The sequence below is a fragment of the Conger conger genome, chromosome 5 (assembly GCF_963514075.1).
Source record: "Conger conger chromosome 5, fConCon1.1, whole genome shotgun sequence".
In the NCBI taxonomy this organism is placed as follows: domain Eukaryota; kingdom Metazoa; phylum Chordata; class Actinopteri; order Anguilliformes; family Congridae; genus Conger; species Conger conger.
Genome location: NC_083764.1, coordinates 36,522,100 through 36,643,995, shown reverse-complemented (window position 1 = coordinate 36,643,995; position 121,896 = coordinate 36,522,100). Strand labels below are relative to the sequence as shown.

General features: G+C 40.6%; 2 protein-coding genes across 3 annotated transcripts; both read left to right on the top strand.

Moving 5' to 3' along the window:
- The first annotated feature begins 2,377 nt into the window (after positions 1 to 2,377).
- Positions 2,378 to 39,996, top strand: LOC133128615 (WD repeat-containing protein 26). The gene is made up of 14 exons (XM_061242280.1): positions 2,378 to 3,109; positions 4,853 to 4,952; positions 12,730 to 12,786; positions 19,615 to 19,751; positions 20,604 to 20,701; positions 24,362 to 24,518; positions 25,469 to 25,607; positions 30,352 to 30,492; positions 32,485 to 32,604; positions 33,816 to 33,961; positions 34,135 to 34,213; positions 34,598 to 34,727; positions 38,166 to 38,360; positions 38,736 to 39,996. Exons 1-14 carry the CDS (start codon positions 2,802 to 2,804, stop codon positions 38,759 to 38,761), a joined length of 1,833 nt encoding a protein of 610 aa, XP_061098264.1. The 5' UTR covers positions 2,378 to 2,801; the 3' UTR covers positions 38,762 to 39,996.
- A 5,481-nt stretch (positions 39,997 to 45,477) lies between these two features.
- LOC133128803 (fasciculation and elongation protein zeta-2-like) lies at positions 45,478 to 66,764 on the top strand. Of its 2 annotated transcripts, XM_061242606.1 has the most exons (9): positions 45,478 to 45,915; positions 48,843 to 48,951; positions 49,223 to 49,339; positions 50,274 to 50,418; positions 52,692 to 52,963; positions 54,602 to 54,682; positions 59,755 to 59,830; positions 62,094 to 62,159; positions 64,457 to 66,764. In XM_061242606.1, the coding sequence occupies exons 1-9, from the start codon at positions 45,608 to 45,610 to the stop codon at positions 64,471 to 64,473; spliced, it is 1,191 nt and encodes a 396-aa protein (XP_061098590.1). In that variant the 5' UTR covers positions 45,478 to 45,607; the 3' UTR covers positions 64,474 to 66,764. The 2 variants fall into 2 exon arrangements, with proteins under 2 accessions (XP_061098590.1, XP_061098591.1); XM_061242607.1 differs by lacking the exon at positions 54,602 to 54,682 and having other exon boundaries at positions 45,481 to 45,915.
- The last annotated feature ends 55,132 nt before the right edge of the window (positions 66,765 to 121,896 follow it).

Below are 121,896 nucleotides of genomic sequence, written 5' to 3'. Positions count from 1 at the left end.
TCCCTAAGGAATCCAAGCATTGTGCCCTTATCTCCATGTCCCCTTGATTACTTCCTATTGTTTTCGAGTCAGTTCGAGTCATTTTTTCCCTTTAAATATTTATTAAAACACAAAGAAGCACATATTGACAATATAAATAGGTGTGCATCAAGAAGCATTAACATATAATAATGAAAATATTTGCCAAAAATGAAACAACAAATCCTGGGGGAATCCAAGAGATGTGCCCGTATCTCTGTGTCCATTACTCTGTATGGATTATTTGCCATTAGTTTTGATTCAGTGGGCCATATGAGCTCCAAGCTGAGATGCACCCCCATAGCATGATGCTGCGACCACCATGCTTCACCGTAGGGATGGTATTAGCCAAGTGAAGAGCAGTGGCTGGTGTTTGCCAGACATAGTGCAGAGAGTTCAATTTGCATCTCATCAGACCAGAGAATCTATTTCCAAGAGGGCTGTCATATGCCTTTTACTTCCATCTAACCATAAATGCCTGATTGATGGAGTGCTGCTGAGATGATCGTTTTTCCAGCAGGTTCGCCCATCTCTGCAGAGGACTTCCAAAGCTCTGTAAGAGCTCTGTAAGAGCGACCATTGGGTTCTTGCCCGGTTACTTAGTTTGGCCAGAGGGCCAACACTAGGAAGAGTCCTGGTGGTTCCAAACTAATTTCACAATTATTGAGGCCACTGTGCTCTTGAGAACACTGAAAGGATTAGAAATGGTTTTATATGTGATCGGTTTGGTTTGAGGAAAGAGCTTTGCTCTCTGGCTTGAGTTTTGGGTTGTCGTTATGAGGACGTAAACCCCCACTTTAACTAGCGGGTTGTCATAGTGGTCGGTAATTGCTGAGAATGTCCCCAGTCACACAAGCACTTTTACTGCCCAGCTGAACCCAAACAAATTATCGCTCATTATTTCCATTTTCCACTTTCCTCATTTGTAGTCACTTAACATAATAATAATTGTATAATTGTCCTATTTTCTAACTTGTTGAATCAGAAATTATATATTATATATAATATAAATGAGTAGGGAATAATTACAACAGCAAACATAGGCTAATGATAATGCTATCATAAACTATCATGAAGCGATACCATGAGAATCCTTATTGGTTACACCAGTCGTACACTTTCCTTTGCTCCAGGGGAGGATTGTCTCCTGCTTAGTCTAATCAACTGTACGTTGCTCTGGATAAGAGCATCTGCCAAATGCCATTAATGTAATGTAATGGTTCGCGCATTTGTGCTAACCAGTCAGGGATTTTTTTTTTTTTCAAAGAGAGTAGTCTTGTATACCGAAAAGGCAGCCCTCACACCCAGCTGATTTGGTGTTGTGGTTAGTTCCATTGTTGCTTACACAGGAGACCTGGGTTCAAAGTTCACCTGTTCAATTTTTTTCCTCTTTGCTTTGCTTGCTGAAAAAAATACAAATTATATTTTCAACGCAGTCAACGTGTTTTTGTTTTCTGAAACAGGTCCATAGGAACAACTCTCAGTTTATACCAGGGATGGATAACTCCATTCCTGGAAGGCAGGTGTGTATGCAGGATTTTGTTGCCCAAAAAAGGATACTTTTGGAAATTAGATCTACAACACAATAAAATGTGCAAAAAGTTAAGTGGTCTGAATACTTTCTGAAGCCACTGTATACATTTTGTGCCCTCTGGACCTGGCAGTCTTTTGTTACCCATTGGAGACATCTTAATCTCAAGGAACATATTCTACTATGCAGAAACCTACAGTACAAGGGACATTAAGAAAATATATAACAAGGATATTTTTGAAAATATTTTCACTGCAATACTTTAATACTTAAACTATTTTATGCAGGGTATAGGATATGCATATTCTGTGCTGGGCATTCAGTCAAATTCCTCTGCTTATTGAATACATATTTGTCATGTCTTAAACAGTATATTAACATTAACATCTTGACATTAACATCTTGACAAGTCAGCTCTTGCATTATGTCAGATTGGACACAAATGTATAAAGTGACAGTGACTTTTAACTTCTTCTTCTTCTTCTTCTTCTAATTATTATTATTATTATTGTGTTTTTTTGTATGTCATCTTGTACCGTGTCAAAATGAGATTCACTGGATGTACAGTATGTGGTAACCTTGTTCCAGTATACTTACATGTTTCATCATATGCTCAGTCAGTATTATATGTCAGTTTTTTAATTGTTAAAAAAATGTTATCAATAAATACACGTTTTTTGGTTTTTTTACTGACGCTTAAGACATACCATAATAACGTCAGTTATACAGTCAGTTTATTAATAATTATTCAAAATAGGCTTATATGCGCCACCTATTGATTATATTATTTTATCCCGGAAGCAGGGTAGTGTAGGAATTTCCGGTTACGTCAGTGCGTCTGGACTCCATTAGGGGGTTGCAGCTGTGTTGAGAGAAACAACAACAAAAACGGAGAGAACCGAGACAGGCAGAGACAGTGCGTTTTCAGCCGGGTTACGAGCTCTGAACCCCGGGAACTGACACCTCCTTTCCAACCCCCGGGCATCACAGGCTTCTAATCACGGCCGCTCTCGGTGAGGAAACTCTGGCCTCCGCTTCCTCCTCCTCCGACTCGGACACCGGCGGAGCGTCGCCGCCCCCGCGGAAGAAACACCGAGCCTCGGCGGCGGAGGGAGCAGGAGAGCCCGGGGCTTCAGCAGGGACAGTGGGCCTCTCTGCAGTTGTTTTAGGACTTCCAACTTCTCCACACCCTCCCGGACCCCCAGCCATCCACATTAACCGAACTATCGTAAATAACATCAACAGTAATATCATGCAGGCCAACGGTGCAGGACAGGCACAGGACTCGGAGCTTTCCTGCCTGAATAGCGCACAGAATGGGGAGTCATCATCGACCAGCGGAGCGCATTCTAATGGGCTGCTTTCTAGCACAAACAATGGAAATACTGTCAGTACAAATAACGGGGCTTCGGCCGGCGTAGCCTCTGGGACCTCAGCCGCCTCTGCCTCTGCCTCAGGCTCGGAGGTCGGTTCCACCATGAAAAAGAAGAAACGTCTCTCTCAGTCGGAGGAAGATGTCATCCGACTGATAGGGCAACATTTACATGGATTAGGGCTCAAGTAAGTAATGCAGTATATATTTTCGTCGAATGACGAGATAAAGGTAATTAAAATATGATAAGCAATGTGTATTAATCATAACAAGAACAATATGATTGGCAAGGTAACTAGTTTTAAAAGTGATAGTCTGTGTTAGACAAACATGGGGGAGGGGGTAGGTAACGTTAGCTAGCTAACTGGCTGGCTAGAAGAAGGGGTCCATCTTGCACAATACAGTGCAGTGTCAGTAATGCTGTGATCGTTTAGTTATGGCAGATATGTAAAAACAACGCACACAGCACTGACTACCTATATTTGAATAATAAAACTAGTTGTTCAAACAAAAACAGCTAAATCAGGTGGTTTGAATATTTTGCTTGGATTGAAAACGCATTAACATTATAGCATAAATCAACCGAAATGCGGTTCGAATTCAATAATTACTTTGTACAAAGAACATTCATAAACGTTTGACATGAATATGCCGAAACCAAATTAACCTAGCTATAATTAATCGAAACCCAAATGTGTAGGCATCTAGCAAGCTGTCTTGCTGTGGTAAATTAGCTTGCGTTTGTTGTTTTTGCACAAAATCTTATAACGTTAGAATGACAAAAGCTGTCATTTTTGTAACGCAATTTGTTCCTAACACAATGTTCTTGTTTTCACTCATCTCTAGTTCATAGCTAGTGCTTTGACTTTTTTTGTTTCCAGACACATGGATATAAGCATTAAAGCAGTGTTTTATGTGTAGCAGGTGATTTAGCTAATCGCGAATAAAAAAGCTTGTAGCTATTATGTTGTGCTCAGCTAGCTAGCTAGCTAGCTAGCTGCCCATCGAGCCAGGCTTTGAGATATCTGAACACAAACACCATTTCCATAACACATTTTGATCGCCTGACGGGATTGGTGGCGAAGTAGGTAACGTTATCTAGCAAGGCTAGCGTTCGTTAGTGTCACTGCACAGGATAAACGACAATAGCCTCACAATCTGGTGTTTGACTTGTTTATAGTCGTTTTTCCAAACTCTGAAGTATCTTTGCTGGCAAGATAATCACTTGGTGACATCGCTTGTATCTGCAATCGGCGAGTTAGCAAGCTAGCTAAAAATCCTGATGCACAACCAAGCGACGTGTATTGTTGAAATGAAAATGTCTATTTGTAAAAGGAAATAATTTCTGGTGATGGCCGTCACGCCGGGGTTGTCAGAACGGATTCCCAATAGTGTCGTGTTTCATAGTAGCGATGGAATGCGCATCGAACAGGCTGTTTTACATCAGAAACATTGGTAAATCTAATTATAAATAGCGCCTGTTATACCAATTGCAGATCTACACCAACCGCACTAATTTTGTGATAGCAGAAGGGACACACATAGATGGACTGTAACGGCTTTGAACAGAATAGTGTGTTAAGAATTATGTTGACAAATCGCGTGGTGCTCCGCTTAACGATACATTTGGCTTTCTGGTGTGTTATTTTGCAAATTACATTTTGGCACTCAATGGTGTGGATTGTCAGTGCCTATGAAAACGTTACTGCGCCACTCAGATCCCTGGCGATGATGTCATTGTACCGGGTCCCCCCAACCCTCTCTCTTTCTCTCTCTCTCTCACTCTCTCAATACGCAAAATTAGGCTGGCCGAAGACTGTTAAGTGTGGTGTGTTGTGACATAAAGGCTGTATATAAGTTGCATCTTGAGATAAGCTTTTGAGTGATGTGTGTTTCTCCCCCCCCCCCCCCCCCCCCCCATTTTCCTGAAGTCAAACCGTGGACCTGTTGATGCAGGAATCTGGCTGCAGGTTGGAACATCCAGCCGCCACCAAGTTCCGAAACCACGTGATGGAAGGAGAGTGGGACAAGGTGGGATCTTCAACTGCTGTGGTGGGGGTGGGGGCAGGAGTCTGTGGTTACAACACTTTCTGCTCCATTGAACAATACAATCATGTTTTATGGTCACTCTCATAATGTTCCAATTATGCTCAACTTGACCACACAAGTGTCTCCCCTTATTTTATTTGACACTGCTTGCTAGTCATACTACGACATTCCTTTTAAATAAATAATTATGTTTCCGTGTGTCTGGCTAATTTACCTGGTGCTGCAAAGCTTATGTAGCATAGCTAAACTGCTATCTGTCTTGTTGGTAGCTAACTCTCCATTAAACATGAGGTATTTCTTTATTTGTTCAAAATCTGTTTGAAAAATTGTATTGAGTAAACACCAGACAGGATTGCTTTAATCCAGTAATACAGCAGGATATTAGTGTCTCGCAATGACATAATGGTCTTCAATAGAATCATTCCACATTCAAATTCACTTGGATCACATTTCCTCCCCATTTGGTCCTGAAAAACAGCTGAACCTGTTGACCGTTTCGGCCTGCCTTTTTTATGCATTCAGTTGCTGCCAGATGATTGGCTGATTAAATATTTGCATTGACAATCTGATGTACAGGTGTATCTAATAAAGTGTGTACTGAGTTTATATTTGACAGACTCAAAATTAAGCTCTGACATTAATAGTTGGTGGAAGCACTTTCCCCTGAAATGACAGCGTTGTCTTTCTGGAAATTATAAACTTGAGTAGGTCTACCAGCTTTGCACTTTGATTGCGGGGTGATTTCAACCTGTTCCTCTTGGTAGATTTGCCTCACTATTTAACGCTTTGCGATTGAGGTCAGGACTTTGACTTGGGCCCATTCAAGGACATTCACTTATTTTTATTCTTAAGCCTCTCCAGTGTGATTTTGTTGGCCATGTGGTTTGGATTGTTGTCCTGTTGAAAGTGGATTTCTTTTGATGGACGCTTTCAAGTCATGTTTCCTTTCTTTTCACATTGCCAAATTAGCCACATTTATGTCGTGTTCTTGAGTTTGCATTTACTCCATTTTCAGTCACTAAACTAGAATATTCAATATTATTCTTTATTATTTATTATTGTTTGGTTGCAGAGTTCAGATGGGCAGCCTTTGCGAGACAGGGTCTGGAACAGTGCTGGTTCAACTTCTAATGATTGAGCCAACCGCGCTCACTGGGAGATTTGGACATTTATATTTTTTTACATCCTTCTACAAATCTTTGCCTTTTGAGTTAGCGTCTGATAACTTCATCCTTGACATGCTGAGAAAGCTCCTTGGTCTTCTTTTTTGTCTAACGAAAACCTTATGTGTGGCAGAGTTGTCAACTGGACCAAACGAATGAATTAGATTATATTTGAATATTTATTGAAAAGCCTGCACAATTATTCCATTGCCATAAAATGTATAGGGTATATTTAGGCCCCTACTTATGTGTGCTGTATTCATAAATGGGTGCAAGAATGGTGCAGAGGAAAGGAACATTTCAATGAAAGTTTCGTGAGAACATAAGTCGATTGTGACCAAACTGGGAGCAGGACTGGTTAATCATTTACTGTGGGTACTGACTGGTAATATTATTGTTTGTTATAATGACCAGAAGTAAACAAAAAGCTGGGCTGTCATGATGTAGCCCAAAACGTTGAGGTCATGTATCAACATTACGGACCATAACGCCATAATTAATTGGACAGTGACATATTTTTGTTATTTTGGTTCCGTACTCTAGCACTCAATGTATCAAAGGATACAATACAAGGAGGTTGAAGTCCGCTTTAATTTGAGGGTATTTTCATCCATATCGGATGAACCATTTAGAAATTATAGAACCTTTTGTAAATAATCCCCCTCCATCAAAAAATATTGGACAGTTTAACCAATGTAAAGTAATAATTTGTAATATTTGGTCGCATATATTTTGCATGCAATGGAATGCATAGACATCACCAGATGCTGGGTCCTGTGCTGCAGCCATCTTCATTTCCTGCTTGTTTTGGGGACTTTTTGCCTTCAGTCTCCTCTTCAGCATGTAAAATACGTGTTCAGTTGGATTCAGATCCGGTGATTGATTTGGCTTGTCAAGGATCTTCCACTTTTTGGCTGACAAAAACCCTTGTTGCTCTAGCAGTATGTTTTGGGTCTTGTTTCATGATGAAGTGCCATCCAATAAGTGTGGAGACATTTGGTTTTATCTGAGCAGATAAAATATTTCTGTAGACTTCAGAATTCATTGTTCTACTTCTGTCTGCAGTCACATCATTGATAAAGACAAGCAAGCCCATTCCACTAGCAGCTATACAGGCCAAGCCATAACAACCACCATGTTTCACTGATGAGGTGGTATGCTTTGGTTCATGTGCATTTCCTTTTTTCTCCACACTTTCAATCACTCTGGTACTTGTTAGTAATCTTTGTCTCATATGTCTACAAGACTTTGTTCCAGGTTCTTTTGGGTGCTTTTTAGCAAACCGTAATCTCACCTTTCTGTTCTTCAGGCTTATCATTGGTTTGCATCTTGTAGCGAATCTGTAGTCCTGCTGTTGTGTCAAAGTCTACCAAATGTAGAAGACTACATCCAGTATTTTTGATCTGTTAGGCTCTTGCCAGGAGGGTTTTCTTCACCATAGAGAGTATTCTTCAGTCATCCACTATAGTGGTAATGGGGCAGCCTGTAGCGTAGTGGTTAAGGTAAATTACTGGGACAGGCAAGACTGGTGGTTAAAATCCCAGTGTAGCCACAATAAGGTCCGCACAGCTGTTGGGCCCTTGAGCAAGGCCCTTAACCCTGCATTTCTCCAGGGGAGGATTGTCTCCTGCTTAGTCTAATCAACTGTACGTCGCTCTGGATAAGAGCGTCTGCCAAATGCCAATAATGTAATTCCTCAGCCTACTGGATCTTTTGACTAATTAAGTTCACCATTTATTTTTTGTTAATAATGAACCAAGCTTTTCACTTGGGCATGCCCAGGGTTTTGCAATGTTTCTGAATAATTGATTTTCATTTCTGAGTCTTATGATGGCCATCTTAATTTGCATTGATACTGCTGTCATGTTGTCACACCCCAACAACAATTTTCAAAGGCAATTGCAAAGACTAGAATCAAGACTAGACATCAACACCTCTCTTCTGCTTTCACAAATGACACAAATTAATACAACTGCCTAATGAAATCTGTAATGGCAATTCAACAAATACTTGATGTACGTGGTGATGGTACAAAAGGTGCTGTCATTTCTAAACGGTTCATCAGATATGGATGAAAATACCCTCAAATTAAAGCTGACTCTGCATTTCACAGCCTACCAGCATTGTAGTTGGTTATTGATGTATCATTTAAATGTTAGAGGGTCTCTGTAACTTTCTCACCGTGTCATCAGAAAATATAAGCTTGAAACTGGTGAGCTGTAATAACCTGCTGTATGTCCATGATAAATGTGCTTAATGAGGTTAATCTGTGACACTTGGTGTTACTTGGTAGTGACACAGTGGACCAAGTAAGGGAACAGAATGGTGCAACGCTATGGTAACATTCTTTGTGGAGAACCCTGGAGTGTTAGAATGGGGTTTGTTTAACCAGAATGACCAGCCATTCAGGAGGCAGGGGCCCCTCAGCATTGAAAAAGAAATTACTAATTTGCATATTTATTTATTTTGTGCGAAAGGTATTGAAATTATGGATAATCTTGTTTGTAAGCTTTCCAGTTATAAGTGAACCATATTGTTTATTTTTGAAGACAATCATCTAAGGTGTAATAAAGTGTCGCAGAGATGTCAAAATATAGCTATTTATTCAGACGTCAAACCAGTGTTGCATATAAGTTTACCTGAATGACTACAATAATCAATAATAGAAAAGATCTTTACTGCCTTCTTTAACATAAACCTGGCGTGGTAGGTGCTTGGGGCGGAAATACATTTCCAGGAAGAATTATCCTCTGTTGGCGGAGATATTCACTAAATTGCGCGCATTATTTGTGACTGACTGACCGATGTATAATCAATAATAATAACTATTTTGGTTAAAAATTGAGAAATTTGTGCAGAAAACGTCCCGCTGGGTTCTTGCTTCTTCATGATCAGATTCTGATTTTCTGCAAGAGAACTTGTAGGGGCTGGACTACAGTAATGTGATTGGACATACTAATGTGCACAAGGGCTATTTTCATTATTATTAGGACTAAGGTGCAGTTTGAAAAGGTGTGTTTTTAGTCTGTGTTGAAATAGGGGGAGGGATTCTGCAAGTCATTCCACCGCTGAGGAACCAGGACAGAAAACGGGCATGAACATGTAGCTCGACCACCAGGTGCATGTAGTGAGGGAACCATAAGGCGACCAGAGCTGGCAGACCGGAGTGGTCTAGCTGGGGAGTAGGGAGTGATTAAGGATTGGTGTAGGGAGTGATTAAGGATTCTTGTGACTGGTATCTAAATCATGATTCAAGACCACATTCAGATCCCCTCCGCATATACATATTCCCCCTGCTTGTTGTGCTAGAATATTCTTTCACTTTCCGGGGTGGCATAGGTATTAACTAGATATTAAAGTTAATATCTTGTTTTCTCACTTTTACAGTAATAGCTATACCATCTTTCATTATCATTTATTTCTTTGTAGTCTTAAATTTTAATTTAGTTAATGATATCAGAATTGCGACTCCCCTTTTGCAACTGTTAGAATGTGAGCTATAAAATATATTTTTATAACAAAATGTAAAATAAATTGAATGTTCTTCAATCAATCAATCAATCAATTTTTATTTGTCTAGAGCTTTTAACAGAGGGGCTTTGTCACGAAGCAGCTTTACAGAGAAACCGGTCCCCAAGAGTACGCTTGGGGCAACAGTGGCAAGGAAAAACTCCCTGGCTAACAGGGAGAAACCTTGAGCCGAACCTGACTCAGTAGGGGAACCCATCTGTCGCTGGTTGACACCGGTTTGTTGAAAGATTGGTTTTAAATACAAATAGATGAATAAAAGTACATAAATGTCCAATCCAAATAAAAAGTCCTAGCAGAGATGAGGTGGAAGGATGGCAGGAACACCAATGGGTGACACTGTCAGGCAAGGGGACAGGCTTGGTGCTACAGCTGAATCAGCAGTGGCAGGAGGGACATGAACAGCTGGTCGTGGGCTGGAGCTCTGGGCCAGGAGAAGGTGCTCAGGAAAAGTTGGGCTCAAGCTCCGGGCAGATGCCCAGAGCGGGGAGAAGAGAAAAGTTACATTGTTAGTGGGTTGAGATTGTAATAGGTCAATCAGTGTGGGAGAGGGAGAGGTACCTACGTGCGATAAGGAATATGCCGGCAGAATAAGGCTATAGCAGCATAGCTAAGGGAAACCCAGGCAGTGGCCAACACAGCCATGGGGGCAGGCTTGATAGTCACCACCAGACCATAACACAGCATAACCAACAATGATCCAGTGACGGCACTGTCCACCAGAGACTTTATAGCTTATGCCTCCCAATTTGTTCCACAGGAAAGGAGCATGATAAGAAAAGGCTACTTTTAGTTATTCTAGGAATAACAAGGAGGCCTGCACCCTGTGAACGGAGTATTCGTGAGGGAGTATAAGGATGAAGTAATTCATTTAAGTACAGAGGGGCAAGCCCGTGTAAGGCTTTGAAAGTCAGAAGTAGTATCTTCTAATCTATCCAGAATTTAATAGGCAACCTGTGAAGTGAAGCTAACACTGGGCTGATGTGCTCAAATCTCCTTGTTCTAGTAAGAATACGAGCTGCTGCATTTTGAATTAGCTGGAGCCCTTTTAGAGAGGAATTTGCACATCCAGAAAAAAGAGCATTGCAGTAATCTAATCTTGAGGTAATAAAAGCATGGAATAGCTTTTCTGCATCATGTTTGGACTGTATCTTCCGAATTTTAGAAATATTCCAAATATACCAAAAGCAACCGAATGCATTCAAATGATCAAAAGCAAATACAAACACACAGATTCACAAGGTTTTCAAGACTAGGCTAAGCATTAGGTACACCTGGAATGTTTGTCAGACTTTCTGTCCTTTCACACGTGTTTTCTCTGGTGGTAGCTGTTGGCTGTCCTTTGAGAAGTAACGTGGAGCCATGAATTGTGGTTGTGGGCGCAAGCTTGGGTCTTTCCGTGTGATGAACGATGTTGTAATTTTGCTGGTTCCAAAAGTCTATCTTAATGTTCTGAACTTGTTTTCTGCAGGTTCTAGTGGTCAGCTGATGCAGCAATGTGCGTGCGGCAGGTTCAACTTATTTAAAAAAAGGTGTAGACTTTAGTTACTGCGAGGTAAGCTATGTCTGGAGAAATCAGCCACTATGGAGGCCTCTGTTCGAGGATCGGGAGCAGGACGCCGAGGCGTTAGTTGAAGGATGAAGAGTGAGTCCAAAGAGAGATTCAAAAATGGTGTCCTAAAAATATTTTTTTATACAGTAAAAGTTTATTGCTTCCAGCATTACAGTATTGGTTTAACTGTAACTAGACGTCACTGGTGACATCACTTGTCACGAGAGGTCCTGAAATGTTATAGCTGAATACTGAAAATGCTGATGTTCAGCCAAAATGAGCCTAGCCTACTGGTTAAAATTAGATTGCAATAGCCACCGCATCTAAGCAGCTTGCTAATCCTTCATTGGCTCCAATATGGCTTTCGAAGTTTATTCATTCCATTTTACGCCTTCATTCCTGTGTGGGCCCACCCCAAGCATCCGTGTAAAACCCCAAAAATCAGTGTAAACATTTCCATTTATTCCTGTGTGGCAATTAAATGTGTGGAGTCTGGTACCTTGATGACATCAAGAATGAATGGCCAAGACATATTTTAGTCTCACTGCATCTCCTCCCTTAGTTTCATGAGATTTGTATGTAGAGATTTTTCATAGAGCGATTTGTAGCATGAGCTATGTGGTGGCATGGTGGTGCAGTGGCTAACACCATTGCCTCGCAACAACAACATCAAGGGTTTGAATCCCTACTGGGGGTCTTTATGTGTGGGGCTTGCCCCTTGCAGTTTTTTCGCCCTTAATCCCTCTAACCGACCTGATCCCACTCTCAGTCTCCAATACAATTTACTTGTAGGCGGTACGTTTTGGGAGGATTTGAGGGGGGTGGTGGGTTGGTGAGCCAGTCCAGACCTCAGCCATACAGTCCTGACGTGCAGAATTTATTTCTGACTTGCAGTGTGTGTTGTTATAGTCATTTACATGACTTTGAATAGATATTTGATGGATGTGTAGTGGATGCATCCCTCTGATAATTTATGGTATTTTATCCTGCCGCATTACAGTCACTTGCAGAGATTCACGTTAAGCCTGCATATTTCAAGCCAGGATCAGGCCCATGCTAAATTAATATACATTCGTAATGACACACCTGTCCATAACATCCTCACCCCTCAACAGAGGCCTTGCCAATTAGGTCCTCTCCAGACTCTGTACGCAATGAGTGTTTTTAGAGTTTATTGAGAGACACTGCTTGAATTTTTTCGGTGTTCTCATAGTCAAGAGAATGAATGCAGTCTTCTTATGCTTGTCAGTTCAAAGAGCATTCAAGTCTGCACAATCTTCATCCTAGGGCTGTAGTTGGCAGCTTTATTTGTGTTGCTGGACTGTTCAGGTATAATTATGCATCCTTACACAGCTACAGCTTTGTATTTTTGATCCCATGGTGTGAACTGTGCATGGGACTCTTGTGTCCTGGATTCATGAAACTTGCTGGCCAAAATGTCCTCTGAATTTTTGAATACATGCTGCATGTAATGAAAATGCTGAACTGACTATTTTCTTTTGCTTTGTTGTGACAGGCCGAAAGTGACCTCAACGAACTGAAAGCACTGATGCACTCTCCCAGCGCTATTGTGGTAAGTCAAAACTGGTTTGACCAACAAGCTGAGCAAAATGCCGACAGGTTCTGGACATCTTTTGTGCAATTGAATGGGCCAACGGGTTCTGGAATGGGACAGTAAATCTATCTCTTGCTAGGTAATAATTCTGAAGTACACATTTGATTGTGTGGTGACTGATGTTAACATCCAAAATGCTTCTTAGAATTAGCTGCAGTGTGAGGTAAAGACATATTTGTTGATTTTGAGGTTCTTTTCCGATATTAATACGTAGCTAAAATTCCCTTTGTTTTAATGCCATTTTCACATGTAGGAAAGTTGCTTTTCAAACTTGAAAATAATCTCCAAGCTTCTATTATATGAATTACAACGGGGTTGTAGTGCTTCATAAATGTATTACTATGCTAAGGGGTTGGAAGTGCCTAGTTTTTTCTGTGAAATACTGAGAATATGAGACATGCTACATTTGAATGTGCTTTCTCATCTTCTTTGATTACGTTATCACACTATTTGTAGGAATTAGTTATTTGAGTGAATGGCCTTGGATTACTTGTGAAGGGTAGACATTAAACCTTAGCTTGGTGAGTCCGAGCATGATTTGAGTGTCAAGAAAGGGCAAAATAAATGATAAGAGTTTATGGGTTATCATTATTAGGGCCTGGGGAAAATATTTGGTTGTTATATTAAAGGTTTTCTGTCTTCTGTCAGGAACCTTTCTAGCCATGTATCAAACACTCATTCAATTAATTGTGGCTGTCCTCTCCGTTTTTTGTTCAAATATTCTTTAATCAGGACAGTCATGAATAGAAATGAAAACAAGTGTTCACAGCAAATAAATGTTTTCCCCCCACACACACATTGGTTTACAAATGTTCCCTTTACAAACTATAACAAATAGAGGAAGTAGCAGAAAAAAGCATTTGTCATTTAAAGGACACTGCACTGAGCAGAAATGTATGTTTCAGTAGCTGCATGTTTTTCTCAGCAAAATTTTTGTAATATTTCTTTCACTGTGTTAACTAATCATGCAGTAGTGTGCCAACATTTGGATACCCCTGGTCAAAAAGCTTTTTACAATTAATATCGAAGCTAATATCGAACCTGATCTAAATGTTAAACATGACATCTCTAAAGATTAATGTTTAATTGAATTAATTTCTTATATTTTCTAAATAATAAAAGGAAAAAGTTTTGGAACACTGTCAGTTAGTATTTTGTAACTCCTCCTCAGGCAACTATAACAGCTTGTAAACGCTTCTTGTAGCCAGCTAAGAGTCTTTCAATTCTTGGTTTTGGAATTGCCATTCTTCTTGCCGTTCTTCTCTAGCGCACAAAAATTATTCGGCCTCCTTGCATGTACCACATGTTTGAGATCTCTCCACAGATTTTCAATATTATTCAAAAGTCTGGGGACTGTGGTGGCCATTTCAAAACCATCCATCTTTCCTGGAGGTACTTCATGATTGATTTTGAGGTGTGCTTTGGATTATTGTCTTGCTGGAATACCCAACCTCTCTTCAACTTAAATGTCTGGACTTTGAACATTGGCCTCTAAAATGTATCAATATTTGGTGGAATCTGTTCCCCCGGCTACCACACAACCCCCAAGCATAATGGATCCACCTCCATGCTTCACAGTTCGTAAGGTGCTATTCTCTACAAAGGCTCCACCCTTTTTTCTTCACCCAAGAGGCTTCAGGCTTCTCAATTTCTTTTTTCTTTTTTTCATCTTTTCATCTTCAGATGCTTAATTTTGTGTTGGTTGTTCTTTCTGGAAACTCTGCCATGTAGGCCTTTGTTGTTTAAGGTAGTATTGTTGTCCTGTGAACAGCTAGATCTGTGTTTGCTACTCTTTTTTGCAACAATTTTTTGCAGTGATGTGTTCTTCTGTGCATTTTTCACCAGGTCTTGGGCCATTCTATCTGAAATCTTTCTTGGTCTTCCAGACCTTGCCTTGACTTCAACTGTTCCATTTATCTTCCATTTTCTAATAGCGTTTCTGACAGTGGAAATAGGTAGTTTGAAACATTGAGAGGTTTTGTAGCTTTCTTCTTCTTGGTGGAAATGAACCATCTTCATTTTGAAATCCTTGGACAACTGTTTAGAGGAACCCATGGTTCCTCAACAAAAAATAATGCAAAAGGACTCCCAAACTTTCACACGGGGCCCTTTTCCTTTTTTTTGAATTTATACCATTTAGAGATAAGGTTTGCTTTCGATCACATACAGATGAATTGTAATTTATATCAGGAGTGCCCAAATTTTTGCATAATTTTTGGTGCATATGTAAAATAAAAGATCACATGAATGACTGATAATTGAGTTGAGGTAAGAGGATGGCATGCAGCTTTACAGGAACAGGGGTTCTCCAAAACTTATTTGAGGATTTCCTGCCACTAATACTGTGTATGAAGTGCTGTGGAGAAAAATCAATACCAGTATGATCTAATGTTGTCGTAATGCAGAACCATAATATTTGCTGTGGTACAACAATCAGCACATGAAATATTTACAGGGCAGGACGTGTGGCACAGTTTATATGGCAAATCCCCTGCATGACCCCTGTCATGGCACCCACTGTCATCCTTTCTCTATCTGTTAACCTTTTTCCCAAACGTATAAATGGGAAAAATCCCATTTCTCTCCCCTCTCCCTAAAAATATATACTGTCAAATTCACATCAGAGGTCTTAAGTGTAGTGCTCATTAAAATGGGGAAAAACCTCATTGTCTTGCTTGTCTCAAATGAAGAGGGCTGTTCTGGAGACCCACTATAGAAATAAATGCATGTGAAGTCCATTCATAGTTCAACGCATGCATGCAATGACTGCTTGAGGTCTGCAACAACTGGGTATCTTCCCTGGTGATGCTCTGCCAGGCCTGTACTGCAGCCATCTTTAGTTCCTGCTTGTTTTGGGGACTTTGCCTTCTGTCTCCTCTGTTGTGTTCAATTGGATTCAAATCCGGTGATTCACTTGGCCAGTCAAGGATTATCCACTTTTTGGCCGCCAAAAATCCCTTTGTTGCTCTAGCAGTGTGTTTCGGGGTATTGACTTGTGCCGCCAAATAAGTTTGGGGGCATTTGGTTTTATTTGAGCAGATAAAATATGTCTGTCTTCAAAATTCATTGCTCTACTTGCTGTCACATCATTGATGAAGACAAGTTAACCTGTTTCATAGGCCCAAGCCATAACACCCCCACCACCATGTTTCACGGATGAGGTGGTATGCTTTGGATCATTGGATCGTTTGTGGTAAAAAAAAAAAAGTTTGAACCTAATTATTGGATAATTGGATAATTATTTTGTCCTGGGCTTCCACCTGTTAAATTCTTACCATTACTACACCATGATGAAGGCATACTTTTATTTTTTTTTCCCCCAAAAAATAAATGATATAAATTTATATATAAATATAAATTATATTTTAATTGCATATAGAGAGGTGTGCGATTTAAAAAAATGTTTAAAAAAATATTCAAAAATGTCTTCACATTTCATTATTGGGCCATTAATTGGCACCTTTTTTCGGTGTGTGAGGTGGTATGCTTTGGATCGTGGGCATTTTCTTTTTTTCTCCTTTCCTTTTTCCATCACTCTGGTACAAGTTAATCTTTGTATCATCTGTCCACAAGACTTTGTTCCAGAACACTTTAGGCTCTTTTAGGTGCTTTTTAGCAAACCATAATCTTGCCTTTCTTTTCTAAAGGGTAATCAGTGGTTTGCATCTTGTAGTGTACTCTCTGAAGCCCTGCTGGTGTAGTCTTCTGTGTATGGTAAACTTTGACACGTCTACACCTTCATCCAGGAGTGTTTTTGATCTGTTGCCAGGGGGGTTTCTTCACCATAGAGAGTATTCTTGAGTCACCACTACAGTGGTCTTCCTTGCTCTACCGGTTTCTACAAAGATACCCAAGATGAGCCAGTCTAAGGGTAACCACGGCTGTGAGGACAGGGTAAACTCCAAGGCCTTGGATTTCATTTTCCAAGTTTAATTTCACTTCAGAAGGACCCCTGTGGTGTCAGCAGGTGTAATCACGCAGTCACTCACTAACAGTAAAACATATTTTCTGCACACAGCATAATGTTTCCCTAACACCATGGCATTTTGTAAACTGTAATCTAGTAGAGGTTTCATTTATGAATATGATATTTCAGTAGAGTTCTAGTCAACTAGCTACAATGCCAAGTGGTATTTGGTAACCGCAAGAATATAATGTTTTCATTGTTGATTATCCACTCGTCTTAGTAATGAGACAATATAACCTGTTAGCATATATGAGTAATCAACACTTATTAGCTGATTTTGTTATAAGGTTTCTCATAGCTCACGAGTTTGGACTTTACAGTTGGTAAAACTGATCCTTGGGATTTTTCAGCTCACTGGCTCATGCTAGCTTGTGAGGAAGTTATATGATAGAACTCATTAAAAGTAAACTTACCAGTGCCAAAGTGATCCTAATAAACTCGTATGCATTGCACTTTTTCTGGTGTAAGAGCTTGCCTACTGTAAATACACTTTGCTTTTCTTCTCCCTGGTGGGAAATAATCTTAGGAAAAATGAAAACTTTTCAAAATGAACCTCTCCTGATCAGCTCGATTTGAGGAACCATAAATTGCAAAGAAATTGAATGAGTCATAATGAATTTGTGTTATCACTGTATTTATATGCCTTGACGTTGGCCTGAGATTTTTTGTTTTTTGTTTTTTTGTTTTTTACTATATTTTTGGCGGATCGGTTTGGGCCGGTTATCCTCCATGCATAGCAGATGAGTCAGTCACATGGTTTGTGACGTATTAAGAACGGTCCATAGGCAAAAACAGTGGAGGTTAATGAGAATACGGTTGAATCCATTTAATTGCATAACGGATTATTGCATAATTTTTGTATTTGTACAGAATTGTAAATTAATATTTTCCTGTAACTATGTTCAGTTACATCACATGATCAGTAAACGTACTATATGTTAATGTTGACACACCTCATAAATGAAGTGATAATTACCCTAGAAAGACAAAACAACCTAAATTTACTACGGCATGTGGTTTCTTTTGAAAATCACATCGGTAGCAGATGCCTGAGTGGCACACGTGGTTGTCGTCACTCTCTACTGTCTCATTCTTTTGCACGGTTTGTTACCAAAGTTAATTTAGCTTGTCTAAGGTTGCACGTAAACATGAAATGACCAAATTGGACCAATAAATGTACGGACCTGCTGTATACCCCAGAAAGTGAACTGTCCTTTAAAGTATTTTTAGCCAAGTCTCCATCGGCTTCCACATGTTTGGGGGGCTTTTTGACCGTTCCTTCGCCAGATTTCCCCCCGCTCTCTGTACTTGCTTGCATTCTGCAATGTTAAAGTGGTGCCGCAGATTTTGTAATTAGAATGAGGTCAGTACTGGGCTACTCAATGGCATTAACCTTTTTATTGCTTGTTAGGCCCTGTGGTTTGGATTGCTGTTTAGTTTTTGCCTGAGTTTTGGGTCTTTAGTAGTCTGTAACAGGCTTTCTTCTAGTATTTGCCTGTATTTAGCACTGTCCATTTTTCTGAACAAATTTCTCAGTCCGTCCAAGAGGAGCATCCCCATGGCATCCTTCTTCACTGTAGGGATTTTTTTCAGTGGAATATCTGCTATGTGAGGTTTCTGCCAAACATAACATTTAGCATTTCGACCCCCCCAAAACAACTTTTCCCACATTTTCACTTTTCTTGCAGTGCAGGCTTTGAGATGGGTTGTGTGACGTAGTGGCTTCTTTCTTGTGAGCCTGCCAAACAGTTTTATGAAGTTATGTTATTGTTGACCCCAGAACATCTTCTTCATTATTCATTCTCAGCCATTGAAATCTGCAGGTCTTTTAAAATAAAAACAGTCCTCACAGTGACCTCCCTCACCAGTATCCTCCTTGTTTGGTTGCAGAGTTTAGATGGGAGGATGGGATCCTTTTCGAGACAGGGTCTGGGTGGAACACTGCAGCTTCAACTTCATGATTGTTCTCATTGGGTTATCCAAACAATTTCGTCTTTCTTCTGCTGGCGTTTAGATGCACTTTTAAACCAAATTACTTGTAGGCCTAATGCAAGTGCAAAGATCAGGGTTTGAAGAGGGGGAAGGTATCATCTCAGTTCAAGACAGGAAGTAAAGGATTCAATTGAGAACTCCTAATCTGTATCGATTTCCATTGTGTTTACAGTAAGCACACAGAATTCCGAAAACAGTGAGGAAATGTACACAGAATAATTTAAGTGTAAAGAATAAAAATAAGACCTCAGCAGTGGTGCCATTGTTCTTTTTCAATACTTTAAATTTCTTCTGTCCACTCCCCTATGATTCCCCTTATATGCCCTTCACCAGGAGTATTCTCTCTCTCTCTCTCTCTCACACACAAAAACACATACACGCACTCACCCAGCTTCCCGTATGCAAGTCTTATGCATGCACGCATATAATTGTGTTTGTATGTGTATCTGTGTGCATATGCAGTCATATTCACACACTCCCTTGCCATCCTTTTCAATAATTTGAGAGACTAGCCCAATTGTGACATGCAGCCACATGTGTACAAAGGTAACATTACAAAACGAAATAGTGTAAAGACAGAGCAAACGATGGACATAAAATTAAACAAAATGCAACAAGAATTTTTTTATTTAAACATTAAATATCCTTATGTATCATTTGTTATGCTGGTTTAAAATCTATATGGGGATGCCAATGATTAAATGCATTCTGTTGTCTGCATTTTATGTAAAAATTAAATGGTAATAGTTAAACATTTCAGTCAAATGTAGGTGGGCCCATGTGATTTATCTCTCGCCTAAAGGGAAACCTTTCTCTCTGTCCTTTAGCGGATGAAGTTCCTGCTGCTGCAGCAGAAGTATTTGGAGTATCTGGAGGATGGGAAGGTGTTGGAAGCCCTGCAGGTCCTGAGAGGGGAGCTCACGCCACTCAAATACAATACAGAGCGAATCCATGTCCTCAGCGGGTATGGTCCTGCTCCTCATTCAATTTCATATGTCACTACCATTCCTCCGGTTTTATATGCTATGGCCACTCCTTCCCTAGTTTCATATATGCCACGCTCACTCTGCCTCCAGTTTCATATGCCAGGCCTTCCCTCCACCTCCACCCCCACCGTGCTTTATTAGCACTCTAAAGATGTCCAAATAAACAATGCCATTTTTCCAAGGCCTCATCACTCAAAATATGAAAATATGAGATTGCCGTATATATCCCATGATGCCGGTAAAATAGTTCTAGAAAAACAAATCTCCTAACCCATTCTGGCGATCCTTGCCAATTTTTCCAGTGTTCTAGTTTAAGGTTTTATAACTCCAGGGGTAAGCAATCACAGAGACTTGAAAATGGCTTTAATGAAGCAGGACACTTGTATCGTTTGCAGAACTAACTTAATTGTGTGTCTTGTGAAAATGAAGTTCTTTATTTTGCAATGAAATGCCGCACTGTGGAGTACATGAGTAAATATCTAATAATTCACTTGTTTAAGTTTTGCTGTACTCTAGAGCTGTGGTGTCCTCTAATACCCCCAGCTGGTCTACCTCAAGGACACCTGATACAACTAATCAAGCCCTTGATTTTGAATATCATACATTAATTGTGTTATTATTGTGGACATATTAAGGGAAAATAATTATTCAAATTTTATTTGTGAAATGCAGATTTTTAAATATTCCAAAAATATTCCATTGGCTAGCGTGACCACTGTTTCTCATGCCCTTTGCCCCCTACTGTTGATATCATCTCTATCCTGCTGGTTTCTGATTGACCGCTATTGTCACCTGTGTTTTGCTTGTCTGTGTTTGGCCGCTTTCCTCAGGTACCTGATGTGCAGCCATGCAGAGGACCTGCGAGCCAAAGCTGAGTGGGAGGGCAAGGGAATAGGCTCCCGCTGTAGATTGCTTGACAAACTGCAAAGTGAGTGAACAACACACTCACACACACTCGGGTTTATTTTTTTATTAAAAAATACGTGAATTTTTCTGTTTTTAATTATTATTTTTAAAAACCAGTGAAAATTTGGAAAAACTGTGACAGATTATAATAACAATGTACATTTCCAGGATAAATATTTTGTTTTCATTTTAACCATTGTCATTTATTTTAACGGCACACTTAATGGCATTCGTACAGTGACAACATAAAAGAAATAGGCCTAACATCAACATAATTATGACAAATTATTCATAATTAATAAAGTAAATAAGTATATCTAATGAAAAAGACTCAGGAATGCAGTTTTACCCCTTAACTTGCATGACTGGAATGGGTTTATTTGCATTCAGTCCTTCAAGCCTAAACACAGGATAGAGAAAAAGCAATACAACTAACGGTTCTATGTGTATAAACTATTTTACAATACCATTTCACCACATTTTGTAACTGGATCTTGCTGACCCTGGGCTTGCCTGTTTTTGCAAACTATGAATTGAAACAATGCCTAATATTAATTTTTAATTAAATTTTTTGTTTATTTTTTATTTTGATAACATTTTATAAAACTGCTTGCTCATATAGAGCAAGCCTAAAGAGCTCATACTGCACAGTTCTGGAGCTACCTTTCAAATTGGTGGCACTTATAGCCCTGTGACATAACCAGGAGGTATTAAACAAGCACATTCACTTTCCTACACATTAATTATCTAGCTAGAATACTTAATGCATACTAGGAGAACCTACTTACTAACTTGTTTTTATATAATGGCTATATAATTGACACATCATTCCAGCAATTAATTGATGCACAATGAAACTTTCATGACGAGCTGCCTGGCATGAATTGAGTGATGGTTCATGCAACACAAAAAAGAAAGTAAACCGCATTCATTCAAAAGTTTGTGCATATACAGTGGGCTCCATAATTACTGGCAACCTTGATACATATGCACAAAAAACACTAAACTAAAAATGAATACCGTTTTCTTTTCCAACATGTTTAAAGTAGTGTGCTTTATTAATGATTCAATGGATTCAAGAGAAATCAAGAAAATGTAGCCTATTTCCCCCAAAGAAACACCCCGGTTTAATGCTTCATGCAAGGACCCCTGGCAAAGGCTTTTCCTATCATTTCTGATTAGGTTAGGCAACATTTCATTTGGAGGGTTTTTTGACTTCCTCCATGCAGAACTTTCCAAGATCATTGATATCGCTTATGGACTACCCTCCTCAGTTCAGACCACAAGTTTCTGATGGGATTTGAGTCCAGAAATGGAGATGGTTACAGCAGAACGGGGTTTTTTTATTTAACCATTTCTGTGTGGACTTATATGTATGTTTGGGGTCATTGTCCTGAAAATCCACCTACGACCAAGTCTCAGACTCTTAGCAAAGGCAACTAGGTTTTCCACCAAGCTTTTCTGGTACTTTGTGGAATTCATTATCCCATTGATCTTAACTAGTACCGCTGGCAGCAAAACATCCCTAAAACATTAATAATCCACCTCCATATTTGTCACTAGGTACTTTTATGTACAGTGGGGCAAAAAGGTATTTAGTCAGCCACCAATTGTGCAAGTTCTCCCACTTAAAAAGATGAGAGAGGCCTGTAATTTTCATCATAGGTACACTTCAACTATTTTAAAGAATCCAGGAAATCACATTGTAGGATTTTTAATGAATTAATTGGTAAATTCCTCGGTAAAATAAGTATTTGGTCACCTACAAACAAGCAAGATTTCTGGCTCTCACAGACCTGTAACTTCTTCTTGAAGCGGCTCCTCTGTCCTCCACTCGTTACCTGTATTAATGGCACCTGTTTGAACTCGTTATCAGTATAAAAGACACCCGTCCACAGCCTCAAACAGTCACACTCCAAACTCCACTATGGCCAAGACCAAAGAGCTGTCAAAGGACACCAGAAACAAAATTGTAGACCTGCACCAGGCTGGGAAGCCTGAATCTGCAATAGGTAAGCAGCTTGGTGTGAAGAAATCAACTGTGGGAGCAATTATTAGAAAATGGAAGACATACAAGACCACTGATAATCTCCCTCGATCTGGGGCTCCACGCAAGATCTCACCCCGTGGGGTCAAAATGATCACAAGAACGGTGAGCAAAAATCCCAGAACCACACGGGGGGACCTAGTGAATGACCTGCAGAGAGCTGGGACCAAAGTAACAAAGGCTACCATCAGTAACACACTACGCCGCCAGGGACTCAAATCCTGCAGTGCCAGACGTGTCCCTTTGCTTAAGCCAGTACATGTCCAGGCCCGTCTGAAGTTTGCTAGAGAGCATTTGGATGATCCAGAAGAGGATTGGGAGAATGTCATATGGTCAGATGAAACCAAAATAGAACTTTTTGGTAAAAACTCAACTTGTCGTGTTTGGAGGAGAAAGAATGCTGAGTTGCATCCAAAGAACACCATACCTACTGTGAAGCATGGGGGTGGAAACATCATGCTTTGGGGCTGTTTTTCTGCAAAGGGACCAGGACGACTGATCCGTGTAAAGGAAAGAATGAATGGGGCCATGTATCGTGAGATTTTGAGTGAAAACCTCCTTCCATCAGCAAGGGCATTGAAGATGAAACGTGGCTGGGTCTTTCAGCATGACAATGATCCCAAACACACCGCCCGGGCAAAGAAGGAGTGGCTTCGTAAGAAGCATTTCAAGGTCCTGGAGTGGCCTAGCTAGTCTCCAGATCTCAACCCCATAGAAAATCTTTGGAGGGAGTTGAAAGTCCGTGTTGCCCAGCGACAGCCCCAAAACATCACTGCTCTAGAGGAGATCTGCATGGAGGAATGGGCCAAAATACCAGCAACAGTGTGTGAAAACCTTGTGAAGACTTACAGAAAACGTTTGACCTCTGTCATTGCCAACAAAGGGTATATAACAAAGTATTGAGATGAACTTTTTTTATTGACCAAATACTTATTTTCCACCATAATTAGCAAATAAATTCTTTAAAAATGTGATTTTCTGGAATTTTTTTTTTCTCATTTTGTCTCTCATAGTCGAGGTATACCTATGATGAAAATTACAGGCCTCTCATCTTTTTAAGTGGGAGAACTTGCACAATTGGTGGCTGACTAAATACTTTTTTGCCCCACTGTATTCCTCTTTTGCTGCCAAACATATAATGGTGTGTTTGGCCAAAATCTTTGGTTTCGTTCTCAACTGACCATAGCACTCTCTTTTGGTCATCATTCTAATGAGGTTTGGCAAACTCCTGACACATGGTTTTGTTTCTTGTGCTCAGTAAGGGCTTTCTTTGTGCAACCCATCCAAAGAATTTGTTGATATAGCGGTGGTGTCTTATGGTTCTTTTTCCATAAGGGAAAACCCCTAGGGGACCCCAAGATGCACCCAATGTCTGCAATTATCGAACTGTGATTGCACCGTGAAGCTTGCCAGACATAAACTGAAGTGGAGAGAGAGTGAATAATTAAGCCAGTTAAACCAGGGATTATTACGAGTCCAGACTGTGAGAGCCAGGTTGGGAGGTTTGCCAGGACACCAGGGATGACCCTCGCTCGACTGTTTGTGCTACGTTGACTGCCGCAGAATCTGCGGCGACCGCAGTGAATCAGGACCTGGGGTTTAACGTCTCTGAAAGACTGGTTTCTGTGTCCGCAGCGTACCTGCCCCCCTCCGTCATGTTACCCCCCCGCCGGTTACAGACCCTGCTGCGGCAGGCTGTGGAGCTGCAGAGAGACCGCTGCCTCTACCACAACACCAAGCTGGACAGCAGCCTGGACTCTGTGTCCCTTCTCCTTGACCACGTCTGCAGCCGGTACACCCTTGTCTCCATTTTCCACTGCCCCCTCGTTTTTAAACACTTTAAATGTCTCAACCAAACACAGTGGGCTTGCCTTTGTCATAAGGGCACACATCAAGAGCTTTTGCATTCTAAAGGCTCATTTATGCTCAACGTTAGATATGTATGCCGATATCGACGGAGCCTTCTGTCTGTACTCTGACCAAACGGTGCAGTACCACCGGAAATCGTGGTGCAAGTATAACCAATAGTTCAAGATGATTACACGACCATAGGAATAACGAATGGCAGAAGTTCACTAATATTACTGAAAAGAATTATCTGTCAGCAAAGCTGCCTCCGCTTTTGCATCTTTCCTAAGAGGTACATTAATATGACCTCCTCCACCATCGGCATGTTTGTTGTTGTCAGTTGGAAGCTTTTGATGCTGCCCTCTAGTGGATGTATTGCTTAACATCCAACTTGAAGGACGCATGGAAGTATATGGCCAGTGACGGTTACAACGTTAGAAATGGGCGTATCTATTTCCATACATATAGGGAGTATAAATGAGCCTTAATAGCAGACAACAGGAGAGAATAAAGCCAAGTACTAGGGTGCCCTTTTCAGAAAAAAATATTGCCACCTTCCTCTTCCTCCTCTTATTCATCTTCCTCCTGTCTGTGCTTTCTCATACTCCCTCTCAGTCACATGCATCTTGCATCTCTACTGTCAGGGGTGGTAAAGATGATAGTGATGGCCTGACCTGATAATGTATTCTCAGCTTGTCATGTATAAATAGTTGGATATGACCTGTTCACTGGATCAGATAGATAACAGATGGGTGTACTGTCTAATAAAACCAATTCAGAAATTTTGACTTAAATCTGTGTGGATGAAATGTTGCAATCAACTTTTTTGGATTTTCAAGCTTTGGGTGTTATCCTCTCGTCCTTAGTCTCATACGTTTTCTTCTACCCTTACAGGAAACAGTTCCCTTGTTATACCCAACAGATCTTAACAGAGCACTGCAATGAAGTTTGGTTCTGCAAATTCTCTAACGACGGCACAAAACTGGCAACAGGATCTAAAGATACCACGGTTATTATATGGCAGGTAGACCCGGTAAGTTTGCATACCATATTTCAGCTTTCTAAAGGTCTGTTCCACTATACTGGACTGATGCTCAGAGAGCATTCAATCAGAAATTACTCACTTGCTGACCTCACACTTTTAGAAATTTGTTTTTATACGTTGACCTTTTCTGTAGGTACTGTAGGCGGAATACATAACCTAGACATTAAGATAGACTTACTGTATGGACCGATAAGAATGCTGTAGTTCGTCTTTTGCTTGGTGGTTGGGCATGATATGTATTGATTGAAATGTAACTTGCATGTTATGCATCTTGTGACTTGTATGTCTGGCACAAGCCATTTTGAAGCTGCAATGTGTTTGTTGTTTGTTTAAGGCTTTGTAGATTTCATTGAAGATTTTCTGCAAAAGTATCTTTTAAATCTTTATATTATTATTATTATTATTATTTTATTATTATTATAGTGCATATTCCAGTCTTTTTATATTATTTGTAATGATAGTATTTTGGTATAAATTGTGATGGTTGTAGCTTCTGTGTATAATGGTGTATAATAAAATGTTTCAGTAGGCTTAGACTAAAACTGTTAGTTTATTTTCAGTAAAACTACTTTGGTTTTTGTTGACTAAAAACAAAATATTCTAATGACTAAAACTAAAGACAATTTTTGTCAAAATTAAGGTTCCAATGATTCATGCTGTGTTCGTGATCTGCTAATATCTGCTAAGTGCTGAAAACATCAAGGTTTTGTGTGTGATGAAGGATATTTAAGATATTTAGATTGTTTCTAATGAGCTTCCATCTTTATAGGGGTAGGATATACTTGGGTTTGGTTTTTGGTCTAAAGAAGATGATTATTACAGAGTGTATATATATATATATATATATGAAGAGTTTATATGAGTTTATACATCATTATTTGTAAATATGAATGCATTGCTTTTATAGCATTCACAGTTTTGAATGCAAATTGTTTATATCATGCTGGTAGTTCTTTCCTTGTAAGCAGCAGTGCTGAGCTGCACTCAGTTTACTTGTGCCAAAGGAAATGGTTCGAACCAAAAATAAAACTGACGGTAGTAACATCTTGAAGAATAATCAAGTACTTTTCCATAAGTGCAGCCTCTGGAAATGTGACTGTACTAGCTGCTTCGGAGTTACTGGACCTTTATTTTGTTTATTTAGACGAAAGACCCCTGAATGCCCTATACCTACGGGGCTCACCAGATTTATGAGTAGTCAGCCAGGTGAGATTTAACATCATTTGATACGAAATTAATTAGCAAAACTTTAATACAGTATATGTCTAAAAGTAGCCATCCAAACAGAGGTCTGTAGTCGGTCATTTAGCCGGGGGATGGAAAATATCCTGTACACCTGCCATTGTAAATCAAGTTGGTTACCCGTAACTCTCTAAAACCCCAGAATGTTAACTCCCTTTCAGCTGTGGGAATCATGTTTGTATTCACCTCCCTCTGTGATTTATGTGTATTTAAAGTGGATTTAAATTCTCGCCAGTACTGTTGTGTAGTGGCTCCTCCCCCCCCCCCATGTTATATGACGTCATGATAGTTTTGCTTAGCACATCGTTGGGGATTTTAAACATCCCTGCACTAACATTGACTCAGAGAGTGTAGTAACACCATTGTTTGGGGGACCGTAGAATACTATACGCTGTGTAACCTATGGAAAAGCAGTGCAGTGAATTCATTTTATGTGTAAAGAACATTAGTGGTAAATGTTTTGATGGCTTTGTTCTCTTGCCTTTAATAGACTGCGTGGGGCACTGCGATGCGCTCTTGTACCTCATCCATCGCACCCTGAAGAAACACGCTTTGCCATATCGATTAAAAGACAAGATATCAGGCAATTGATGATCAAAAATAATATATGCTCTTGTATAAGCTATCTCAAAGAGCAAATCAATGATTTGAATAAATGAACGACTTCATTCAAAACTTTCATGAAAATCACCGCAACAATCAAATTCCTAAAAACAGCATTAACAGGCACTTCATCAAAACATACAATCTGAACAGGTACATGCATTCCTCAACCCTTTTCCATACATTACACCAACACGGAAACTAAAACACGTAGGAAGAAAAAGCTAATATGCCACTGTCCTGAGTTCAGATTCCACATGTTTAACAATCAACCTATATCAATCAATCAACCATATCAGTCTATATGTTGCATTTTGCTATATTTCAGCAATTGAATGAATGAATAAACAATGTATCAAACCAAGGCAGTGTTGCTGCTCACAATCAGGTAGGCTACTAAGATGATAGCGTTGTGAAAATCCGAATGCGTACGGCAACCAAATAAGGTGGATTCAACTAAGCCTACATGATCATGATGGGCATACTCATTATTCACATTATTTTCATGGCTTTAGCAGCAAAATGACTTTATAAATGACATTTAAGATTGATATTATAATGTATTTATTGCATGTTATTATGAAAATATCTTACTTTAAACCGGCATAATTTCTTTTGCCAGTACTGCATCCCAGACAGTATCAGCGTACTTTCTCCACTGATTTTCATAAATATGTGGTTATAACCATAGTAGGCTGAAATGTATCACATTGTAATGTAACATGGAAAACTTGTAGGAATGATTATTATTATTATTATTATTATTTTTATTTTATTTTTTTTAAATATTTTTTTTATTTTTATAAAGGACCTCTTTATTACGTAATCTGGAACGTGATGGTATCAAAGTATAATAAACCCCCCAAAAAAACACAATGTATATACACTCAGTGACCAGTGTGTTGGGGTCATTCCCCTGCTTTTTTGTGCTCCAAAATCGGCACAAACCCCGATTTCCATGGATTTTCATATAGTTTGCTGATTCAGACAGCCTCAGTGTGTTTGTGGTACTTGGCCTACAAGCTTTCAGCTTGTATTAAAACTTGTAGGCCAAGACGGAGACCTATCATTTACCAGAATAACACAATATATAGTTAATTAATCATTCATTAAAGGTACAATAGGTAATATTTTTGTGTTAACACATTGTTACAAGACCATTCCTATCACTGAAAAAGGCTCACTGACATGTTGACTCACCCTCTGCCTGTGTTTATAGTCCTTAAATTCTGGTTTCAAAATATACAGCCCAACATTCTGTACCAAAACATTGTATGACTCTACAATAATTCAAGCTCATTGGTTGTAACTTGGTTTTAATTGCCACAGCCAATGGCATTTCAACATCAGCAAGTTTAAGGAGAATAAGGGGAGGGATAACGGCATTGTGGTTTGAAGGTATTTGTTGCTGCTATTCCTCCTTTGACCGTTAGAAGTCCGAATTCACGTATTGAGCCTTTAAAACAAAGTGAACTTCTTTATTCAGAAGCAATTTTCATTCACAGCGATTAATTGCATTTAAATCGAAGTAAAATAAATGCCCTTGCTCTAACTTGAGTAAAAGAATAAAAAATAACAAGATACTGTATATAGTTCATTAAAACAAGTTAACTTGTTTATTCCTAAAATACAACTTTCATTCACTGTTGACAGTTGGGAGCGATCAATTGCTTTTAAATCAGTTTAGAATAGGCTGATTAAAAAGCGGCTTTAATTTTATATGCTTGCTCTAATGATAGTAAAGTAATTAATACAAATATGAGAAACGCAGCTCTGTTCACCAAAAGAATATAGGCTACGCTAGAAGTGAGATTTGTGTGATCAAGCTGTCTAACTAGCCATTATCAACCCAAATTCTCAGGAAATATACCTATTGTATGAAATAGTTATGACTTTTAAATTGTTGTGTTGTTTAGGCTAGTGTTTAGGCTTGTCTTTGACAGGCTATGTGACCAGAGAGCCGCTACGAAACTATGTACATGTACTTTTGTACATGTTTATGCAAGGGTAAAATGGACAAAAATGATAAATGATAATTCCTCCGGAGACATTTTAAGGAATTTTTAAACAATTATGTATTTGGTTCACTGGATCCTCATAAAAAGGATACTGACATTACCCTGATTTGTGTAGCTTGTGGATTCCCAAAATGCGGAGAGGTCCTCCTCGCTTGTTTTCCACCTCATGTGTTACAAAATAAGGAACAGGTTGTCACTAAAGCAATGGCGTTATAAAATTAGTTTATACAATTTTTAACGCTTTTCAACTGTACATGCTGTGACTATATTGATTAAAAATTCCGCTGAATGCACAAAAAAACTTCCTGAATATGGACCGGTGTGACTTCAGGGAGTATACAGCCAAAACAACATTGTGTCACTGTCCCAATTTTCTTTTATTTTTGTTTCTGATTTGTCCCATTTTCCTCCCAATTTAGTAGCCTATTGTACCCTATCTGTTCCAGTTGCCAATGTGTTAGCTAGGGATACACCCTGTCTCTCGTCAGCCCAGATGAATCCGGTGATCCTGAGAACGGCACGCCTTCTCCAAGCAGTGTTGTCCTGCTCGTGACCATGATTCCGAGGCCCCCAGGGTGCTTTTGTATGCGGCGAACTCACTAACCCGACCTTGCTTAGTCCTCCCCCCGCCCTTGGTTACACTGCTCCATGTGAGCCAGCCAAACTCAGCTTTGGCAGGACCAGGAATCGAACCCCAGTCCTCGATGTGCAACTGCAACGAACTGATGCCTGCATCAAGTTCCATTACTTTAGCCATACGCTACTGCGGCTCCCCCACTGTCCCATTTCTTTTGCATTTAAGTGGATGCATTATATTTTTTAATCCTGTCATTTTGGCTGTTAGTCTCAAGTAATTTGTATGTCTGCAGGAGACTCACCAGCTGAAGTTGCTGAAGACTCTGGAAGGACATGCCTATGGGGTCTCATATTTGGCCTGGAGCCCTGATGACACTTACCTGATCGCCTGTGGCCCAGACGACTGCTCAGAACTGTGGCTGTGGAATGTACAGGTAGCGTTTATGCGCACACTTGCACCCAGCTGGGGTGCAGGTAACTATGAGAAGACTTGCACCCAGATCTGTGCAGGGATGCCAGCTGAAGCAACCTTTTCCCCATATACAGTGGTTTCCTGCTCCATTTGGTGCTTCTGATTTAGGAGATCTGCCAGCGGGAGGTTTTTTTCCCCCCACAGTTATCTGAGATGATTCAATGCTTGATTTGTGGTTCACGTTTATGAAATGGAGTGAGGCCAAATTTAATTCATTATATTTTAGCTGAATCGGACCAGTTTCACTATAATGACAGTTGTGCTAACCAGTTTTTCAGGGGGTATATCATGAAGTAGGATTACTGAGTTAGCTCTGCAAAATCATTTAGAGTTCTACATTTCTCACAGAAAAATGTGTTTATCCACTTTTTTTACTTCACAGTAGTAAACGCACAAGAAGTAAGTGCTAATGTGTTGTTGGCCTTTATTGGTCCCATATGAGGTTAATATAATGTATCAGGTCCACTTTGCACTTGTTCTGTTTAATTTGCACTTTGTTGTACGTCGCTCTGGATAAGAGCGTCTGCTAAATGCCACGTAATGTAATGTAGCTAGCATAAGCCAATAGCACAATAGCACTAACCCATACAATACAATAGTTTTTTAACAGTAGGCTTCTTGGTCAGGAGAACGATAAAAACAAAAGCATTCGATTACGGTCAACGGCACCGGAAATTTCTGTCGCACCATCCATAAACAGCAAAAGTGCCACTATAGGATTGATTTCAATCTTTATAAGTTATATAGAGAGAGATGCCAGTGCTAACGAGGTTAAATGATGCGGTGGAAGATGTACCCTATACCCTCACATTTGCCACCTGATGGTGGTTGTGTAAAAAGCAAACCCAAAACCACTATGGATTATGGGCAATCTTGCTACAAATGACTTCGCTGCCTGTTACAGGCAGAAATGCCGTGTAATTGCCCCTACTGTTGGAACCTTATTTTTTCCTGGCTGGCAACGTTCTTACCACAGAGGCAAACCGCCAAATGAAACACGAAACCACTATAAAGTGACTTTTCAGACCCTTCTTTTTTCCTAAAAGCAACAGTAGAAAGTGGACATGCAGTCCCCTCCAAAGGTATTGGAGCAGCAAGGTCAATTCCTTTGTTTTTGCTATACACTGAAGACAAGCTCCGTTTGAGGTCAAAAGATATACATGCATTTCGAATTTTAGCTTTTATTTCATTTTTATTTTATTTTCTAGATTTTTTTTTAAACGACTTAAAACATCACCTTTTGTGTCAGACCACCCAAACTTTAGGTACAAAGTGCAAAGGAACATGTGTCTGACAGGTGTTTCTTGTTAGCCAAATGTGGCCTGTTCGATTGATTGGTTACACGATTGATAGTTCTGAATGTCTACTCTTGGTTTTAGCAATTTTTTCATAAGATAATATTCCTTGAAGATGCTCAAAATCAAAAGAATTCTGGCTAAATCTGTTGCTGTTCTTAGGATATTAAATAATATAATTTTGTGACTGAAGATTGTAATCTACTATTTAAGAGTATGATTGGCATAGCAAATAGGCTAAATCAAATTGCAAAGAACATCGCTGTACATGCTGCTTTTGGAAGTGCATTTTCTTGCTTTAAACCACAAACTCACCAATAAACCCTATAGTAGTAGTATAAAAAAGTATATTTTAAAAGTAGTAAATAATTATACTTTTATAATTCTACATTTTACGTAGTGTATGGAATTATCTAGCCACCTACCCTAAGCATTTTCTTATAAATTCCAGTGATTTGATTCATGAATGTTGTTTTGCAAGAAGCATGTTATTCAGATTTCAGATGTTCTTGTACATCACATACCATTGCCTTTTCTTCCTCACTTTTTGTAATGCCCCTTTGGCAAACACTGTCAGCTATTGAGTTAAAGGTATAATTATGGGTATGTGATGGCAGTAAGCCCATTCAGTATTGTGTATGTGTCTCCCTGGTGGCCAGACAGGGGAGCTGCGGACAAAGATGAGTCAGTCTCACGAAGACAGCCTGACCAGCGTGGCTTGGAACCCAGATGCCAAACGTTTCGTCACAGGGGGTCAGAGGGGCCAGTTCTACCAGTGTGTAAGTACTGCAGGAGATGCTTATCTGTGCTTTTAGAGCTCACATTTTTATCCTTTGTTTAACCAGGAAGTGTCATTGAGAAAAGACTATCTGGTTCCCAAGAATTACACAACATTATGTTTTGTGTAAGGGAGGGAGCTGTTCTGTATTCGTGTGAGGCAGAGGGCTTGTGTGGTTATGTGTATGCGTGAGAGAGTGAAAGAAGGAAATGTGAATTGTGAGGAAAAAAAAACTATCTAACAAGACCTACCTACTGTACCACCGTCCGGCTGTTCTGAAAAGATGGTCCACCTGTGGCTGTGAGATGGGGGCGACAGTTTGAAGAACAAAATTGTCCGCTTTCAACAAAAGAGTTTTGTTTAGTAAAATGAAGCCCTAAACCACTGTAGACTACCATTCAAAAGTTTGGGAATACAGAGAATCCTTTGATGTTTTTGCATGAAATTGATCAGAAAATACAATTCAGACATTGAAATGCATATCAAACGATTTCTATTTCAATTGAGTGTTCTATTCTTCAGACTTCCTGTTCATCAAAGAATAATGCATGTGCAGCAAAAACAGCTTTGCAGACATTCAAGCAATCTAGTGCTTGCGATATTCAGATTTAAGTTTCATCCAAGACTTCCTGTAGGCCTTGCTATAGGTGCAATGTAGGGACCTTCTCATGGACCTCACAGTCAAGCTGTTCCCACAGAAACTGAATAGGATTTACTTCAGGCGATTTTGCTGGTCCATCAGTTGCAGTACTCCTGCCTATTTGTTTCTTCCTCAAATTGTTTTTGCTGGGGATGCACTGATCATTGACCAATGACCAACCATTCAGGAGACAGGGGCCCTCAGATTGGACCCCCCACCCTACCTAATGACACAGATAATCCGCTTCAACAGTACGGTTCTCTTATTGGGAAACTTACAAACAAGGTTATCTACAATTTCAATACTCTTGGACCAAAATAAATATGTAAATGAGGTTATTTTGTCCTGCTTTGCTGATTCATTTCAAAGTGTAATAGTAATTTGTCAGTCAATCAATGTCTTTGCTGTATTTCATTTTTTATCAATTTGGTGCTACTGAATAGCATTTGCTTTCAAAAACATCATTTCTCAGTGATTCCAAACTTTTGAATGGTATTGTATATGTACTCAGTGTGTGTTTTGTGTGTGTGTGTGTGTGTGTGTGAGAGAGAGATGACATCTGTGTTTTGCAGGATCTGGATGGCAACCTGCTGGACTCTTGGGAGGGTGTGCGGGTTCAGTGTCTATGGTGCCTGGGTGATGGCAGAACAGTGCTGGCATCGGATACACACCAGCGTATCCGTGGATACAACTTTGAGGACCTGACTGACAGAAACATGTAGGTTCCTCAGTTCCAATCCACGACTGAAACGGACTAGTTTAAAACAGTCTAAATCAACCTGAAACGGACTAGTTTAAAACAGTCTAAAACAACCTGAAACGGACTGTTGCAGCCGAAATACACCAAAATGGGTAAATGAGAAAAATATTGTATTTTTGTGTTTTCTGCAGAGTGCAAGAGGATCATCCTATCATGTCTTTCACGGTTTCAAAGAATGGAAGATTAGCTTTGTTAAATGTAGCAACTCAGGTAAGCTATGCTTCTACTTATGCAAAGCAAAGTTTTTGAGGCTTCTGCTAAAAAAGTCATTCAATTCTCTTTATTGGGCATTCTTGCAAACATTGAATCTACTTTGAATCGATGCCTACTGTTGGAGTTTCAACTTAGACAAGATAATAATTTATCAGGAGCAACTCAACATTTGTTTATTAGTATAGAACTTTCCTGGAGATTGGGCTAATCACATATTGGTGTCAACCTGGTCAGTGCTTTCAGTACCATATGGTTATGAGCCTGAAAAGTGAGTTTATGGTGAGGTGTTTATGGTGTTCTCTGTGTGTAGTCCACTGACCCCTGTTGGTAGGAATAGGGTGCTGTTTGTAAACGGTTGCACTGACCTCTCCTGGCCTGCAGGGAGTGCATCTATGGGACCTGCAGGACCGTGTGCTGGTAAGAAAGTACCAGGGCGTCACCCAGGGCTTCTACACCATCCACTCGTGCTTTGGTGGCCATAACGAAGACTTCATCGCCAGCGGGAGCGAAGGCAAGGGCATCCCCCAGCTTCACTATTTATCACTACAGCTTTCTTAACATATTCCTCCAGCCTAACAGTCTCACACCAGTTGTCCTAAATGCCCGCCTATTCCCCCAGCCTAAGACCATTTCTCACTGCAGCTGTCTTAAATCCCCACACATTCTGTCTTGAAGAATGGGCATATGTCAGGGATGTTTTTAATAGGGATGGCCCAATCTGGTCCATGGATTGGTATCTGCTCCCACCATATTTTAAGGATCGGACATCAGCTTGGGACACACTTGGGACTGCACTACAACACTTAATCTTACAAAACTTGTCTGAATGCCGTGTCACTCGTAAACAAGCACTATCCATTCACTACCACAAGGAATGAGGCTGTTGTTTATGGAACAAGTTGCCATCTGTTACGGTGTCTGCTGTATGGAACCTTTACAAAGTGGAATCTGAAAGCAGCCATACGGCCACTTGAAACATTGGCAATGCCAGTATTTCAAGTGGCAGCATAAGCACCGCTTCTTAACGCAACAAATTTGGTAAGGCGTCTGAAGAAACACCACTCTGATGCAGTTGCCCCAAAACAAGAATGCAGCTAGGCAGAAAATACTAGGATAATATTTTTAAAAGATGGGAAACATTTCAATAAAGTGACAGCAAACAATAAGAGGATAACCGAATTTGTTACGTGGATATACAGTCCCCTCCAAAAGTATTGGAACAGCGTGGCCAATTCCTTTGTTTAGATGTGTTTAACTACTTAGAACATGGCACCTTTGGTATCAGACCACCCAATTTTTAGGTGAGCAAAAAGAATGAGAACAGAGTATTTAAATAAATAAGCTTAATATTTTGTAGCATATCGCTTGCTTGCAATAACTGCATCAAGTCTGTGACCCATTGGCATCACTAAACTAGTCTTCTTTTATGATGCTTTTCCAGGCTTTTACTGCAGCCTCTTTCAGTTGTTGTTTGTTTTGGGGGGTTTTTTCCATTCAATCTTCTCTTCAGGAAGTGAAGTTAAGTGAAATGCATGCTCAAATAGGCTCGGTGATTGACTTGGCCAGACCTTCCACTTTCTCTCCCTAATGAAGTCCTTTGTTCTTTTGGCGGTGTGTTTTGGGTCATTGTCTTGCTCCAAGTTCCTCCCAATTAGTTTGGATGCATTTCTCCTTGGCAGACAGAATGTTTTTGTCGACTTCATCGACTTCATTGAATTCATCCTCTTGCTACCATCATGAGTTACATCATCACTAAAGATTAGTGAGCTCACTCCAGAAGCAGGCATGCAAGCCCAAGCCATGACACTTCTTTCTCTGTGCTTCACAGATGAGCTTGAATGTTTTGGATCATGAGCAGACCTCTCCACACTTTGGCCTTTCCATCACTTTGGTAGTGGTTGGCATTTTATATAGCGCCTTTATCCAAAGTGGTTAATATTGGTCTCATCTGTCCATAAAACTTTGTTCCAGAACTTTTGTGGCCCATCTCTGTACTTCTTTGCAAATTGTAATCTCACCTTCCGATTCTTACTACTGATGAGTGGGTCTCAAATCTTGGTTTGCATTTGGTATAGCCTCTATACTGTTGCTCTCTGAAGTCTTCTTTCGAACAGTTAATTGAGGTACCTTCACCCTTGCCCTGTGGAGATTGTTTGTGACTGACTATTGTCACTGACTGATGTTTCTTCACAGCTCTCACAATGTTTCTGTCATCAACTGCTGTTGTTTTCCTTGGTTGAGCTGTTTCATATCCGTTGCTCAGTACACCAGCAGTTTCTTTTTTTTTTCAGGACATTCCAAGTTGTTGTACAAGCTATCCCCAAGCTCTGGTTGATTTCCTCTCTTTTCTAAGCTTCAAAATGTCTTGCTTTTCTCTCAAAGACAACTCTCTGGTCTTCATGTTGGTTTATTTTTTCTAATACATATTTGCATGCAAACCCCAAGCCTAAAACCAAGAGTGGCCATTCATAACTTTATTGTTTAACCAATCAATCTAACAGGGCACATCTGGGCAACAAGAAACACCTGTCAATCACATGTTCTAATACTTTTGCTCACCGAAAGATTGGGTGGTCTGATACAAAAGGTGATGTGTTCTAGGTTGTTTAACCAATCTAGATAAGAAAAATACCAGGAAATAAAAGCTGAAATTTTGATCTGTCAACTTATCTTTTGACCTCAAAAATCAATCGCCTTCAGTGTATAGCAAAAACAAAGGAATTGACCTTGCTGTTCCAATACTTTTTGAGGGGACTGCATTTCATTTGGTATAACAGAATTGATTTTGTGGAACGTCATAGCATCACTATTCCTCCCAGTTCTCCAAATTAACTCCCATTCATTTTAGTGACCTTGCCGAAATTAAGTCTAAAATCACAAACTACTGTGAGGGTAGTACAACAATGGATTTTTTCTCTTGACCTTTTGTGAGCTCATCAGATGTTTTCAGGGATAGGTTGCCTATAAATTGATTAAAAAAATTCTGATAATACTTATACTAATACTATAACAATTCCAAGTTTTATATCTTTTTGGTATGATGTAGGCCTACACAGGGCATTTATTTTTTACAGGCCTATTAGTCACGCAAGAATTTCAAATATTTTATATTTGTGTATTAATTCCTTGTCCCATGAATCATATTTTGCTGATATTCACATGTGTTGCTAGTATTCACACTTTGCAACTACAATGGGGTACGCTCCACTCAATTGCTTATGTTCTACCAAAGTGAAATATATCCCTTAATATATAATTATTTATTTTCTTTATATTATTTATTTAAGCTTATCTTGGTTATGAGTCACATGAACCAGTACGTCAAAATAATTGGAATTTTTGCATCGAGTTAGCTAACAAGGAGCTGTAGTCAAGAACCAGAGGCCAGTCGCACCAGCTAGACTGTGCTACTGCTTGATTCATTAATTGTTTCCCCTAAAGTATTCTACATAAAATATTTGTGCTGCTATATGCTGTAGACAGTTCACCGTTCCAGTCCGAGACATCATCTGAGGTTCTGACCTTGTCAATTAATTCAAAACATAGCTCAACAATATTTTTATTTTTGCTGAGAGCATTACCTACAAGAATGGTCTGAAGGTTTTGCTTACTACGCCTACTACAGGGTGGGTGTTATTTGTACCCAGATGTCACACTACACCCAGTTGGTGCAATCGGTGTTTTTTTAATTTCATTCATTTTAAAACGCAGAACCCTCTCAAATCTTGAACATGGACTGACAACTAAAAATATCAGTATCAGATCAGTGTAGGCCGATACTCAATGTTCCTGCACTCGAATCAGGAGACTACATTGGGATATCCCGAGTTTTTAAAGAAAATGGGACGGTGGTGTTTCTCCTCGTAGAGAGACCCCCGGAAGTGTTTCAGCGGTGTTTTGTCGTATACATACATGTGTCAATGGTGTTTCCACCCCTTTCCTGCTGCAGATCATAAAGTATACATCTGGCACAAGCGCAGCGAGCTGCCTATCGCCGAACTAACCGGACACACGCGCACCGTCAACTGTGTGAGCTGGAACCCAGCACTGCCGGGCCTCATGGCCAGCGCCTCGGACGATGGTACCGTCAGGGTTTGGGGCCCCGCCCCCTTCCTGGACACACAGGATCTGGAGGGGCTCAACGGTAAATCAACCGCTTAACCTAACACAGCAAACGGGCTGCCCTATGAGTGGATGTTAGGCGAAAAACACCTGGGGCCAATAAGGAGGATTGCACCCCACACTTGAGGCCCTGAAGCAGCAGGCCACCACAACAGCACCATGCTAATGATATGGTGTTTGGAGGGAAGCTCTAAATCGCCTCAATTTTGGATTTTTTTGTTACGGTGTAGCGCCAAATCACTCCAGACCTTAATGCTGGTGTTTTTTGCAGATCTTTAGAGGGTTTCTCTTTCTCACTGTGGATGCTTAGACAGGGGGGAACATCAGCGCAAGTAGAGGGAGTAGAGAAATATTTATGTTTGCTCTTGGTCTCTGATCCTCTCTTGTCTCTCCCCAGAAAACTGCTGTAGCATGGATAGTTGATGGTGATTTTGGAGCGGAAGACTTCTCTAAATAAAACGACAAAATATAAAAGATATAAAAAAGAATGAATATAAAAAGAAAGAAGGAAAATAATTAGTTACATTTTTACCCTGGCTGTGGAGGTTGGCTGTGGAGATCGGTGTTACAGTGAAATGCAGATGAATCTCTGGACTTAACTGAAACAAAACAAAAAAAGAACAAAGAGACCCACCACTGATCCACTCTAACCTGGGCTGACCTCCTGCCTGGTTTCCACCTCCCCTGCTGTGGCTGCACCGAGAGGCCCCAAAAACACCCGGCTCCAGGCTGCGTCCTCACTCCTTCCACAAACCGCAGTCTCACATGTGCCCAAATGCAGACACATATGCATACACACAGACACATGCAGAGTCCGACACATACAAATGCAGGCAGACAGACACACGTACAGAGAGACATACATGCATACAAACACAATCGCAGACACGGACACATGCACAGACCAAGACATACGAACTCAGACTGATACACACAGTTATACCCAGACAGACACATACACATGCACAGACAAACGGACACAAATGCAGACAGAAACACACAGACACACACCCACACAAAGGGACAGACCGACAGACAGACACACACCTTCCCTTATGCTTCTGTTGTCCGCAGCCATCCCCTACCACATCCTGGAGACGTCTTCCCACAAACCCCCTCTGGACCCCCCATCATTTCCCTGCAGCCCATATTTGGACTCGGGGGTTTGTTATATCACCTGTGTTTGTTGGGGGTGATGATGAGTTTACTTCTTTTTTCTTTTTTTTCTTTTTTTTTTTTGGGAGGAGGGGATGGGGGCTTCTCGCATTTCTTTCCTTTTTCTTGCTTCGTACTATATAATTGCGTTGAATAGTGGCAAAACCCACACAAACAAAGATGCTTGTTTGGATTTTTTTTATAATAATTCTAACATTATTGTTATTATTTAACAGTTGAATTAGAGGGCTGTTGTAGTGGCCATGGAGTGCTTCAGAAATAATTATTTTTCTCAGATAGGAAAGCTAATTTCCTTCCTTTTTTGTCTGAATGAAAACTTCTGCCATCCCTTCACCCTCCTCCCTCCCTTTGCAGCATGACTCATGGTGGTCACATCGGTCACACCTCTTCTGGTGTGGAAAGTACGGGGTGGGGGGCAGGAAGTGTAGGGGTCCATTATCAGCAGGTTGTGCGTGTGTTTGTGTTTTGTTTTGTTTTTTGGGGGTGGGGGGAGGTGGGGGTGGGTGGGTGTGGAGAAGTGGCAGGGTCTACTGGAAGTGGGTCTTGAGATGAGGTAACTAGTTTTCCTAGTTTGTGGTTGCATTTTGAAGACATGCTTTTTGAATTTGAGGTATAGATTTGCCACAGTGGGGTTATATTTGTGCACAGCACTTGTCATTCCTCTGTCAGTCATTGTGTATGTGTGGCGTCTAAGCGTGTTCCGTGCACGTGCATGTGGTGTGTACATCTATGTGATGTGTATATGCACGTGTGTGGATGCGGTGTGTGAGTATTTGTGCATATTGTGTGTATGTTTCCATGTGTCTGTGCAGCATTGTTCTCACCAGTAGGTGATCATGCCATTATTCTTTATTTTTTTTGCCTCACTTTAATCGTTTCAACAATTTTAAACTGCAAGAATTTTAACAGAATCTGAGTTATTTCAAGCCCTCAAATGATTGGAAAGGAATTCAGTTGTGGGCTTAAATCCATGACTCAAGCTACAAAGTTCTCATACCTCTTCTGTCCCCCTCCATCCAGCTCACTACAGCAGTGGTGGCAGTACCTTATAAAAGCTTTTGCTCTTGTTTTTTTTCCCAGTATGTTATAACTATTTGCTATGGACTGATATTAAATGTTTAAAAAGACTGCTTTTCTGTCTGTTTTCTGGAATTTTTGTTACTTTTGTTCACATTATATCATTTTTTTCTGGTTTTGTTTGACCTTTCCCCTGTATTATCATATTAAACTATAACCTGCCAATGGGTCTCCTTATTATATATTTTTTTTGTATTAATTTTACCTTACCTACCACTTACACATGTAATATAAATGTGCACCCCACAAAATTGAAATGTTTTAATATGGTCGAAGAGCAATGTTGTCAAAATGATGGACAACATAGCACATCAGTTGTTAAAGAGAGACACAGTGTCGTGTCCCTCCGTACACTGACAGCTGTGGCTGTACACGCGAAAGCAATATTCCTCACCCTGACATGGCTCTGTCCACTGTCGTTCAAAGGCTGAGATGAGATGGCCCACGCTTCACAGCTGACTTCTCTGTTCCCATGTCTCCCCTGCACAAAGTGAGCTTTACTAGCTAGAGTGCCCCCATCCCCCGGCGTAACTGAGCAACCCTCTTTCAGTGTCCATATACAGGCTGAATCCCACACGGAGTGGACACTCGGGTGGAGAGAGGCTCTACATTTGTATGCAGCACGTGTATATATATATTTTTTTATTATCATCCTTTGAAAGTTTGTATTATTTGGTGAATATGCTGTAAAGCCAGAGCGGGTGCCCCAGGTGAGACCAACGGGGACAAGAAAATGGCCAGCAGCAGCCAGGGTTCCCAGGATATGTTTGCATTAAATGTGTTATTACAGAAGTGATTGTACTGTTTTGTAATGTTGTGTAGGAGAAGTGTTATGTATGCATATTTTCAATAAAGAATTCAGGGTTTTAAAGAAAACCGTGGCCCGATGTGGCATCTGGTGGGGAGTGGAGCGGACTCTGCCGTGGAGGGGGAGGGGGAAATTGGCAGGCAGTGCCTTCCGGTACCGTGGGCTGTTTCACAGCTGGGATATTCTCTTGACTAGTGATCCAAGTACCATGGGGATTATCAAATAAATAATTAGAAAATGTGTTGTCATGGAGAATTCATGGGTGAATAAAGTTTGAGCCAACCCTTCGATAGCTGAGGCCTGGATCAAGTTGTGGACTGAAGGGCCTGTATTCATTACAGCATCTCAGAGTTGAATGGTACATCCTTCAGCTTAACCACATCTGTGTGAAATGGAAATCTTTGTTCAATCTTTGTTCAGTCGTGTCTTCAGTCATTCTGACCTGTGATCAGCTTCTGTGATGCATATTCTGGACTAAAAATACTAAATGGATATGTACGTAGATGAGCATACCTGCCCTGAGATGCTATAGAGATTGGCCCTGGTCTCTATGGGGATTAATTCGTCAGATTTCACAATGCACAGATAAGATGCTGTCTGCAGTCATGGTAAGCGTATAGCTTCAGCATGTAATTTAGCTTCAATTGAACTCAAACCTGTTGCTGCACTTCTTCTGGTGACCACACAAGTGCAGTTACAGTTAATGTTTACATGACAAGGGTAGCAAATACAGTCCTGGTATACTAACGGGTGACATGGAATGGTAATGCCAGTCAGTTCAAATATAACCCATATAACAATCCCTATACTTGTTGACGATATTTTTAAAAAGCTCTATAAAAGCTCTATAACTCTATGTAAAAAATCCCCCCCCCCCCCTTAATATTTTTGATAATGTCTGTAAATAGAGGGATTGGCTGCTTTTTGAACCGTACATATCTGTAATAACTTCCAAATTTGTGTGGAACAAAAGCCACAATAATTCTTTTTTTTTTTTGGGGGGGGGGGGGTAATTGGAAGTACAATTTTCCCCCATATTTGGAATCTCAAATTGTGAAAAATCCCTATGCTACCCAGTCCTGCAGACCAGGAGTGTATGTACTCCTCTGAAGAAGGAACTCAAACTCAGCTAAAACTGCAGTATATGTGTTTTAGATTAAATTCACATGCTACCATCTTATGTTATTTTAGCTCGGTACTCCCATCACATTGGATTTGAAATGAAACAATGACACAGTCACCTTTGATTTGAGGGTATTTACATGCATATCAGGTGATCCATGTAGGAATTTGCTCCCTTTTTATACATACAGTGGCTTCAGAAACTATTCAGACCTTTTTTGCACACTTTATTGTGTTGTAGATTTCATTTTAAATGGATAAAATGTATATTTTACACTCAAAACATAATGACAAAGTGAAAGCTATGTATTAAAAATCTAAAACCTCTCATTTATATAAGTATTCAGACCCTTTGCTGTGGTTCCCTTTATTGCATTTGATCAGTGGTCCTGGAGAGCTGCAGGGTGTGCTGGTCTTTGTTTTCACCTTAATATCAGCAACAAATTCAAACCCAAGAAACCAGGTGAGGTGAGTTAACTGTAATTACTGCTTTAATTGATCGATTAATTGCTGAGTAGCAGCAAAAGTCAGCACGCCCTGCGGCTCCCCAGGACCAGGAGTGAGGACCACTGCATTTGATGGACTTACCAATACCAAATCATCTTGAAATTTGGTCCATTTCAACCTCAATTCATTTACCAAACAAATTTAAACGTGCATGCCTTGTGCCTTTGTCAGCATCCAATTGGATGTCCATACCTGAATAAAAATGGCCATGGTCAGCCGATCAAAATTCAGCAGTCATTAAAAACTTTGTGAGAACTGGCCAATAGACAGCGCAATGGTAATATATTAGCCTAGTGAGTGCTTCAACACGTATTTATCACTGTGTTTGCTGTCATCAGCTTTATTTAACCATACTTATGTGTCTGTACCTAGAGAACAAATGTGCTTCAATGACCCACCATGTGCCCCATACTGTATTTCAGCAAATTTGCATGAAGATTGTGGTACTGTCTCCTGAGACCAAGCTCCTTCAAAAATGTCAAACCTCCATGCTGGTGTGATGGTCCATTGGTTAGCACAGGAGTGTCAAACTGAACTCCCAGGGGGCCGCAGTGTCTGCAGGTTTTTGTGGTTGCCTTTCAATCAGCTGTCAATTAAGGCCTTGGGAACAAGGTGTGTGGATTGCTTAGCCAATTAAAGACTAAAATGAACCACAGGTGCCGGGAACAACCCGAAAACCAGCAGACACTGCGGCCCTCCAGGACTGGAGTTTGACACCTGTGGGTTAGCACATTTGCCTCTGAGAAAGGTCTTTGGTTTGAATCCTGCCAGGCCCATTCTGTGTGGACTGTGAAATTTGGTCCATGTGTACTACTGGTTAGTATGTATTAACTTGCAAAACTACATAAATACAGGTCACTACAGTAATTTATCAAACTTGCAGGAAGTTTGGTGTATTGTCTCCTGAGACCAAACCATTATTAAAACTGGATAGACTTCTTTGCCATAATAAACCCTGGTTGCCTGTATACTTTGGTTCTACTTGGCCAAAAGGTAGCGTTATTACAGGAAAAAAATAAAGAAAAAAGAACATTACTATTCAACCAAATAACAGTACCAAATAACCTGAACATTTGCATGCTATGTCAAGTCCATAAAGTTCATGATTAGCGTTCAAAAAATGGTTAAAAAACAGTCACAAGAAACCTGTTTCTGATATGATCCTGGTCCCTGTGGATTGCCTAATTCAGAAAGTGGCTGCTATTTTGAATGGTGAATTTTTTACTTTTTATTTTGCTATTGACATAACTCCATACTATGATGGTCCAGTCAGTTGCTTTCCAGGAAGGAGGGCCTGGGTTCAGATCCAACCAGGGCCTTTTCTGTGTGGAGCTTGCATTTTCTGTGGGTTCCTTTTATTGCATTAAATGGACTTAACCAAACCAAATTGGCCTCTCAACCAAATTCTATTTGATATTCTTAATCAGAGGTGGAGCCTTAAGGCAGCCTTAAAAGCATCCCATAAAAGACAGATAAAGAATGAAAAATCTGATCATTTGAAACAACATGGGTGAAATGCTTCCCAATGAGGGAAAGGGTGCCAGTGAAGGGATTAGTTAGTGGGGTCCCACTTTTAGAAGACGCTTCCTGGAGGTGACAGCTGTTTGTGAGGGGAGAGGTTGAAATGTTATATGGATGGTAAAGAAGAAGAAAGTGGATTGGTGTCATTAGAATTTGTTGGCGGAACAATATCATGTAAGTTATAGGGTGAGGGCATATGAGAGGGTACCACTAAGGTGTTATTTCTGTCAGGAATACAGACATGTAGCTGCAGTATGTAGGAAAAGGGTGCACAGATCCAGAAGGTGTGGGAAGGATGGGTGTTCAGACGAGGATTGTAGGTTGTCTAAAGATCATGGTGGGTGTTAAACATTGTGAGAGAAGGAAGATGGAGAGTGAGGTAGAATAGGCGAGAGCAATGAACAAAATATCATTCTGAAGCAGCAAAGAGAGTAAGGGGAAGAAGAGAAGGGAAAAACGAACAGGACAAAGTAGGGACAGAGGAAAAACAACAAGTGGGATCTGACAGGGAAATTATGAATATGGATCGTAGAAGTTTTTTGGCATTTATAGCAATGTTAATAAATTATGCAAGTGGAAGACAGAGGATTCGAATGGTGGTGGACGCAGCAAGGGAAATCTTGGGTATAACTAACGTGAAAGGGGATGAAATCAAGGGAATTTTGGAAAAAGGGCTTGGGGGGAGTCAGACTCAAATAGGACAATGCTAAAGGAAGAATGTGACATTGGGAAAGGGAGAGAGTTTATAATTTTATAAATTTGTTTTATTAAACGAAGAAATAAATCCCAAAGAAATGACTACGTACACTCAGTAGGTGACGGTAATGCACTTCTAAGTTTTTAACCCCATTAGACAAACCTAAAGAAGAAGAAGAAGAAAAATAAGCTTGTCCCTGACGCAGCGAAACGTAAGATGGTTGTCGATTTCTGACGTCAGAGAGGGGGCGAGCCTTTTCGTGTGTAGCCCGATCGGGGCATCAAGCTAGAATCTCCTTCAGGGTTTCACGGTAGGAAAGTACTGGTCGGTCACGGCCTCCTGTCGTGTGGTGGAGGGAGTCATGGCGGCTCCGTTGGCGCAGTTCGATGAAGACTGGCAGGATTTCTACGAATTCCAGCCAGTCTCGGGGCCGCAGATGCGACTGGACCACGACAACTTGAATGTCGAGGAGGTTCAGAGCCTTTCAGAGGATTTTACCGACTTTGACAAAGGTTCATCTGGGGAGATAGGCAACTTCAAGTCTATGGAGGACCTTGTAAGCGATTTCGACAAGAAGCTTGCAGTATGTTTCCAGAACTATAACAACAAACCCGAGAACATTGCCCCTGTGAAACCCATAACGGAAGATGATTTTCTGAAGAACGACGAGTGAGTAGTTATGTTAACTAGCTTATTCAATTAGCTAGCGAGCAAGATACCACTGTTAGCTAGCAGTCGCTAACGTACAGGCTACAGAATCGTTTAGAATTTACCAATCACAGTCAGCACCACTAGACTAGCTAGTTAGCTGACTTCATAGCTAACTGTTAATGTAGCTAGCTACCGTTATGTGCCTAGTACAGTAACTAGCTAATGTAACGTTAGTTAGGCTAAGGTTAGCTAAGTTAAATGTACAGTTAACGTTAGTCTAAGTTAGAGCATTCCAAACGTAACGTATCGAGCTAGCTAGCTATTGTTGGTGAAGTGGCTATTATTTGTTGCATAAACGTAGCTGTTTTTAACTAGCTAGCTGTGTAATGAATGTTGTCATTTTAAAACTTGGCTAATGTTTACAGCTAGTACGTGGCGAGGTAGCTCGCGAGCTAGCTACTGTCGGTTTCAACGTATTGGTAGCTAGCTAGTTAGTTTGGGAGAGAAGAGTGGGCCAAGAAAAAGCGGCTCGGCAATTGTTTGTTTGCTAGCTAACGCTAGCTAACGTTAGCTAACTTGCTGGTACACATTTTACGCGTTTGTAAACGTAAGGGGCATGTGTATTTGTGCATTTATTTATTGGATATGGACACAATGTTTTTTTGTTCCCATTCCAGAGTGCAGAGATGAAGGAATGATTGTTGCATAAACGTTTTGTCAAATAATACACGGACATTTACAACAATGTAGAAATTAGGAAAATGTTCACACTTTATCAAGCCCAAGTTATCTGTTTTCATCCTTCGGTTTGTGGAAGTGCTCCTCTGAATACATAATTATACAGGTTTTATATCATGCATAATGTATCGATATGGGGTGCCTGTCACCATTTCCTTCTCAAATGAGAATGAGCCAGTTCCACACACTGCTGCCAACTTTTTCCCACGGAAAGTAGCTAACAAATGCTTTCATGGGATAACTAGAAATCGCTAAATGACGTCATGCATTATATTTATTACGTACTTAGTCGTTCCTGCTAAATGAACCAGGGCAACCATAAAGTGTATTTTATTGAATCATATATTACAGGGTCATTTTATATGGGCATTTTTTATAAGGGCAATTCCACTGTAATGTCATCCTGAGCATGAAAAGATAAACTTAATTAAACTTGTGTCGCAAATGTAGGCTAACAACAGGAAAATGCTTAAATTTTGTGTCCAAATGTCACATCCATAATGCTGGAATTTCCCATAAATCACTGTAGTCCTATCAATGTATTGCAATGTATTACTCCTGAATTACACCAGAGGTGTTCTTGAAGGCCGCTCCAAAACTGTCTTTAGAAACATTGTTCGCAATCCCTTGTACATACTTAATATTTTAATTAAACTTTTGTTTATCTCACAATTACTCACTTTTTAAAAGTCTGCTTGCATTTTCTATAGTTTAAAGTAGGCTACTTTATTCCTATTTGCTGTAGTTTCATGTTGTTCCCAAGGAGACGTATCATAGCCTTATTGATACATTTCAATATTTTCTTTCGGTTTCCAGATTGTCTGACAACCTCTTTTCACTCAGTCATAAAGGATAAAAACATGTCAATGTCTATATTGGCAAATAGGCTTGTTTTACCGTAGTTTTCCCTGAGAAAAAAACATGGCATTGAAAATGAATGAAATGCGCTACATCATGCAATATCTTCAGCGATTTCACCCGACTTTGGGGCCATTGAGTCGATTTGACTGACAATAAATGTGGAGGGGGAAGCAGAGCCCTAACCTACGGCTCGGTGGGGAAGGATATGCACCGCTGTGTGAAAGTAGCCTACATTGAGTGTAGGCAAATGGAAAATTGACTGATATTTCATCTGAAGACACGCCCGCTGGTACATGATGACATCAAGTCTCGTAAAGTCTTGTTTTACCGAAGGTGGATGGACTAAAACTTTGGCGTGAAAATACACCAAAAAAAATTGCAATTTTATAAATTGTTTGGAATATATACTTTAAGTTGTGTATATATGGTTATGAAGCATTGAGGAAAAAGTGCTTCCACCTTGACAATGAACTTTATCCCATCTTTCTGAAGACTCTTGCCCATGTTTTTGTGTGCGTTTACTTTGAGTTCTGACTTTTTTGTGAAGCCAAGAGGATGATGCCATCCCTTTATTTAGGCTGTACATTTAAATAGATGCCAAAACATTTACTAAACATCTGTTTTCGTGTTGGTGACAGTTAACCCGTATGTGGTGTTCGGGTCTGTTGGACCTGTCCTCAATGTTTACTAAAAGAAAAATAATACAATTAAGTATTTTTTCAACCTGAGACTTCATTGGCCTTGGCTCATTTTCTGTGAAGAACATGTAAAAATACAATAGTCTGCCAAATGACTAAAATGTAAAATGTAATACGTGGTGTTCAGGTCCACTGGACTTGAGAATAGTAAAAGTATGGAAATTATTGGTAAAAGCAAGTAAACATGGTCACTGTCTTGCTCCGGCCTGTCCTTGGGCTCCGTTACTTTGCCTTTTTAATGGACTCTGGATGTATGGTGAACAGCCCCCTTTTGTGAGGAAAAGGTTATAAGAAAAATGTAATGTTTTTTGAGTTTCTGTTTTGAGTACAATTTTTTTTAAATTATTTTATTTTTTATTAGATTTTTACTACTGAACTTAATTGTTGGTAAAATATGGAATTCTGTTGAGGCCATCAGAAAAGACAAAAAGTAACAGTTTGGGACAGACACAGGTGAGGCTAGAACAGCCTTCGAAAACAGCTTCTTTGTAACAATGTAAGGGCCGATGTACAATTGTCCCATGGCAAAACATGCCAGATTTCTCGCAGGCCACCCTAATATATACTCTAGGTATCTGAGAGTATCTAAACTGGACATAATTGAAAAGTGGTTTGATAATGCTGGCTACTACGTCTGTCTTCCTCTAGAATCTGGAACGCTTTGACTGATAACTATGGCAGCGTGTTGCCGGTGGACTGGAAGACATCACACACTCGCTCCCTGCACCTCCCTGCCCTTAACCTTGTCGAAAACAGGGTGAGTCTGATTTCCGGCCCTTAACCTCTGCCCCAGTGTAAAAAGGTTGAATTTGATCTCTACAGTGAAAAGACTTGCAGTAGAAGTGCCAGAGGCCAGTGAAATCCCTCCATGCCAGTGGTGCCCTAGCCCCATTCATACTATGCACTGTCATCAGAAAAGGTTGCCATTTTGCTGAATGTGGGTGTTCTGTGTAAATTGGCCTTTTATATCAGTGGAGGGGCTTTAGGAGCCATATCACTGAGCAGTAATGCAGGTTTGTCTCCGGCAGATGCAAGATGATGTGAACCTGGATGTGTCTGATGACGAAGAGCTGAGGGAACAGCTGGATATGCACTCCATCATCGTCTCCTGCCTCAACGAGGAGCCTCTGTTTACTGCTGAGCAGGTACTGCACCAACGCTGCACCAACACTGCATGCCAGTCCTGGGTGAAATACGTAATCGTTTTGGATTCTGTGATTTACCAAGCTTGCCTGGTGATTTGGAACCTATGACATGTTCTCAAAAAGTGTAAACCTGGCCTTTTCGTCCTCTTAGACATTTGACTAGGCAAAGAAAAGTATTTGAATCCAAAACAATTACATTGGCTTCAGTTCCCATCATTCTACACTCAATAACCCATAATGACAGTGAAAATATGTTTCTAGAAATATTTGCTAATTTATTAAAAATCAATAACTGATCTCTCATTTACATAAGTATTCAGACCCTTTGCTGTGGCACTCCTAATTGGAGTCCATCTGTGGCAAATTGAATTGATTGGGCATAATTTAGTAAGGCACACACCTGTGTAGATAAGGTCCCACAATTCACACTGCATGTTAGGACAAAAACTAAGCCATGAAATCCAAGGAACTCTCTGTAGACCTCTGTGAGGGTGTGAAAGAATTTCTGAAGCTGTGAGTGTTCCCAGGAGCACAGTGGCCTCAATAATTGTGAAATGGAATAAGTGGAACCACCACGACTGCCTAGAGCAGGGGTGCACGACAGCAGCTGATTCGTTTCAGGATTTTGTGCTTCTGGTCTTAATTATTTAATTGACTCATATCTTATCATGTGTATGAGTACTGACTACAGCTGCAAATGGTTTTACTGTGCTCTAGTACAGGCTTGAACACGTGTAATGTATACAGTATGCAGACCAGCCCTCAAGGACCTGAGTTGTGCACCCCTGGCCTAGAGTTGGCTATCCGGCCAAACTGAGTAACCAGGCAAGACCCAACGTCACACTAAGAGAGCTTTGGAATCAGGTTTTCACTTGTCATTATGGGTTATTGCATGTAGATTGATTGGAAGACACATTGTCTTCTTTTTTTGTAGGTAATTGAGGAAATTGAGGAGATGATGCAAGAGTCGCCGGATCCAGAAGAGGAAGAGACGCCATCACAGTCCTGTGACCTGTCACTGCTCTCTCAGGAGATCCAAACGTTAAAGAGTTCCAGCGCCAACAACGGCTGTGAGGAAAGTGAGTACCGTCCACAGATGTGTGTGTGCGTTTCTGTGTGCCCATGTGTGTCTGCTTGTTGTGGCTTCCAAGCCCGATATAGCCACTGAGTCCCAACCTTTCACAAAGTTTCCAATGCCCCTGGTTTTCTTCTGTTAGATCTACTGGAATCTGTCAATGTTTTTGGAGGAGCTCAAAAATAATCCACTGTTAGAAGTGTTGCAAGTGGCATATACAGTGCATCCGGAAAGTATTCACAGCGCTTCACTTTTCCCACATTTTGTTATGTTACAGCCTTATTCCAAAATGGAATAAATTCATTTTTTTTCCTCAATTCTACACACAACACCCCATAATGACAACATGAAAGAAGTTTTTTTTTTTTTTTTTTTTTGTTAATTTATTAAAAATAAAAAACTAAGAAATCACATGTACATAAGTATTCACAGCCTTTGCTCAATACTTTGTTGATGCACCTTTGGCAGCAATTACAGCCTCAAGTTGTTTTTAATATGATGCCACAAGGTTGGCACACCTATCTTTGGGCAGTTTCGCCCATTCCTCTTTGCAGCACCTATCAGGCTCCATCAGGTTGGATGGGGAGCGTTGGTGCACAGCCATTTTCAGATCTCTCCAGAGATGTTCAATCGAATTCAAGTCTGGGCTCTGGCTGGGCCACTCAAGGACATTCACAGAGTTGTCCTGAAGCCACTCCTTTGATATCTTGGCTGTGTGCTTAGGGTCGTTGTCCTGCTGAAAGATGAACCGTGTCCCCAGTCTGAGGTCAAGAGCACTCTGGAACAGGTTTTCATCCAGGATGTCTCTGTACATTGCTGCATTCACCTTTCCCTCAGTCTCCCAGTTCCTGCCACTGAAAAACATCCCCACAGCATGATGCTGACACCACCATGCTTCACTGTAGGGATAGTATTGGCCAGGTGATGAGCGGTGCCTGGTTTCCTCCAAACATGACGCCTGGCATTCACGCCAAAGAGTTCAATCTTTGTCTCATCAGACCAGAGAATTTTGTTTAGACGGGCGGCCAGCTCTAGGGAGAGTCCTGGTGGTTCCGAACTTCCTCCATTTACGGATGATGGAGGCCACTGTGCTCATTGGGACCTTAAAAGCAGCAGAAATTTTTCTGTACCCTTCCCCAGATTTGTGCCTCGAGACAATCCTGTCTCTGATTTCTACAGACAATTCCTTTGACTTCATGCTTGGTTTTTGCTCCAACATGCACTGTCAACTGTGGGACCTTATATAGACAGGTGTGTGCCTTTCCAAATCATGTCCAATCAACTGAATTTACCACAGGTGGACTCCAATTAAGCTGTAGAAACATCTCAAGGTTGATCAGTGGAAACAGGATGCACCTGAGCATTTTGAGCTTCATGGCAAAGGCTGTGAATACTTATGTACATGTGATTTCTCAGTTTTTTTATTTTTAATAAATTTTCAAAAATCTCAAAAACGTTTTTCACGTTGTCATTATGGGGCATTGTGTGTAGAATTTGGAGGAAAAAAATGAATTGAATCAATTTTGGAATAAGGCTGTAACATAACAAAATGTGGAAAAAGTGAAGCGCTGTGAATACTTTCCAGATGCACTGTATTTCTGCCTGTGTTTGTCATTGTATCCTAGTGGTTAAAAAACTGGTTTGCTTCCAAACTGCCTCCAAAAACATCCCATCCCAAATCTTGACTGCTTATTCCGGGTAACTATACACCAAAAATATAGAATATAGGCCCTTTAAAACAAATTGTATAGGGCCTATATTCTATACTTCAAGAAATATGCTTTACAAAAAAAGAAAATAAATGATCACTGGACCTTTTTGGCTCCTACACTGCTCCTGCTCCTTTATATTGTGTTTGTGCCTGTCTCCGGTCCTGCTCTTTTGTACAGTGTGTGTACTCTACTCATGCCCCTTTTGTACCTTTTCTCATATTAGTAGAATTAATCAGAATTTTGGCTTTTAGAATTTGGTTGATGTTTGTTTCACAGTGGCATTTCAGACATAACCACCAAACTATTACCACTAACCAAGTACAAAATAAAGTCCTATTGCAGACCGAACAGGACTTTCTTCTCATCTTTGTCAAATGGAGGAATCATTTTGTAGATGGTGTAGCTCTGAAATATGACTAGAAACATGACTTGAAATATGAGTTCTGTAATGTTTTAGTGTTTTTAAGTTCTGAGGCTGCCAAATGTGAAAACTGCAAAGAGGAAGTTCATACGCTCAGAGCAGATTTGACTGGGTGTATGAGTGAGAGCGTGTCTTCCTGTTCAGGGGTTAGACGGCTGTCCATGGCAGAGCTGACGGATTTGCTGGAGGAGGTAGAGACCTCCATTCGGGAGTTCTCTGAGGAACTGATCCAGCAGCTGGCTGTGCGCGATGAGCTGGAGTTTGAGAAGGAGGTGAAGAACAGCTTCATCTCGGTGCTGATCCAGGTGCAGAACAAGCAGAAAGAGCACCGGGAGCTGCTGAAGAGGAAGAGGAGGCTGAGGAGCAGCGGCGGCACCCAGCAGGGCCGGCCCGAGAGAACGCACACGCCCGGGACTGTGAGTCACGCACACGCACGCACATCTGGCACTATGAGTCACGCGCACGCACTACACACATACGCACACACCCAGGACTGTGAGTCACCCACACACACACTACACACATATGCACATCTGGCACTGAGAGTCACGCACACTACACACATACACACATCTGGCACTGTGAGTCACGCACACTACACACATACACACATCTGGGACTGTGAGTCACGCACACTACACACATACACACATCTGGGACTGTGAGTTATGCGCACGCACACTGAATACATACGCACATCTGGCACTGTGAGTCATGCACACACACACTACACACATACGCACATCTGGCACTGTCTGTCACACGCATGCACACTACACACATACACACATCTGGGACTGTGAGTTATGCGCACGCACACTGAATACATACACACATCTGGCACTGTGAGTCACGCGCATGCACACTACACACATACGCACATCTGGCACTGTCTGTCACACGCATGCACACTACACACATACGCACATCTGGGACCGTGTCATTTACATGGACTCACACACCCACCACACGCGCACACACCCACGCACGTGAATGCACTCACTCTATGAAACAAACAAGCACGCACATCCATACTCACAGACACAGACATACAAAGACCCACACTCACACGCTTACCTGGGACTGTTAGTTATGCACTCCCTCACACACAAATACTGGGAAAATGTACATTTCTAACACCGGCACGTGCATACACGCACACAGACACACTCGCGCGCGCACACACACACACACACACACACTCCTCTATGTAGCAGGCAGCAGTAGTGGGACTCAGTTGGAAGCACAGCGGGTCTCCTCTTCTCTTCCCTGTGATACCTGCTGACCCACACACCAGTGTTTATCAGCACTGTGGACTCAAAGAAAAACTACAACGCTAAGCTGTAAATTAATACATTTCCACATACAGTCCCCAGCCAATTCCTTTTTCAATACAATGATTACAGAACTGTCATCTCATGTACATCTTTTGACCTCAAACTCAATTGTCCTCAGTGTATAGCAAAAACAAAGGAATTGACCATGCTGTTCCCATAGTTTGGGAGGGGACTGTATGGTGTGTCTTCATAACCTTTATAACCTGTGATTCGATGCCTTATCTATCCAGCGTGTACAGTAAAAATGAAATTTGTGAAACTCACTTATTTTATTGCATGTTAACACATCTCCGATACTGTTTGATATTATGCGTTCATACATTCTACTAGGTCACTTGGAGCTACATCCCATCTGTTGGTAACCAATTGGCTTTCCTTGTGTATTGTGATAAAAACGTGACGCCGTCTAACTTGCACACTGCTTGTTGGAAGATCAGCTGGTCTCTTTGACTGTGCCTTGCGCTCATCTGCTTATCCGCAGTTAGTGCTGTACTAACGGATGAAATGCACGTAGCGAGCGGTGCTTGTGTACAGGGCTGTGCTGAGGGTCAGTACCCGTCTGCAGCTCTCCCGGACAAGCTTGTCTCATCCTTCCCTTGCTCTGGCCTCTAAGGTTTTTGACTGACTGTTTCACATTGCCTGCTGTAGAATGTTTCACACGCTCTTCTCTCTTTCCTGCACTTCCTGTTCTCTCCTCCTCCTCCTCCCTGCTTCCAGCGCTTCAGCATGGAGGGACTATCCACTGCCATTCAAAATGGCTTCCGCCAAACGTTCGGGAGCTCGAGCGGGGACAAACAGGTGCCCCCATCTCTCTCTTTATCCCTCCCCCTTTGACTCCCACTTTTCCTTCTCTGTGCTTCTTTCTCCTTCCGTCTCTTTGATTGGGCAGTTCGTCAGTCAATCACTTTTAGATTTTAATGAATCTTTTTATACTTAAACCTATTCATAGGTTTCATGTGATGTCACAAGACAACTGTCCGCCATATTGATGACTTGAAACGCTGTTAATTTAGTCTTAGTCAGTTAGTGCCAGTGGTTTTTGGCCTACTTGTAACTTGTGATTTAGCTTAGCTAGCTAATTGGCTCGGGCTGTCTATTTATATGATTATATATGTTATTGTAAATAAAATTGACCTCAATAATGTTTGGGACAAAGACCCAAAATTAATTTGCCTCTACTCCACAATTTGAGATTTGTAATAAAAACAATCACAAGTGGTTAAAGTGCACACGGTCCGATTCTGATAAAGGGTATTGTTATACATTTTGGTTTCACCATGTAGAAATTACAGCAGTGTTTATACATGGTCCACCTATTTCAGGGCATCGTAATGTTTGGGACGCAGCAACGTTAACTAAATTAGTCATATCTTTTTGCGTATCCTTTGTGTGCCATGACTTCCTTGATGTCTGTGACCTATCGACGTCATAAGAGTCTGGATATCTTATTTTCAGGTTGTCCGACAAGTGATACTAAAAATCTTTGCATTTGAATGGACCTTGATTCAGCTGTAAATTATGCTAATACAGTATGGAACACATTTGTTGGCTAATTGGTTTGAAGTTCTCAAGGGTCCAAGTTAACATCAAATGGGCCTCAAACCATTTTTGCTGCTGCCAGATATGCAGTAGATGCAAAAATAATTATTTTCTTTTCTGCCCATATGCAGCACTTCATGCTGCCACCAATGTCCTATGAACCTATTGGAAACACTGGATTGTGAAAAGAAGAATCTGGTCATTTGTCAGTGTGGCGGGGTTCTCTTGGGAACTCCCCAAAAATCGAAAAACTCAGGCGTACTCGGAAAATCTCGGTTTAGTGAGATTTATTTATGCCGGCCTCCAAGACAACACAGTGTGAATATTTACAAAGAAAAAGTTCAAAAAGATGGAAAAACACAGAAAACAAAACACTCTATATACAAAAGGGTTTCCAAAGGAAAAAGGGCATTTACCCACTTGAGTTCTTCAGTAACTCACACGTAAAGCCAACAATTTAAACAATGTTACCTTCTCAGTAACTGAGTCAAGACTCCCATTATAGGGGAACAGCAGCCCCTTTTAAACATATAGCCCCTCCCACTAGGCTTAATTATTCCTTAGAAAACAATTACCTAATTTCCACACAGAATAAAGCTTCTACCATTTATCAAACCAAAATGCATTTTAAACAAGGATCAACTATCTCCTCCTAAACATTTCCCTTAAATCAAAATACGTTATTTACCGTGCAAATTAACGTTACACAAAAATAAACATAATTATACAGATCACGTGATCATGAGAGCGCGTGTAAAGAGACCATTTAAACGATCAGAAAAGTTACGCCTCTGTTTCGCCAACCAAGGTCATGGAGAGGGAGCCGGTTGACGCATATGCCACGCCCTTCAACAAACAGTAAGTCGCTTGTGTTTGTGTGAATGTATGCGTAACTGAACATAGCACTGCCAAGTGTGCACCCTTGGTCGCGCTACTGAAACGGTGGAGAAAAGAGGGAATGATATTGAGGTTTAATTAAATACTTTGTGAGACCGGGAGGGAACGGGGAATGTGTGGTGTGTGTGTGTGTGTGTGTGTGCGTGTGCTGCCCGCATTCAGTGACAGCGCGGCTCCGTCACAGTCAGCAATCAGGAGGGGGGTAAAAAGACAAAATAAAGGCAAATAACATGGTTCGCATTAACTGAAAATGTCCATTTGTTTTTATGTCTTTGTGCAGAAGTAATAATTAGTTTGCTACCTTCTGCCGTCGAACCGAGTAAGCAGAGATCATGTGGTCATCAGTATGGCGACCACAACAGTTCGGTCAAGTGATTGAAATCCATGGGTATGCAATATTTAGCAGCAATTTGTAAACTAACGATTTGTTTTTCTCAAGTTTTCATGTTGTGCCTGCTATTGGTTGTGCAACAGCAGGCTTGTGAGTATATGTTGGGGAGATCAGTTAAACACACAAATAATATTGTATATAATAAGGAAGCCCAATGCGACAATCAATTTGTTTTGAACCCTCTGATAGAGGGCTGATGATAGTTTGCTCATCTCATTTGGACTTGGACTGCTTGTTTCTGTCGATGGCTCCACTTATGTGCACACATCATCCAAATTCCTGGTGACCCATGAGTTGATCAGAAAGCCCCAGGAAAGAAAATTCCTGGAAAAATGAAGTTCATTTTTACCTGATGCTGCTCCAGATAAACAAACACCACCATACCAATCCTCAGTCTCTGGAATACTGAACTATGTCAAAGATCAGGACATTGTGATTGGTTCTTCTATTTGAATTTGAAGATATGCCATGCCATGCCACGACCTTCATCCTGCAAATGTTGAAAGTAGTGAAGATTCCTAGTGCCTGGTAAAGTTCTTGCCAGAAACACAGCTTCATCAATTTGTTCTCAGCAAGCAATATTGTGAAGGGGATACTGTCCTTAGCAAAGACGTATCATTGATATGGAGTTCGTATTTGGTCCTGAAATGGACTTTGTAAACTAGCTCAAGTTGTAAAAACCCGTGTATAAAAATCTAAAAGGGTGAGGTAGAAAGTGATTGATTTCTGACTGAATGCCCCTGCTGTTCTGTCTATCTCTCTTGTTCTCTCTCCCCTGTCTCTCCATCTTCCACAGTTCCTCTCTCTGTTGCTTTCAATCTCCTCCGTTGAGTAGCTTCAATTTGGGATTGTTTTGAATTAACCTGGGATTGGCTGTCACGAGCAACCTTGACCTGGGTTTGGCATCACTGCCAGCCTAGTTTCAATTAGCTTCCACAATCGGCCTTGAGGTGTAATTGGATGGTAGTATTTGATGACAAATCAGTTCATGGTTGGATTGGTTCAATTGAGCATTCTTAGCATTCTTATGGCTGGTGAGTTGGAAATTTCTCCGAACTACAAAGCTTCTCTTGGGCTGAGCTCCAACACTAAGCATGCTGCAAACTTGCCCAAAATATAGCAGGTGTGAAAGGAGCCATTAAGATGTAGAATAGTACATGCTAATAGTTTACATTTATAGCCTGCTATGCCTTTTGGCACGTAAAACTTAAAATTGCCATCCATAAAGCGCAGCATCAAACACTACATGCTTGCCTCCATTTTGCATAGTTTTATAGCTTTGGCAGAGGATGTTGGGCCTGGTTATATTATATCTTCCACCAATCAGTATGTGAGTGCACTTCTCCCCAACAAAATAAAGAAATGCTTTTATTTCCACTTCATGTTTCTTCAAAAGAAAATGCATTGTTTGCAAACAAGCGCAGACACTTCTAACTGGGTGGTTGGGATTTTAAGTTCTAAATGTTTTCACAAACCTAAGTTTTAATTTGGTTATTTGTCCTTTTAACTGGAGATTAGAGGCGTGGTATACAGCGATCAGCCACAACATTAAAAGCACCTGTTTAAACCAGTTTTTTCATGATTAAAAAGGCGCTTCTGTCCACAGAACTGCTGCTCATTGAATTTCTTTGTTTAGATTTTTGCACCAGTCTTTGCAAACTCTAGAGACTAGTGTGTGTGAAAATCCCAGGAGATCAGCAGTTTCTGAGATATTCAAACCATCCTGTCTGCCACCAACAATCATTCCACGGTCAAAGTCAAAAGTTAGATCAAATTTTTTCCCTGATTCTGATGGTTGATGGTAACATTAACTGAAGCTCCTGACCCGTATGTACATCACTGTATGCATTGCACTGCTGCCACACAATTGGCTGATTAGATAATTGCATGAATAAGTTGGTGTAATAAAGTAAAAATGTTCCAAATAAAAGTGCTCTGTGAGTGTATATACACTTTAATATTTCATTATATGATACGTGTACTTGCATAAGCAAAGTTTTAATAGTTTTAATTTTTGAATTAAAATGGAAATCTTGTAAGCTCATTGGGAGGGGGATGCATCGTTTTGTTATCCAAATATTTTTGTTCGTACTGGTGTTCATGATGATGTCTATCTTAACAGATGCTCCAGGACCTGTAGAATTTTTCATTAAAAATAAAGACTACCTGCCATATTTAAATCCTACATCAGTTTCACCCTTCTTCCCTCCATTGGAATTACATGGTACTGCATGTGGTGGTATATATATATTTTTCTAAATATGAGAAATTCTACAGGTCCTGGAGCACCTGTGAATATAGACTTGATCAGTCTAGCTCGTACCAATATATTTAAATGACAAAAGAATGCAATAGGCTTACACGATTTACATTTTCATTTAAAAATGTAACTTGAATGCAATTCACTTATGATTATCTGCTTATGTTAGTACACATAACACTTCATATTTCATTTTATGATTATAGACAAGTTACAGTTTAAAGCATTTTTAATCATGATAAAACTGGTTTAAGCAGGTGTTTTTTGATTTTGTTTTGGCTGATCGGTGTATGTAGGAGATCTATGTCAGCGTCAGTAGTGGAGAAAAGCAAGCAGAGAACCTAAAATTGAAAGATGTCATAATGACTAGAGAGTATCCAGCACAACGTCAAGCCTGGACCTGAACACCTCTAGGTGCTACGTGAACTGGAACGTCTTCACATTGACAGCTCTTTGTAAAGATGATTAAAAAGAATAAATACACCTTTATGCTGCCTCAGTAAGTCATAGCTTTTCAGAAAAATAACTCCTTTTGATTTTATTATAGATTTTTGTCTTCATAAAATAACTTACTTAGCTGAATTAACAAAGTTATGGAGTATGAATTTTAACACTTAACCATTGATTTGATTACTCTTTCAATATTCCTTCCTCTGATTTAGTTGTTTTATTTTCCCTCCTCCTATTCTCTTACCTGATTATCTTTTTCTTTCCTCTATCTCCCCGGTGAAAAATGGTGACCTGCTGGTTTAAAGCTGTTGCTCTCTCTCTCCTCTATCTCAGTACCTGACCACAGTCATCCCCTATGAGAAGAAAGCAGGCCCTCCTTCAGTGGAAGATCTTCAGATCCTCACCAAGAGTGAGTGTGACATTCCCACCCAGGCGTGTGCGTGCGTGCGTGTGTGTCTGTGTCTGAGTCTGTATGAGTGTGTGTCTGTGTGTAATAATTATGAACGCCATACATCTGTGTACGTGACCACTGCGTCCTTTCTCTACCGTAACATGCTTTTCAATTGCTTATCAAGTTGTAAAGTTACAGCTTTGCATTCATTCATGTTAGTCCGTACCCTTGCTTACAAACAGCTAACCTATGCTTGATCCTTCAGCAATGTTGCCTGTGCACTGCAATATCTGCCATACCCTGTATCTCATTACTGCCACATGACAATAAGATCCAATAATTCTATAATAAAGCAGAGATTCTATCCTATGATTACAGTGGCTACGTCATCTGACATCCTCATGCAGAATTTGAGGATGGTGGAGCAAAAAGCTGTAGACCGATCGTGGCGTTTTTGCCCGTGAAAAGCCATTCTCAACACGGTTTCTTTTCTTGCTTTTTATTTTTTTATTTGCTATGCAAAATGGTTTGAGAGCGGTAGCAAAAGGGATACAGTTTTCAAGGTGTACTTAATTAGCCTATACTACTTTGTCCACATGCAAGTATTATCTTAGTATTGAAGGTGACACTGGAAATAGTGACCGAATGAATTAATGCTAAAACAATGTTTTTATCGTGGTTGGAGTGCTACGTGTATCATTTACAGTATGTCATGTATTGTTACGATGCTCCCATCGGTTGTGCATTTAGACGTCCATTGTCTGGTTGTAGCAGCTGTCACATTGCACAATTTTGGCCCAAAATATCAGACACTGCCAGTCTTCCGTCAGAGGCTAAGATTCACTAAATCGGCTCACACTGAGAATCCAAGACTGCCGTCATTTAACAGTGGTAGCAGAAGCATTTCTATAAAGAACATCAACTTAATCAATCATTGAGGGAAATTAAGCTACAACCAGTTTTTCATGAGGCCTTTCTGCAAATTGCAGAAAAAGATTGCTTTTTATTTTCGTATTTTACTATTTATTAATTATAAAAAAAGGAAAAGGGCCCTGTGTAAAAGTTTGATTATTCTTTGTTACTTTTTAAAAAGATGATTACTAAGTCCCAGACCCAGGTGATTTACTTGTAAGGGCTTCAATGAGTCGAAGTATGATTCCAGGGCTGAACCTTTTATTCTGAAATAACCATGGGTATAATTGAAGGTAAATGGAACAGTTGAAGTCAAGGCAATGTCTGGAAGACCAAGAAAGATTTCAGATAAAATGGCCTGAGACCTGGTGAGAAATGCTCAGATGAACCCACACATCGCTGCAAAAAAGAGCTCCAAAAACAGGTCTACCTGTTCACAGGACAATACAACATACTGTATTTTAAACAACAAAGGCCTAGATGGCAGAATTGCCAGAAAAAACTACCTCAACACAAAATTAGGCATCTGAAATATGCAAAAGAAAACATTGAAAATTCTGAAGACTTTTGGAACAGTGCTTTGAGCTGACAAAACTGAACTCTTTGGCCACCATCAAAAAAGGTATGTTTAGAGAAAAAAGGGGGTGAAGCCTTTGTAGAGAACACCTTGCCAACTGTGAAGCATGGGGGTGGATCCATTATGCTTTGGGGTTGTGTGCCAACTGGGTGCACAGGAAATATTGTGCGAGTTGAAGAAAGAATGGAATCCACCAAATATCAAGAAATTCTATGTTTAAAGGTCAGTCCAGACATTAAAGTTGAAGAGAGGTTGGGTATTCCAGCAAGACAATGATCTAAAGCATACCTCAAAATCAACCATGAAGTACCTCCAGGAAAGACTAGCGAAGGTTTTGGAATGCCCACCACAGTTCACGGACTTCAATATTATTGAATATCTGTGGAGAGATCTCAGACAGCCGTACATGCAAGGAGGCCGAGGAATATTTCTGAGCTCGAGGTGTTCTGCCAGAGAGTTAATACTCTTAGCCGGCTACGGGAGGATTTTACAAGTTTACGAGCAGTTATAATTGCCTGAAGAGAAGTTAACTAACTGACAGGGATCCCTGCACAGGATCTTTTTCATTTTGTATTATTTAGAAATATTTTGTAAAGAATTACAATAAAAAGTATTCTTGCTTTAAAATTTGAAGAGATGTGACATCTTTAAAGTTAGATGTCACATTTCTTGTTATTAATTGTAAAAGGCTTTTTGACCTGGGATGCCCAAATGTTTTGCACACTGCAGTACATTTTAGGCCATATTGCCCAGCCCTGATACAGGCTTATGTGTGTGTTTGTATTTCTGCAGTACTTCATGCTGTGAGAGAGGACAGTGAGAAGGTGCCTAGCCTCCTGACAGACTACATCCTCAAAGGTAACTTGTTTGTCCATGTTACCCAAAATTCCAAGGGAATCGGTGAAAACTCAACAAAAGGCTGCTCTGTTACATTTGAGGGTTGCACTGCCCTCTGGTGTCTAAAGTATTACGGTAATATTGTATTATTCCCAAAAGTACAATTGAAAGTGCTTGATTTACAAGTCCATCATGGGGTTAGGTGTTAGCAATAATTTTCTTTTCTGATTCTGTATGTAGTTCTGCTGACCCCTGATCTGTTTTTCTTCCTTTTCTGCATTTCTGTTCTGGCTGCATTGTTCTTACTAGCTCTGGTGTAAGAGCTGTGGACATGGAGGTTTGTGATGCACACTGACTTTGCTCAGCGGGAGAAAGCCCCCACCCCACTAACTCTGTGCCCTGCTATACCCAAAATGTGTTTGTGTTGTATCACGCTGTAGAACCCGCAGCACTAGGATGTAATGATGCACTCGGCTCACAATTTGAGAGTTTTTTTGGAATGGAAACAAATTATGACTGTAGAAGACTCCTGAGTCATAAAACGTGGGGGAAAAAAACAAAATGTTTTTACTTTTTAATAACATTTTGTTTTCTGTGCACTGCAAATAATGGATCTTAAACTAGCTTTTAAAAGCTTTTGATTGGCTTTAAAAGCAATGTCTAAATAAAAGTAAATTGCGATGTAATAAGAATAAGCGAAAAAAAATAATGAAAGCGTCCTCATTGCAATAAAGTGCAAATGTCTGAACTTCGTTACTGTAACTCCTTAGTTTGCCACAATACTCAATTTGAAGAGGAAAAAAATCGTAATCATCAATGATCAGTGGTTCTTAACCTGGGTTCGATCGAATCCCAGGGGTTCGTTGAGACCGTCTCAGGGGTTCGGCAGGGGTCAAGACACACACAGTATGGCCATTGTGTACTAATAAAATATATACCTATGTTTTGAAGAAATCATATTTTATTTTTCCAATTACGAAGGGTTCGGTGAATGCACTGATGAAGCTTGCAGGGTTCAGTACCTCCAATAAGGTTAAGAACCACTGGAATAGAGCCTAGGTCATGCTTTTTTTTTTTTTTTTTTTTTTTCAAGAAAATCAGCATGTTAACATTTTCAGGTAACAGCTGAGATCTTTGAAAATTCACAATGTCTCCTGCAGTTAAAAATTAGGACTAAAGTAGCTGGAACTGCAAGGTATGTTTTTGCCAGTGGGGACGAGCATTGAATAAATTCGTATTTTCTTTCCACCACTTCAGTGGACATCTGGAAAGCAGAAAAAAATCACATCCCTGCTATCTATAGGATAGATAGGTTAACACCTCTCAGTTTAACTGACCAGCATCAGTTCTCTTCCAGCCAACACGCAAGTCTCAAGTGTTAAAAAACATAAGGCGAGAAGAAAAAATGCAGTGTCCAGGACAGCCGGTGATGGAATTAGTAGCTTCTGAACAATTAGAATAAATGTTGTGTACATTGGCCTTGTACAAAGATGCATTTGAATATTCAATTTCTTTTTGCGGTATTGAGATACAGGCTGTCTCTGAATGTTTGGCAAAACATCTCTGTGACGGGTGAAAAAGCAGGGATTCTTTTATACGGAATACTGTGTTGCAATTACTAACAAGGATGTGTAAAAATCACTGGACATCCTGGGGTAAAACTAGTCACGTGTATTGTCGTGTTTATGAATCACGGAATTTCATGCCACAATATATTGTCAAAGCCCTACGCCGCACCCCCTCCACTGTGGGACCCTCTTGGCCCACACTATTCCCTCAAGCTTTGTGCATCATTTCATACCATAGAACCCACAGCACCTCCTGTAGCTCTGTGCTGTGTATTTCGTATAGAACCAACAGTGGCTCCTCTGACTGCAGGGCTCCTCTGACTGCAGTATTACACCCTAGAACCCTCAGCACATCCCCCGTGCCCCATGCACTGCGGAACCCTAGAACCTCCAGTGCCTCATCCAGCTCTATGCACTATATAACCATAGAAACTGCGGTGCCTCATTATTTGTGCACTGATGGTTGTGTTGCCTACTTCACTTGACGCATAGTTCATTTTGCCACACCCGAGAGTTCAAGCTCCAAAGATACAGGAGTCTCTTTTAAGAACAACCCTTACAACCCCCCCCCCCCCCCCCTCTCCCCCTTCTTTCTCACCCTCTCACTGTTCTTGTTCTTTCCTGTCCTGTCATTCTTGCTGTTTTGTTAGGCTGCAGAGAAAGGCACGGTCGGACAGGACTGTTTTGTTAGATGTTAGAAAGTGCTGGTGGATTCTGATTGCTTTTTGTTGTATGTTTGGTCCATTTCAGTGCTGTGTCCCACATAGTCCAGGAGGAAGAGCGGAGCTCCAGACGGCTTTTTTGGAAGAGTTTGAGCCTTCAGACCAGAGGATAAGACTTTTCTTTGTGAAAAAACTCAGATGAGATTTGCCTTTTTAAACCTAGTGTTTTATTTTCACCTTTTCCATTTTTGTGTGTTTTAGGTGTTTTAATCTATTGCAATTTTTTTTTCTTCATTTGCATGTCAAGCGTCCTGTATCAATTATCAGTGTTCCTTTTCCAGAGAGATTTGCTAAATTTAGTTTAAAATATTTTCATTAAAGATAAAAAATATAACATAGGTGATTGATATTTAAAGAACAAATTTGCGCACATGTACAGTTTTTATGCAGTTGTTTTTAGAAAGTCTACTATTTTCTCAGCCACAATAGTTGTCAGTCATTAGCTTATTGCTACTGACCCTTATGTGACCCCTCTTCCCCTGTTATCCTGTTTGTAATGCTTACCCTGTTTAATAACCAGTTAACATAGAATTTGCTATGCAGCAGAGTAAACAGCCCGAAAGGTCAAATGGTTCAGGAAGCATGTGGAGGAAGGGATAGTGGTAGGGTTAGTGTTGGGGTAGAGTAGTATAAACTTGGCGTAGGCACAGGGGGTAATGCTTGAGATGATGTAGATGCTTTGGAAGGCAATACTTTACTGGTGTTATAGGTTAGTAGTTTGGCAGTAGTAAAGGCGTCAAGTCATAGAAGTTCTGAGTTGTGTAAGGCAAGGGTAGTGTAGAGATGAAATTGAGTTGCATAGGGCTGGGGTAAGTGTGTAGTGTAAAGTTGGTGTAGTATACTCTAGTGCTAGTGTAGAAGCAAGGCTGGTGTTAAACCCAAGGCTCTTGATTAGTTTTGTAATGGGTAAAATGCTTCTCGACTATACTTCATTTACTGTAAGACTTATTGGTTGAGGACATCACATGATTCTGTTGTTAGCTTTGAACATAAATGTACCAATCAAGCCAGAGTTATTTGGGTTCTGGAGAAGCAGAGTTGTCCAAAACTGTGCTGATGAGCTACATATTTTCATAGCTCTTCCACCATTTCATTAAAAATGTCCCTACCCTAATCACAGGGAAATGTACTCCATCTCCATTATATTTGCAGAAGTAACTGCAATACATATTTCAAATTTGGTCGCATGAATTGTAAATATTTTCAACCACTCTGTGGGGGGGGGGGGGTATTTTGCTTTCCATTCCAAGGTTGCTTTCCATTTCCTCTGGTAGAAAAATGTAATCTAAACATAGCATAGGAACAACAAATCATGAACTCTTGTAAAGAAAATGCCTTGAAGTATTATTTTTAATGATTCTGAGACATTCAACTTTGCAGCACAGTTCTCAGATGTAGGACGTAACTAATTGTCAAAAAGGGATGATTTAAGAATGAACATGAAATGTAAGGCTATGCCTAATGACAAAATCTGGCTAGTCAGTTGCGGTACTCTTGCTGTTTCCACTCTAAATTATGTGGAGACTTTAATGGGTCTATAAATAATGTCAGAGGGTGAGGGGATCCATTACTGGTCTGAGGCCATCAATCTGCCTTGAGAGCTGTAATGCCAGTGCCGTGATTTCCACCCTTAGATTTGTTTACCAGTGTAGTAACTCGTGTTATAGTGGTTCTGTATCGTTGTCAGCGGACATATTGCCCTCGCTGACTGGCTGTAGACGATTGGATTGGTTTTTCTCTAGTAAATGAAACCAGTTGACTTGTGTGTATATTTTTATATTACAACTTATGTAGCAGGCTTCAAACTTTAAGCGTGCACATTCCTGAAAATAGACAGGACAAAAGGGAGTTGGCAGTTATAGCAGTGTTCAGCAGCAAAATAAAGTTGGTTTTTGTTATTCCGAGTGAGGGAGTTGGCATCCAATAATCCTTCGTAAAACTAATAGAATCCTAATGGGCCTCACTCGGGTGTACTGGGGATAATTAACCTTCCTTACGATCTGTGAAGTGGGTAGAGGTCTTTTTATGGTCAAATCCTGTTAAGACATATCAGCTGACTGACACTGCTTAGAGTCCACACTATTATCAATAGAGTTATATTTCTGTAACATGCAAAAAAGGCTGCCTTTATCAATGCCTGGAATTTTGTACATAGGAAAGTTACTTGTTATTTTTAACAGAGCATTATTTTTTTTTCAGCTTTTTGTCAAATAATGTGGTACTATTAATTTATTCTGTTAAGGTTCTTGTTTTGTAACCTCTTTGTCTGTGTTGGTACAAATATTTTGTACCAGATATACTTTTGAGCTCATTTAAGAATAAATTCACTGAGTTTGCTTTGTTGTGGCTTATTTTGTACGTTATCCATGCATCTAGACACAGCATCTAGGATTCATTCTCTGCTCACCATGGAAACGGGGCAAAGCAAGCTTGCTGTATAAGATCATTATATTAAAGAATACCTAATGTTAATACAAGTTTAGTCGAGGCTTGCTTAGTTCTGTTTACTCTGTACTAATGCACTGTTGAAACCTCTTCTACAATATAATGAACACTTCTCAGCCTTATTAAACATAACTTATTTAAACCCCTTGTAGAGTAAGCTAATTCTAATTTCCACTCCATAAATTGCAAAGCAGAACATTCTGAACCTCCATTTTACACAAGTGACCTTATTGACTAACCACAAAATGGCATCCCTTAACCCGAGTGCACTAACATCCTTGAATTAGGCCTATGCTAATTGCATGTGACATGTATCACTATCCTCTATTTCAGGACTACTGGGAAACGAGTTAATTGGCAGGAAATGCATTTATGGTTTTTGAAGAACTATTTGGATGACCTGGGGACGATGGGTGTTCTCACACTTGGTTTGTTTCAGCCTCTCAAGTGGAGCAAGACTGATGTTTCAGCATTTTGTGTGCACTCAAAACAAACAGAATTGTTGTGATTGGGTGATCAGAAGAAACCTGTACTCTTCTTGCATCATTTTCCTCAACTGTAGCACAACCAAATGATCAACACATCTGTGATGCAGTGCAAATATTTACCTATTCTTAGGTACACGTTATTGCCTTGCATTTTAATTTTTTTTGCCTTTAATACATACTTGTATACCGTTTATTTCAACCACTGCCCATTATCCAATGTCACAGCAGTGGGAAGCTGTTGTATGAACGACAGTGGACCTCATCAGAGGACCAGAAAGAGCACTCTCAAGTAACAGAAAGACCTCTTTAAAGTAAAGAGATATGTTTTGAACCTACATTTAAAGACAGAGCCCGAAACTGCCCAGTGAGATTATGCCATGAAATAGGAGTTCTGTAAGAGAAGGCTTTTCCTCCCAATATAATTGACTTTGTAAATAGCCAGCCTCTTAAGAATCTTGGAGGAGAGTAAGGAATTAGTAGCTCACTGAGATGTTCTCAAGCCAACCTTTTAAAGCTTTATAAGTTGACGAGAATCTTATAATCAATTCTAAATTTAAGGCAGGCAGCCAATTAAGAGATTTGAACACTGAATTGATATGTTCCTATTTCTTAGTTCGAGTAAGAACCTTAGCAGCTGCGTTCTGTATAAGTAGAGGGGAGAATTGGAACAGCCAGACAGTAAAACATAACAGTAATCCAACTGTAAGGTAACAAATTCATGCACAATTTGTTCAGCATCCTGGAGGGACAACACCATCCTTCATTTAGAAATGTTCCTTAGGTGGAGGACAGTCTAATGATATTATTAATGTAGACCTAAAAAACTTCTCAATCAATGGTTACACCAAGGTTTTTAACAATGAGAACATTTTGGGTCATCCAAGCATTACCATCTTTAAGACACTAGGTTTAAAAAAAGAGGTAACCATGCAACATACTGTCATCCATCAGCATATGAAAAGCCGAACAATGTGTTATGCATGTAACCTCAGACCAACCAACAATCTATTTGGACAGCCGCTGTTTCAACAGGGCTCTGCCTTTGCTGTGACCATCATGACAGCCAAAAACGTTGTTAGAGCTATGACGGCTGGCCGTTGTCGCAACATATGCCTTAAATTCACACATTGGGCACAGTTATTATTTCATTACTAGGCACACATGGAATCTGCTGATCTTTTGGGGGTTTTCTGCGGTGTTTCCAGAGTAAAATCTGCAGGGTGCAGTTTCTTACTCCAGAAGTGTTTGACAGTTATTCATTACATCAGTGCTTCTCAACTCCACGTCCTGCAGGCCTCAGTGTCTGCAGGTATTTGCACCAACTGTGTGCTAGACCACCTGATTTCATTCATTATTTTACCTGCTTGGTTCAGATAATAAGCTAATTAGTGAAATCAGGTGGTGAAGCGCACAGTTGGAGCAAATTCCTGCAGACACTGCGGCGCCCAGGACGTGGAGTTCAGTGCCTTGTGTTCAGTGCCTTGTGCCAGTGCCTTAAATATTCTAATAGATAAAATGTAAAACTATATGTGAAAATGTATTAGATTTATTACTTATTTTTTTCGATTTCTGCTGCTGTAGCCTATCCACCTAGAGGTTTGAATTTCAGGAGATCGGCAGTTTATGAGATACTCAAACCACCCTGTCTGCCACCGACAATCATTCCATAGTCAAAGTCACTTAGATCACATTTTTTCCCAATTCTGATAGTTGTTGTGAACATTAACTGAAGCTCCTGACCCATATCTGCATGATTGTATGCACTGCACTGCTGCCACACAATTGGCTTATTAGATAATCACATGAATCCATCCATCCATCCATTATCTGAACCCGCTTATCCTGAACAGGGTCACAGGGGGCTGGAGCCTATCCCAGCATACATTGGGCGAAAGGCAGGAATACACCCTGGACAGGTCGCCAGTCCATCACAGGGCACACACACCATTCACTCACACACTCATACCTATGGGCAATTTAGACTCTCCAATCAGCCTAACCTGCATGTCTTTGGACTGTGGGAGGAAACCGGAGTACCCGGAGGAAACCCACGCAGACACGGGGAGAACATGCAAACTCCGCACAGAGAGGCCCCGGCCGACGGGGATTCGAACCCAGGACCTCCTTGCTGTGAGGCGGCAGTGCTACCCACTGCACCATCCGTGCCGCCTAATCACATGAATAATGTTCCGAATAAAGTGTACAGTTGTGTTCAAATAAATAGCAATATTTCAAATGTAGTAGAAATATTACACATTCAATTCCAAATCAAAGCATTAGCAAATTTGATCAGGTCTGCGTTATTCTTTTACAGGAAGCAATGAAAAGGAAAATTAATCTGTTAAAAAAAATGGCAGTGTCGACATTTTTCTCTTCAAACACTCTTCAAACTGTATAAACTGAATCATTTTTTCAAGCTTTAACTTCACTTTAAATTACTGAACTAATATTTAGTTGCATAACCATTGTTTTTGATAACTGCTACGCATCTGCGTTGCATTGAGTCAACCAACTTCTGTCACCGAGAAACAGGTAGTTCAGCCCAGGATGAACAAACTGCATTCCACAGTTCCTGTGAATTTGTGGGTTTTGCTTCAGAATTTAATGTCACCCCACAAGTTTTTAATGGGGTTGAGGTCAGGGGATTGAGCTGGTCACTCCATCACCTCAATCCTTTTTGTCTGGAACCAAGATGTTCCTCGCTTACTCGTGTGTTTGCAGTCGTTGTCTTGTTGAAACACCCATTTCAGGGGCATTTCCTCTTCTGCATACGGAAACATAATCTCTTCAAGTATTTGGATGTATTCAAACTGATCCATGATCCCTGGTATACAAACCCAACACCGTAGTATGAAAAACATCCCCATACCATGATTTTTGCGCCACCATGCTTCCCTGTCTTCACAGTGTACTGTGGCTTGAATTCAGTACCCAGGGGTCGTCTGATGTACTGTTGACAACCACTAGACCCGAAAAGAACAATTTTTGACTCATCAGTCCACAGAATGTTACACCATTTCTCTTTGGGCCAATCGATGTGTTCCTTGGAAAATTTTAACCGATTCTGCACATGCCCTTTTTTCAACAATGGTGCTTTATGGGGGCTTCTTGGTGATAGCTTAGCTTTGATCAAACATCTTTTGACTGTAACAGCACTTACCGGTAATTGTAGATCATCTGGAGCTGATGAATGGCTGAATCTTTGCCATTCAGACTATTCTTCAATTAGTTTCAACAGTAGTTGCTCGTTTTCTTCTGCTTGTTTCGGCTGATGTAACCCTAGATTTGTGTGGTAACGGATGATACAAGATCTCATACAAGCACTGTCACACATGAGGTAAGGCCAAGTGTAGGCCATATAACAGGTGAGGAAAGCCCTGGTGTAAGCACTGTCATAGGTGAGACATGGCTCCACATGACCACATTGAACAGAGGTTTATTGCTTGCTTGTTCCCTGGACAAAATGATGAAGCCTGCTGGCAGATAAGTCAGTCAAGAGCTCTTGCATGGGTTATTGGGACATAAATATGAATATAAATAAAAAACCTATGTAGAGTTTTGAATAGTGAACTAAATTGGAAATTTGGACAACAGCCGATATACTACAGATATGAAATGCATCAGTCCATCAATTATTAGTTCTGAGTGTCAATTTAAATTGATAATGGCAAAGCATGTGTAGATTTCAAGTAACAGATTTTCAACATACAATAAAATCCTATAAGGTACCAATGTAAACAATCATCACACCACACAAATGTAACCACCTGTACATAACTATTAGGCCTACATGATCATATGGAAGTAGCTCAATGCACACCCAACTATTATTCAACACTATGCTGAATACTGACCACATAATTTATTGAGTCTCCTGTTGTATGTTGACTTGCAAACAGTGGAAAGTGGTGTCTGACTCTTATCTGCATCTTTGTAGGACTTTCAGTTTACAAAACAGCTATTTGGTCTGAGTGGTAGCATGATAAGTATTGATGTTCCTATGAAAAACTATTGTGATTAGACTACTATGGATAGACCACCATGTCTTTGGGCATAAAGAAACTAATTGTAGCAATTGTAGAAATTCTGCCTTGCTTTGCCAGGGGAACATTCAAGAAAGCGCTATTATCAAAATATCCAGATCTATTCAATCGAAATTAAGGAAATTCCTTAATATTCAGTTCCAAATACAAGGATCAGACAAAGTCTTGTCAGTAACTACTAATTTATGCTCTGAAACTAACCTGCTACCAGGCAGGTTCATTTAAACAAACCCGTCGACCTACCTTGCAGTGTTTGGTAAGATTAATTAGGCAGACGGGTCACTTTAACTTGATCATGTGCTGTAAACTGTTATTTTATCAGATGGCCACTAAATAATGTGGCAGGATTGTGGGACAGAGGAACCAAGAGCAGACCCGGGGAGAAGGTGAAAAATGAACAGGACGCAGATCCAAAACACAATCCAGAAACAGGCAATGGTCAAAAATCCAGGCAGACAGGTACATAAAGGGCACACAGAAGAGTGGTCAAAAACAGGAAGGCAGTCCACACAGATGAAGGCAAAAAAAAAAAAAAAACACAAAGTGCAAAGCCAAGCAGAGATCAAAAACAGGAAATCCAAAATCCAGACAGAATTACAGGGGTGAAGGCAAGGGGTACAGAAGGCTAGAACCGGGGACAGGAATATACAGGGACAGACTCAGAATACAGGGTATGACGAACTAGTGTTGAGCAAATGAAACAGACCAGGATACTGTGCTTCACCTTTTGTAGATTTAATTTTAAATGGATAAAATTGCCATTTTTACCCATCAATCTACACTCATTAACCCATAATGACAAAGTGAAAACATGTTTTTAGAATGCAAATAAAAAATAAAAAACAAATAAATATTCATAAATACATAAATATTCAGACCAATATTCACTCCAAATTGTGGTCTGGTGCATCCTGTTTGATTTAATATTCATGATGTGTCTAGAACTTGACTGGCATCCACCTGTGGCAAATTGAATTGATTGGACATAATTTAGGAAGGCACACACCTGTGTACATTCCACAATTCACACTGCATGACCAAAACCTAGCCATGAAGTCCAAGGAACGGTCTTTAGACCTCTGCAGTAAAATTGTGGTGAGACAGGGCAAGGGCAAGGGCAAGGGCATACAAACATTTGTAAAGCTTTGAGTGGTTTCAGGAGCACCGTGGCTTCAATAATTGTGAAATGGAAGAAGTTTGAAACAAGCAGGACATAGAGTTGGCCGTCCGGCAAAACTGAGTAACTGGGCAAGAAAGACCTTGGTCACCTTCCTAATAATTACACAGCAGCCAGCTGGCGGGGGGGGGGGGGGCACGGGCAGAGCAAGATATGACTGTACAGCTGATTTCTCCAGGACTCTCGATGTTTTATGCCAGAAGTGTATCTATTTGACCTAGAACATTAATTATAGCTGAGCTTATGAAATCGCAAGAAACCACAGTGAAAACTGTTGAAATGAGAGCAAAGAATGCTACGTACATTTACTCCCTTAGAAGAGAATAATTAATTAAATGTTTAGTATGTCTGTATATTAGAAAAGTATATTAGAAGTGAATATTAATTAAATGTTTAGTTTGTCTGTATATTTTCAATGATTACTGCTGCTTAGTTCGTCTTATAAAAGCGAAAGATACAGAGTGACGTGTATGGATGACGTGTTAGAGGGAGGGCATCCGGAACTTTATGAGGTCTGGTAGTTTGCCAAGAGGAGGTGCGGGGTGAAGTGAGGACAGGGGGAGTCCTGAACTTTGTTCTAGTTGGCAGAATGCCCTGAACTTTGTACAGAGTTGGCAGAGCATAAGGACTGTTGGCAATTTTCCACAATGACGTTGTGGGAGGAGCATTGGGATGAGTTATGATAAGAACAGTGTGGGTGATTTGCCAGAATGAGGTTTGAGGAGGAGTTGTAGGTGGAGTAACTGTGTATAAAATGGGTGTAAAAATGACAGTCGGGGTTCAGTTCTGGAGAGCTGATCCGGCTTTATGCACGTGTGCTAATAAAGTCTGATTTTCCTGAAGATCTTGCTGCCGTGGTGTCGTTTTTTCCCTCGCGAAGATGTTTTTCAACAAATTGAAGATTTGGACTCTGGGCTGTGGCGGCACGGATGGTGCAGTGGGTAGCACTGCCGCCTCACAGCAAGGAGGTCCTGGGTTCGAATCCCCGTCGGCCGGGGCCTCTCTGTGCGGAGTTTGCATGTTCTCCCCATGTCTGCGTGGGTTTCCTCCGGGTACTCCGGGTACTCCGGGTACTCCGGTTTCCTCCCACAGTCCAAAGACATGCAGGTTAGGCCAATTGGAGAGTCTAAATTGCCCGTAGGCATGAGTGTGTGAGTGAATGGTGTGTGTGCCCTGCGATGGACTGGCGACCTGTCCAGGGTGTATTCCTGCCTTTCGCTCAATGTATGCTGGGATAGGCTCCAGCCCCCCTGCGACCCTGATCAGGATAAGCGGGTTCAGATAATGGATGGACTCTGGGCTACTATAATGATGCAATTGTTTTCCAGAGAGACCTGGACATGCCGCATCTAGCTCAAGCAAGACAGACTTCATGTTTATATTTGAGATTTATTGAGTTCGCTATCCAGTTCAGACCCCTGGGCCCTATTTCATATATGCCCCTAACTCAGTTAGCCTGATTAGATTGTTGATGTTCTGGGATAGTCAGGACGTTCAGTTTCAAAAAGGGATTTCACAAATTAGATGGGCTTGTTGCTGGGACAACAGTGTCTTAAGCATAAATGTGCAAAGCCCCAGATTTAAGGTTAAGTCAGGTGGATATTGTAATATTTGTCCTTTCATTTCATACATAAATGCAACATAGGCTACAGTGCATAATCAGTAACAAATAAATATTTCCAGTGTTCCCAAATGTCCTGTGAGGTTAACCACTTGACCATTATGGTGTACAAGTAATTGGTTATGAATTTACGAGTGTATTTATACATGGTATACAAGTATACATGGATTTGTTTTTCTTTGATAATTCCACAGCACTGAAACATTTAATTTGATTTTTTCATCTTCCCAGTGCATGGGAAGTCATGAGAAATTATAGAATTTAATGTTTCATTGTGCTGGCATTATTAGAAAGCAAGTAAATCCTGTATCTGCAGTTTCTCTTTGTTTGATTTGCGAGTAAAAGACAACGTAGGTTACATTAGGACAGTTTGAAATACATTGCTTTGTATCAAGCAATGAGGAGGAGGATGAGCAAGGATGAGAATCTTGTGCACCCACGTTAAAAATACTTTTTGAACTTTGTGGGCCTCCCTTTGCCCTTTACAGCAGAGATTCAGTGCTAGATTCACTAATCAAATCATAGTTCAGGTTTATGGACTAATTTAATTAATCAGATAATTTAACACGAGATGCATCAAATGATCCTAGATTGTTCAAGTGACGTACGAAATAGGGCCCTTGTGCATTGTGATTATTATTTACACAAATTGTTAAAACAAACACCATCTCATTACAATCATCCATATAATAACAATTATATAATCACCAGCCACATTACCTGTAAGCAAAGATCACCTTCTTTAAGTGATAAAAAATGTTACCAAATGGACCAGCAGCAGCATTTTATCATTCAGGATGCTAGGACATTCTCAGTGTGTTTGTTTTTTTTATGATCAAATACCATTATTTTTAGTTTTACCCCTAAAATATGATTACCCCTAAAATATACAACATGGGTAACAATGGACCTGTATTCTTTTCCTATGGAATTTGATCTTTTTTTTTTTATTATCAAAAGTCATATTTGTATTTCCTTTCTTAGGTGTTGAATATAAGTCCTTCCAAGTGATGCCCAGGATCTTACATGGAAGGCCTCTTCTGAGATGGACGCTGTAGCTGGTCCATGCCTCACATAGATACAGTAAGTTTGAGATGCAAACTGCTCTGTAAACAAGCATTTTGGTGTGGAGCTTGAGTTTGCTGTTCAGGAAAACTCTAATTAATTAATAAGAGGTAACAAAGATATCAGCTTTGCATCAAATTCCATAGGAAATAAATACGGGCCCATTTGGACCTATGTTGTGCGTTCTAGGGGTATTCAATATATTGTGCATTCTAGGGTTAAATTATCTTGCTCTGGACTGCCACATAGTAAATGCATGATGTGAGTACATTTACCAGATGCAAACACAGTTTCAAGTTTCAACACATCTGTTGAACCATCACTGATTTCCTGACCTGTTTTACCATCTGGTGAAAATGAACAAATTACATTAAAAGTGACATTTAAAATACGGTTGCTGGTTGATGGACTGCTTTGAGTGAAATTCATATTTATAAATTATGGTTTTAGGTAATAATGAATCAAATGCATGCATATACATTATTGAAGCCAGTAATTCCAAAAATTCTGCAACATAATTGGCCCAATTTCATCCCCATCAAATGAAATCTATCAGTAGCCAGGTTTAGACAAAAGAAGACTTTGAACAATCAAATCCATGAGTATGTATTTTAATTGAAAAATTATATTAATATTATTAATATTTATAATAAATTGTTGTATCGCAGAAGAATGGCATAACATTATTAGAAAACGGCATCTATAAAGGTAAATGTGCCTTATATTTTGCCCATGGCACACCGTCTGCGTGTACTGCATTGAAAGAAATTAAAAAGAAATGTATGGAATCATTATGAAATTGCCATCATGAATGGCATGGATGGCCTCATCAAAATGGTGTTTGTGTTGCTGGTTGGTACCAAAATCTCACATGTGCATGAGCTATACAAATCATGTTTTCATGTCAACATACCGTACATGATTATTGTCTTCCAGTGGCATCATCCATTTCAGCTAATCCAAAGCAAAAGCCAATCCCTTCGGTCTTTTCCATTTTGTACACTATGATTGGAACCATATGTACCTGCTAAATTAATTGAGTTTTCTTTGATTTGTTACAGCCAGTTCCTCCCATAACTCCTCTGACATACCTAATGAATCGCAATGGCTATTTACTGCCCTGTCACTGTAACATGATTGGGATTTGATTCATGTTCTCCGCTTTACAGAGCCAATATTCAATGGGTCTGCTCAACCATTACTTTGGGAATTAATTGGGTCTGCTGGGAAAGAGTAGGATGGACACCAATGAGCAAATTATTCCCCTGACAGACAGTTCTTGCGGGAGGAAAATTCCTCATAAATATTCCGAAGGGGGGTGGAGAGGTCATATAGAAGGTACTGTCATTAATTCCTGGAGAAGTTTGATGGGAAACTAATATTCCATTTGCTTCTGATTCATGACCGTAAAGCAGAATGGTATAGAGAGGGTCGCTATGTATAATAAGGGTGTCATGTTTTAAATATGTACTTGGAATGAACTGTTTGGTGTAAGCTGTCAATTAAAATTAGCTACAGAAATAGACCGACTGGTCAGGCTAATAAATTAATAGTTACTATGAGCTTGACTAGGCACTGTCTAGTGAGATAGGCACACCTTACATCTGTGAGTTTACTTCTCTGGATGAATCATGACTTCAACTTGAGGCTGTAACTCAAGCACTAACTTACAACCTTTGACCCATAGCTGAATAAAACATGTCTAAACAATCTTTCTGTGCAGCAAACCAAGTGTAAACACTATAACGTAATCTTGAGACCCACTGTGTCTGATAGTTTATGACGTGTTGCTGCATTTGACTGCTAAATTTAAGGGTTTGATTGGCTAAAGAATCTGAGACCCCTCTTTTGAGGATGGTGAGACCTGTCATAGTTGGACAATAAGAGGCTACAGGAAAAAATATGAGGTTGCAAAATAAGAAAGAGAAGTTGCGATTTGCAAGCTTGCAGTCTCTGGTCAACTGCATTCAAATGAATCTGAATTTACTTGGAGAAAGAATGCTCACCACTCCAAGACAAGAGCAGAACAAGAAAGCAGATAAATAAAACTCTCTCTCCATAATAAATACATGACACAGAGAATGTTTATGGCTTTATGAGTAAACCCATAATGCTTAGTTCATCCTTGGTTGGATGAACCAAATATTATAAAGCTTTTAAGGGTAATGTAAGTCTTGTAAGGGTAATATGCTTGGACAAATATTGGGAGTTTATTTCCTGTTTTCAAACAAATGTATAATTGATTTAATGGTGGGTAAAAAGTAGGTGCCCCCCAGGCTTTAGTAACTAGCACAAATGTTGCCTATATGTTTCCTGTAAGGGTTGGTCAGGCTCTCACAGATTTAGCTTTGAGGGACCCCGCCTCTGAAGTACCACTTTACAACAGGAAACATGGAAGAAAATGGTCATGGTTTTGGGCTGCTTTGATGTCAAAGGATCAGGACATTGAGCTAATCAATGAGATCCACACTGTACCAATGTATACTGGAGCAGAATCTATTGACATGGATGATAAGGACTTAATGTAAGCTCTTTGCAAAAGAAAGTTTTATAAGTAAATCAAATTGAATTTAGGGACACAAATTGCTTATGGTGAACCAAAAAATGTTCATTTACGGAAAATATTTCATTCGGAATTGTGCATTTCCGTTTTTGTCCAGATGATGGCAGTATGATTATTGTTTAGTCTTTTACAGTATTTATGCATACTTTGCAGGATTATTACTGGAGCAATATTCTATAAGGATCAGCATTGGAGATCATTTCATTAAAATGCTGAGTGCCAATAATGGCAAATTGGCTTAATTCAATTGGTCAGCACAATATACTGTGTGTGCACAGATGTGCAGTGGCAGTGGCTGTATTTGAGTCTTCAGCCATTTGACCTCAGTTCTAAAGATAAGGGAGTAAAGGGACTTTAATAAAATAAATCTGTTAAATGATTCAAGACATTATTATACTGAAAGCAGGAGGGAATGGTTTTCTCTTCTGTTAACCTCTCCATGTTCTTTCATATCCTCTGTGCAACACTATGTCAGAAGTGTTGTGAGAACTTGGCTACACGAAACTGGTGATGGCTCTTTATTTTAATCGCTGCTAAAGTGGTGTATGTACAGTGGGCCCCAGAATTATTGGCACCCTTGCAAAATATGTACAAAAGTGTTTTAAAAATGAAAAATTAATAGTTATTGACATAAGCTTTATTTTCCAACATACGTAAAGTAGTGCGCTTTTATTAATGATTCAATGGAATCAACCAAAATCTTACATTTTAGATATTTCCCCAAAAAGCATGTTCCACAATTACTGGCACCCACTGCAAACACCCCTGGCAAAAATGACAGCCATGAGTCTTTTCCTATAACCTGTGATAAGGTGAGAGAACACATTCCTCCACTTTTCAGAATCATTGATATCCTTGGAATACCCCCATCTGCAGTTTGGATAACAGGTTTTTCATGGGATTTAAGTCTGGAGACTGAGATGACCATTGTTGTTTTTACTTAATCATTTCTGTGTGGATTTTTATGTATGCTTGGAGTCATTGTCCTGCTGGACAATCTACCTAGATTGTCTCAGCTTCCTTGCAGAGGCAACCAGATTTTCTGCCAAGATTTCCTAGTACTTTGATTATTTCAATGCCATTGATCTTAAATAGTGCCCCTGGAACACTTGCAGCAAAACATCTCCAAAACGTCAATGAGCCACCGCCATATTTGACATTAGTTATGAGGTGCTTCTCCTCGTATCCATTCCGTTTTTCTGCCAAATATGTTGATGGTGTGCATGGCAAAAACTTGGTTTTGTTTATTGTGCTCAGTAAGGGTTGTCTTTGTGAAATCCTTCCAAAGAGTTTGCTGGTATGGAGGTGTCATTTAATGTTTTTGTTTTAGACTTGGTGACCCCAAAACACAACCAATCTCTGCAATTCTTAAACTGCAATCTTTGGGTTACTAATGGCCTCCCTCACCATCTTCCTTACATGGGGACAAGAAGCATTTGCATCCTCTGCCACATTTTCATATCCCATTCTTATTTTCATATCCTATTCCATATGTAAGAGATAATACCATATAAATGAGTCAGTTATGAGGAAAACTGCCCGACAGGGTGGTGCTACAGCCCGATGTTGAAGGGCATTATTTCCTCATGACTGACTCATTCATATGGGGGATCAGTGTCTAAGTATAGCCTATTCTTTGCCAGTAACCAACATTTTCTCCTCCTTAGAGATTTGTGTATTGCAAGTTATTATTACTATTAAAACTCTCAATTACATTATGTTTGAAACATCTCCCATGGTTATCTTTCTAACAATGCAAAGTGTAACTCATTGTAGCCTACAGTAACATATTTTTGTCACCAGGTCAGCTACGATAACCGGACTACTTGCATGAATTAGAAGTGAATTACACAAAATGGATCACCACCCATGTGACACGTCTCGGCTAATCAGAATGCCGTATTTGCCCTAGGTGGCCGGTTATTTTTCTGTGCCGTGGTATAAGCCCTTTATTATTGCCCTTACAGTGCTAAGTGATATGTTGAACCAATTACCCGACTTGTGATGGTCAATTACCATCTATGTCTTCTGAATTGACAGTTCTTTGGCTTGTCCCATGCTGATGGTTAACAAAGGGATTTTGCATGCTTGTTACACAATATAGTTCCTCTAGACTCAGATGAACTAAATTAAGGTAAAATTATATAGCCAATTTCACTTTGTTTGATTTTTTTTACAGTAATTGTGAGGGGGTGCAATCATTTTGGCATCTGTGTTTTTCAGAAATATTTGATTACTAAATAAAAAAACATTGAAACGTGAGAGTAAATCTATTGTATGTATTGAAATAAAAGTATATTGTTTTCCCATATGTTTGAACATAAAATATAGATCATTATCCATGTTGTTTATTATATGCAGCCTTTTTTTCCAGCCCATTGTACATTGTGAACATTGTCAGTGCAGCAGTGGAAGAGAAATGATGCTAAGCTAAAATGGGCTCACCTCCAACCGCACCCCAGAGAGAACTGTACTTTTCCATTGACCTGAGTTGACTGCCCTGAGGGACAGCAGCCAAAACTGTGCAGTGCGTAGGTCAAGATTGAGTCCGATCAATCATGTTTCGGATATCCTGGTAGACAGTCATGAATGCAATGTACTGTGATGTTTGCCTCAAATGCTTTCCTTAAACCATCCTTTAACACTAACATGGATTTGGTGCCTTTTTTGACAATGTGACAATGTGACAGAGTACACATTGTACAAATAGGAAAGAAGCAGGTGGTGAATGCTTAAAATTGTGAGAACTATTTTTTTAAACTAGTATGATTTTCCAAAAGAAAAGTCATGAAATTGATGGAAAGCATGGCAAAAAAGGAAAATGAAAATTAGTAATAATCTGTTATCCTTATGGGCACATAATATGGGCACAAATGCTGACCTGATGTGTTAAATCCCCAAATTTACCATTTGTCCTATCTGCCTAAACTTTGAATTGTAATTATCTCAGGTAAAAGTAAACACAAGTCTTTTGCTATGTGACAATGTTGCAGTCTTACTGTCTTGGTAAATCTTTCTTCTATTAGGTGTAGTTTTATTTCAGCACTCAGATGATAGCTAGAACAATTTATAAATTAAATATCTCTTTCCATAAACTTCCCCAATCTTAAAACTGGAAACAAAACTCTTACATCCTACCAGGGAACAATGCTAATAAGGACAGCATTACAGTTAAGAACCACATGAGGTGGAAGGCTCATCTGGACACCTTATCTTGAATACTTTATCACTTTCGACACAAGCAGATTGCTGACAGTTTTGAAAAATTTAACACAAAAGGTGTGAAGGCAGTCTGGCCAATCAGTATAACTAATCATTCAACTAATTTAATTACCTGGGAGAAAACCAGGGCCAGATTTGCATTTGAGGTCCAGATTTGATGATGGCTGCTATACAATTATGTCATTATCTGTTTATGACAGTACAGTACAACATAATTCATAGCAAATTTTCCAGGATCTGCATTTTATTTTATTTTATTTTTTATTACTTTTTCCTTGGTCACTTCTGAGTGAAGAGCCCTGGGATTTGTTCTGCTATATTCTTTGAATTGAGGTATGCCCATCTCTCTGACTCTTTTCTTTGGGAATCCTGGACCATATAGTATATCCAAAGCTGGGCCCACTGTGGAATTGGAATCGATATCAGAGTGACAAAGGTGAGATGGGAGAAATCAGAAAAGCTTATATGTGTGTTACTAGCTAATTAAAATGCCAGACAGGAATGTAGTAATTCTAAGCTCTCACAATGTGTTCATCTCCGTCAAGCCTTTTGTTGTGATATATTTCTCCAGTAAGGAAGTGGCTCTTCAGCAACAATGAAAAATCCCTTTTTGTCCTCAGTCCTCATATGTATACATTTATGAGATGATACATTAACCATTTTCATGTGTGTGGTGTAAGTAGATAGAGGTGATACATACAGCAGAACCTGATTACCTTAACTATAGTTTCGTACGGGAGCTTTTTGTGTTCTCCTTATTGATGAAATATACAAGATGACTGGCTCCTCCAAATACCCTGGTTCCCCTATCTCTGCACAAGCCTCAAGATAATATAACTATAGTATATTTCATATACTGGATGTGACACAGCAAATAGGTAGTATGCGCTACAGACCCCAGTTTTATCCCCAGTGAGGAACAGTGAGGCTGCTTACCTCTGAGGCTGCTAAAAAGTGTGACATCTATCATGATAATTTCTTCTTTTTTGTGTGACATCTTTCAGAATTGCTTTTTGTTCTGTTCCGTTTTGCTCATTTGTCTGGATTTGTATCTGGCAGCTGTTCCATTTTTTACAGCCTCATAAAATAAACTAGATATTTGTGTTGACATGTGGCTCATTTGTGAGTCCCTATGTGTCTGTTCTTGTCCATAGCCTCATGTTACATCAACCCTAGAGTAGCAGCATACATTTATTTACTATATTGCCAGGAAAACAGAGCCATAGGTTATGTGCAGATCAGCTCACATCTTCTTTTTCTTACCCCTTTGCATTCTTGTTATTATATTATGATTATTATAACATGTTTTCTGGCCATATATGGATATTGGCTATGTGACTTTCTAACTTGTAAATATGCATTGTTATGTTTTGATTTATACAGTATCTGACATTATGTTTTGTATTTGTATTGTGGGTCTAGGATAACATAAGGACTTAATGTGTTCTCATTATTTATTACCCAACAAAGCCTTCATAATTTAATGATAAATAATGAGAACAGTGCATGAATTGTGCTCTGTGTTTCAAGGCCAAATTAATAAAAATGTGAGCGTAGGACCTCTGTGATATAATAAGAGATTCTGGCTGGGAATCCATTAAACTATCCAATCAGCACTGGCCCTCTAAGCATACAATTGCATGATTATGATGACTTATTAATGCTTTTTTACTTGGTTGTATTTGCATAATAACTGAAAAGGAGACCGAAACACTACAGAAACATAACCACAAAGTCATTATCACAGTAATTTAGATTTTTATTGATTACTACCATCTAGGATTATGCTATTCTTTATTATTGATATATCACTACATTAACTTTATGTTTTTATTGCAATTGGATATAATAAAGCTGTGACTTATTAAGAGAGACAAACAATTTCATAAACTTGTTTGATCACACCAAACAATCACGTCACAGAGCATTGGTGGTACAGTATAGTTGTAAGCCTAGCTGCCTTCCAAGCAGTTGACCCGGTTAGATTCCCAGCTGCACATTCCTTGTTAGGGGTGAGCGAGTACTGCATTACTCGTATCTTTATCTGTATCCGTTCAACCAATTAAATTATCCATATCCGGGTTACTCGTACTCAAAAGTGGGTGTAACGTAACCCCAAAGTGGTGCTGTTTAAACAGTCCTCCATACTATATCGCGATTACACTGGACTCGCATGGATTATTGGTAAGTTTCAAAATAAGTAATGTTGGAACAAAACTGCCCCATACCTTGCTATCGGGTGACATCAATCCGTCACATACACTACCAACCACCACCTAAGGTTAATGTTACAATTAATAGAATTCAGCTCCTTCACCATTTTAAGAGCTAAAAATGTATTAATTAAAACACTGTACTTTCAAGTATGATTGATTTATTTAACAACCTCGACTGGAGAATGCAGTAAGTCTATGTTATGTCTATGTTATGTTAAGATTAACTAGATGAGAATTTAATAGAGATTTACCTACATAACAGAGTGCAAAACTATAGTAGTTATGCTTCAGGTGAAAGCCTTGGTTTCAATGTACTGCAAATTGCTATGTAAGTACGGGGGACTGTTTAAACGACACCACTTCTGGGTTACATCACGCCCAATTCAAGAGTACAAGTAACCCGGATATGGATAATTTAATTTAACAGATACAATTTGCAAAGAAGTACAGAGATGAGCCACAAAAGTTCTGGAACAAAGTTTTATGAACTGATTAACCTCTCCCAATGTGATGGAAAGGCCAAAGTGTGGAGAAAGAAGGGATCTGTTCATGATCCAAAACGTCTAATCTGTAAAGCACAGTGGATGAAGTGTCATGGCTTGAGCTTGCATGGCTGCTTCTGGAGTGGGCTCACTAATCTTTATTGATGATGTAACTCATGATGATAGCAGCAGTATGAATTCAGAATCATGTTCATCTTTTTATCTCAACCCTAAATGTATTCACTATAAAGGAAAAACAAAGGAATTGGCCTTGCTGTTACAATACTTTTGGAGGGGACTGTACAGCGCAACCTTCCTGGCCTTCCTTGCTGCAACGTCATCAATTACATCATCATATGAAATCTGAAACCTCATGGTTAATACTAATTACAGCCTGACCACTGAGGCATTATTGAGACACGTTCAAACTTAGGTATGCTTTCATTAGCTTCAATTTTTTTAAACTCCTCTCCAAGTGGAGCTACTGTAACTGGTAGAGTCACAGCAATCTGGAGAGCAATCCATGAGAAAGATACATTTCTGTGAGCTGCCTCAAAAGCTGTCATGCCCTTTGATGGCAAGTCTGGTAAATCTTTCAGCTCCTCGGCCAGCTCCTTCCCATCAGACTGTCCTCTATTAAGGTGTGTCCAAGGGTTTAAGGTGTGTCCAAGGGCTTTATTAGCACCTGGCGTGGTTGGTGTTGGAAGTTAGAGAGACTTGCTTTCAAACTTTCCATACTTGCTTTCCACATCTCTAAGAGTCAGTAATCTCAGGCGACAACCATGTTAAAGAAGGTCACCTCCAGATTTTTCAGGGCATCATGTAATGGCTCATCAGGAGACTGTGAAAAGTGCCTCTTTGTGGACCTCAGCCTCTTTGGTGTAAGCACTGCTTCCACATTCATTTCTTCACACACTGAGGTTTGTGCAGCCAAAAAGCCTGCGGCTATGTAGCATTGGAGATATCTTTTAACTTTTTTCAGTAGTCAAACTGCTACATCCATTTGTATTATTTGGGACTGCATGACTTTGCTCACGTACAGTATTTGACTCAAGATGTCATGCCAGACCACTGTGCAGAGTGAAAATGAATGACCTCCCCTGCCGGAAACTGGGCCTCAATCTTTATGATTGGGTCTTTGGATTGGCTCCTCACCTTTAGCAGTGCCTCTCTCACAGCTGCTGTCTCATATCGGAGAGGCTCAAAAGCCTTCAATCAGCACTCCCATCTTGTTTCTGACCACATTTTCAGGGTAAGGTTCACATGTTTCTTAAGGATGGCCCATCTCTGTGCAGATACAGAAAACAGGGAGGATAGCTTCTGCCTGTGGCATTGTTGGAGCTTTTGGCAGCATCAGCAACTACTAGATTGAATGTATGTGCCCCACATGGCCCAAACAGAGCCCTGCAGTAGCCTAGTCTGTACTGCCTTGTTTTTCCCTCTTATGTTCATGCCATTTTCTTATGACTGTCCTCTACAGTCATCAAAGGGAATCTGTAAATCCTCTAGCCTCTTCAAACCTAGAGTGGACAGAATTTGCCCAGTGGACTCTTCTGCCACCAGGAACCCCATGAAGTGCAATTTTACTTGGGGGTCTTCATCCAGTGTCACAGTTCTGATCAATACTGACAGCTGTTCACTATGGCTAACATAGTGAACAGCTGAATGTGTGTGCCCAAGTAGCTCAACCTTGTGGATATGGTCTTTCATCACTGGGTCAAATTTTCCAAAAACTCTACCTGTTTCAAAAAGTTTCCATTTGAAGGAGCTTGGAGTCTTTTTGTGTAGCCTCTAAGTGACAGATTCCTCACTGCCAGAGATTGTACAATGGCAATTAGCCAGCACTGCTCTCTATCGCTTCTTCTCAACCTCAAACAAGCCCATCTCTTGTTTGTCTATGGTTTCACCTAGTTTCACCAAGCTGCACTAGTTTCATAGGAATTCAGCAAAGCAGTTGCATTTTTCCAATCCTCAAAGCTGACAGGAAGGTGACAGAAACGCAAATAACCACACATTACAACAGTGGTATACAGAAGAGCATCTCTGAACACACAACGCATCTTAACTCTGTTAGATTCTAAAAAATAACTCTAAATACCTAATAAAGTACTAACTGAGTCAAACAGTCCACAGCCAATCAAGTACAAATCACTTACGTTTAAACTGAGATACTGTGCTCTCATAAATCCGGAAAGTCTGGCTGAACCTCTTCAAATTCACGAAACTCTGCCGCTGCATTTTTGTAGTATTTAAAGTTGTTCATAAGGTATATTATTTAAGACTGGTTACCAAATTTCATAAAATGTATCTTCAGTACCCTGAGACGTAATCAGATGTAAAATGACTAAGTAGGGAGAACTCTGAACACCAAGTATCAAAGCTAATTTTAAGTTTAAAATAATCAGTCTATTTCATGATTGTACAGGCATGACAAGCCCAGTTAAAAAAAGAAAGAAAAGAAAGTTTGGCAAAGCCAGGACACCCCTGTTGAAGTGTTTTAATGCTCAGTCTAGGTGTTTTTCCATGGCAAATACATTTTGAGAAGACCCTTTCAATGGTACAGAATGCTTTCTTAGTAATATAAAAAGGAAGCATTTCTGGTATAAAAGCCATGGTAAAATATTAATTTAAATCGCATTTATCTGCCCGAACAAGGACAGAGGAAACTCATGCCATCAGTAGATAATTTCTCACAGTTCATATTACTGGAGAAAAAATAATTTTGTATAGTTCTTTCAAGTAACCTGAAATCTTAATTCCAAGAAAGTAAAATTATTTGACCATTTAAATGGAAAATCAATCATATCAGAAGTCTTTCCAAAATTTCCCAATGGGAGGGCCTCAGATTTATCAAAATTAACTTTGTACCCAGAAACTGCTCCAAACTCATTAATAATAGATAAGAGAACAGGAATTGATTTGTCTGGATTAGAAATAAAAATAATAATATCTTCAATCTTGTGCTTTGTTCCACCCATGCTCCCTGTATAATGTTATTATTATGAATGACTTCAGCAAGTGGCTCAGACAGACAGAGGGCACCCTTTGTCATGTTCCTCTAGTAAGGAGAAAGGAGGAGATGTGCACCCATTGACAAAGACAGACACCATTGGAGCATGATATATGGCTCTAATCCATTTATTAAATACTGACCTAAACCAAATCTGCCAAGAACACTGAATAGGACTTCCTATTCAACCCTATCAAATGCTTTCTCAGCATCTAAAGAGAGGGTGAGAATCCTGTTCTTTGACTGGTTTGCACATTGTATAATGTTCAATAGGTGCTAAACATTGATATGTAACTGTCTGTGCTTAATAAAGCCAGTTTGATCAGGATTAATTAACATGGGTGGAAACTCCTCCAGTCTTCTTGCCAACAGACAGGATCTTACAATCAGTATTAAGGACTGATTAAGTATTAAGTATTAAGTAATAAGACGTATAGGTCTATAGGAGCCACATAAGGAGTCTATAAGTCAGCAGGTTTATTCTTCTTAGTAGTAGCAAAATATTTGCTCGATTAAGTGTGGGTGGGAGGAATCCCTTGTGATAAGAGTCTGAATACATTCTAGTTAGTGAGCCCACAAGGTGTTTAAAGAATTCTGTCCCAAAACCATCCAGACCTGGTGATATCCTATATTTAAGAGAGTTGATAGTTTCTAGGACCTCCACTTCTATGAGCAGTCTAGAAAGGATACCACGCTATTCATCTGATAATGTTGGGAGTGTACATCTGTTAAGAAAATGTTGCTGTTGGACAGAAGTACTCAGATTATTTGATCTATAAGGTTTTCATAAAAATGTTTCATCGTTGAACAAATTTTTTTGTCTCATGCTGTTTAATACCATTACTGTCTGTTAATGGAGAAATTAAATTAGGTTCCTTCCTTTAATTAGCTGAGCAAGGAGTCTGCCAGGTTTATTACCATATTCAAAGCTTCAAGTTGCCTCAAGTTGTAAAAGAACATCATTACTCATATTATGCTTGAACACACTCTAAATTTCTTATCCTTGATAGGCTCCCGATATAAGAATCCAATAACTAAAATGAACCTTTATTCTTAATCTTTTATGTCCCAAAATATGATTCTCCAGTGGTAAAGTTCTATGTGAATTAGGATAGCAAACCCTCTACTTTGTGAATTACAAGAAGAGTAAAATATTTGAAAAAGCCCAATCCATTTTTAATTTAGCATGCTCTATGTCAGTTATATGGGTTTCCTGTAGCATTGTCACCTAGGCGTTATCTTTTTTTTAACATACAGTACTGTGCAAAGGTTTTAGGCAGGTGTGAAAAAAATGCTGTAAAGTAAGAATGCTTTCAAAAATAATTGTTAATAAATGTTAATTGTTTATTTTGATCAATTAACCAAATGCAAAGTGAGTGAACAGAAGAAAAATCTAGGTAAAATCAATATATGGTGTAACCACTCTGTGCCTTCAAACCAGCATCAATTCTTCTAGGTACACTTGCACAAAGTCAGGGATTTTGTAGGCATATAGTCAGGTGTGTGATTAACCAGTTATGCCAAACAGGAGCTCATGATCATCAATTTAATACGTAGGTTGAAACACAATCATTAACTGAAACAGAAACAGCTGTGTAGGAGGGTTAAAACTGGGTGAGGAACAGCTAAACTGCTTCCAAGGTGAGGTTGCTGAAGACAGTCTAATGTCAGAAGTCATACACCATGGCAAGACTGAGCACAGCAACAAGACACAAGGTAGTTATACTGCATCAACAAGGTCTCTCCCAAATTTCAAGGCAGACAGGGGTTTCCAGATGTGCTATCCAAGCTCTGTTGAAGAAGCTCAAAGCAACGGGCCACACTGAGGACCATAGATGCAGTGGCTGGCCAAGGAAACTTAGTGCAGCAGATGAAAGACACATCATGCTTACTTCCCTTCACAATCGGAAGATGTCCAGCAGTCCCATCAGCTCAGAATTGGCAGAAACCAGTGGGACCCAGGTACACCCATCTACTGCGCAGAGAAGTCTGGTCAGAAGTGGACTTCATGGAAGAATTGCAGCCAAAAAGCCATACCCTCGACGTGGAAACAAGGCCAAGTGACTGAACTATGAACTATGGAGGTGTGTTCACAGCACAACAAAATGTTGTTTATAAAGAATAACTAAAACAAAATTTTGAGCTTGTTCGGTACTCGCACTTGTGGACAAGCTCTTTTACAGTTTGTGAACTCTGCCACTGTTTTCAGCCGCCATTAATTTAACGGAAGTAAGATCCATACAGTTAATCGCAAATGATTATGGGATGCCAGAATGAAAGCTAGCATTTTGGCGGCGTAATTGCAGGGCGACGCAGACACCCCAACGCACAAGTATAAATGCTCTCAACGGCATAGGGTACTTGCGTAGGCTATGCCATAGCCTCCATGTAGACTCGACGCAGAAGTATAAATCATTCACTTCCTATTGTCAAACAGTGCTACCCACTGCACCATCCGTGCCGCCCTGTTTTTTTTTTGGTTCATGGAAGGTGCCAGGTGGGAGGGGCTATGCCATATAGCTCTGGGCATTTATAGCTCCGGAAAAAGGTTGAGTTGGTCGATTGAGTTTTGGTGAGTTGGAGTTTGGTATGCTGTGTCATGGGCGTACTTTTCAAGCATAGCCAAAGTACACGGCATTTTAATTAGCATTTTCTTTTGTTGGTGTTGTACAGTTTTTCTTCTTAAGTTTATTATTATTTTCGGGGGTTTTTTTTGCGGCTGCACGGATGGTGCAGTGGGTAGCACTGCCGCATCACAGCAAGGAGGTCCGGGGTTCGAATCCCAGTTGGCCAGGGCCTCTCTGTGTGGATTTTGCATGTTCTCCCCGTGTTCGTGTGGGTTTCCTCCGGGTACTCCGGGTTTCTTCCCACAGTCTGAGCTTCAGAGCTTATTTTGAAAGCAGGGGGCCTGAAAATGCCAATGCCAAATGCCAACTTTGTTGCTGTCAGGATTAAAAACTTCATAAAATGATAAAAGCATACTACTTTTTTAGTATATGTTATTAAAGGTAAAATAGGAAAGATTTTTGTGTTACAAGACCATTGTAAGTCCCTCTATCATTGAAAAAGGCTCACTGAAATGTTGACACCCTCTATCTGTGTTTATACTCCTTAAATTCTGGTTTCAAAATATACAGTTGATGCACCGACACTCTGTACCAAAACATTTTACAGCTGTACAATAATTGAAGCTCATTGTTGAAAATTGGTTCTAATTGCCACAGCCAATGCTGTTTCAACGTCAGCACGTTCACAAAGAAGGAGGAGGGATAAACAATGTTGTGGTTTGAGGGTTGCTGCAATTTCTCTCTTGACTGTTAGGAGTCTGATATTGTGTACCTATTGGACCTTTAACTATACAAAATCATTATATACAATATAATTTTGAATAAAGGGTCTTCAGAGAAATATATATTTTGCAGAATAGTTACCAAAATGGTTGCAAAAATGTATAATATGTATAAATGTTTAAATGTATAAATAACCAAATGCAATCCAGTCTGATTTAATCCAGACAGAATAAATAAAAAAGATTCAGACCTGAAGAGCCCTGCAGTTATTTACTGACCTGAATGAATCCTGGGGGAAAAGCATTAAATCCACATCACTGTATAATACACCGTCTATAATTAATGTGTGAGCAAGACAGAGACCCAGTGTGTGTGTGCATTTCAAGTTGTGCATTCAGGGATGTGGGGGTTGGAAGCGATAAAGATCCATTTTGTGGTAGTGCAGATGGTACAAAATGGTCAATATATATCATGCAGTAACATGTAATACATAAATATGTCAAAGACTGTAATGAGAAAAAGGCTCCAATTACAGAAAGCTATATAAAACAGCGCCTCACTTCCAGGAAGGCTCACATATTTTGGTGAATCAGAGAGACAACCAAGGATAAAATAGGACCCAATAGACTGCTGCAATTGCTGTGCGCAGCAATACATTTTTCAGCAGAACATAGTGACATAGCATAACAGAAAGCTTAAGAGTACTGTGTATTTGAATACTTTTGCTCTTTAGGAAAAATGTAGGGAAACGGGCTGTCTTAACTCTGAAGCCAGGCTCTGGGGACAAATACATTGGCAGTATTTGCAGAATGTTTAATACCTGTGTGTATGTTGCTGTGTCTCTTTTGCTCTTTTTCTCTCTCTCTCCACAGCCTGTTGCCATTTGGCCATTTATGCCATCCATCATCATTATCCTGCTGCATCCCAACCTTCCAATCACAGGGTGACATCCAATTTGAAATACCTGCCAGCCATCCCGTGTTTTGCGGGATTCATTCTGTACTGTGTATAGTGGTTTCATGTTTTATTTGATGTGTTGCCAAAAATGCTGCCGGACAGGAAAAAATACTTTCAAGGTTCCGGCAGTAGGGGTCAACCACATTGCATTTTGGCTCAAGGGACTCAAAGGAATGCTAAGCTCTGGTTTGGAGACATCATTTGTATTAGGGGAAAAAACATTGCTCTTCTTTAGCTGGGAAAATATTAGTTGTCACCCCTCCTGATTTATAATCATTGTTAGAGCAATTTTAGTAGCACTAAACTACTGGTTTGAATGAATGGTTGACTACCATTCTTTTTTTTTCGCCAGGTAACAGGCTGAGCAGCCAAAATTCCTAAGTTATTTTTTGCACAACCACCACTAGGCAGCAAATGTGAGCCCATGGTGCCTGTTGTTCTGCTAGAATAAATCATGATTTGGCAATGTGATGGGATTGGAAAAAAATCTGTCACTATCTATCAATATCTATTTTAATATTCATCTATTTTATATGACTTGCATTGCATTTATGTATGTATGTTGATTCCAACAAATATAAGCCTATTCATAATGAAAATTACTAGGTTGAATTATGATGTTGTGCAGCACGCTTACAGCAGTACAAGCTGAAAACATTGTCTACAATGTACAAAATAACATGATATATAGCCTAGTCCATTCATCCGTTTTTCATTCATTGAAATAAAATGCAGAACAAAAGTTTTCATTCACCACCCTTGCTCAGCTAATGTAGAAAATTGGGGGCAATCAATTGCTTTTAATTGGTTCCTTGGCCCGACTGCAGAGCTTTTTCACCCAAGCTCCCCATAAATATTATTTTTTCAGACTTAGCCTACGTTATACTGAGCTTGTTGAAATAAAAATATCTTGAACCCAGTTATATATCCTAGCAAAAATACATCTAGGCTACAAGAATGAATGTGTGACTTTACTTGACACAATTTGATGGCTTGGCTAGCTTGTTAGAGTAAGCTTGGGTGCATCATCAAGCCAACAGTGGTTTTGTGTTTAATTTGGCAGTTTGCTTCTGCAATAAGAATTTTGCCAGAACAACTTATTACGAAGTTCTGACAGTAGGGGCAGTTACATTTCGGCCTGTAACAGGCCGATAAGAAATTTGTAGCATGATTGCCCATAATCCATAGTGGTTTAGAGTTTGCTTTTCACACAACCACCGCCAGGTGGCAAGTGTGAGGGTATAGAAACCGCCACTACGAGTACTCAGATCACTCCTTACTACACAGAGCCAATCTCATTTCTGAGTTGAAGTAATATCTGAAGGCAATGCAGCAACCTGAATTGTAGCTCCTTTGCTCTATTTTTTTTTTTTTTTTTCAGATTTTTCCCTTTTTCTCCCAATTTGGTAGCCAATTGTACCTCGTCTGATTCAATTGGAGGTAGTCGTATTAGATGTACCGCCCGTACCCCGTCCCTCTGCGGCCCGAATGAGAGCGACACGCCTTCTTTAAGCCGTCTCGTCTCGTGCCCGTTGCCGTGATTCCGAGGCGCCCGAGGTGCCTATTGTGCGGCGATCTACTAACCCTGCCAAGTCCCTCCCTCTGGAGCAGCGAGCCAATTATTGCTGCCCCACGTGAGCCGGCCAAAGTTCCTTTGCTCTATTACATATGGATGTGTTAATAGCATATTTCAATGTAGCTGTCCCTGTAGTACTTCCCTTTATAGCAGAGTTGGTATGCGCAGTTATACAAGATAAGTGAATCTGGCACTGAATCAACAAATCATAGTTTGCGTTTATGAAATGGAGTAAGGTCGGATTTATTCCATCAATTATCAAATTATCCTAGCAATTTATATGAAATAGGACCCGGGCTATGTAGTAATCGTTACAGGTACTCATCTAAAACGAGTACTCGGATCATCCCTATACTTAACTGGTATCTTGCCATAGCATCTATGTACATTACTTTATTTTGTGCATTGTTTATCAGTTGCTGACAGTTATCTTTTGAATGGTGTGTGTGCCCTGCGATGGACTGGCGACCTGTCCAGGGTGTATTCCTGCCTTTCGCCCAATGTATGCTGGGATAGGCTCCAGCCCCCCTGCGACCCTGTTCAGGATAAGCGGGTTCAGATAATGGATGGATGGATGGACCATTCATTTTACAAGCTGGCTGTTCACCGGAGAGATTTGGCAGTAGGCTAAACAAAACTGAATGTTAGCTACCTCAGCTTGAGCCTTGCATACAGTCACACGTACAGTTCTGGCAACTGATGGAGACTGAAGGGGAGTCGTCGTGTTTCAGTGAATGCATCCGTGTTGCCCCCTATTTGTGGGCAATGGAGGAGGAAAGAGGTCCAGACTCTGCATCACATATGAATTCTATGGTTTCGGAAACTTTTTGCGTGCCCAAAGAGAACTGGAGACGCAAATACGTTCCAGCCTAATGGCCATTTGTCTCGTGAGTAAGTAGGCTCTATTCATTGCTCAAATGCAGTGTATAGTATTATTAACCTAGAATAGTGGTGTAAGTTATGTAGTTGGATAATTGTATGCCCGCCTGGCCAGCAGGTGGAACCATTGATGTACCAATCGCATTAATGTGAGGCGCATAGATGACGTCTTCACGCAGCGCAGGCGATTCAGAACAGTGCAAAGAAACGAAGCACATGATTGCATGGAGTTGAGCTCCCAAGAAAACAAGTGTTAATTTAAATGCGATAAAGTGGAAACGTTGTAAGTGCACTGTTTGTAATTGTATGTGAATTCCGAGTATTATATATACAAATGTTAGATCGAGTTTGAAAGTTTGTACGACGCTAAATGAGCTTGGTAGATTCTTGAATAATTCCACAGCTGAGCTAATGGCGGTAGCTATCGTGTTGTCAGGAAAACGCATGTAAAATGCCGATAATATTATTTCTTTTATTATTACCGATGTGAATTTCATTTGATGCATTGTAAATTAGATATTTGATGTTAAGAAAAATGTATAAGTGCGTGGTGCACTTGGTAATTGAACTAAATGCAAATGTATGTATGTTCATGCAGGTTGAACCAGCTCAGAATGATCGCTACAGCTCACTACTGCTCAGCGCAGCACGTGCGCAGCACGTGTACAGCCAGTGTATGGCCCCACCGTCGCGGTCAGCATTTCGTCATCCGGCACGCTGTTGTTCAGCAAGCTGTGTGTACAGCTAGCCGTGTATCAGCCAACCAAACGACCAGCTTATGTTAGCTCATGTGCAGTTTGGAAACAGCTTATGTTAGCTTGTGTACAGGAAGAAATACATTTTCAATTTGTGTCATCTCGTCATTTATGGGCTGCATTCACAACGCCACTAAATCTCAACAATTGCTACAGATAGTGAATCTGTGTCAGTCCAAATGTTTGTAGTTCAAACGTTTACAAGTGGTATCAATATTATTGGACATTAGTCCAATAGTTGCTTCCATGGTTTTTTTTTTCCACAGTGCTATCCTTTGCACTTCTACTCTTTAAAGGCTAGTGTGATGCAATGATAAAATTAGAAAACAGCTGCTGCATGTGGAAAAAAACTTGCACTATGTGGCCTTTGGAAATATTTTTGAATTTACATGCAAAATGCTTACGCAAAATGCATTAGCTAGCTAGAGGACAAGTGATCTGTATAATAATCTTCTCATCGATTCTAAGTAGCAAGGAACTCTGACGGTCATCCGGGATTCATTGAACCACAGTTACATCCGTAACTAACATTCTTTTACATCCCTCCTGACCGCCAGAGGCGGTGCATAAGCACTGGATGACTAATACCAGCAAGGTCAAGAGGAATAGGACATACCTCACAATGATGTGGAGGATGTTACTGGTAGAATCACAGACCCCAGCACATGCAGGGATGCAATGTTGATCTTGTAGAATCTTGAAAAGGCGCAGGGTGAAGTCCAGGTCGCTGCTGCACGTATGTTAGACAAGGGAACCCCCTTGAATGCAGCCCAAGATGCAGCAACATGTCTGGCAGAGTGGCTCTTCACCACCACTGGAGGGGGGTGGTTAGCTTGTGTGTAAGCCCAAGTGATAACCTCCACAATCCAATGTGATATCCACGGTTTTGTCAGGGCTGCACCTCAGGTATTCCTGCAGATAAAGAGCTGGTCTGTCTGCCTCGCAGCAACCTTGCGTCCATATAGCAACAAAGGGAACAAACAGGGTAAAGGAGGTTCCTCTGCTCATCCTCCTCATTCTAGAAGGACCGTGGGTGGAAAGCCATTAGTTCAATAGACCGGTTGTTGAACTGGGGTCACAAAACCATGGGCATTAATGCTGGGTCAGGCCACAGGGTGACACTAGATCTGCCTTGGTTCCATCTAAGGGTGACTCCTGCCCCAAAGGACTGGTCTCCTCCGCTCGACAGAACCACATTGGACAGTGCAATGTCTGAGCTTTGGTGAAGAGGTCCAGGCTTTTACGAACCACCACCAAATCACCTGAACCACCTCTGAGTTGCCACTCTCCCAGGGAAAGCTCTTGTTTGTTGTGGTTGTGCAGACCAGGGAGATGTTCTGCCCACGTTGGTAGCTGTTGGAATAGATCCAGGGATCGCCACCAGGTTTATGTGGAAAACTGTTGACATATTGTCTGAGTGGAGAAGAACATGCTAAAAATGCAGCTCTCAAACTGATTTATGTGCTCCAAGGACAGACTGGACCCTCGTGTCCCCCTATTGCAGTGGTGTCCAATCTTATCCTAAAAGGGCCGGTGTGGGTGCTGGTTTTTGTTTTAACCCAGCAGTAACACACCTGATTATACTAATGAACTAATCGAGACCTTGATGATTAGAATCAGCTGTCTTAGTCCTGTGCTAAAACAACAACCTGCACACACACCGGCCCTTTCTGGATAAGATTGGACACCCCTGCCCTATTGCCGCTGTAATTCCAAACGGCTCCCCATGCAGTCAGGGAGGTGTCCGTTGTCACCACCTCCCTGTGGGAGGGGATGAAACCCATGAGCATGCCAGCCACTAAATACTCTCTCCGCCTCCATGGCTACAGAGCACAGAGGCATTGTTGTGTAATCAGGACTTTGGTATTCCTGTCCTGTTTGGGGTTCAGTTGATGGCCATTGGGCCACACTTACAGCTATCGTCGTCTTTTACATTACATTACATTATTGGCATTTGGCAGACGCTCTTATCCAGAGCGACGTACAGTTGATTAGACTAAGCAGGAGACAATCCCTCCCCCGGAGCAATGCAGGGTTAAGGGCCTTGCTCAAGGGCCCAACGGCTGTGGGGATCTTATTGTGGCTACACCGGGATTAGAACCACCGACCTTACGTGTCCCAGTCCTTTACCCTAACCACTACGCTACAGGCCGCCCCGTCTTACAATAGCCACTGCAGCTACTTGACCAGCAACAAGCTGGAGGTTCCGTAAGTTGGTTTTGCACACTTCCAGAAGGGAAGGGAGATTGAGCCAGTCAAATCTGGCAGCGAGTTTGCACCAGATGGGCCTAGGTCTGCCTAGGTCTCTGGTCACGTGACCAACCGCTAGCAATGACTCCTCAAGTAATTCCATGACTGAGGGGTCGACATTAGCTCCCTGTAATGAGGTACTTAGGGCAAGAATGAGGAGACAGAGTGTTATCAATGTGCACCACACATGCTGCTGTGTTGTATGCGTGCATCACATGGTCATCCATGAGTCTGCACTGTGAGTTAGGGTAGCACGTATCTGCACTCAGAGATTTGTCTGGAGAGATCATTAGTGATGCAACAGGTCTCAACAGAGGGTATGTGATCTAGGATGTGCTTATCTGCATCCTACATAGCAGTCAATGTTCTGGTCTTTGGTGTTCTCAAAGCAGTATTTAAACTCCTTTAGGAAATCCTTGCAGGCTGGCATTGGAAGGGTCACGTATAGGGGCGGCCTGTAGTGTAGTGGTTAAGGTAAATGACTGGGACATGCATGGTCGGTGGTTCTAGTGGTGGTAGCCACAATAAGATCCGCACAGCCATTGGGCCCTTGAGTAAGGCCCTTAACCCTGCATTGCTCCAGGGGAGGATTGTCTCCTGCTTAGTCTAATCAACTGTACGTCGCTCTGGATAAGAGCGTCTGCCAAATGCCAATAATGTAATGTAATAATGGAAGCGTCACTTCTTTTAATGGGCAGAAGCGAATAAAAGCAGCATATGAATGCATTTAGGTTACTCATACTTTTTGACGAATGGCAACACCAATCTTTAATTATTGCTTGGTTGCTGATAATATCTATGCCTGTTGTTTGCACGATCCACCCTTCTTAAATACATATGCATTAAGGAGAGAAGCGCACCTTGCGATAACTCAGGTAGATAGCAGGCATACTACATTTCCAGGCCCATGCACCTGTTTGATACATAAGGGGCATGTTTGTGGGGCAGAATGTGTCATATCTACTAGTTGCAAAAGGCTAAGTAAATCAGCCCATAATGTGTTCTGCATGGAGAAATGAGGGGAAAAAATCTATGTGTTATGAAACCTCATCAGAAATTATAGGAAAATACTGATGGCTGTCATCTTTGCCAGGGGTGTTTGCACAAAGTATTAAACCAGGGGTGCCAATTTACTTAGCCTAATAAAAAAACACTGAAACGAGAGTCAATGTATTTAAATTAAAGTATATTTTTCCTATATGTTTGAAAATAACACTGATTATTATCGGTGTCGTTTACAAAATGGTCAACCCTGCTTTCATACTTCAACCGTGTGAAGACAAGTGTGATTCATTGTCTAATTGATTCATTGTCTAGTCCTTGTATATTTGTCTACTTAACGTATGTGTGTGTTTGTCTATCTGTCTACATTTAATTTTTATTCTATTTTACATGTAAAAATGCTTTCAATGTTTTTTATTCATCCTCTAGTTTTCTGCACAGTGTCATTGCCTAAGAATCAACTGTGGTTTGGTTTCCTTGTTAGCTTTTCCCCCAGATTGAATTTTCTGTGTTTGCAGTCCAGCTGAAGGAAGTGATGTCATCACAACAGTACAGCATTGAGTGATTTAGTACCCCTGAGAGGCACAGCAAATCAGCATGGCTGCTCTCCAAGCTCTTCAGCCAGAATACCCACTCTATAATTCAGCCCCAGAAAACAAGAGAAGTTGAAATAGACCAGAATTTTGTGTAAATCATTATGTTTTTTAATATGTTTAAGAGACTCCCTTATCCACCACAACAGACACAGTGAGAAACTTGTTTAGCCTGCCGGATTTAGTTCTGAGTGGATCAAGACACCCTCAAGAGCTCAACAGTGCCTGCTGCCTTTGTGTCTTGTATCAAACAGGATTGACACAGCTTTGTCCGTCATCTTGTGGGCATTGACTTGGAACTTTTTTGTTGTGACCAACTTTTTTTTGGTTTTGGCAAAAGAAAGGGGGGATTAACAAAACAAAATCTGGAAGGGGTGGAAGGAATAATACAGACAAGCACAAAACACACAGGAAAGTATTATATTCCAGGACTCAAACATGAGAGGATCATGAATGTACAGATACATCCAAATACAGATAATGTTCATGATGGAAGTGTGATAATACCATCTATGGTACCTGGGTACCTTTAAATCTATTTAAACAATAGATTTAAAGGAGCACTGTCACGCTTGTTTCAGTTCTGCTTATTTGGATTACATGCTTAAATTATTTATGTAGGCATTTTTAAAATCACCGTCAGTGTAGCCATTTCCTAAATATGGGGCCAAACTTATAAATAAAAAAATAAAAAAAACGTCCAGTGACATCAAGGGTGCACATCAAGGCGATCACATAACACTGAAAATACTGTAACATTAGCATATATCATGGAACCTAACTCGGCTAGCCTGAGTGATATGACGGACAGCTCTGACTTTGTCGAGTAAGAGGATGAGCTTCTTGATTTAGATGAAGAAATACAACCTTACAGTTTTTTTAACGGAATTTACATGAATTGCGTGAATTGTAGCAATTGGATAATCGAGAGAGACAGGAAGTGGAGAACAAGGCAGCCGAAGCTAACCAAGAGGATTAATTGGAATAAGTATCCACAACAAACATTTTGACAAAGCTTGTTAGCTAGATATTTACTTACACAATAAAAATCTGAATCAGTTTTTATGGTCACTTCCATAATACACACTTGGCATACATGAGAGCGAAATACCGTTCTCCATAGATCATGGTTTTTGTCTCATTTAAAAAACAGACACATATTTTAATAAAAGACAAGGACACATTACAATCATAAAAAGAGCAGCGGTCCACATTTAAAATGCCTTCGTTGTGTACTTCTTCCAATCAATCCTATTGCTGCAGAAGAAGTTGCTAAGTACTGCAGGATGCAGCTTCAAACACTTGCTACATCCTGCAGAGTGTACCTTAACTTCTTCTGCTGCAATAGGAGGATTCATTTAGTAAGTAAATAAAATAGTGATGTCACTAGACGTGTTTGTTTTGAGAAGTTTTGCTCCATATTTAGGAAATGGCTACACTGACTGTGATTTTAAAAATGCCTACACACATAATTTAAGCATTTAATCCAAATAAGATCAACTGAAACAAGCGTGACAGTGGTCCTTTACAGGTATATGAAAACTGGTAGCTAGTGAGCTCCATAATGTTTGGGACAAAGACCAATTTGTTTTTCTTGATTTGTCGCTCAAGAAAAAGACCCACACTCATTTGTGTTTCTGAGTTTTCATATCATCCTGGATATTTCAATGTGTGTTCCATACTGATTAAAACATTGCAAACCATGAACCTCCCTGCCAGAGTTATGGCTTTATTTTATATGGTTTTTCATTTCCTTATGTATGTTTTTGTTAAATCCACTACTTTGTGATTTTGTAATGGCTTCCTGGATGGGTAGTAGGCGAATTGGGGTAGGAGAATGTCAGACAGTATTAAGAGCTGGACAGAAGCACTGTAGGTGATGTAAGTGCTGCATGTATATTATGTTAGCCTATGCTTTCCCCCCTTTAAAAACCTAGCAGGGTTTTTTTAATAAGTGTGGCCTTGTTTTCTATACACATAGGGACTGGGCATGAATCGCATTTTCTATTATGGAGTGACTGACTTACATTTTGTTAAAACACGCAGTATGTAAGAAGATACAGAAAGCTGTAACAAGATGGCAGAGCAAACAGTTATGCTAAGTTGGCTTACACTTAGTTAAAGAAATCATCAGCTAATCGGTATCTTCACTAGTTTGCTAGTTTGGATTCAAGATGTTTTGACAGACTACTTTATCCGCAATACAGCTCAGGATTTCCCTCAATATAGCATGGCTACGTCCTAGTAGCTAGAAGACTTTTACCTTTCAGCCAAATGTAGCCAGATTTTCACCTGAAAAATGGAAACATGGATTTTTGTTTTTGGCACCATTTTTTGTAAACTCTAGAGACGTGCGTGAAAATCCCAGGAGATCAGCAGTTTCTGAGATACTCAAACCACCCTGTCTGCCACCTACAATCATTCCACGGTCAAAGTCACTTAGATGAAATTTTTTCCCCATTCTGATGATTGATGTGAACATTAACTGAAGCTCCTGACCCGTATCTACATGATTGTATGCATTGCACTGCTGCCACACAATTGACTGCTTTGATAATTTCATGAATAAGGTGTAATAAAGTAAAAATGTTCCTAATAAAGTGCTTGGCGAGTGTATATACCATATGACCTCATCAGTGCTTTGCCAGATTGTAATGTGTTTACCTCATTCCTTCCATCATTTTCCTGACTGTCTGTTCCATGCTTCGACCTGTATTGTGTACCCCTACCTTTACTTTTTGGATATTCCCTCTGTCTTGGTTTTTATCTGTCATTGCTGAATAACTTTTGGTTATTGATTTATGGATCACCCTCTGTACCTTTGCCTTATCGGACTGCCTTACTGTGTTTTGACTCTCAATTGTGACATCAACCACGCCTCTGATTATCCCTGCCGTGTCTGTCTGCCAGCGATTGACCTCAGCTTCTTTGATCTACCCTGAGCTATAATGAAGGTATCTATTCTGCTCATTCCTGGTTGTGCTTGGTTTGTCTGTCCTGAGCCCTGACACCTATAGCTATCTCCTGACATTGCTTCAAATGATCAGTTTGGTCATGAATAGAAATTACTATGAAATGTCCTTTATAAGTGTGACGGTTAGAAGTGGGTGGAAACAGAGTAATGCCATTGACGAGTAATTGAAATCAGTGTGCCATTTCACTAAATGGCAGTTGCAAAAACATATTCTTGATCTGCTTAATGGCTCGTTATAAGGGACCATAATGGCACCCAGATATGAACTGCATTACATTCTTTATTGCTATACTTTCCACTGCAGTCAGGTTGAAGTTGTGGTATGTGCTGTGAGGCATGCATTGCATGCAACTTTTTGATGTTTCTTACTGAGAAACAGAATTTAGATGAGGATTAGATGAGGCCTTTCAGACATGTAAACACATTTTAAAACAGCCCTTCCTCAGAAAACAAGAAACAGACTTCAAATCTGAATGAGTCAACAAATAAATAAATGCAGTATTTTATGTACCCGGGCAGTCTCAGAAGTATTTGGACAGTGGTATAATTTCTGTTCTTTTGGCTCTGTACCCCAGCACATTGGATTTGAAATGAGGCTATGAAGAATGAGGTTAATATGCAGACTGTCTCCTTTGAGGGTATTACGCATCTCTTTTCATACGCAGTTCCTCCATTTTTGGGGACCCAAAGTAATTGCAGAGTTGGCTTATCAGCTGTTTAGTAAGGTGTATTCAGTCGCTTCCTTAGTGGAGGTATAAGAAACCTTTCTGTATCTAGTTTTGATTCAAAGTTTTTGAATGCCTTTGGAGTCTGTTATTGGCCTTGTCAACATGAGGACAAAATTGTACGAAAGACATGTGCAAAGACATAGGCCAAACAGTCATTACTACAAAGTCAGAGACATAGGCCAAACAGTCATTACTACAAAGTCAGAGACATAGGCCAAACAGTCATTACTACAAAGTCAGAGACATAGGCCAAACAGTCATTACTACAAAGTCAGAGACATAGGCCAAACAGTCATTACTACAAAGTCAGAGACATATGCCAAACAGTCATTTCTACAAAGTCAGAGACATAGGCCAAACAGTCATTACTACAAAGTCAGAGACATAGGCCAAACAGTCATTACTACAAAGTCAGAGACATAGGCCAAACAGTCATTACTACAAAGTCAGAGACATAGGCCAAACAGTCATTACTACAAAGTCAGAGACATATGCCAAACAGTCATTTCTACAAAGTCAGAGACATAGGCCAAACAGTCATTACTACAAAGTCAGAGACATAGGCCAAACAGTCATTACTACAAAGTCAGAGACATAGGCCAAACAGTCATTACTACAAAGTCAGAGACATAGGCCAAACAGTCATTACTACAAAGTCAGAGACATATGCCAAACAGTCATTTCTACAAAGTCAGAGACATAGGCCAAACAGTCATTACTACAAAGTCAGAGACATAGGCCAAACAGTCATTACTACAAAGTCAGAGACATAGGCCAAACAGTCGGTTTACAGAAACAAACTGTTTGGAACATACTTAAGAAAAAAGAGAGCCGGAGTATATTTTTGGCATAATTTCCTTGCTGTGGGATAAAACACTTTACAATGCATTTGATTGAATTTGAGCACATTAGATGCTTCTGTACTCTACTGCTGGCTGCCATACATGCCCAAACACTCCTCAACCCCATGTCTCACAGATGAGAGGGGTGCTTAGTATCTTGAGCAGTTCCATTTGGCCACTGTAGGTCATGGCTGAAAAAAACATTCCATCTGTGACATGGTGGTCTTTGTCAGGGGGTGACTGAAATGAAGCAAATGGGAAATCTAATTAGAAAATCACTCCTGAATATTGACTGGGGAGGATCAATGAATTCACAAATGAACAAGACCAGAAGAGGAGAAGCAGACGGGCAGAGTGAAAATTGGTTCAATTAATAATTCCTGTCTATGAACATGGAAATTTTGTTTTATTGATATGCTTCTGAAAGCCTATGTGATGAAATTGATTACCTCTGTGATGTGGCTTGTCAACTTCTGATTGATTGCTCATTACATACACTCACTGAGCACTTTATTAGGAACACTATACTTACCACACTATACTATTCTTCATGGCATGGATTCCACAAGATTGGCATGGTGGCGCAATGAGTAGCACTGTTGCCTCACAACTAGAAGGTCCCATGTTCGAGCCCTGCCTGGGCCTTTCTGTGTGCGTTTGCATATTCTCCCTGTGTTTGTGTAGGTTTCCTCTGAGTACTCTAGTTTCCGCCCAAAGTCCAAAGACATGTTAGGGACTACACATGAAAATCAGCTCATTTGCTAACTGCACATTTACATTGATGTGAAAACTGATTAATGTGCACTGTCCCTGGTGAATAAATAATAATAAAAAAAGGTGTAGAAAACATTCCTTTGATATTCTGTTCCACATTGACATAATTGCATCACACAATTTCTGCAGATTTGTCAGCTGAACATTCATGATGCGAATCTCCCGTTCTACCACATCCCAAAGGTTTTCTATTGGATTCAGAACCAGTGACTGGGAAGGCCACTGAAGAACATTGAACTAATAGTCATGATCATGAAACCAGTTTGAGACTATTTATCATGGTGGAAGTAGGATTGAGAAGATGGGTACATTGTGGCCATGAAGGGATGCACATGGTGAGTAACAAAACACACATGGGCTGTGGTGTTCAAGCGATGGTTGGTATTATTGGGCCCAAAGTGTGCCAGGAAGACATTACCCACACCCACACCTGCGCCAAATTCTGACTCTACCATCTGTATGCCTCAGTAGAAATCAAGATCCATCAGACCAGGCTACGTTTTAACAGTCTTCAACTGTCCAGTTGTGGTGAACCTGTGCCCACTACAGTATCAGCTTTCTGTTCTTGGCTGACAGAAGCGGAACATGACATGGTCTTCTGCTGTTGTAGCCCGTCTACCTCAAGGTTCGATGTGTTGTGCATTCTGAGATGCTTTTCTGCTCACCACAATTGTACAGAGTGCTTATCTAAATTACCATAGCCTTTCTGTCAGTTTGAACCTTATCTAATTAATCAAAATATCTAATCAACCAATTGTGTGGTAGCAGTGCAATGCATGTCCACATCAACCATCAGAATGGGGAAAAATGTGATCTTAGTGATTTCGTCTGTGGCATGATTGTTGGTGGCAGATGGCCTGGTTTGAGTATGATCAGTACTGCTGATATCCTGGGATTATCATGCACAACAGTCTCTAGAATCTAAAATTCAAAAGTTCCAGTGGGCAGCAGTTCTGCGGACAGAAAAGTTTTGTTGATGAGAGAGGTCAGCGGAGTAGGGCCTACTGGTCAAAGCTGACAGGAAAGTGACAACACAGATAACCATGCATTACAACAGTGGTATGCAGAAGAGCATCTCTGAACACACTTGTCAAACCTTTAAGTGGATGGGCTACAGCAGCAGAAGACTTAAGCATAAAAAATAAGTCTAATAAATACCTAATAAAGTGCTCACTGTGTAGGTGGGTCTTGTACATGGTCAATGGATAATTAAAAAGAATAATAGCTGTCTTATGTAGTCGATACCTGGTTGGGTGGACTGCCATTCATTGGTTTTTTATCAAAACACAATAATAATAATATGTTGGGCCATTGATAAACTTTCTGATTCCTCTTAAACAGTTCACTAAAATACGTTTCTGAAAACAACTGAGGTGAGAAATAAGCAATGCAATTGCTGAATCTTGATTCATGTTTGATATTCGATGCCTAGTTTGAAAGTTTGAAAGTTTAAGACGACATTCTGAACTGCAAGGCTCTCTATCGGAAATGAATGCATGTTTTCATAGGACAGGTCGGGACCACTCATAAATGTTGTTCCTAAACAAGAAAAAAATCTAAATACGAGAAAATTCATGAATGCGCCAAGTCTTTGGTTGCAGTTATTTGTGCAGTTAAGGTGGTGAAACCAGTTATTACATTTAACAGGGATACTTTTTCACATTGGTGATATGGGTGTTTAAACACTTTCTTCATTAAATAAATAAAATAACATTTGAAATAAATATCTTAGCAGAAAAATAAAAAATTAGTTCCCCAAATCTAGGCAACCTGTAACATGAACCAGGGAGAACAGAGAACTCTGTATACAACAGATGACCACTGAGCCTTCAGCAGAACTCAAATTCCAGGGATTGCCAACAAAAAAAAAATTCACCTGCGTCTTCTGTGACAAACACCCAGCCGTACATATAATCTAGCTTCTGGGAGAAATAAAAGATGTCCTGGAACCTCTCACACAGTGTTCTCATTCTATCCGGGCAATAGTCAAGCTCATTGCAACGTTACATCTCGCATTTGGATTAATTTAAACAACTGCCAAATTTTACATGGCACCAGATACTGTACATGGATATCGGCACATGTAGTGAAGATATGAAATGCACCTAACTGTTTTAACTGCGCCATTTAACTGGCAGTCCTATTCGCTGATTGCAAAATGAATTGTAGCCTTCTTAAATAAGACCCCATCAATATACATTCGTCAGTTTTGCGCTGCGAATTTCATGTACAGTTCATGTTCAAGCTGTAATTGCTACACGGTTCACTCAATATGGATTTTTAAAGGCTCAAATTAAAGCTGAAAGTCTGCACTTTAACCACATAGTGTTTGTCACTGTCCAAATTAACTGCACTGTAATTAACCCTCAAACACCACAACAGCAAGGACACCAAAAGCTCCATTGACACATTGTAATCACATAATCCCAACTGTTGTACAGGGACCACCACTCATAACTCAGAGTTCATTGAATCATTGTACAAAAAGCATTAACACTGCACATCCCCCCCCCAAAACAAAGTGTGCTAAATTTCTAAATCTGCTTCATAATCCCTTTGATCCAATCCTTCTCTCTGGTGAAAATGTGCCGACGTTGTTTGCTTGATCCAATGTATGGTGAGAGGATTCAGTGAAAAATAGAATTACCAAGCTAACGGCCTCAGATTTTGCCTTTGGGACGTATGATGCTTTGTCAGAGCAGAAATACGGCCAGTTGCATTGCTCTAGGATCAGAGGCAGTTTAATAACAATATTCAAACAAGTATTCAATCACTTCCTTGTGCAGGTACTGTGCCCTCCATAAAGACCCATCAAAAAATAGCAATATGAGGTAAAAGAAAGTAGTCATATTTTGTATTTTGTTGAATATTGTTTGCATGCATTAACTGCTTGAAGTCTGTGATTCATAGACATCACCAGTTACTGAGTGTCTTCTCTGGTGATGCTCTGATAGGTCTGTATTGCAGCTATCTTTAGCTCATGCTTGTTTCCGGGGCTAGTCCCCTTAAGTTTTCTCTTCAGCATATGTTCAATTGGGTGATTGACTTAACAACTGAAGAATTGACCATTTTCTAGCTCTGAAATCTCCTTGTCGTGCTGTCAAATTAAATTGTGTTCAGAGTTTTGAGGCATTTGCCTCAGCAGTTATATATCAATTAAGGTAAATGAGCCAGTACCTTCGGCAGCCAGCCCAGGCCATAACACCCCCACCACCGTGTTTCGTAGATGAGGTGGTATGCTTTTGATGTTGGGCAGTTCCTGCACACTTTGTTCTTGTCATCACTCTGATATGATAATCTTTGTCTCATCAGTCCACAAGACCTTTTTCTAAGACCCGTGGTTGCTTTTTTAAGTACTTTTGGCAAACTGTAACCTGTGGTCTACATCTTGCAGTGTAGCCTCTGTATTTCTGTTCATGAAGTCATCTGCAGACAGTGGTCATTGACAAATCCACACCTGACTCCAGAAGAGTGTTTCTGATTTATCGGACAGGTGTTTGGGGAAAAATCAAGGTCCCAGAGTCTGGAGGAAGAGTGGAGAGGCAGGGAATCCAAGTTGTTTGAAGTCCAGTGTGAAGTTTCCACAGTCAGTGATGATTTGGGGTGCCATGTCATCTACTGGTGTTGGTCCACTGTGTTTTATCAAGTCCAGAGTCAACGCAGCCATCTACCAGGAGATTATAGAGCACTTCATGCTTCCGTCTGCTGACAAGCTTTATGGAGATGCTGATTTTCCTTTCCAGCAGGACTGCCCACAGTGCCAAAACTACTAGTAACTGGTTTGCTGACCATGGTATTACGGTGCTTGATTAGCCAGCCAACTCGCCTGACCTGAACTGCATAGAGAATCGATGGGGTATTGTCAAGAGGAAGAGGAGACACCAGACCCAACAATACAGATGAGCTGAAGGCCGCTATCAAAGCAACCTGGGCTTCCATAACACCTCAGCAGTGCCACAGGCTGATTGCCTCCATGCCACGCCGCATTGATGCAGTAATTTGTGCAAAAGGACCTCTGACCAAGTATTGAGTGTATAAATTAACATACTTTTCATAAGGTCAACATTTCTGTATTATAAATCCTTTTTTTTGATTGGTCTTATGTAATATTCTAATATTTTGAGATACTGGATGAGCTGTGAACCGTAATCAATTTTTATGAAAACAGAAGGAAGAAACGTGAGAATGAATAAGCTAATTCGGTAGAATGCGGACTAATAGCAGACTCAGCGGTGTTGAAAATTGGATGGTTTAAAGAGCAGGTGGATAAGGGGTAGACAGAGCCAGAAACAGGCAAGAGTTCAAAACCAGGTAGGCAGTCCAGAAGCTGGGCAGAGGTATAGAGTCTACAAAACAAGAGAAGAGTCCAGAAGAGCAGGCAGGGTGTCACATTTCATGCTTGTCATGTCATATTTCATGTTTAGTAATTGTCTTAGTTACGTTATTGTCATATCACGTATTATGTTAGTCTAGTCTCGCCATGTTTTTATGCTTTATTTCTTGTTACATTTAATTTTCACGTCATGTTACGTTTCATGTTTAGTTGTTATGATTTAATTGTTAGTCTTGTCTTGCCACGTTATGTAGTTTATTCATGTCACATTTCGCAAACTTGTTATGTCACGATTTATGTTGTTTCATGTTATGTTCCGTTCATTGTTTAGTATACACTTTTTTGTGTCATTCTGCAAACCTTGCATTCATGCTTTCTCTCTCTCTCTCTCCCTTTCTGTCACTCACGCTTCCCTAATTGTTTCAATTTCCCTTGTCTTCTTACTAATCTACTAACTTTAGATCAGGATTGGGTAATATTAACATTCTAACCATGTGTTCATGTTTACCTTACATTTCTTGTGCATGTCATTAACTAATTTACTAACGCTAGGGCAGGATAGGTTTATGACTAACGATTACTAATTATCTTGTTAACTTGTCAATCCTCCACACCTGATTACCATTCTCATGCTGCTCTCAAGCTAATTGTCTGCACCTGTCTACACCTGCATATAAGCTCAGTTCCATGTCATGTCTTTGTGAAATTTTGCCCCGCAGAGCGGACTTCGGTCTTGACTCTTGCGCCGTCATCGACCCCGAGCCTGCCTACCATCCGCCTGTACTTCTGCCCCGCTGACAGCTATGCTGGTTACTGGACTTTTTGCATGGTGTATCGATTACGAGACTGCCTTCTCCCTCGGTACTGTACTTTGGTTTTGGCTGGATTTCACGTGTATGAACTTTGCTTGTTTTTCGATTACACTCGCTGTACGTTCCCTGAATAAAGCCCTGACGGGACTTAAATACATCTCTGTTTGAGTCGTGCATTTTAGGTCCAACCCCCCACGCACCTGTCTCACTGGGGTCATAAACAAGAAATCCAGAAAACAAAAACCAGGACAGAATGCCACAAGGGCAAAGGCTTGGGAACAAGGAGGCTAGAACAACGGTAAAGGAATATAAGGGCTCGGGAGTTGAAAACAGGATAAGACTATAAAACTAGCAACGTGCAACAGAGAAGGACAGGTATAAACACACCGGGGAATGAGATAACCTAGGTGGGGCATGGGAGTGAGGGTGGTCAAACAAATAAACATCAGGTGAGAAACATGAAAGGGCAATAATACAATAACAAGGGGGAAATGGAAACGCGGATTGACAAAGACACATGTAATACAAACGGCTCTGGACTAGGGAGTAGATAATTGCACAGAGTTAAGGAACGTAGTGGTAGGGGAGAGCAAGTGCACAAATTTCACTGAATACAAGGCAAGCAATTTAGGGATAGAACAGGGAGTTGGAGTTATAGTGCAGTATTGAAGTAGAGGTAGTCTGTTAGCTATGTGATTAAATTACAAATACCCAAAACTAGTGAATGTTAGTTAGATGAACATATTAGTGAGTTAATATAATTAGTACTATACAAATTCTGGGATTAGTATATTAGTGCTATCTACAAACATGAAATGGAGAGAAAGCAGGAAGTAAGAACAGTGAGACAGAAGGAATAGTGGGAAACTGGAAATTTCCACCTTCCACCTACAGATCATGCATACATTATGCAGCTTGTTGACACCCCCAGACCTATGTCCTGCCCCACATCTCTCCAGATCCTCCAAAGCAGTGGCTGATGGGTCAGTTGTTACACCTAGGTCACTTCTAGGTGGGAAACTGTGACAACCGCTCATAAAATTTTGAAGGCTGATTTCACAAGACCAATTCTGTCAGACACACATACTTTAAGCCATATCTCCAAAATGGATTGGCCAATCCCGAGAAGTTATACCCCATTGTGTAGCTCTGATCATTTGGCAGACGCTTTTAATCCAAAGCGACTTACAAGTGTATAGGTTCTACCATAAGTCAGAGCATCACATCCAGAAACTAGCAAAATACACAGGAAATGCTGTTCTAAACATAGTTGTCATCAGAAGTGCCTTTTTTTTTTGGGGGGGGGGGGGGGGGGTTAGACAAGGATAGGGATATCAGAAAGGAGGGGCAGGGGGAATCAGGAGGGAGGACTAAGGTAGAGTTTGAAAAGGTGGGTTTTGAGTCTGCGTTGAAATAGGGGGAGGGATTCTGCTGTTCTGACAGTGGTAGGCAAGTCATTCCACCACTGAGGAACCAGAACGGAAAACAGGCGTGAACGTGCAGCTCGACCGCCAGGTGCACGTAGAGAGGGAACCGTAAGGCGACCAGAGCTGGCAGACCGGAGTGGTCTAGCTGGGGAGTAGGGAGTGATCAGGGATTGTATGTAAGGTGGGGCAGTCCCCTTAGCAGCCTGAAATTCCAACACTAGGGCCTTGAAACGGATGCGTGCGGCAATAGGAAGCCAGTGGAGGCCAATGAGAAGCGGGGTGACATGAGCCGACCTGGGCTGACTGGTGATCAGGCGGGCTGCAGCATTCTGGACCAGCTGGAGGGGCTTGATGGCACACGCTGGGAGACCGGCTAGGAGGGAGTTGCAGTAATCCAGGCGGGAAATGACGAGCGCCTGGACTAGGAGCTGGGTGGCTTTCTCAGTCAGGAGATGACGGATACGGCGTATATTATACAGAAAGAACCTGCAGGTTCTGGCAGTGGAGGATACTTGCGGAGCCAGGGTGAGGCAGTTATCAAGAGTCACCCCAAGATTCTTTGCCGTACGGGAGGAGGAAACTACAAAATCCTCAACAGTCAATGAGAGGTCGATTGACGGAGAGGACTTAGCAGGGATGTAGAGAAGCTCAGTTTTGGCAAGGCTGAGCTTCAGGTGATGGGAAGTCATCCACGCAGAGATATCAGCCAAGCAGGCAGAGATCCGTGTGTTGATTTGGGTGTCGGGGGGGAAGGAAATGAAGAGTTGGGTGTCATCAGCGTAGGAATGATAAGAAAAGCCGTGGGAAGAGATAACAGAACCAAGAGACATGGTGTATAGCGAGAAGAGGAGAGGCCCAAGAACTGAGCCCTGCGGGACTCCAGTTCGTAGGGGTTGAGGGTCGGAGACTGAGCCCCTCCAAGTCACCTGGTAGGAACGATCAGAGAGGTAGGAGGAAAACCAAGCGAGTGCAGAACCTGTGACAGCGATGAGAGCAGAATCTCATGGTTGACTGTATCGAAGGTGGCCGACAGGTCGAGGAAGATGAGGACAGAGGAGAGGGATTTTGCTTTAGCAGAGTGGAGTGCCTCAGTGACCACGAGCAGGGCGGTTTCAGTGGAGTGGCCACTCTTGAAGCCAGACTGGTTGGGGTCATGGAGATTGTTCTGGAGAAGATAAGTTTTAGCGAGAAAGGGAAGAAGAGAAACAGGCCGGTAGTTGTTCAGGGCAGAGGGGTCAAGAGTAGGTTTTTTGAGCAGGGGAGTGACTCTGGCCCTCTTCAGGGAAGAGGGCATGGTGCCGGAAGAGAGGGAGGTGTTGATTAGAGAGGAGAGAAAAGGGAGAATGTCCTCAGATATAGATTGTAGGAGGGGAGAGGGGATGGGGTCAAGAGGACAGGTGGTCGGGCGGTGGGAAGTTTCAGTGTGTCGGCGTCAGAGAGGGGAGAAAAGGAGGTTAGGGAGTTGGGGAGGGTAGGAGGGTCAGCAGGGGTGGAGGGTTGGGAGAAGGAATTGCGAATAGCATCAACCTTCTTTTCAAAGAAGGAGACAAAGGCATCAGGTGTGAGTGATGAGGGGGGTGGGGGGGAGGGGGGGCCAGAAGAGAGGAGAAAGTTGAAAACAGTTTGCGGGGATTAGAGGCGGCCGCGTTAATTTTCGAGTGAAAGAAGGAAGATTTAGCTAGAGAGACAGAGGAATGGAAAGATGATAAGAGGGCATGGAAGGAAGCCATATCACTGGGGAGACAGGACCTTTTCCATTTTCTCTCCGCCGCCCGCAGTTCGGTTCGGACAGCTCGTAGAGCATCAGAAAGCCAAGGACTGGGGGGGGAGGCCCGAGCTAGTTTGGTGGTGAGGGGACACAGAGAGTCAAAGGAAGATGAGAGGGAGGACATGAGAGTTGTAGCCGTATCATCGGGAGACAGTCGAGAGAAAGACTCCGCGGATGGTAGGGAGGAGAGGATTGTAGATGAGAGGGTGGAGGAAGACAGGTGGCGTAGGTTCCATCCACAGGTGACAGTGGATGGTGGGAGAGATGGATGGGTGGAAGAGGAGAGTGGAAGAGAGAAAGAGATGAAGGAGTGGTCAGATATATGGAGTGGTGTTACAGAGAGGTTGGTTGTTGTGCAGCTCCTTGTGAAGATGAGGTCAAGAAGGTTGCCTGCTTTGTGGGTGGGAGGGGAAAGAGTGAGGGTAAGGTCAAAAGAAGAGAGGAGGGAGAGAAAGGTAGACTGGGTGGACTCTGAGTTGAGGTTGAAGTCACCCAGGAGGATCAGGGGGGTGTCATTGACTGGTGAGGAGCTGAGGAGGATGTCCATCTCATCCAAAAAGTTCCCCAGAGGACCCGGGGGGCGATAAACAACAATAATAAACAGTTTGCACGGCAGAGTAACAGAAACCGCATGAAATTCAAAAGAGGAGAAGGAGAGGGATGAGGAGAAGACACTAGATCTCCATGAGGATGAGATTAGGAGACCTGTGCCACCTCCTCTGCCAGAGGACCTGGGTGTGTGGGAAAAAGAGAAGGCAGAGGAAAGGGCAGCCGGGGTGGCCGTGTTCTCTGGTGAGAGCCACGTTTCAGTTAAAGCAAGAAAGTCAAGGTTGAGGTGGGAGGCATAGGCAGATATGAAGTCTGCTTTCTGGACGGCGGACTGGCAGTTCCAGAGGCCACCAGCCACACAGAGATCAATACCAGGGGATCTGGGAGGGAAGATGAGGTTAGAGATATTCTGCCCATGTTGGCGGGAGGCGAACCTCCTACCTGACTGGGACCTGGGGAGAGGAGAGAGGACAGGGATGGCAAGGAAACACATGGAGGGAACTAGGGAGGACAAGGGGAATACTACACAGTGGAATGAGGGCAGGCAGCAAAAACAAAATCAAACATCAGGCTCTCGGACAGCCTGGATGGACACCCTCGACTTTGTACACCTGCGACTTCGTACGCCGAGGCAAGTAGCCGAGGCTGCCGCACACAGCTGCCGCTGGTGCGCTACACAACTGCTTAAATAACACTGACGCTGAATACAGAAAATGCAACCAACCCACTGCAGAACACTAATGCACACTGAAGTGAGTTCAGGTGTGCCAGTAATAATACCCTGAGCAGGGTGCAAAGTATTGGCTCCTCCTACAACAAAAGCTGTGGCCTGCCAGCCAGTAAAACAATAGCCTAACTTAATAGCCTAGCTTACCTGAGAGAAACAAACACCTAACCCAGTTTCACTGAATCTAAATAAACACCACTTGTAATAGCTAACAAACAAACAAGTACACAACAGAACACTATAATGACAACTAAACTGAATTTAGAATCAGCAAGCAAACAAATAATACTTAACTAATCCAGGAGAAAATGCAACCAACCCACTGCAGAACACTAATGCACACTTTAAAAAAAAATTAAAATAAGAAAAATGAGATCTGCGCCATGTAATGCTGGTTATGCTGTTGTGTCACATATAATATAGAACACAATAGTAGCTTTCCAGGCAATAACACAAATGTATACAGATATCTTTAAAATCCCTATTAAATTATTTACACACACTTGGTTGAAATCCCAATTTAAACCCAAAATGAAATGTAAACAAAATTGTAAGCCCAAATAGAACACTAATATGTACATCTAAAAATATAAATATTTGACAATAGTTGAGCCAAAGAAATTAGTACCGTAATTGGGTAACTAGTGCTGCCCTTAAAGCAGCATCAACTCCGCCAATTATCACAAATATCGAAGTCTAAAAGGCACCTAAAAGGGCCTTACAAATTGTCTGATTATTTTAAGATTGGCACTGATATTTAAAATTTGAATTAATTCAACGCAGAAGTTTAACCTTACTACCACCAGCCTCTATATAGACATTCTAAGGGAGTATGGGAATTGTAGTCCTAAACAACCATGACTGTTACCCTGTTACATTCTACCCCCCCAAAGAGTCCCGTCGACGCATTAATTTACTGCCAGGGACGAAACCATCTTGGGCGGGGGTTATGATTAGTATTATAAGGTACGGCTACTGGGGGAAGCTCCGGTCCCTCATAGTCATGCTGGTTGCACAATTGTACTGATTGCGGACGGTTATGAGGATTCAAATGCTGGCCCGCTATCATCCTAGTAGTCCTTCTTGGCATTTCTTGGTTCTTGGAACTTCCCTCTCCCATAAATGGCTTTGCCCACTCAATATTGGCATAGAACTTGGTGGTGATTGAAGTGGAGATGTTGACGTGGCATTTCTTGGGATAGAAAGATGTCAATGAAGAAGGGTAGTGGACCTTGTCTACAGTCTTCCTGGTCCAACTCTCCCAATGGGATCGCTGGGACCTAATACCCAACATCTTGAACCATTGGCATATGTCTGGAAGCAGGTCGTGGTTCACTTGCTTTACCCTGTCTTACCCCTCTACTGGTGCAATAGAATATACTGGGCCATGGTCATCTGGGCACTGCATCACTTTATAAAGTGTCTGGTCCTAAACATCTTGAATCTTGTTGCGCCCTCGTACCTTATGGTTCTTTTGATACACCAACTGTTCTTCTTTCAGTATGTCCTTGCCAGGCACTGCGATAGACGTGGCTGAGCCTCTCACAATGCTCCTGAATCCAATCCTCGTTCTACCTCTGCTCTTCTCTGCCAATGAGAAAATCAATTGGTAATTGTGGTTCTTGCCCAAACATTAGTACATATGGGGAATGTCCTGTAGACTGATGTTCTGCGGAGTTGTAGGCAAAAACAAGTTGAGCCAAACATTCAGTTCACCTAGGTTCCCTGTCTGGTAGGAGAGTATGCAACAGGTTGTGCATTGTTGTGTTAGAACATTCACACTGCCCATTACCTTGTGGACAGTATGGTCAGTACCTTTGCCAGTATGAATCTGTGGCACCAGTTGTCAATATATTTGCCCATACCTGGCCAATGACAACAACGTCTTACCAAACTGGTTGTTCTCTCAATTCCTTGGTGTCCATTGTCATTATGCAAACTAGTCAGGACTTCCTCTTGGAGTGCAGCAGGTAGAATCAAATTAAAAATGTCTTCATCACCTTCTGGAGGTTGAACACTGCTCCCCCCAACTTCCATAATTCCAACACCTCAGGTTCCACCTGGCTCTCTCGATGATTTGGTGGCCCTTTTCTCTTCCAGAGCTCCAAAAATCGTCCAATTACTGGATTCCCCTCCTGCTGGCTTGGGGGAATCTTGTGGTAAGGCTGCTTTACTGGAATGTCGTCCACTAAAGGAATCTGATTTTCACTTAAAGATGTAGAACCCAAGTCACCATCATTTTTTGCAGAAACATCTTTATATTTGCCTAACAAATTCTTAATGCCTCCTACCTCCCCTGCTAAATCGAAATCCCCAAAGTGATGGGTGGTACTAGCTGTAGATGTCAATTGAGAATGGACAGTTGCAATTGGTACTTGACTGCATTTCATCTTTAAAACAAAACATAGACCTGGAGGGTTCTAATATATCTACATGATACAAAGCACCTAATCACATCCTAGGTTGTATATGCCAGGGGTATATGCACCACCCCACACTCTAATTGCAAAAGTGCAGGAGAGGCTAACAACCCTGCTTGGAGACTATTATCCCCAATCCCACATGGCTCCATTAAGGCTATAGAATGGTCATATTGCATGCCTTTAGGGCATAGAGCAGGCACTAATCTCATCACACCTGCTGGGAGTTGCACAGGTTGTTGGGACTGTAAATGAACATTGCAAATGAAGCCGGAGTTAGACGAGTCCTCTGTCCTTTGACACTGCAAGAAAGCTTGCATCCAGCCTGGTTCTGCCTGGGTCACTTGCGGGGCTGAGAACAATGCTGGGCCATATTGTTCAAGCAAGTCACTATAACATGGGCCAATTATATACATTCTCAATAACCCTGGGGTCAATTCACTCTTTTGTTTAAATACAGGGTCACCTGGGTCCTTAACTACTAGGAACTCACAGTTTGGTATAGTTTTAACCAGCACTGTTGCATCAATCTCAAAATACCCCACATAAGGAATCTCCAAACCATTTGCTGCTTTCAGTTGAAGCCACCCACACTTTCTGAGCTCCTAAAAGCTCAAAGATCTAAAGCAGTGTGACAAGAAAGATTCAGTAGTAACCATAGACCCTGTATCTAATAAACATGGGACATAAATTTCACCCATTTTAGCTGTAACACCTGGGAATTTACCCACCTGTGGGACAAACTGGAGCTGAACCACCAAGGCCTCCAATAGCTCCATCAGTTGTTTGACTCAGGACAACAGAAGGTGGTAATTCCTCAGACTCGTCAATAGTAAACTCAGTCGGCAAATGCTGTCGACAGTACCTTGCAATATGACCCAAACCATTATATCGTAGGCAACTACGTGGACTGTTGTGCTTCATGGGTGGGACAAGAGGGACCAGGGCTATTCTGAGCCTACATTTTTTCAAAGCATCTATTTGAACTTCCTTAATGTCTTTAAATTCAGTAGAAGCTTTTGATTAGGTAACAATAGCCTCACATCCCACTATCTCCCCTGTAGTTGCAGCACAAAAAGACTGCATGAAGAGACCTGAACCCTCCCCAGTCCGTTCATCCACCCATCTGATGGCCTCCCCCTTAAATCAAGGATGGACAATGATGGTTCGTGTCGCACCAGGCGTTTAAGCTCTCGCTGAAGAGAGTATGTGTGTCTAACAGAAGTAGTTTGTTACTTAAAGTCTTTTGAGCAGTTGTCACAGTTTCTCACCTAGAAGTGACATAGGTGTAAAAACTGGCCCATCAGACACTGCTTTGGAGGATCTAGAGAGTTTGGGGGCAGGACATGGGGGGTCTGGGACAGTCAAGAGCTGCATAATGTATGCATGATCTTTAGGTGAGAGGAACAGAACAGCCACCGCTTCCACCAGAAGTTAACATCAGTACAATGGTAGTTTTTCTCCTATGTTAGCCTGTTAGCATGTTGAGGAAGTGACTTGAGATGCACAAGTAGGATCTGCCGCTTGAGGTAGTCTGCATAGTGCTGACAAACTACAAAACAATGTACACTCCCCCATTCTAGTAAAAGTCCTTGCCGTATTCATTGTACATAAATTAAGCCCACTTGGCTCCACTATAGTAAATCTACTTTTGAACATTATTGTTTGTTTTATTTCACTTTTTATACGAACTAACTACTAGCTAACTAGCTAGCTACTGCTAACTTGCGTGAGGGGACAATGTTGTATTCACTTGTTTATGACTTTCAACGTTTGAATTCCTTGGAATTTCTGCAAATTTCTTGTTGGAGTTCTGCGTCCGCAAATACTGTGCGGGCCTACCCATCGCCCATGCCAACGGAAAGTCCCCATGTTTCAACATGCCCGTTTTATCTCATGCCCCAGTCTCCTGTACACTATTTTAATTTTTAAGGTTCACCGAATGCAAAAATTCTACATATGTGACTATTCTGTGACTATTGTGTTTGATTTGCACTTTGTTGTATGTCGCTCTGGATAAGAGCGTCTGCTAAATGCCACGTAATGTAATGTATTCAAAAATAAAGAAAGAAACAATAAGGATTTGCCTTGACTTTTTGCAATTCATGTATTTGGGCAGTAACTGTGGCTTATTTTAATGTTGACCTATTTTATAGCCTATTGTTTGCGTTGCAATTGTGATTGTTTGTAGATTCCAAGAAATATAAGCCTATTTTTATAAAAACTGGAATTTTCTGCTCTTATGCTAACCTTGGCAAAATAATCAAAATGTGACAACAGTTGGCAGTTTGGATAACTATAATAGTCAACTGTATGCTAGAACTGATGAGAAGTGAGATTTTTACATGAGGCAGCACTCGGTCCTTTACAAAACCCAAAAATGTTTTCTGTATTCCCTTGTTTCTTCCTATAGATTGAAATTGATTATTTAAGTTGAATATGATTTATATCCAGTCATAGCTTCAATACCCATTTTTCTCACTTTCTGTCTCCCAGTAGAACCTGCCACAGTAGCAGACCTTTTCTTGCAATTTGTAGATTTATGGTCAGGCATATAAACATTCACTGCTCTTTGGATGAGTTGTGAGCAGAAGTGGCGTACAGTAATTTTACCAACTTTATGAACTGGAATTCCTCTTTCATCTCTCTGAAATAGAATTCAAAGGACTATGAAGCACTATATAATTACCATCACTGGGTTCTAGAAGTTCTTGTCTGACACAATAGTGTATGTGTATGTACTTTAACCCCTTAAGTATCACCCCTTTTTTTTAACACAAGCTTTTCAATTACATACCCCCAAAAATGATTACTATTCTTGAACCCTTTTGACTACAGGCATAATCCTGGTGGCTTCTCAAAGGCAACCCTTTGTTTTCAGAATTCAGAATTACTAAATGGAAGTTACAAGCTCAAACACAGTGGAAGTGGAGGATTTTCTCTCACTGAAAAGATTTTGTTTTTGAGTGGATAGCTGAATTAATTGTGGCAGTGCCTGGCATGTTTAGAAACACAATGGAGCCACAGCCGAAACACTGGATAAATCTCTGTTCCAATTTGTTGACAATATCACCGCAAAATGAGCATTCTGCTTTGTTTATTCTACAATATAGGCCACCAATCCACGCACCTCTCCTAGCCATCTATCACACACCCCCTTCCGACGGGGAGGAAGGGGCGGCCCAATACCACAGCATGTCCCTCCAGGAGAGGGCATCTGCATTCCCATGGGCAGCATTGGACCTGTTAAATACAGAGAAGGCAAAAGGTTGTAACGACAAGAGCCACCTTGTGATTCAGGCATTGCTGTCCTTGTTCCGTTGACATCCAGACCAATGGTGCGTGGTCCATCATGAGGGTGAAGTGCCACCCTAATAAATAATATTTAAATGTTTCCAGCGCTAGTTCTGGTCCCAAACACAGTGCTCCATTTAAGCCTTCTCTGTCTCCTTAGTCCATTTTACTTGGTTGGGCAGATGGCACTGGGTCAGATCAGTTAGTGGGCTGGCTCGTGAGGGATTCCCACTCATAACCGTGAATGTTGTGCAGATAAGCTGCTGCGAATAAAGACATCCTAAGTCTCCCGGAACCTCCCAGATTCACATGGCGGTCGTTTTTTTTATTCCCTCTCTCCCACAGGTAAATCCACTGGTAGTGTAAGTGAAAGTATACTCCAAAATATACCCATGTTTGATATCAGTTAAAGCCAAGCCAACCCTGGCACACTGCACTGTCTGCAACACAAACTTTTCAATCGCCCAGCAGGGATGGATACACGGTTAAACAAATGGGAAGATGAAGATACAAGATTTAAAGGCAAATAGAATGGAGTGATGAGCTGAGAAACATAACAAAAGAAAACATACAATGGCAGACAATATTAAGCTAGTGAGTGACAAGAACAGGCAAACAGGGCCCTATTTCATATACGTTACTAACTTGGTTAGCCCTATTACTGTAGATTGATCCATCCATTATCTTAACCCGCTTATCCTGAACAGGGTCACAGGGGGGCTAGAGCCTATCCCAGCGTACATTGGGCGAAAGGCAGGAATACACCCTGGACAGGTCGCCAGTCCATCACAGGGCACACACACCATTCACTCACACACTCATACCTATGGGCAATTTAGACTCTTCAATCAGCCTAACCTGCAGGATTTGGACTGTGGGAGGAAACCGGAGTACCTGGAGGAAACCCACGCAGACACGGGGAGAACATGCAAACTCTGCACAGACAGGCCCTGTCCGATGGGGATTCGAACCCAGGACCTCCTTGCTGTGAGGCGGCAGTGCTAACCACTGCACCATCACCATTGATGTTTTGGGATAAAGTCAGCATGTTTAGTTTCATAAAGGGATTTAACAATTTAGACAGGTTTTTTTGCTGGGACAACAGTGTCTTAAGCACAAAACTGCAGAACCCGAGGTTTAAGGCTTAGTAAATTCACAGAAGCACCAAGAACATTATCTTGACCTATGCACTGACAAGGCTTCCAACACACAATGCATTAATACTGTAACTATGGTGGTCTACTTCCAACAATATGTACCACTGGGCAGGCTGTTTTGGATTCAATTAAATATTCTCTTTGAATTAAGTCGGGGGTGACACAGGTCACAACAGATATCAGTCCGGAAACGCTGGAAGGTATGGTAAAAACACATAACAATCTTGCGACGAGACATACAAACTGAGGGGTTTAAATAATACAGGTAATGAGAGGGAATAGCAATCAGATGTGGGAAACAATCAGGAAGTTAAACAGGTGGAACGAATGAATGCAGTGACAGGGTGACTACAGTGTGCGCGGAGATAACAAAACACTGAAACGCTAACATAGACAGAATACAATACATAAAAAACACGAATCCTAACAAAACTAGTCTTGAATAACACATATGTTGGCTTTATTGATAAAGTGAAGTTGTTTCTCTATCATTATGGGTACTCATTAAATAAAGTAAATTCATGTTTCACCCCAAAATTTCTTAGCAGTTCTCTTTGTTCCTAATGGTTAAATGAATCTATATTGCATAGTAGATTCTGTACTGGTCTTAATATCAAAATCAATGGAAAAAATATGAACCAGCTAATTTCAGATCAAACGCTTTCCTATCTTTACCATTCATTTGTGATTGAGCTTATGAAGATCCTTTTAAATGTGAAATAATTTTGCCATTAGACTATTTTCAAGATAAAACTGAGCTGATATTGCTTTAAGGCTTTATCTTCAAAATATAAATGCTAGTGCAGTTTAGTGATTATTTTTGTTTATACTTTATTTAAACAGGGAGGACACATTGAGATGTATGTCTCATTTCCAAGAATTCCCTGTTAATAAAAATCAGTAGAAGCAGTACAATAAGACAGGAATCCATTTGAAATATAACTATATATTTGAAAATAGAATTTAAAAGTAAAATCAATCAAATCACGAATTCAAGACACATAATTGGTACAAAATACTTACCTAATTTATTTCTATAAATTAATCAATTCCTGCGTTCCTCTGAAAATAATCTATTTGGTTGTTGATTCAAAGATAATTTTTGATTGAATCCGCAGCAGCCTACCCAGTGGTACATGTTGTTTGAAGTAGACCACCATATTTACCCATAGTAGGTATTAATGCATTGTGTGTTGGAAGCCTTGTCTGCATAGGTCAAGATAAGGTTCTCGGTACTATTGTTTTTTCTACTGTCTTTCGGCTTTTGCCTATCATTATCTCTTCTTTAAAACATAGTTTTTGGGTTGAATTTCCTGTATTTTTCGGCTTTTGCCAACCATTATGAAATGGTTGATAAATATCCATATTTAGATTTTTTTTTCTGGCAGGTTCAGCACAATAGCAAATATATCACTCTTTAGAAGGAATTGCAATGATTATTTTTTAAGAATTTCTATTATTTGAGGAATTTACATTTGTTATTACTAAACTGTTCTCAATTTCCTCCTTTATATGCAAAGTTTGCAAAAGTTTGCAAAATTCTGATGGTGAAATGTGTTGGTATTAGGTCTGGAAGAAGTTTGTAGTTGGCTGCAAAACATTGTTAAGTTTATCACTTTTCTTCAGCTTATTCCATTAGTATAATTAAATAGCTTTGTTGGCTCAGCACATTAAAGAAAGGGTGCATTTGAACATGATGCCAAAAACAGGCCAAATCTAGACTGCAGAGTAATATATGAAATAGCTTTGGTGACTAAGCTATTTCTTTCTCACTCATTCATATACTGATATTATGACTTCCAGCTTCTTTTTGGGACCTAGGTATGTATAAGGCAATTAATGGTGTTTGAATAGTGGAGGAGTAGCATTTGTTTAGTTTTTTATGATGTGAAGTCATGTGACATTTATGTTTGTTAGACATTTGTTTTATGCTAAGTGGATTACAGAAGAGCTACGTATATCTAGTGTCTGTCTAGTGATGAAGAAGACAAAGGTGAAAATTAGTGAAACACCAACAATATATAAAATA

What these genes read in the sequence shown, in the direction of transcription:
- LOC133128803 (XM_061242606.1), top strand. Translation starts at nt 45,608, where the DNA reads ATGGCGGCTCCGTTGGCGCAGTTCGATGAAGACTGGCAGGATTTCTAC. An exon ending in GATTTTCTGAAGAACGACGA is followed by an intron (nt 45,916 to 48,842) that starts GTGAGTAGTTAT and finishes GTCTTCCTCTAG; the next exon opens with AATCTGGAACGCTTTGACTG. An exon ending in TTAACCTTGTCGAAAACAGG is followed by an intron (nt 48,952 to 49,222) that starts GTGAGTCTGATT and finishes TGTCTCCGGCAG; the next exon opens with ATGCAAGATGATGTGAACCT.
- LOC133128615 (XM_061242280.1), top strand. Translation starts at nt 2,802, where the DNA reads ATGCAGGCCAACGGTGCAGGACAGGCACAGGACTCGGAGCTTTCCTGC. An exon ending in GGGGCCAGTTCTACCAGTGT is followed by an intron (nt 32,605 to 33,815) that starts GTAAGTACTGCA and finishes TGTGTTTTGCAG; the next exon opens with GATCTGGATGGCAACCTGCT. An exon ending in GACCTGACTGACAGAAACAT is followed by an intron (nt 33,962 to 34,134) that starts GTAGGTTCCTCA and finishes TGTTTTCTGCAG; the next exon opens with AGTGCAAGAGGATCATCCTA.